At 49.6% G+C, this 141,062-nt stretch overlaps 3 protein-coding genes, 1 long non-coding RNA gene and 1 other non-coding gene across 6 annotated transcripts in view; 1 reads left to right on the top strand and 4 right to left on the bottom strand.

Annotated features, from left to right (window-relative positions):
* Window positions 1–12,369: 12,369 nt before the first annotated feature.
* On the top strand, window positions 12,370–12,479 carry LOC139179035 (U6 spliceosomal RNA). The gene has a single exon (XR_011563467.1). It is a non-coding gene; the product is annotated as a U6 spliceosomal RNA (small nuclear RNA).
* Window positions 12,480–35,915: 23,436 nt separating this feature from the next.
* MYOM3 (myomesin 3) lies at window positions 35,916–87,961 on the bottom strand. Of its 2 annotated transcripts, none has more exons than XM_070776566.1 (37): window positions 87,820–87,961; window positions 85,329–85,507; window positions 84,626–84,706; window positions 83,641–83,800; window positions 82,809–82,966; window positions 77,851–77,946; window positions 76,299–76,387; window positions 74,008–74,052; window positions 73,414–73,554; window positions 71,831–71,992; window positions 71,047–71,188; window positions 69,865–70,064; window positions 68,660–68,713; window positions 68,140–68,267; window positions 66,460–66,643; window positions 63,127–63,301; window positions 60,744–60,865; window positions 60,196–60,383; window positions 59,836–59,962; window positions 58,572–58,750; window positions 53,552–53,666; window positions 52,242–52,398; window positions 51,435–51,544; window positions 49,920–49,964; window positions 48,837–48,973; window positions 47,039–47,183; window positions 46,840–46,899; window positions 46,404–46,471; window positions 45,094–45,204; window positions 42,877–42,964; window positions 42,337–42,375; window positions 41,795–41,903; window positions 40,510–40,673; window positions 40,223–40,259; window positions 40,031–40,053; window positions 38,433–38,488; window positions 35,916–37,460 (listed from the first exon to the last, which is right to left on the bottom strand). In XM_070776566.1, exons 2-37 carry the CDS (start codon window positions 85,487–85,489, stop codon window positions 37,200–37,202), a joined length of 4,317 nt encoding a protein of 1,438 aa, XP_070632667.1. In that variant the 5' UTR covers window positions 85,490–85,507; window positions 87,820–87,961; the 3' UTR covers window positions 35,916–37,199. The 2 variants fall into 2 exon arrangements, with proteins under 2 accessions (XP_070632667.1, XP_070632676.1); XM_070776575.1 differs by having other exon boundaries at window positions 87,773–87,924.
* Window positions 87,962–90,278: 2,317 nt separating this feature from the next.
* On the bottom strand, window positions 90,279–94,268 carry LOC139186486 (uncharacterized). The gene is made up of 2 exons (XR_011570053.1): window positions 94,122–94,268; window positions 90,279–90,690 (listed from the first exon to the last, which is right to left on the bottom strand). It is a non-coding gene; the product is annotated as an uncharacterized lncRNA (long non-coding RNA).
* A 1,860-nt stretch (window positions 94,269–96,128) lies between these two features.
* On the bottom strand, window positions 96,129–122,523 carry IL22RA1 (interleukin 22 receptor subunit alpha 1). The gene is made up of 7 exons (XM_019985899.2): window positions 122,481–122,523; window positions 118,227–118,359; window positions 116,909–117,087; window positions 114,786–114,961; window positions 102,926–103,064; window positions 98,993–99,114; window positions 96,129–98,079 (listed from the first exon to the last, which is right to left on the bottom strand). The coding sequence occupies exons 1-7, from the start codon at window positions 122,521–122,523 to the stop codon at window positions 97,126–97,128; spliced, it is 1,746 nt and encodes a 581-aa protein (XP_019841458.2). The 3' UTR covers window positions 96,129–97,125.
* Window positions 122,524–133,579: 11,056 nt separating this feature from the next.
* IFNLR1 (interferon lambda receptor 1) overlaps window positions 133,580–141,062 on the bottom strand; it is a 24,065-nt gene continuing 16,582 nt past the window's right edge. Inside the window, exons 4-7 of the mRNA XM_019981306.2 lie at window positions 140,848–140,990; window positions 138,906–139,065; window positions 138,143–138,276; window positions 133,580–136,958 (exon numbers count right to left, since the gene is read on the bottom strand). Of these exons, the coding sequence (XP_019836865.2) occupies window positions 136,188–136,958; window positions 138,143–138,276; window positions 138,906–139,065; window positions 140,848–140,990 (1,208 nt within the window). The 3' untranslated portion in view covers window positions 133,580–136,187. The remainder of the gene's footprint in view (window positions 136,959–138,142; window positions 138,277–138,905; window positions 139,066–140,847; window positions 140,991–141,062) is intronic.

The raw sequence follows: 141,062 nt of genomic DNA, 5'->3' as shown, positions 1-141,062 counted from the left end.
TTTCCTTACAGTCTGAGGCCCCAGGCAAGTGCCCAGGTGTGGTGAGGGTGATAAAGAACCTGCCCTTGGGTGAGGAAGATCCCTTGGAGGAGGAAATGACAACCCACTCCAGTATTCTTGCCTGGGAAATCCCATGGACAGAGGAGCCTGGTGGGCTACAGTCCATGGGGTTGCAAAGAGTCAGACACGACTGAGCACACACAGGAGCACCAGGGAAAACAATGTGAACTTTGGTCTCACTGTGGCGTTGACTTCAGTTCAGTTCAGTTGCTCAGTCGTGTCCGACTCTTTGCGACCCCATGAATCACAGCACGCCAGGCCTCCCTGTCCATCACCAACTCTCGGAGTCTACTCAACTCCTGTCCATAGAGTCGGTGATGCCATGCAGCCATCTCATCCTCTGTCGTCCCCTTCTCCTGCCCCCAATCCCTCCCAGCATCAGAGTCTTTTCCAATGAGTCAACTCTTAGCATGAGGTGGCCAAAGTACTGGAGTTTCAGCTTTAGCATCAGTCTTTCCAATGAACACCCAGGACTGATCTCCTTTAGGATGGACTGATTGGATCTCCTTGCAGTCCAAGGGACTCTCAAGAGTCTTCTCCAACACCACAGTTTAAAAGCATCAATTCTTCGGCACTCAGCTTTCTTCACAGTCCAACTCTCACATCCATACATGACCACTGGAAAAACCAGAGCCTTGATCAGACGGACCTTTGTTGGCAAAGTAATGTCTCTGCTTTTCAATATGCTATCTAGGTTGGTCATAATGTACATCACCAGATGGTCAACATCGAAATCAGATTGATTATATTCTTTGCAGCCAAAGATGGAGAAGCTCTGTACAGTCAGCAAAAACGAGACTGGGAGCTGACTGTGGCTCAGATCATGAACTCCTTAATGCCAAATTCAGACTTAAATTGAAGAAAGTAGGGAAAACCTCTAGACCATTCAGGTATGACCTAAATCAAATCCCTTATGATTATACAGTGGAAGTGAGAAATAGATTTAAGGGACTAGATCTGATAGACAGAGTGCCTGATGAACTATGGACGGAGGTTCGTGACATTGTACGGGAGACAGGGATCAAGACCATCCCCATAAAAAAGAAATGCAAAAGAGCAAAATGGCTGTCTGAGGAGGTCTTACAAATAGCTATGAAAAGAAGAGAAGTGAAAAGCAAAGGAGAAAAGGACAGATATAAGCATCTGAATGCAGAGTTCCAAAGAATAGCAAGAAGAGATAAGAAAGCCTTCCTCAGCGATCAATGCAAAGAAATAGAGGAAAACAACAGAATGGGAAAGACTAGAGATCTCTTCAAGAAAATTAGAGATACCAAGGGAACATTTCATGCAAAGATGGGCTCGATAAAGGACAGAAATGGTATGGACCTAACAGAAGCAGAAGATATTAAGAAGAGGTGGCAAGAATACACAGAAGAACTGTACAAAAAAGAGCTTCACAACTCAGATAATCACGATGGTGTGATCACTCATCTAGAGCCAGACATCCTGGAATGTGAAGTCAAGGTGGGCCTTAGAAAGCATCACTACGAACAAAGCTAGTGGAGGTGATGAAATTCCAGTTGAGCTATTTCAAATCCTGAAAGATGATGCTGTGAAAGTGCTGCACTCAATATGCCAGCAACTTTGGAAAACTCAGCAGTGGCCACAGGACTGGAAAAGGCGTTGTACTTACCTGGTCATATTTGCTGTGGCGTGGGAGTGGAGAGGGTGGTGGTGTTAGTAGATCCACATCAGCTAAACTGTAGGTGGAATTGTGAGGCAGGGAGGGGTGACAGTAGGGAAGCAGGAATCTGGCCGTGCCAAGCTCAGTGACAGGGCCTTGCACAAGTGTGGGCAGTGGTTCTCTGCCCAGGGGGAGGTGGTAGTTGGAGCTGCTGTTGGTGGCTCACGGTTACACTGGGGCAGGAAGATACTCTGGGTGTCACAGCTGAGCGAGTTGTAGGACCAGAAACTCAAGAAAAGAGAAAGTTAACTCCTTCCCCTGCCAGCAGCTGATAAGCGGGCAGCAGACTCAGATGCATAAGTGGCCACTGCGGGTGGTGCTGTCGGCAGCCTGTGGACAAGAACTGAAGAGGGTGGCAGGCAGGCAAGTAGCAATAGCAAGGTCAGTAGCCCAGGGGTGGGAATCTGGTGAAAGGGAAGAAGAGATGCAAGAACCCTTGACTCTTGATGACTCCGTCCAAACCCCTGCACTAGGAGACTTGACCCAGCCTAGCTTGGCTTCTAGCAGTTTAAGGCTGTGTCCGTGAGGCCTTGGGGCCCTCTTTTGAGTTCCTGTCTGGCAAAGCTCAGGGCCATCAAAAGAATTTACTGTTTGTTTTAGCCAATACCTGACCGAAGTCTCTCATCTCCCTTTCTTAGAGCATTTACAAACAAATTTATTCCTAGAGCACTTATTTTCCCTCTATCCCTTTGAGATGTATATGTAATTCTTACAGCTCAGTGGTATCTTTCCCAAGGACTTGAGAGTCATCCTCTTGAAAGCTATCACCAGAAAGGATGGGACCTCCGTCTCCCAGTCTCTTCCCTCCATACTCCCTCCATTCTCTGTTTAAAATGCCCTGATCAGGGACTTCTTGTGTGGTCCAGTGGCTAAGACTCTGTGCTCCCAATGCAGGGGGCCTAGGTTTGATCCCTGGTCCGGGAACTAGATCCCACAAGCCACAACTGAGACCTGGCCCAGCCAAAAAATAAATAGATAAAAATGCCCTAGTCACCTCTGCACAAATATCACAGAGCTCAGCAGTATCCCTAATGTTGGTAGTTACTGAATTAAATCTGGCTTCATGGAGAAGGAAATGGCAATCCACTCCAGTACTATTGCCTGGAAAATCCCATGGACAAAGGAGCCTGGTAGGCTACAGTCTATGGGGTCGCAAAGAGTCAGACAGGACTGAGCGACTTCACTTTCACTTTCATTGTTTTAACTCAGATCCAGCTTTGTTTATCTTTGACAGTTGCTAAGGAGATGGCAACGGCCTGGGGAGCTCAAAGCTACGGACAGACAGACAGACGAGGGGCGAGTCAGAGGTGTGCTGGTGTCCAGGCCAGTGTGACGATGACCGATGGACCGCTGCCTTGGACGGCAGTGGTCTGGGCAGTGTCTGAGGACACAATGGAGGCTGCGCACGGGGGCTTTGGTCCAGAAGGGGCAACAAGATGTGCAGTCTGGAGTGGATGGATGTGGCAGAGAACATGGGAGATTCAACCTCTTGGAAGCCCTCGGAGAGAGGCAAGAGGGGGCCAGGAACCCCAGAAAGGAGGCAGCTGGCATTCTGCTTCCACACTGGTGTCCGTGTTGGATCAGAGTCTTTCTCGATGTTGATGGGGCCACATTTGGGCACACAAACAGCAGAAGCAAACCCCTGTGTGTTATTGCGGCAGTTCTTGGAGATTCCTGTTCACGCGTGAATCTCTTTACTGGAGACCATTTCTAGAGGTCACGGTCATTGACCTCTTGACTGAAAGGATTTTTTTTTTTCCTTCTTTTTCCCAGCAGGAGGGTAAAAGTTCCTTTGCTGCTGCTGCTGCTAAGTCGCTTCAGTCGTGTCCGACTCTGTGCGACCCCATAGACGGCAGCCCACCAGGCTCCTCTGTCCCTGGGATTCTCCAGGCAAGAACGCTGGAGTGGGATGCCATTTCCTTCTCCAATGCATGAAAGTGAAAAGTGAAAGTGAAGTCGCTCAGTCGTGTCCGATTCTTAGCGACCCCATGGACTGCAGCCTACCAGGCTCCTCCGCCCATTGGATTTTCCAGGCAAGAATACTGGAGTGGGGTGCCATTGCCTTTAGAGGGGAAAAAACAGTGAAAAGAAAATTCTAGTAAGTGGGAAGTAACATGGAAGGCCCTTCTTGTATGTGGTAGCTAAATGAATGGGCTCTCAGAGTGAGGTCAGACTTTTGGAAAATTAAGGAAGCCCTATTGAGGGCAGGCAATGGCACCCCACTCCAGTACTCTTGCCTGGGAAATCCCATGGGCAGAGGAGCCTGGTAGGCTGCAGTCCATGGGGTCACTAAGAGTCGGACACGACTGAGCGATTTCCCTTTCACTTTTCACTTTCATGCATTGGAGAAGGAAATGGCAACCCACTCCAGTGTTCTTGCCTGGAGAATCCCAGGGACGGCGGGGCCTGGTGGGCTGCTGTCTATGGGGTCGCACAGAGTTGGACACAACTGAAGTGACTTAGCAGCAGCAGCAGCATTGAGGGCAGGGGTCTTCCCAGGTGGCGCTCGTGGTAAAGAATCCACCTGCCAATACAGGAGACACAAGAGATGCAGGTTTGATCCCTAAGCCGGGAAGATCCCCTGTAGTAGGAAATTGCCCTGTATCCTTGTATCCAGTATCCTTGTCTGGAGTATTCCATGCACAGAGAGAGGAGCCTGGCAGGCTACAAACCATGGGATTGCAAAAGAGTCAGACATGACTGAGCACTTGTCAGCAGTGATTCCATGGAGGGGAGGGGGAAGAGAGTTGGAAATAGGGGACAAAACCGAGAACCCAGGACCAGAAGGCTCCCTGCCTGCCTTTTGGGGACTAAGAGTTGTAATTTCAAACCTGAATTTGAAGTGATATTCAATTTTTATATACAAGCTTCATATTTGCTATAGTTCAGCTCAGTTCAGTTCAGCCACTCAGACATGTCCGACTCTTTATGACCCCATGGATTTGCCATAGTATTTGCAGTTAATCATGTTTCCTCCTCTAGTTTTGTGTTAAGAGGAATCACTGTTTTTCCAGATATTTTTCTCAGATTAAGTTGTGGGGAGCACATGCTATCTGAAGTGGGGGTACCCCAAGAGGAAACAGTACTTACCTGACACAGGGCTTCAGGTGGATGAGTTTAGCCATCTCACAACCTATCTTCAAAAGTAAATGTCAAAAAAAATTTTTTTATTTATTTTTTAATTTATTATTTTGAAATAAATTTTTAAAAAATTTATTTGGTTGCACTGGGTCTTAGTTGGGACAAACAAGATCTTTAGTTGAGGCATGCAGACTCTTAGTTGCAGCCTGCGGGATCTAGTTTTCTGACCAGGGATTGAACTTGGGTCCCCTGCATTGAGAGCATGGAGTCTTAACCACTGGGCCATCAGGGAAGTCCAAAAACTTTTTTTTTAATTTCAAAATATATTTAGGGTTGCATGAAAGAAGCAAGATTCAGAAAGGTGATACTGTATAATTCCATTGACATGAAGCTCAAGAACAGGTAGAAACTAATATATGATTGTAAAAATCAGAATAGCAGTCACCTCTGAAAGGGCTTGACTGTCAAGGGCTCATGAATATTCATGAAGAAACTCACTGGGTTGATAAAAATGTCTTTCATCTTCTTTTAAATATAGGTATTCTTGTTTTACATATTTTTCAAAACTCAACAAAATACACACTTAAGACCTATGTACTTTCTGCATCCAAATTATATTACAACAATAATTTAAAAAGTTTTTTTAAAGGTACAGTGAGCCTTCAAGTTTTAGATGAACTAGCTTGGATTACTAGCTCCCTTCCTTGAAATCAAACCTGGAGAAACTATGGAAGCCGGAAGGAAACAGACTCCAGAATCAATGGAAAATAACCATGAGGCCACCAAATTAACCACGAATTCTCTCTGCACCTCTCCCCCGACCCCAGACGGAGGCTGCCATGAACCTGAGTGTGGGAGGTGGTTGTCTGCAGGCTGCGACAGATGGAGGAAGCCGGTGGGGGGGGGGGGGGGTGCAGTGAGTCTGGAGGAAAATGGTTTTGCTTCGGTTTTTTTTTTGGATCTGTATGTATATTTGGACAACTACCTGTTTGATCCAGACTTACTTGGTTTGGTTTATATATCTCCTTTGCTTCTCCTTACCCTCCGGTGTCTTAGAACAAATCTTCACCATCCCAGGGTAGGTACCTGTTGCAGGAAAAATAGGGCACAAAATGATGGTCTTGTCCCAGGTCTTGGGCAAGTCCACGGGATAGGCTGCTAAGTGAGAGTTCTTGGCTTCTCGAAAGTAAGAGTTGAAGATCGAGTCATAGTAAGGTGAAAACAAATTTATTTAGAAACACATTCCATAGACAAAATACAGGCCGTCTCAGAAGGGAAGGTGGCCGCAGGGTACAGAGTCATCTTGGAACGTGGTAGCACCCCAAAATATGGCGTGGTTAGTTTTTATGAGCTGGTTTATTTCACAGACTGACGCATGGGAGGACTATTCCAACTATTTTTGGAGAAGGGATAGGAATTTCCAGAATTTGGGCCACCACCTAATTTTGACCTTTTATGGTCAACCTGTCTTGGTGCCTGTGGGTGTGTCACAGATTGTGCTAATGTATTACGGTGATCGTATAACGAGGCTCGAGGTCTACTGGAAGTCACATCTTCTGCCATCTTGGACCTCGTAGGTTCTAACCGGTTTTCATCCAGTCCTCAATGGCTGTCATTCTCTTAAAGGTTATGCCCTGCCCCCTTCCCTCCTGTCTCATGTTGGGTGATGTTGGCCATACAAAAGCCCTACTAGGGTTAGAATGCAAGTAGAAACATGAGTTACTCTTCTCGCTTTCTCCAGTCCGCAGGGCTGGGCAATTGGTTTAGGGAGACGGCTTCCTCTCAAGGTTTCTTCTTTCTGAGGGTTTGAGGGGAAAGTGTGAGCAGTGTGAGCTGCATGGGGGTGGCTTGGTCACCAGGCAGCACTCTCGGTCACCTGGGTATACCTGGGGATACCTGGGGTGGGGGTGCTCCTGGACCTGGGCTCATCCCCTTCCTTCTTATGGGTTCTTAAAGGTTGATGTAATTTGGACTTTAACTTTCCACTTCTTACCTCCGACAAATTAGCTGATCCATAGCTAATTCGATTCTGATTATTTAGCCACAGATTAAAACTTGGTTCCATGTCATCAGTCTCACTTTTCTTTTTTCTAAAAAAGATATTTAAATGTTTATTCATTTATTTGGCTGCACTGAGTCTTAGTTTAGGCACACAGGATCTTTAGTGGCAGCAGGTGAACTCTCAGACTCCAGCCCCCTGAACTGGAAGTGCTGGGTCTTGGCCACTGGACCACCAGGGAAGTCCTGCTTCATCTCATTTCTGATTAGTTTGGATGGCATAGACACAGCTCTTTTCCTCTATTGCATGCTTCATTTTTTTGTTCTTTAATATCAGTCCCACCTTGGCAATTCCTTCCAGACACTCCTGTAACTTTCTGTTCCTCATTTTCTCACCTCTTGCAAACTAAATGTTATCTCTACATTTGTTACTTTGGTAATTTTGCCTCTTACTAGTGCTTTCAAGATTGTCATAGGCTTTATGCTTATTGGGTACGATGGGGCTGATAATGCGTGAAAAATTACTTGTGCACAGAGATATCAACACAGCTGAGTAAAGGACTGCATTGTGCAGAGGCAGGTCTGAAATGACCTTTCACTATACCCGGTGCCATCTGTCGGTGGAGGAAGGGTTGACATTCTTTTTCTGTTCTTATTTCTGTGAATCTATAGACGCTGAAATTTAAGTGGAAAAGTTTCTCTCTATATATTCATCTGTGGATTTAAAAATATTTCATCCTAAGGGAGTAGAGGAGGGATGATTGGGAGTTTGGGGATTATATATCTTAATCGTTCAGTCGTGTCTGACTCTTTGTGACCCTGTGGATTGTAGCCCACCAGGCTCCTCTGTCCATGGGATTCTCCAGGCAAGAATACTGGAGTGGGTTGCCATGCCCTCCTCCAGGGGACCTTCCCAACCCAGGGATCGAACCTGGGTCTCCTGCATTGCAGGCAGATTTTTTTACTGTCTGAGCCACCAGGGAAGCCCAGTTTGGGATTAGCAGATGCAAACCATTATATATAGAATGGATAAACAATAAGGTCCTACTGTATAACATAAATATCCAATATCCTGTGAAACCATAATGGAAAAGAATATGAAAAATAATGTGGATATATGTATATATGTATAACTGAATCACTTTTCTATATATATGTATGTATATATATATAACTGAATCATTACTTCATGATTTTTAAGTACTGCACAATATTACAAGATATGGCTTTATTACAGCTTACCCAGGTAGCCCTTGATGTTGGAAGTTGTTTCTTTACAAATCAAATGTTTTCTTATATGTCCTGAGATGTTCTTTGGGGGCAGGGCTTGTGTAGCTGACCAGCTATCTGAAAAAATCTTGCAGTTAATGAACTGGTTTTTGTCATCCTCTTGGTTAGGTGGTTTCAGATATTTGTATTTTGTTGTGGAGACAGAGAAGCATAGTTTTTGAACTGTATGCTCAAACTCTGAGTGCCAGCCAAACTCCTACACTCTCCTTTATTATTCTAAAGAATAATGGTCAAGTTCTAGCTGGGTAAGCTTTATATCAGAACTACTTGTTTCCTTTTTTGATTGATGTATGTCTTTGGCTAACTGTCTTTTTGATGAAGACTTGCTTTAATTTGTCCATAGGAAGAGTTAAGATATCTCTGTTTGTCATACAAGAGGGAACACGGGCATGAAACTAACAGCACAAAATTATTTAGTATTTTAAAGTTTTTTTTTTCCCTTGGTGTTCATCAAAGGCACTTGTCCAGTTTGTGGCGCTGACTAGAATAACCTTCAGAGAGCAGCTTTTGTTTCTCATTGGTTGATTCTAAAGGTGTTTCTATTGATTGATGAAGCTGTATCATAATTGATAGATCTGAGCACATACTTCTCTTTGGACAGTCAGCAGGTGACTATAGACTTTTTGATTTCTATTTTTAAAAATTTTATTGATTTATTTTTGGCTGTGCTGGGTCTTAGTTGAGGTGTGTGGGCTTCTCTCTGGTTGTGGTGTGTGGGCTGCAGAGCGTGGGCTCGGCAGCTGCGCAGTGACGACTTAGATGTGGGATCTCAGTTTTCCGTCCAGGGATCTGCTGCGTTGGAAGGTGGATTCTTAGCCACTGGACCACCTGGTAAGTCCTTAGACTACTTGATTCTTACCACACGTCCTAAGAAAAGATGCTCACCTCCCTCCTTTCTTCTCTTTTTCTTTTTTCTATTGAGGGATAACACGCATGTTACAAAATTCATAGCCATGCTAATCCTAAATGCTTGATGGATTCTCACATATGTACCTATCCACATGAACATCACCCAGGTCAAGGTGGAGAATGCTTTCAGTATCCAGCTAGCTTCCCTGGGCCTTGCTGGAAGTAACCACAGTCTGACTTCTATTATCATCAGTTTTGCCTGTTCTTGAACATACGGTATGTGCTCTTGTGTGTGGCTCCTTTTGCTCAATATTTCTGTTTTTGTGATTCATGGAAGTTGTTGAGTGCATGACAGAACCAAACTTGAGGCCGCTCACCCATGTATCAGTAAAGCTGATCTACTGACACCAGGCTGTGGCGAAGGTTAAGTGCAGTGTTATCCATGGGCGCCAAGCAAGGAGTCCAGGCAGCGAGTGCTCAAAAGGCTCCAACTCCTCAATGACTTTCAGAGGAAGGTGTTTAAAGATAGGATAAGGGAGGAAGGTTGTAAGGTGTGTGATTAACTCGTGAACATTCTTCTGATTGGTTGGTAGTGAGGTAATTGGGAGTCAACATCAACCTTCTGGTTCCAACTGATTTGGGGTCTATGTACTTCTTCCATCTGGTGGGGGTTTCAGTATCTGCAAAACAGCTCAAAAGATATGGCTCAGAATATTATCTATAGCCCTTGAGGAGGAACGAAAGGTCTTTGACTCCATTTACTGGCTAAGCTATTATTATTTTGTCTTGCTTGACTGTTTCCTTCACTTCTGCATTTTCTTACTTCTCTGATTAAATTAATTCGTTGGAACTTGGGGAAGGCCTAAGAGGCTAAAGTTTTTCTACTAACAAGAGACAGGTGGAGGGCGTGAGGAGGTCTGTCCTGGGAAGGTCCCACAGGGTCCCACTTGGTTACAAGTGTACGGATGTCTGTTTCGTTGTTGCTGTCGTGTAGCAACCCATTGTACGCATCTGCTGCAGTTTATGTATCCATTCAGCTAGCGACTATGAATGTCATCTAGTGCAATACTCATTGGCCATTACAAGGCAAGCTATCAAGAACATCTTCTACATGTCTTTTCGTTCAACCATTTCTCTTGGGCATATACATAGGATTGGCATTGCTGAATGAGAAGGTAGCTGTATATTTAGCTTTAGAAAAATCTGCTAAACAGTTTTCTAAAGAGGTTGCACCATTTTATATTCCTGCCAGCAAGATATGAGCATTTCAGTTGCTCCAGGTCCTTGTGTGCTAAGTTGATTTAATCATGGCGGACTCTTTGCAACCCTCTGAACTGTAGGTTCCTCTGTCCATGGGATTCTCCAGGCAAGAATACTGGAGTGGGTTACCATGCTCGCCTCCTGGGGCTCTTCCTGACCCAGGGATTGAACCGAATCTCTTACATCTCCTGCATTGCAGGTGGGTTCTTTACCACTAGTGCCACCTGGGAAGCCTGCCGGATGACTTCACCTGTGATAAATTCCTCACCTCGGGTATCCTTTCAGTTTTAGGAAAGGACTTTGTCCCTGAGAGTCAGTTTAAAGTATCTGTTTACACAAGATTGGGAATGGAAATATGAGAAATTAGAGCAGTCCTGTCTCTTAAATATAAAGCTGGGTAAGAAAAGCCCAAAGGAGTGAATTTTCCTGGTCCTGGACAATTACTGGCAGTGCAGTAACTGTCTTGAAGACACTTGGATCTTGGATAGGCCAACTGTTAGCTTAGTGGTATGTCTATCACCTTCTCAATGAGAAAAGAAAGAAAGAAAGTGAAGTCGCTCAGTCGTGTCCGACTCTTTGTGACCCCATGGATTGTATCCTACCAGGTTTCTCCATCCATGGGATTTCCCAGGCAAGAGTACTGGGGTGGGTTGCCATTTCCTTCTCCAGGGGATCTTCCTGACCCAAGGATCGAACCCGGGTCTCCCACACTGTAGGCAGACACTTTCACCATCTGAGCCACCAGGGAAGTCACGCTTCTCGATGAGGCCCACCCTGATTGCCCTATGTAATATGTAACACTCTCCTAATCCTCTTTACCTTGCTCTTCTCTTTCCCCTGTGGCCCTTATCATCTTCTAATCTATCTGTTTATTATTGTGCCAGTTACAAGCTATTTTAGCTCCAACCCACCTTCCTATACTCTCTGGGATGCTGGGACTGGGACTTTGCAAACTACATTTCAGCTTGGCCAGCTGGTCCCTGTCGACTCTGCATAGCGTTAGTCACTCAGTCGTGTCCAGCTCTTTGAGACCCCATGGACTGTAGCCCACCAGGCTCCTCTGTCCATGGGATTCTCCAGGCAAGAATAGTGGAGTGGGTTGCTATTTCCTCCAGGGGATCTTCCAAACCCAGGGATGGAACCCAAGTCTCCCACATGGCAGGAAGATTCTTTACTGTCTGAGCCACCAGGGATTCTGCATAGACAATGCCTGGTGGAGGTTGCAGGGATGGAGGAGGAAGAAGGGACTTGTTCCTTCCACTTTGCTTCCTGTTCCTGTGAGCATCTCTGTAGCTACAGATCTTCACCCCGGCAATGGCAGTTCCTTCCTGCAGCAGCAGCTGAATCCACTTTGCAGTGTTTTTTACATCTGCAGAAGCAGCTTCATTGTACCCCCATCAGAGACACCAGCACCAGCCAAGCAGCGGCTCCCCGCTGTCCACCCCTTTCCATCCTCAGTATAATAGCAGCTTCTTAAGGGCAAGGATTGTCTGTTTGGCTCACAGAGCTATTCCAAGCAACTAATACTGCACCTGGGCATTTTGCTCAATAATATTTGTGGGCTGATTGAGTGGGTGGGTACATGGGTGGATGGTTGCTCATTTATGATTTCATGTGAATTACTTGTTTGGCTGAATTTTCTATTTTGGTTTTTGTTATTCTGAGCCAAGATTAACTGTAAAATGAGGTTTTAATAAATTAGAATGGCATATTCTTTTTTTGAGATAGACGCAGTCCCTAGAACTTGAGTGTTTTGACTTAAGGTTCACCTAGTGAAGTTTTGAGGACATCCCTGGATTGGGAAATAGAAAAAGCAGGATAAAACTATTAATGGCAAGGACAGAGGCGTATTCCTGTGGTCAGTGGTCAGCTCAGGAACTCAATGTATTTAACAAAACATGTTTGGAGACAAACTCATTCTGGACCAACCAATAGCCTTGTACTCTTTTTTTTTTTTTTTAATTGTAAAGAAACAAGTGTTTTACAGTCAGGGCAAGATCGCTGGTAGAAGATTCTGAGTTATGGAGACAGGAATAGAGAACAATCTCTCCAGCAAGAAGCAACAAGACCAAATGAAGTCACAGTGGCAACTTGTCCAAACGGAATTAATGTTTTCCATTTGATCAGAGAACCACTCAGAGATCCAAGCGCTCCCTTCAGCAGCACACATAGAACCAAAATTGGAACAATACCGAGAAGATTAGCATGGCCCCTGCCCAGGGATGAGATGAAAATTCGTGAAGTGTTCCACAACATTGAGCTCCCTCACTCTTTCCATTGTGCAAGGACACAGCAGGAGACAAACTTCTAGGGATCAGGAAGCAGATTCTCATCTGCAGGCATCTTGATCTTCCCAGCCTCCATTTCTGCAGGAAATGAATATTTGTTCTTCAAGCCCAGAACAAGCAAAGCAAAACTAAGCAAAACAAAAAACCCCACAAAGGTATCTTGAGACACCAGTGACTCAGAAAGTCACGGTTCATAAAGTAACTTTTTTTTTTTTTAATACTAAAATTTTAGTTCATCAGTCACCATGTAGATAGCTCTAGATTTTTAGTTTGGATCTCTGAAAACTCTTTGAAAGATTTTATTGTCTATTTTTAGAGTTGTAAACATTGTCACAGGCCTCAAGGACAGTTTAGAGTGAAAATATGTTATTAATACCTAATAGCAGCACAGGCCTGGAGAAGGCAGTGGCATCCCACTCCAGTACTCTTGCCTGGAAAATTCCATGGTCAGAGGAGCCTGGTGGGCTGTAGTCCATGGGGTAGCTAAGAGTCAGACACGACTGAGTGACTTCACTTTCACTTTTCACTTTCCTGCATTGGAGAAGGAAATGGCAACCCACTCCAGTGATCTTGCCTGGAGAATCCCAGGGACGGGGGAGCCTGGTGGGCTGCCGTCTATGGGGTCGCACAGAGTCGGACAGGACTGAAGTGACTTAGCAGCAGCAGCAGCAGCAGCAGCAGCAGCAGCACAGGCCACAGAGTTACTTCTTTAAGTTTTGGCTTCCTGTGAAGAAAACGGGATTATTGAGTAATTTTGGTTACTTTGTTAATGTGTGTATGTGAAGTTTAAGTCATCGGGATGTTTCACACAGAGAGGTTTGGTTCACTTATTTTGTTACTAGTGTTATCATGCCTACTATAAATGCTTTAAGAAGAGTTTAGTCCTCTGAGTGTTTGTATGGGGTAGATGGGTTTCCCAGGGGGCGCTGGTGGTAAAGAACCCTCTTGCCAACGCAGGAGATGTAAAAGACTTTGATCCCTGGGTTGGGAAGAACATTTGAAGGTCTTTTGGGGCCTGTTTTCTTCTTTCTCTCTCTCTCTTTTTCAATAATAAGGGTAAATCAGGATTTTTTTTTTTTTTTTTTTGGAGAAGGCAATGGCACCCCACTCCAGTACTCTTGCCTGGAAAATCCCATGGACAGAGGAGCCTGGTGGGCTGCAGTCCATGGGGTCGCTAAGAGTCGGACACGACTGAGCGGCTTCACTTTCACTTTTCACTTTCATGCATTGGAGGAGGAAATGGCAACCCACTCCAGTGTTCTTGCCTGGAGAATCCCAGGGACAGGGGAGCCTGGTGGGCTGCCGTCTATGTGGTCGAACAGAGTTGGACATGATTGAAGTGACTTAGCAGCAGCAGCAGCAGGATTCTTTTTTATGTGTGTTCTGATAAGATGGTATGGGCTCCTATTAGTTTACCTGTTGGAATTTCTACAATGTTTATTAACCAGCATGCTAAATTGCTCCAGTCGTGTCTGACTTTTTGCAACCCTATGGACTATAGCCTGCCAGGCTCCTCTGTCCATGGGATTCTCCAAGCAAGATTCCTTCTCCTGCGGATCTTCGCAATCTAAGAATCAAACCCACGTCTCCTGCATTGGCAGGTGGCTTCTTAACAACTAGCACAGTCTGCTGCTGCTGCTGAGTCACTTCAGTCATGTCCAACTCTGTGCCACCCCATAGACGGCAGCCCACCAGGCTCCCCGTCCCTGGGATTCTCCAGGCAAGAACACTGGAGTGGGTTGCCATTTCCTTCTCCAGTGCATGAAAGTGAAAACTGAAAGTGAAGCCGCTCAGTCGTGTCTGACTCATAGCGACCCCATGGACTGCAGCCCACCAGGCTCCTCCGTCCATGGGATTTTCCAGGCAAGAGTACTGGAGTGGGGTGCCATTGCCTTCTCCGAGTGCAACCTGGGAACCCTTTATTAGCCGGAGGGGAGAGATTTAGGCCACTTAACATTTGTGGCGGCGTGCATTTTAACTAAATTTGTCTTCTAGAAAAAATAATGTTTAAATGCTTCTAAACTCTGGGCGTCACAGAAACAATATAAACTGTGTTGAATCAGGAGGAATTTTGAGGTGTTTAAAAACAATTTTTCAAGTGAAATGAGCACCTCTTTGACATGGAAAGGCTTGACCTCCAGTGGGGATTCATATTACAAAGGAGTTTCTTACCAACAGTGGCAGAAGCAATATTTGTGTAGAGGAAGGCTTTAATTATCCCAGGGGGAGAAAAGCCCCACAAAACATCATTTAATTGTGAAAGGCGATTGATACAAATTGGCCTTGGAAAATTGAAGGTGCATCACTTGCAGATGCAGGAGAGGACCAGGAGGCCTTGCTTCATCATTTACCATCTTTACAGGCTGGCCTCATGGTGAACTAAGTTAGACTAAGTAGAGTTCCTTGAATGGGTCATCCAGGAATCTGTGTTATGCAGAAACAATACTAGCTCTTTGCATATAAAATTTTAAAATTTTCCAAAAAAAAAAAAACCCACCAAAAAAAACCTGGTAGGTTTGGCAGACAGTGTAATTAAAAAATCCTGATCCAATCTTCTGTAAAAACTTCAGAGTCTCATCCAATTTCATGCTTCCCTTTTCCCAGGCTCAGAAGCCTGCAGAGTAGGAAGGTCGTGTGGTTGGCATCTTTTGTTTTTAACCTTCCCCTCCCTCCCCACTCTCTGGCTGCTGTTTTGGGTCCCTGGACGGGGGAGCCTCGTGGGCTGCCGTCTATGGGGTCACACAGAGTCGGATACGACTGAAGCGACTTAGCAGCAGCAGCAGCAGCAGCAGCAGGGCTTCCCTGGTGGCTGAGACAGTGAATAATCTGCCTGCAATGCAGGAGATCTGGATTCCATCCCTGGGTTGGGAAGATCCCCTGGAGGAGGGCATGGCAACCCACTCCAGTATTCTTTCCTGGAGAATCCCCATGGACAGAGGAGCCTGGTAGGCTGCAGTCCATGGGGTCGCTAAGAGTCGGACACGACTGAGCGACTTCACTTTCACTTTTCACTTTCATGCATTGGAGAAGGCAATGGCAACCCACTCCAGTGTTCTTGCGTGGAGAATCCCAGGGACGGAGGAGCCTGGTGGGCTGCCGTCTATGGGGTCACACAGAGTCGGACACGACTGACGTGACTTAGCAGTAGCAGCAGAGTACATCATGAGAAACACTGGGCTGGAAGAAGCACATGCTGGAATCAAGATTGCCAGGAGAAATGTCAATAACCTCATATATGCAGATGACACCACCCTTATGGCAGAAAGTGAAGAGGAACTAAAAAGCCTCTTGATGAAACTGAAAGAGGAGAATGAAAAAGTTGGCTTAAAGCTCAACATTCAGAAAACGAAGATCATGGCATCCGGCCCCATCACTTCATGGGAAATAGATGGGGAAACAGTGGAAACAGTGTCAGATTTTATTTTTTTGGGCTCCAAAATCACTGCAGATGGTGATTGCAGCCATGAAATTAAAAGATGCTTACTCCTTGGAAGGAACGTTATGACAAACCTAGATAGCATATTCAAAAGCAGGGACATTACTTTGCCAACAAAGGTCCGTCTAGTCAAGGCTATGGTTTTTCCAGTGGTCATAGATGGATGTGAGAGTTGGACTGTGAAGAAAGCTGAGAGCTGAAGAATTGATGCCTTTGAACTGTGGTGTTGGAGAAGACTCTTGAGAGTCCCTTGGACTGCAAGGAGATGCAACCAGTCCATCCTAAAGGAGATCAGTCTTGGGTGTTCATTGGAAGGACTGATGCTGAAGCTGAACCTCCAATACTTTGGCCACCTCATGCGAAGAGTTGACTCATTGGAAAAGACTCTGATGCTGGGAGGGATTGGGGGCAGGAGGAGAAGGGGATGACAGAGGATGAGATGGCTGGATGGCATCACTGACTCGATGGACATGAGTTTGGGTGAGCTCCGGGAGTTGGTGATGGACAGGGAGGCCTGGCGTGCTGCAATTCATGGGGTTGCAAAGAGTCAGACATGACTGAGTGACTGAACTGAACTGAACTGACATGGGCATCTTCCAAGTGAGTTCTGCTGGCACTCGCTGGGTGGCTTCCCAGCTCTTCTCCAATAAATGGTTTCCTAGTGAATTTTGTTCTCACCCAAGAAGCGGAGTTTTCTGCTTGTCAGCCCTGGGCTGTAGCATCTCAGCAAATGGTCTCTACCATGTAGGGGAGCAACATCTCTTATGAGGTCTAATTGCTTCCAGGTTTGTTCTTTTCTTGGGCACGCTGCTCAATCCTATAGGTAAGACCTGTTGCCTTTATCAGTTATTGCTTCATTCTTGTACATTCTCTTTACACCTTAGTTATTAATTATTCTAATAGTCCCATATTATTAGATAACAATTTTTATATTAAGTGTTCCCTGTTCAAATTACTATGTGGCTTCTCTCTCCTGACTGGACCTTGACTAATACATTTGTTCTTTTTCTTATTGATTTTTTGGTAATTCTTTGTATATTCTGAGGGCTTTCCAGGTGGCGCTAGTGGTAAAGAACCCACCTGCCAATGCAGGAGATGTGAGAGGCTCGGGTTCGATCCTTGGGTCGAGAAGATCGCCTAGAGAAGATCTTAATACTATGTTGTATATTTGTTACATATCTTTCTCCAGACTCTTACTTATATAAAAAGTGCACGTGTGTAAAATGTAACTGATAATCGTGAAGAGGACCCTTACGTATTCTTCCACCCCAAGGTCAAGAAGTCCAACACTGTAAGCGCCCTGCAAGTCCCAGCATGCCCCTCCCACAATCACAGTTCCGTCTTCATCTGCCCTCGTAGCACTCCGGATAGCTGCTGTCCTGGCTTTTATGGTATACTATCCTTGCTTCATTTTTATTTTTAAGTTTCTGTTTATTTTATTTTTGTCTGTGCTGGATCTTCGTTGCTACTTGGGCTTGTCTCTAGTTGCAGTGCGTGGGCTTCTCGTTGCGGTGGCTTCTTTTGTGGATCACAGGCTCTAGGGTGCGCGGCTTTAAGTAGTTGCAGCTCCAGGGCTCTAGAGCACACAGGCTTAGTTGCTCCACGGCTCGTGGGATCTTCCTGGACCAAGGACTGAACCTCTGTTTCCTGCACTGGCAGGTGGACGGGCTTCCCTCATAGCTCAGTTGGTAAAGAATCTGCCTGCAATGCAGGAGACCCCAGTTTGATTTCTGGGTTGGGAAGGTCCTCTGGAGAAGAGATAGGCTACCCACTCCAGTATCCTTGGGCTTCCCTTGTGGTTCAGACAGTGAAGAATCTTCCTGTAATTGGGAGACCTGGGTTTGATCCCTGGCTTGGGAAGATCCCCTGGAGAAGGTAAAGGCTACCCACTCCAGTATTCTGGCCTGGACTATATAGTCCATGGGGTCCCAAAGAGTGGACACGACTGAGTGACTTTCACTTTCACTTCTTTATCACTGAGCCTCGAGGGAAGCCCTCATTTTACTTTAGAGTTTTACTACATATGTATATGTCTGGCTGTTAGCATGACTGATGCCATCTTGGGCCCATTCAGTTCTTGCTTTCTTCCACTGACCCTACCTAGGGATGAACTGTGTAGTAAATCTCTTCGTTGTCAAGGGCTCTGTAGTTAGTAGATATTGTTCATGATCGTTAGGTCCAGGTGGACTCCATGCTCCTACGTTTGTTCCCATGATAAGACCTTGTCTGACGTATTCCCAGTGCTCACCAGCCTAGTTACCCATTCATAGATCTTGAATTAGGGAAGCACTCTGTGTTTCCAAGCGCATACTCCCCATACCATAGGTTAACTATAAAATTGTCCCAGTTTTGCCTCCGTGCTATAGAGCACAATTGTGAAGGCTTCCAGATTGTCTTCTGCCCAGCCCTACTCTGTGAGCAGGTTGTCATATGATAAACTGACACATTGAGTATATGGAGCTGTCTGTCTCATTTTTCAGTCTTAAAGTACTCTCAGCTCAGTGGGCACTGTGCATTCTTTTTGTCTTCCAACAGTACGTATCCTCAAAGTGTAATTATATTTATTTTTAGTTCTATATGAATACAGTCTTACTGGATGTGTGTGTGTGTGTGTGTGTGTGTGTGTGTTTTAGCTCCACCCATGTGGGATTCCCTGGTAGCTCAAAGGGTAAAGAGTTTCCCTGCAATACGGGAGACCTGGGTTCGAACCCTGGGTCGGGAATAACCCCTGGAGAAGGAAATGGCAACCCACTCCAGTATTCTTTCCTGGGAAATCCCATGGATGGAGGAGCCTGGCAGGCTATGGTCCATAGGGTCACAAAGAGTTGGACACGACTGAATGACTTCACATGTGGCAGGATCTTAGTTCGCTAACCAGGGATTGAACCTGCATCCTTGGCAGTAAAAGTGCTGAGTCCTAACCACTGGACCGCCAGGGAATTCCTTGGATGTATTCCTTCATCTGGGACTTCCCAGGTGGCACTAACGGTAAAGAACCCAGCCGCCAGTGCAGGAGATGAAAGAGACACGAGTTAGAGGGTGTGGCAACCCACTCCAGTAATCTTGCCTGGAGAATCCTATGGACAGAGGAGCCTGGCGGGCTGGCTACACTCCATAAGGGTGCAAAGAGTTGGACACAACTGAAGCCCTGTTAGCATGCATGCACATTCTTTTATGTTTGTGAGATTTATCCCTATCATTGTGTGTGGCCCTAACTCATCGCTCTATAGCATTTCGTTGTGTGAATGTGTAACATCTAGGGTATCCATCTTACGGCTGATGGGCAACAGAATCGTCACAGTTTTTAGCTACTGTGAATATTTTCCAACAGGTCTGCTACACTGGGCTCCCTCGACAGCCAGAGAGCCCCTCCCTGGCGTTGTCTCTGCCTGCAGCATCCTCCCCACCGGGACATTCTCTGCTTGGCTGGGCCTCTCTCACGTATCAAGTCTCAGTTCAAATGTCACCCTCTCAAAGAGGCCTGCCTTGATAATGCCACCTAAAATAGCTCCATCCTTGTCCTTAATCTCCGGCACCTCACCCCATTCGCGTGCTGCTATGTGAAACTGTTAGCTTTTCTCAGTTGATTTTTTTATTGTGGTCAAAATGTATATAACATACAGTTTACCATTTTAACCACTTGTGAATGCACGATGCAGTGACATTGTACATTCACAGTGTTGTAGAACCGTCACCACTATCTATTTCTAGAACTTTTCATCATCCCAAACAGAAACTCTACACCCATTAAATAATAACTCCCCCATCTCTCCTCCTCTCGGCTCTGGGTAACCTCTGTCCCACTTTTTTTTTTTTTTTTTTAACTGTTCTGTGAGGCTCAGGGAATCTTAGTTCCCCAGCCAGGGATTGAACCCAGGACCCCTACAGTGGAAGTGTGGAATCTTAACCATTGAACTTCCATGGTTAAGATGGTTCGTCTTAACCGTCTATCCCACTTTTTGTTTCTATGAATTTGCCTATTTCTACATTCCTCATTTAAGTGGAATTGTATAACATTTGTCCTTTTGGGTGTGGCTTTCAAGATTAATTTATGTTGCAGCGTGTGTTAGAATTTCATTCTTTTCAAAGGCTAAATAGCATTCTATTGAATGTATGTAACACATTTTGCTTATCTAGACTTTAGTTTGCTTCCTCATTTGGTGGTTGTGAATACTGATGCCATAAAGTGTACAAGTTTGTTTCAGTCCTTGTTTTCTATTGTTTTGGATATGTATCTTGGAGTGGGATTAAAATGATTGTTTAGACTTTCATTAGACTACAGTAGACCCCAATGCCTAGAGCAGTGTCTGACTCACAGTACAAGCTTAAAATACATTTTTGAAATGAACCAATTTCCAAGGTAAACTGAACAGGGCATTATTATAGTAACCTATGTCATTGTTAAGGAGATTAAATGCCACATATCCTAGCATGGGGCCCTGGCATCTGATCACGGTTCAGTTTACATTCGCCCTTCATGACGGCTTCACTCAGCCCAGGTTCCTGAAGTTGATGCTTGTTTGGGGGCTTCTATTTAGCTCTCTGTTGCCAGCATATATATATATATATATATATTTTTTTTTTACATTTTCCCATTTGCTGAATGCCTGAGTGTAGCAGATATCAAGATGGTCAAGGCCCTGCACCTGTTCTCAGGTTTTAATTTTAATACAATTTGTTTCATAACAGACAGTGTGACTTGGGAGGCCTATTCAACGTGGGTGAAAATAGAGCAAAAAATCGTCCACTGTTTGTACTCTGTGACCTCTGATGATCCCAGTAGGATCCCAAGTCCTGAGCTAGAAGATGACACCACCCTTCAGCTTTATACTTCACCGTTGCATGTTGAGTAACAAATTGCTTAAATTTCGCTAAACTACACTCTTATTTCACATTCCTTGGAATTGTAATATGTGAATCTTTGCAGAAATCCTGGGTTTGCCCGGGGGAGTGGAGAGAGAAAGGAAAAAGAAGCAGGCAGGGGTTGTTAATAATAGACTTTAAACAAGTTTCAAACCAACAGGTTATGATCAAGTGCCTACTGTATGCTTACTGCAGGGCAGTGAGACTGGAGCTGGGGGACAGAGAAGTTCTATCCTCAAGGAGTTTATGATCGAGGTAGAGCAGATAGAACTTTGGTTAGTAAGTGCTGAGGGCTGAGAGAGTTGCTGGTATTAACTTGGACTGTCAGGGTAGAAGGACACATTGAAATAATCTGATCTCATTTTAGAGAGGGGAAACTGAGGCTCAGAGAAGGTGAGAGGTTTGCCTAAGGCCACACAACTAGATGATGTCAAAGCTAGGGCTTGAACTCAGGTCTCCTGACTTCTCCACCAGTGTTTTTTCTGGTGGAGATATTTATTTATCTGGCTGTGCTGGGTGTTTGTTGCAGCACGTGAGATCTTCAGTCTTCGTTGCAGCATGCGAGATCTTTAGATGAGGCATCTGAACTTTTAGCATGTGAGATCTAGTTTCCTGACCAGGGATCAAACCAAGATCCCCTGTACTGGGAGCAGAGAGTCTTAGCCACTGGACCACCAGGGTAACCTTTCCACCAGTGTTTTTTCTATTGACTCACAGATGTCTCTGTTAATTCAATGGTCTAGCTTGGCTCTGTCCAATAGATAAAATTCTATAGCATGAGCCATATACAGAATTTAAAAATTCCTAATAGCCACATTGAAAAAAAACCCAAAAAGAAACAAGTGAGATTAATTTTAATAACATGTTTTATTTAAGCCAATATGTATGGAATATGATCATTTCATCTGTAGTCAATATAAAAATTATTAATGAACTATTTCATATTTTTCTCATTGTACTAAGTCTTAGCAAAGCGTTAGTTGCTCAGTTGTGTCCAACTCTTTTCGATCCCATGGACTGTCCCCCACCAGGCTCCTCTCTGCTTGGAATTCTACAGAAAAGAATACTGGAGTGGGTTGCCATTCCCTTCTCCAGGGTATCTTCTTGACACAGGGATCGAATCCAGGTCTCTTGCATTGCAGGCAGATTCTTTACCATCTGAGCCACCAGGGAAGTCTTAGAAATTGGTGTATATTTTATACTTTGGCACACTTCAGTTAGGACCAGCCACATTTCAGGTGTTCACTGGTCACATGTGGCCAGTGGCTGCTGTGTTGGCCAGGGCCAGCTAGCTCTTTGAATTGAATAGTTTATGTGCCAGATTTTCAGAGGATATCTTGAAGAACATGAAAGGTGTTATATAGACATCATGGTTTACAGTCAAAAGAGTCTTAGAGTTGGCAGGTTGGGCTTTGAATCTTAGTTCAGTTGAGACAGGCTGGAGCCTGGGACCCTTTGGTGCCATGCTGCAAAGCTTGGACCTGAACGCACCTCTCCTTGAACAACAGAATACAAAGAAATGGTATGGGACTAAAAATAGCTGAGTTGGTACATGTGCAGTTGGGGCCAATTCTGGACAAAAGACATGAAGAGACCAAAAAACCCAACTTCCACTTTTGAAAAACCTAGAGCAAAAACAAGGTACTGTGCATGCCTCCTGTACACAGCGGTAGGCAAAACACCTAAGCCACCCGTCTGGCCCACCCCTGGACATACCCCTGCCCTCACTCTCATATAAGGAACAAGCTCGCCAGTCCCCTTAAGGAGCGACCAAACAAGGGAAACTCTTGTTTGTCCCCCTTCCCCCTGCTGTAGCAGGGGCCCCAACAAAACCTTGTCTGAACTTCTTGTCTGGCCTCTGATCAATTTCTATTGATTAAGGAGGCCAAGAACCCTGGTTGATAACACAACCATTTACTAGCTGTATAGTCTCTAATGAATCAATTATATCCTTGATTGTCCTTTGGTTTGTATCTACTAAAGCGCAATTGTAGAGATCAGTTGGTCAACATAAATAAAATATATTTCTGTGTATATATGTAAGTACATAGGGCTCAGCGGTAAAAAATCCACCTGCGGTGCAGGAGACAAAGGAGACCCTGATTTTATCCCTGTGTTGAGAAGATCCCCTGAAGGAGGGCATGGCAATGCTTTCCAGTATTCTCGCCTAGAGAATTCTGTGGACAGAGGAGCCTGGTGGGCTACAGTTCATAGTGTCACAAAGAGTTGGACAGGACTTGAGCGACTGAGCACGCATGCACTCACATGTACGTGCCTATGATGTGTAATTGTATACGTATGCATGTATAAAAATGATTTGCTAGTGCAGCATCTGGTACTCAAAGTATTATTCTTATTTCCTGAGAATACAAAAGATTTAGAAATATCGTTATGTGCTAAGCACCAGATGGATAAGACAACTTTATTAAGCAAGTTTAATATCCTGTGAAATTGGTACCAAAGCAAGTGGGAAGCAACTGAAGACATCACAGGAGTCAGAGCTGGGAAAGCCAGCTCATGTGGTCAAAGTCAGGAGGAGCAAGTCTCGCTGAGCCGCCAGTCCCTCTGCCCAGGGGGCCCGATCCCAGCTGCCAGCTGCCAGGGAGATCTGAGCTCTCGGGCCAGCGAGCTGTGTGTTGTGTAATCTGTTCTGTTAACATATTCACTTCAATTTCAGATTCAGAGTTAAACAGGGACAAGCTCTGTTGGAAGCTGAATTGCCTCAAATCAGCTCTAAACAATCCTTTGAGAAGGGAGAGACTTAAAATCACCAGCGTAGGTAAGCACCTTGTCACCACTTGGCAGATGAAAATACTGAATTCTGTTGGGAGATTGGGATTGACATATATACACTACTATGTATAAAGCAGATATGGGAACCTACTGGATAGCACAGGGAGCTCCACTCAGTGCACTGTGGTGACCTACATGGGAAGGAAGTTCAGAAAAGAGGGGATATATTAGTATATGTAGAGCTGATCCACTTTGCTATACAGCAGACAGTAACGCAACATCGTAAAGCAACTACTGCAGTACAAATTTTAAAAGAAGAAAAGAAAACACTGAATTCTAGAAAGGTTAAGTGATTGGGCCAAGATAAGTGAGCTGAGATTTGAGCTCACATAGCCTGTCCCCGAAGCTGCCTTCAGGACCAGAGATTGTTACTGGAGAAATACCAAGTAAACTAAGTGCTGTTAATTGCCTTCTCATCTTCAGAAAGCAATCTGGAATCTGCTACTTTAAATGGTTCTGTTTTTAGTTCCTCACCTTGGAGAAGGCAATGGCACCCCACTCCAGTACTCTTGCCTGGAAAATCCCATGGATGGAGGAGCCTGGTGGACTGCAGTCCATGGGGTCGCTAAGAGTCAGACACAACTGAACGACTTCACTTTCACTTTTCGCTGTCATGCATTGGAGAAGGAAATGGCAACCAACTCCAGTGTTCTTGCCTGGAGAATCCCAGGGACGGGGAGCCTGGTGGGCTGCCGTCTATGGGGTTGCACAGAGTTGGACACGACTGAAGTGACTTAGCAGCAGCAGCAGCAGTGGTCACCCTACACCTCTAAAGAATATTTGTGTGGTTACTTCTCAATGCGCTGATTTATATGTTTCTACTGACTTCTCCTTGTGGGTTATACAACCTCCAGCCTCTTCCTGTTGTCATTTTGATATGCTGTACGTATTTGAGCTTCATAAACATCTTTTCTTTTCCATCAGCTTTCCACAGTTATCTTTTGATCTCTAATACACAGAGTTTACATATTTATCATTATGTAAATAGAGCCAAGTAATGTACTAGGATGGCATTTTCTTTTCTGCTAATTCAATGCCACTCAAGAAGAATGTCCCCAGGGTTAATTTCAAGTGAATTCTTTCATACACATCACCAATTGTTTAAAATCACGACGTATTTTATTTTTGGATCATGTCTTTCCCATACCATTCCCCCTCAATTTTCTCCTTGGGAGTAATATAAATTGCTAATTAAAAGACGCTTACTCCTTGGAAGGAAAGTTATGACCAACCTAGACAGCATATTAAAAAGCAGAGACATTACTTTGCCAACAAAGGTCTGTCTAGTCAAGGTTATGGTTTTTCCAGTGGTCACGTATGGATGTGAGAGTTCGACTATAAAGAAAGCTGAGCGCCGAAGAATTGATGCTTTTGAACTGTGGTGTTGGAGAAGACTCTTGAGAGTCCCTTGGACTGCAAGGAGATCCAACCAGTCCGTCCTAAAGGAGATCAGTCCTGGGTGTTCATTGGAAGGACTGATGCTGAAGCTGAAAGTCCAGTACTTTGGCCACCTCATGCGAAGAGCTGACTCATTGGAAATGACCCTGAGGCTGGGAGGGATTGGGGGCAGGAGGAGAAGGGGACGACAGAGGATGAGATGGCTGGATGGCATCACCGACTCAATGGACATGAGTTTGGGTAAACTCGGGTGTTGGACAGGGAGGCCTGGCGTGCAGCAACTCATGGGGTCGCAAAGAGTTGGATACGACTGAGCGACTGAACTGAACTGAATTTTTTGTTGAGCAATTACCATATGCTGGGCAAATTACAAAGTGCTTTACACATAATGATTAATTTAATCCTCACAGCTAGCTACCCACGGAGGAAAGTACAATAGAATCCCCATCTTATGGACGAGGAAATTGAACCACAGAGAGGTTAAGTGGTGGAGCTGGGGTTTAATGCAGACTCTGATTGGCATCCATGTCCACAACACGGTTAACTACAATACTGTTCTCAAAGGGGACATGAGCCATCTTCACCACATTCCTAATCTCTACCCGCTCTGTGTATTGCTCCCCTGTTCTAATTTAGATCTGTTTCTTTACATTTGGACCATGTCTTTCTTATCCACTTTTAATTTCATAAATTAAAATTTATTTTATTTATTTATTTTTAATTAATTAATTTATTTTAATTGGAGGCTAATTACTCTACAATGTTGTAGTGGTTTTTGCCACACATTGACATGAATCAGCTATGGGTGTACATGTGTTCCGCATCCTGAACCCCCCTCCCACCTCCCTCCCCATAAAATTTATTTTAAATGGGCATGTTTGAAGAGCCTTTATTTTGTCTTCCACATCTGCAGAAGTGGTCCATGTGGTCCTGGAAGTGAGCTGGGACCATTTGTCCAGAGAATTCTGAGTTCTGGGTACTGTATGCACAGTTTGGAAAGGGGAGATGTCACGGGCTCTGTGCAACCACGATCCCTTGGTTCCAAAGACTCCTTGGCCCCTCGAAAAGGGTGCAGCCAGCAGAGGGTCAGAGTGCTCACGAAAGCATGAAAGTAAAGTGAAACTGTTAGTCGTGTCTGTTTCTGCGAGAAGGGAATGGCCCAGGATGAGTTTCTCATTTTTAAATCCCTTGTAGCATACTGCAGTCAGCACGATTTGAGGGTACTCTATGCACAGTTTGGAAAGGGGGACATTTCCAAATGTTCTACATCTCACATCTAACGTTTCAATAGAAAACCTGCAGCATTTCTGACCTGAAACCCCAGAGGACAGAGCTGAGGGCAATAACAGCTACTGAAAAGTGAGGGGGGTACCCTGGCAAGGTGAAAGGCAGAGAGAAGAGTTCTTTGTAAGCTCTGTACCAATCTCTGGCCAACCTCTAAATCATACATTCGTAGGACAAAACTTCAGCGAAGGATAAAAGAAGCGAACCAACATTTGAACTGCTTGCCCAATGACAGTGTTTGTTATTTTGAGTCAACCAAGTTAACTGCCTGAGAACAATTGCAAAAAGCAGCACTCTGTAGGGGTTATATGACACAGTCCAGAGTCTTCACGACATAGTACTGAAGATGGAATCCAAAGCTACCTGACATACAAAGAAAAGGAAAATGTGATTCTTTTTTCAAGAGAAAGGATGATCAAAAGAGACTGAGATGACCAGATAATGATTTTAAAGTAGCTGTTATAGCTAGTTCTTTACTATAAAGGAAAGTAGGCTCCTAATGAAAGATAGAAAAATCTTGATTGAGAAATAAAAACTCTAAAAAAAAAAAGAACCAGATGATAATTCCAAAGCTGTGCAATTCAGTATCTGAAATTTAAAAGCTGTTGGTTAGGTTTATGTCTCAAATGATTGTGAAGTGAGGATACAAGGTAACATTGATGAGTGATGTTACAAGAGCGAAATAAACAGGATCCTGGAACCAGGAGCACAGAGACTAAGGAGAGGCTAGTTTGGCAGAGATGGGGTGCATATCCTTTTTGTTTTTTGCACCACATTGCTTGGCATGTGGAGCTTCCCAGACCAGGAAAGCCCTGTGGTAGCTTTTAAAACACTAATAAGTTTTGTTTCTCTCTCTTGTTTAAAAATATAATGCAAGTTTATAACAGAGATTTTGAAAATGTAGATAAGAAAATAAATATCAATTATAATCCCACCACTAGAGAATACACTGTCAATATTTTGATGTTTATTCTTCTAGTCTTCTAAAATATATACAATTTTAATTTTCATTAAATATGTTCACACTCAATATACTGTTTGAAATCTGCCTTTTGATTTTTAACACCTATCCTGAACATCTCTTCACACATCTAAATATTTTTCATTATTTTTGATGATAGCATACCAGTCATGATATATTTGGACTGTAATGATATATTAAGTATGAGCCTTATATTTTCCATATAGATCACAAATATTTTTCTCAGTTGGTTTTTGCTTTTTAGCTTTATGGTGAGCCTCTGCATTCATTAGCTGGCCACGGTTCAATAAAAACCAGGCACCGTCCTCCTGGGCAGCCATCTGAGAAATGGTATTTCCCACATGGACAAGACCCATGTCTGTTTCAGTCATCACGGTATCACCAGCATCTAGCAGAAAGCCTGGAGTGAAATAGCTACTCCATAAATATGCATTGGGTGATTGACTAACTTTTGATTTGTATCCTTGAGGGGAAGGCCAGGGTACTGAAAGGTTGTTGCTGAATCACGCAAAGATGCCGGGATTTTTGGCCCCCAGAGGAGAAGAATTTAATCCGGGGCCAGAGACGAGGCTTAATCGCTCAGAGCTTTTGCGTAATAAAGTTTTATTAAAGTATAAAGGAGATAGAGAAAGCTTCTGACACAGGCATCAGAAGGGGGCAGAAAGAGTAACCCCTGCTAGTCTTCAGCTGGATGTTATATAGTCACTAGCAGTCTGTTAATAAAAGAAAGGAATGTCTTAAAACTCAGAATGGCACCAGGCCCCTCACCCATAAGATGCATTTTGGGATAATCTTGGCACCAAATGGTTCATCCTGGGCCATAAAATGATTAACTTGAATCTTGTAGAAGGGCAGACCACCATACAAATAGTTTCATCTACATAGATTAGGGGAACAATATCTGAGTATAACATGCTGGTTTGTCAAGTGGGTTCTGAGCCAAGAGGAAGAACCAACTTGAAGACAGAGTCTGGGGTAAATGCACAGCACATTAGCATAGCTTAAGACAGACATTTCCATAAGAGAAAGGCATTGGTTATCTCTAGGTTTGAGAATAGTTAACTTTAGGTGAAACCAGGTGTCATTATGGCAACACAGTATTTTAAGGGAAACCTCCTTTTAAATTTGTATAGAGAAGGGAAAAAATATCGCTAGTTTGTTTCCTCCTACGGCTTAAGAGAGAGAAAAATGTCTGACACTTGCAGGCTATTTCCTCCATTTGGAGACCCCTGGCCTTCCTGCCTGTTACCCTACCATCAGCTGGCTGCTGGCTTCCACTCCTGTCGTGTAACTAGTCTGTTTTCGACCTAGTAATTCATGTACTTTGACTCAGTAGTTCCTCTTCTAGAATCTTAGAGAATTTTTCAGAGATGCAGGCAAAAATTTATACATAAGGATATTCATCCCAGGCTTATTCATTAGTGAAAAATTGGAAACTATTTCTGACAACATGGAAATGATACATAGTTACATGATAGACAAATATTAACATGGGGTTTTGGAATTTTTTTTGGTGATGTGAGAAAACTTTTACAGTTTCATGTCATAGGAAAAAACTGAGAATGTAAAATTATATGTAGGATTTCTCAATTCTGTTAAGACTGGTAAGAAATATATGAAAAACATTAACAAGTTGTATGTGAATTTTAGCTCAAAGAATTGGAAAACTTGAGTTATGGTGCATTTTCACTTATAAGTTTTCTGAGGATCTGAGGATCTGGCATCAGCAGCTTGGTGGTGCTGGGCTGGCAACTCTGCAATCCTCCATTCTTTATGGTCACCAAATGGCTGTCCCAGCTCCAGGCATCGTGTCCGCATCTGAGGCAGGAAGGAGGAAGGGGAATAGTCTGGTGTCTGCAGTGTCTGTCTCCTTTATCAGGAACATGAAGACCCTACCAAAGGGCCCCAGCAGATTTCTCTTGAGGTCTCTTGGACCAGAACTGGGTCCCATGGCTGCTCTCAGCTACAAAGGAGCCTGGGAAAGTGAGTATTTCACTTCCCAGTCTCTAGAGTGGAGGTGGCAATGGAGAAGAGGTGAGAATATCTGTTGGGATAGCTATTAAACAGCTATTCCATTGTACTTATTTCTGGTTGGTGGATTTATGGATTTATTTAAAAAATTTTTTTTGCAGTATAGTTGACTTGCAGTGTTGTGTTAATTTCTGCTCTATAGCAAAGCGATTCAGTTATGCAAATATATTTTATTTTTCATATTCTTTTCCATATGTTTCATCACAAGATATTTAACATAGTTCCCTGTGCTATACAGGAGGACCTTGGTGTTAATCCACCCTGTATTTAATAGTTTGCATCTGCTAGTCTCAAACTCCCAATCCTTCCCTCTCCCTCTCCGCCTCCAACAGCAACCACAAGTCTATTGCACTTACGGATATTTTTGCTTTTCTTCTTGGTTCCTTTCTGTCTTGTCCAATTTTTCTACAACAACCATTTATCATTCCTATCATTGGAAGGATACAACAGATGCTACTTTAAAAATTCCCTGTGAGGTTGTGGGCTCTTGTCTCTGGAAGTGTCCATACTGTCATCAGTCAAAATAGTGCAGAAGGAACCGTTGAATTCTGTGGGAGCTGGATCAGCCCCTCTATCTTCCCCAGCGACTGTGACTGCAGGGAGTGGGTGGGTGGGGAAATATGCTATTTATTTCAATCCTCTCAGGCTCCACACTAGTTACTCGGGACGCATCCCCTCATTTAATTCTCACAGCAGCCCTCCTTTACAGACGAGATACAGAAACTTTAAATGACTTAATTAAGCCACACACATCAAGTAAAGCAAAACTGGATCTCAGATTATAAGCACCAAGTTTTAGTTCTGTATATTCTTGCCACATGGTAAGCTCAGCCAAGCTTGTGCTGAATGAATGCAGAGTCAATGGGATCACTGGGATGTGCAATTTAAAAAAAAAAACACTATAGTCATGACTTGATCATTATTTCTTGCAGGACACCTCAGTTCATTTCAGTTCAGTCCAGTCGCTCAGTCGTGTCCGACTCTTTGTGACCCCATGAATTGCAGCACGCCAGGCCTCCCTGTCCATCACCAACTCCCGGAGTTCACTCAGACTCACGTCCATCGAGTCAGTGATGCCATCCAGCCATCTCATCCTCTGTCGTCCCCTTCTCCTCCTGCCCCCAATCCCTCCCAGCATCAGGGTCTTTTCCAATGAGTCAGCTCTTCGCATCAGGGAGCCAAAGTATTGGAGCTTCAGCTTCAACATCTGTCCCTCCAAAGAACACCCAGGACTGATCTCCTTTAGGATGGACTGGTTGGATCTCTTTGCAGTCCAAGGGACTCTCAAGAGTCTCTTCCAACACCTCAGTTCAAAAGCATCAGTTCTTCATGGCTCAGCTTTCTTCACAGTCCAGGACACCTACATTGCCATTAATTTTAATTTGTGTGATTGAAAAAGAGCAGGCTGTATAAATTGCTTGCCAGAGACCAATGGCTGTGCTCACTCACCTGTGCTTCATGTCCTTGACAATTAGACACCTTGTGTTTAATTGCTGGATAAATGACTCATATGACTCCAAATGAAAAGACGGCCAAGGGTTTGTTTCTTGAGGAATCTTTAACATTTTTTTTATTATGAAAAAAATTCTAAATAAGTGCAAAAGTAGAGAGCATTGTATCCATGTACCCACTACCCATTTCAAGAATTACCAGTGTTTTTATTTCCCTTTGTTCCTCTTCCTCTGAAGTTGTTTTTTTTTTTTTAAATTGGAGTATTTTAAAGCAAACCCAAAGGCTCCTTTCACCACGAACATTTCTGTAATTGGAATGAAAAGGCTCTTGTGTGGCCCCGTGTTCCTCTTTCTTCAGATCTGCTAGGACAGGAAGCAGAGCTAGAAAAAGAGCCTGGGGGTGCAAGGGCTTCTGGGAGGCCCAGGAGAGGAGGGGCACATTCCTTGCAGGCTGTGCAATTTGTTTTGCTCTCAAGCCAGGGCCTTTCTTGGCTGAAATGCCTCCCGCCTCAGAATCGAAACTTTTCTCAAATGCTCAAAATAAACTATCTGGCTTCCTCTAGCTAGAGACATCTGGGGAGTGTGGCTTCTGAAACTATTTTTGGCGTGCAAATGTCACCCAAGTTGCTTGAAGTGCTTTGGAAGTTTTAAGGTATTGAAAGCATCTGAGGAGCTGTGGCTGAGGCCCAGTGGGGAGAGGTTAATTATTACACAGGCCAGGCATTTTTCCCAGCAGGGTTCTTGTTTCTCATGCGCTTCCTGTTTACAGCTCTCAGTGCTTCAGGCCAAGGATCAGTGCCCGGGGTTGGTGTGTGAAAGGTGGCATCATGGGTGTGGGGGCGGGGGCTGCTGGGGTGATAAAAGGGAACCCACTGGCTGGTGGGCCTTCCTTCAGCCTATGTCAGGCCTGGCTCCCTGGAAGCCCAACATGCCTGGAGATCAATGGAGGGTTCCTGGAGAATGCTGGGACCATGTGTTGGCTGGTGGGCTTTGCCAGATGGGCTTCTCTGGTGGCTCGGTCGCTAAAGAATCTGCCTGCAATGCCGGAGACTGGGGTTCGACCCGTGGGTTTGGAAGATCCCTGGAGAAGGGAATGGCAATCCACTCCAGTATTCTTGCCTGGAGAATTCCATGGACAGAGGAGCCAGGCGAGCTGCAGTCCATCAGGTAGCAAAGAGTCGGATGTGACTAAGTGACTTAACACACACAGATAAGAGACAAAAGTTCCTAAATTTGTAAGGCCCAAACGTATTACCAAACCAAACTTGAGTCCCCTAGCCAGGGAGCAGTAGAGCCAATCTATCGACAGAGGAATATGATGAAGGAAAACGCGGCATTTATTGTAAAGGAAGATGGGTGGCTCGTGCTCTAAAACCCTGAACCCCCCGAAGGGTTTCAGCAAACCTTTTTTAAAGGCAAAGTGAGGGAGGGGCATCCCAGGGTGTGGGTGCACTCATGCACAATTCTCTGATTGGTTGAAGGTGCTCAGTCTTTACGCACTAGAGGGTCTGTGAGCTATGTACTCATGATCATCAAGTAGTCAAATTTTGCCCATTTGGTTGTGGTTTTAGTATCTGGAAAACTCAGGAAATAGGCATCAGATACTATTATCTAGGTACTTCAGAGAGGAGCTAATGCAGAGGATATGGGCTAGGGATCTGTCTTGGGAAGGCTCCATAGGGTTTTGCTCGATTACAAGGGTACCAGGGATCAGGCTGAACCCCACTGAGATGCTTCCCAGGATGAGCCAGGGAAAGAATAACACAAGGAGCAAGTGGAAATTGTAGCTATGGAAGAATCAGAGGGGTCCAGGAAGTGGGATGCTGGAAGTAACCCAGGCTGGGGGCAGGAGTGGAGACTATCGGGGACAGGTTGAAAAGAGGAGAATAAAGTCAAGGCCAGTGGTTCAGGCTGCAGAGTATGAAAGAGGTGAAGCTGGGGGTGCCTGGCTTTGTTGAATGATGGAGTGCCACCAAGCACTTACCCTGGGCTCAAATATAGAATAGATGGAGATGGAAAGGAACCCATGGGGAGGTGGTTGATTCATAACTCTGAGTTGCTTTGGCTCACAACACTTTGGACACAAAATGTGTGAGTTTTTTCAACGCCAACAACCAGTTCTCCAAGTCTCCAGACGCCAACTGGGTGCCCTACAGTTCAGTTCAGCTCTGACATGGACCACACAGAGGCAGAGTCAGACTCCACAGGTTTAAAGGCTCAGTCCCACAAGGGTGCCCGCGTGTCAGACGCCAGCCCCAGGTCATCACCTGTACTTCTGACCAACTGGCTATAAATCAGGGGTTCCCATGACTCCTTCCTCAGTGGATAATTTGCAGGAATGGCTCACAAAACTCAGGGAAACATTTTACTTACAGTTTCTGGTTTATTATAAAGGATACAAATGAACAACCTATATGAAGAGGTCCACAGGGTGGGGGGTAGGGGGTTGGGGAGCTCTCATGCCCTCTCAAGTGAACCACCCTCCCAGCACCTCCATTTGTCCACAAACCCAGAAGCCCCCCAAAATCTGGTCATTCAGCCATTTTTAATGGAGGTTTCAGCACTTAAGCGTGATTCATTAAATCATTGGCCATTGATGAGTAACTCAGTCTCTAGTCTCTCTTCCCGATCCAGAGGGCAATGGTGGTGGCTGGGGGGTTGAAAGTTCCAGCCCTCTCGTCCTACCTCGATCTTTCTGGTGACCAACTCCCACTCTGAAGCTATCTAAGGGCCCCCAGTCGCCAACCACCTCATCAGCATACAAAAGACGCTCTTTTGTTTGAAGACCCGTCTGGCGACCCCACCCTGGAGATCCCAAAGGTTTAGGCGCTATATATTCCAAACCAAGAACAAAGACCAGACAGAAAGCTTTTTTTTTTTTTTTTAATTTTATCACAATATTCTTTAGCAAGGCCCTTTCTCACATCTTGTAGTTCAGTGGTTAGAGTCTGCAACGCAGGAGACTTGGGTTCGATTCCTGGGTTGGGAGGATCCCTTGGAGAAGGAAATGGCAACCCACTCTGGTATTCTTGACTGGAGAATCCCATGGACAGAGGAGCCTGGCTGGCTACAAGTCTAGGGGGTCGCAAGAGTCGGACACGACCGAGCGACGAAGCGTGCACACATATGCGCAGTGCTGTAGTGCTCCTTCTCCCACCTGAGTGGTACTTGAGGTTTACTCGGGATTAAGTGGGAGGAGCTGAGACAGAGAACAGTGAAAGGTCCTAGGGACCTCCATCCCCACTGCCCCACCTTGACCTTCCCTGTCCACAGTCCTCCTAGGTGGGGGCCCAGTGGAAAAACTGGCCGAGCCTGGCTTCTGTAGAAGGTAGAGCAGAGAGAAGAGAGCAGAGCAATCAAGGACAGTGAGGATCCCGGTCTTCAACAAGATTGCTCCAGGAGGCGGGGGACCCTAACCAAGGAGACTTGACAAAGAAAAATTGTCCATATGCCGCACAGCAGGGACCACCTCCTGCTCCCAAATTGGCTCGTCACCAAATCAAGGAGCTCCCAACATTTCCTGTCTAACGATGCACTGCTTCTGAGCTGCTTCTTAGACTGCAAAACCCACACCCCACCAACAGGGGGCGATCATACCATGTTTCAATCAGGGCCAACCGGAAGGTGCTTCTGTGGCAAGAACACGACAAATTGCTGTGGACACTTATAATGCCTCCTGCTTCCCCGTGGAGAAAATTTTTACCGTTCTGGACAGTGGGGCCAAGAAGCCACCTCCATTTATACACCTGTTCACTGATCTGCTCACTCAGCACTTTGGCGGTTCTCAGGGGTTTAGTGAGAACCACAGCAAGAGTTCACCTCTGGGCTCCGGACTCTGTGTTAAGGTGAAAGTGAAAGTTACCCAGTCATGTGCGAGTCTTTGCGATCCCATGGACTATACAGTCCATGGAATTCTCCAGGCCAGAATACTGGAGTGGGTAGCCTTTCCCTTCTCCAGGGGATCTTCCCAACTCAGGGATGGAACCCAGGTCTCCTGCATTGCAGGCGATTCTTTAGCAGCTAAGCCACTCTTTGCGACCCCATGGACAGTAGCCTGTACCACGCTCCTCCGTCCATGGGATTTTCTAGGCAAGAGGATTTTCTAGGCAAGAGTACTGGAGTGGGTTTGCCCTTTCCTTCTCCAGGGAATCTTCCCTACCCAGGGATCGAACCCAGCTCTCCCGCATCGTAGGCAAAGGCTTTATCGTCTGAGCTACCAGGGAAGTCCATAAGCCACAAGGGAAGCCCCTGGACTCTGTGTAGCCCTCTGCACGTGTAGCAGAGCAGAATGTCCTCCAAACCAGGACCCAGGGACTCTGGTTCTTGTCCTAACTCTGCCATGCACCACTTTGGTTCTTAACTGTCATGTCTGTAAAAATGGGGCCAATGATGATGTTCCACTGGATCTGATAAGCACTGAGACACGAGAATGCTTCATAACCTTCCACGTGCTGTGCCTATGAGATTTATTGTCGCCATCGCAGCGTCTGCCTGCCTGCCTCCCTGTGTTGGGGCGATGATCATATGAAGGAGAAGAGGAGGTGCTCTGTGTGAAGACGAAGAACCTATGTAAGCATATGTCAGGCCCCTCTGGTTTCAGGAGTAAAGTGCATGGATTCTGTGCTTCCCAATTTCTTTGAAATTTGAAACATTTTTCATGGACAAATGAAAGAAGCCGAGTCTCTCCTCTGAGATTCCAAGTATGAGACTGGGAGAGTGAATGAGGGCAGGACCTTTTTCTTCATCCCATTGTCATAAGAAGAGAAAAGCAAAGGAGAACCAGGTTCTGGGAAATAATCAAAATCTTAGCGTCGGCTGAAAGGGCTTTCAAAAATGATCTTTCAGATTTGTTTTATGGATGAAAAATCAAGGCCCAGAGAAAGGGGGGGAAATGGTCAAGATCACACAGAAAGATCTTGGCTTCAAGCCTGGCTGTGTTTGCCTCCAAGACCCTCTCAATTCTCCATATTGATTTCCAGCCAGGCATGGCAGGACCCCGGCCCCTTGCCCCCCACCGCCATCACTGAACACCTGGCCTGAATTGCACCTGTAGCTGCTGGGGGTATAAGCTTCCCATCATGCCTTGATGCGCATGTGGGTGGTAAATGCAGGAGTGATTCATTTTATCTTTAAATTCAGAAATCATTTCAGCAATCAGAGGTGGGTGTTATGTTCTGGTATTGAGAGTGTAGATGAGTTTTATTTTTCTCCTTCATCATTTTCAAGGTTATCCAAAATTTTACAACAAACATCTCTAACTTTATAAATGCCCTCCCCTCCCCATCTGATTTTAAACAAGGAGACCGGAGTGTGGTGAAATGCCCAGCTCTGTTCTGAGGTCGGGAAGCAAGGCCAACCAGTATGTGTCCTGCCAGGCAGAGGCCCTGAGCTGAGTCCTGAAGGTCTGAACTCTGCAACATGGTGCCCCAGGCCGCCTGGGTGGTATCACCTCCACGCCTCACCTTTGCTCTCACCAGCCCCTGCTCCCGAAATCTCCTCCCATGACCATCACCAAATCCCACTCATTTTTTAGGACCTAACAACCCATTCCGCTAGTTCCAGGAAGGTGTTTTAAAGCTCACCTTCCCTAGTTGGGACGAACACCTGCCTCCCTCCTCTGACCACCAGTGGAACTTTATCCAGACCTTTTAGAATTCCGATCATCTGACTTGTCCTGGAGTCATCTGCACCCAGGTCTGTCTCTTCTCCTGGGCTGAGGTGCCCTTGAGGGTGGGGCTTACATATTATGCATCTTTGTGCTCCCAGTGCCATCCACAAGCCTGGCATATGCTAGACTTCAAATGAATGTTTGCTGAACTTCATCGAAAATACAGTATCCTCGAAGAGGAGTATTGTGATACATCCATTTGTGGCTGGGCTCACCAGCCTCAGCACGGTTGTCATTTAAGGTTGAATTCTATGTGGCAGGGAGCTATTATATTTAGCAGCATTCCTGACTTCTATCTACCAGATGCCAGTGGACACCCCCAGTTGTGACAACCCCAAATTTGGACACTGCTGACTGTTTCCTAGGGGACAAAATTGCCTCCCACTGAGAACCAATGATACACGATTTCATAGAGTTTTCATAAAGAATCCCTAGGAATAGGAATTCCCATTTGATAGATGAAAAAGGCAAGGCTCACGGAGAGTTTAAGGTTGAAACAGTTCAGCACGTAAATCCTCCAGTCCAAGTCCAGTCCTGATTCTGCAGTCCTGGAGGCCTCCCAGCACCCCATCTTTGCTCCTCCACTTGGGTGTGTCCACTCCACCCACTCCCATGCCCTGGGTTCTGCCCTGTTCCCTCCCCTCCAGTCTCATCCCTGTAGTGGGTTCTGCCCTGTTCCCTCCCCTCCAGTCTCATCCCCGTGGCCTGTGCCAGGCTGTGACCCCCTGGTTGACCCTCCTAGTCCACACAGACTAGACCTCAGGCTGCGGTTGAATCCGACCGTCACATCTTCAGCACCTTTTCCTCCTCCCCATGCTTGAACACGCTGATGGTGACCTGGCCTGTCTCAGACCCATACTTGTTCTTGACGAAGACACCGTAGCGCCCGCTGTCCTCACTGTTGACCCTCTCGATGGTGATGGTGACCTCTGTCCCCTTCACATCCATGTGGTAGCGGTCCAGGAAGGTGACAGGCTGGTCATTCTTCAGCCAATAGATTTCAGGGGCAGGATCTCCTGAGACGACGCAGGTCAGGCACAGGGTCTGTTTGAAAGGACAGGAAAGGAACAGTCAGTCTCACCCTCTGGGACTAACCCTTGGCATCACCTTCACGCTCCCAGGGAGCTCCCAGTACAAGTTGCTCCTTGTGATAAGTTAATTATGTGTGCTTTATTGTAACCCATAAAGTAATAACATGAAAGGGAGACATTTTACTGCAGCCCCACATCCTCCATTCTCAACTTTATTCTAGAGCAATGCTTGCTAGAATTTCAGATCTTTATTACTTGAGCAGTGACCTGCCCTAGAGTGGCCTAGACTTTGCTTTATTGCTTTCTGTTGTACACTTCATTATCATTTTACCAGGCAAATAAGCCCGGATTGCTTTAACATAAAGATTTTAAGAATTGAGTTTGAAAATTCTCAGGAGAGCAGTTCTCAGTGCAGAGAACTGTAGGGTAAGGGGCAGATGCCCAGAGTGTGGAGCTGGACTGTCTGGGTGTGACTCCCAGCTCTGTTCCTTTAAGCCGTGTGACCTTAGGTACGTCTCTTAACCTCTCTGGGCCTCCGTTCCCTCAGCTATAAACGGTGAAGTAATAACACACTGTTCCATGTGGTTGCCTCCATGGTTAGAAAAACGGAACAGTGCCTGATACAAGGTGAGCACCATGAAGACGTTAGCTGTTCTCTTCTAGAATAGTAGACTTGCATAATTTCAGTCCGGAAAAGGCTTTTTTGGGCTCATCGAGTCGAACTCCTGCGGAAACTGAAGTTCAGAGAGAGAAGCCCGTGACATCCGGGGCCCCCTGGAGAGATGGGGTGAAGCTGGGGACGGCACTGCCCCCAGGCCACACAGCATACGTGTGACCAACGAGGGGCGGCCGCTAAGCCGGACTCTGGCGGAACCAGCCCCTCCGGCTCTGGGATCCACAGCGCTCTGTGGTTTTGTGCTCTTTGATGGATGTGGGAGGGAGCCCAGGGTGGGACTGCTGGCTGTGGGCCGGGGGCCGTCGGTACCTTATCTTCCATGATTGTGGCCACGTCTGGGAGCCCCCTCACCACCTTGGCACGATCTGGAAGGGAAAAAAACGAGAGCCCCGCCCAGTGATGAACGTTTACCTGGAGTTGTGGTTTATTTTTTAGCAATGCTTCTTTTCCTATTGGCATTGTTTGGGGTGGACATCTTTAAACTTGTATTACGTATTTCCTTGCCTTTACAAACAGAAGATAGAGGGCATAATGTTTCTGTCATTGCCTTGAGGTTAGTATCATGGTCGGTGGTACCTGGAGGCAACAGTGAGGTGCCCTTCCCCTTGAGAACTGGGAGAAGGTGAATAAGATTGCTCTGAGCCCTAAACCGGCAAAGTGCACACAGCAGGTGTGCCGATCCAGCTAAGGGAGGGAACAGGAAGGAAGCTTTTGGGACACTGATTCTGGTCAAGGGAGGGGACCTGGTGGCCCCGGGGGTTGGGCAGGAAGACAGAGTGGCTGTAAATCACTAAGCAGAAAGCCAACATATCCCTTATGCTGAAGTCGAGGCTGTGGGAATGGCCCCTGGATCACGATCAGGGGTATGCAAAGAGCCTTGAAGCAGTTGGCGTCCGCAATGGATGTAGGTGAGAAGGACTCTGGATCAGGGTTGGGGGGAGGGGAGAGATGGACCTTCATGTGGGCTTAATGTTCACCAGGCGACAATCCACCACCCTAGACTCTGGACTTCACAAGTCCCGGCGACCACAAATGGTGAGTGCAGGCTCCTGCTGTTAGGGTCCTGGGGTGGGTGTCCTGTCCTGTGACTCGGAATCCCAGGATGGGATGTGGGACGGAAGTAATTAGACAGAGATGTGATGGACTTAGTCGGGTCTTCAGCCTCTGGTCCTCTCACCAAGGTGGGCCGCCCCCTGTGAAGGCTCCTCACTGCCCTTAGAACTCAGATGACCGACCCCCTTCCAGATTTCAGTTACGAACAGCCTGCACTTCCTGCCAAGTGAGGACATTTGGGAACAAGAAGCCATATAGGGTTAATCCGTCCTCCTACACATGACCGCAAATGGTCGGTTTCCTTTCTCAGATTGTTCCGAGCTGCTTTGCTCTGCTGCCTGAAGTCTTTCCCTCTTGAAAAGTCCCATAGTGACTGCTGGGTCAGTGGGACCAGTAAGCCAGCCTCCTGGAACGGGGTGGTTTAGCACTGGCTGTGGGGACCTGGTGAAGCTCCAGCGCATGGACTTCGTGGTGCCCCTGGGCAGCTCAGAGGCTGTGCCCTGGATTAGCTGAGACCCTAGTGCCCCGAGAGCTTTAAAGTTGTCCCCTCCCAGACCTTGATCAGAAAGACCAGCGCAGCCTCGGTCCTATCCACCCCTGCCTTCGGAGTCCCTCTGACATCAGCCGAGTGGATGCTGGGTGCATCCACGGTCTCAGGTATCCTCGGACTCCTTATCCACCTGTCTTCATGCTGCGGCTGCCACCCAGGTCTCCTGGCAGCTCTGTGACAGCCCAGAGCCACACAGCCACACAGCCGGGCAACCGGGGCTCCAGCTGCCTTGCCAGGAGCTGTGAGCGGCTGGGAAGTCACCCCCAACTCAGAAAAGGAAACTGGGGAATATGGCTGGACTTACTCTTCTCGATGATGGCCAAGGCTCTGGAAAACAGAAAAGGGAAAAGGGCTTGGGGTTCCATCTATTAAAGGACAGTCCTGCCCGTGGCTGGGGGAGGGGTGGTAGGGGAAGGGCGGATCCAGCCAGCTGCACCTCCCAGGAAGGGTCCTGTGTGCCTGCACCCCAGGGACTTTGATCACACTGGGAACTTACTTCAGTCTCTGGTGCTCAGCCATGGCATCCTCAAAAGCTATGAGAAGGAAAAGGGGAACAGCTGCGTCAGAGCGTCCCCCTCCCACCCCTCCACTCCATCCCCCTGACCTTTGCAACCCACAGGTGCAGAGCCCAGCTGTGACTGTTCCTCCTCTCTGTTCCAGCATTCTCTTGGGGGCAGTGCTAGGATTGGGTGGGAGATGGGAGTACCCCTCCCACCCCGCCACCAAAGACTGTGGGGTTTTCTAAACAGGTTTCCCCCAAGGACAGACGGCTGGAGAGATCACCTTGCCCGGAGAGATCAGCCGAGAGCTGCCGGACTTCCTTCCCAGCCGTGATCTCCAGGATGTATTTGCCCTTGTCTGAGTCCTTGGGGTCCAGGATATGGAGCCAGATCTCATCCAGGGTGGTACCAGCCCTCACCCGATCGCCACTCTCCAGGCGTTTCTCTCTGAACGTGAGGGCAAGGCAATGGTTAACAGGGCTGTGCCCAGGACAGGATGGCTGCCTGCCCAGCTGTAGGCACCCCTGCCCCAGACTCCTCTCCTGGGATTTTGTTTCCCGACGTGTGGGCTGACCATCCATGAGACATTTGATAAGTATCTACCCACTCATCCATTCATCATTCATCAAAGCTTGTGCCCGAGCTGAGTCTCTATTTGCAACACGTCCTGCAGGCTGGGACCTTGAGAAAATGGTGCTCCAGGATCAGTGGCCACCTCCCCCTACCCCACCCATGGGAGCCACTTCCTCACTTCATCCTTCTCATCTTAAAAAACCTCCCAGGAGCTCTTCCCACAATAACTGGCCCCAAGCTCTTACAAACTGTATACACTCCCTTCCTTCTTTACTTAAATTTCATACCTAAAGACACCTGGCCCATGCCCCCAGTGTCGTGCTGCAAAATGACACTTGTGGGCTTAGTCACGGGGCTCAGAGACTCTGGAGAAGGAGCTTTGCTGTTCTGAAATTCAACTTGGCCTCACATGACAAGTGTGAGTCAGTCAGTCTAGCCTCCTCCCTAGAATGGGTGCAATAATGTGTGCTCCACGAGGCTGAGGTGTGCCCGTAAGAAGCGCTGGGAAAACTCTGCTCCCAGACTCTGTGGGCTCACTTAGCTCCGGCTGAGTCCCTGATGCCTGATCCTGCCTTCAAGGCCTGGCCCTAAGTTAGCTGTCAGCCCCCAGGTCCCTCTGCCTGCTTGTCTCCCCTCAGCCTGGCTGCCTGAGTGTGCTAAGGCTGCGGAGACCCACAAAGGCACCATGACCCACGTGACCACCTGGTTTTCCTTCCTTCCTGAGTCCTTCCCTCCCTCAGTTCCCAGGTGCTGCTCTAAGACAATGGTCCTCCCGTGGCCATGGAGACACTGGGAAAATGTTCCCAGCACCAGGATGCCCACCTTCCCTGGGGAGCCTCCCTTCTGTGCCTCTGACAGCTGTTCCCTTCTCAGGCTCCCTCTGTGGACCGGGGGTGGGGGTGTGGGGGTGTGGTCTCTGCCAAACCCTTGGGACTGGGCTCCGGGGCGGGTTCTGGCCCCCACCCTCCTGGGACTCCAGGGCAAGGTCAACCTACTTGTGGAACCAGGTGGTCTTCATGTACTTCACGTTGTAGTACTTAACCTTGCTGAAGAGCCGGATCCCTTCCTCCGTCCCCTGGATTTTCAGTGGGGTTGCAGAGAGAGCTGGGGGTGGGGGGGGGGGGCAGAAGAGAAGGCTGAGTCTTCCCCAAGGCCCTTTGTGCCTCACATCTCGGGGGCAGCCAGCTCGCCCCTGCTCTGGGGTGCGGGGCGGGGGGGAAGGCAAGTGTGGTCATGAAGCAGGAACGCCCCCTCCCCTGCACCCCGCGCCCAACAGTCTCTGAGGTTGGAGTCTAAACCCACCCCACCCTCGCAGCCAAGGATGGCTGGAGGCCCCCCGGAGGCTCTGTGGCATCAGGACTGCTGCTGCTGCTAAGTCGCTTCAGTCGTGTCCTACTCTGTGTGACCCCATGGACTGCAGCCTACCAGGCTTCTCCATCCATGGGATTCTCCGGGCAAGAACCCTGGAGTGGGTTGCCATTTCCTTCTCCAGTGGCGTCAGGACAGGGCTGGGCAAAAGTGGGTGGGACTTGCTTACCACCGATCCTGCCCAGCTCAGTGAAGATGGCATCCAGGGCTGGAGGGAGAAGAGGGAACAGTCAGCTGATATGGGGGACTCCCCGAGGGACGTACCAGTGTGGGCTCGGCCTTGGAAAAGGCTGGTGGAGCTTATGAGCAGCTCTGAGGATGCAGGCGTAGGCGCAAGGAAGGGACCCAGGGCACTCCGTGATGGATGGGGTGGGGCCACGCAGATGGAGGACAGATGGGCTGACCTGATGATTTTCCTGCAGGCTGAGCCCGCCGGCCTGGTGAGGACCCTGGGGCCCATGTGGGGCAGAGCAGAGAACCCAGACTCCACATCACGAAGCCTGGGCTCACTGTGGGGCAGGGCAGTGAGCGTGGGCTCCAGCATCACACAGGCCAGGCCCGCCCTGGCCCTGACCTGCTGTGAAGCCATGGGTAGGTCACTTAACCCCCCTGGGCCTCAGTTGCCCCCAGTGACACGGGGATCACAGACTGTATCTCTTGGTTCAGCAAGAGACCCTCCTGGCCCGTCTCTGACATCGCCAGCTCCTACCTTCATCTCTGAGGTCCAGGATGGTATCGTCCTCCCCTCGATCGTCAGAAACCTGTGCTCTGTAAACGCCCTGGTCCTCTTTGGACAGCTGGAAGGAAGGAGGAGAGAAGGCGATATTGGCATGGGTTCCAGAAAGAGCGATGGACAGCAAATCAGGAGGCCTGGGCTCCAGGCCTGCCCCTAACTCTCCTCCCTGGGCTCAGTTTAGCCCCCTGTGATGGGCCATCTCTGGCTCCTTCCAGCTCCAGAGCCCTTTGATTCCAAGCTCTTGGTTTATCTGGGCCTGGAGGTGGGGCAGGGAGGCGGACCTGAGGGCAGAAACAGGTGCCCCCTTCCCTTCTCCCCTCCCCCAGGGGGATTCTGAGTCAGCTGCTTTGAGCAGAGCAGAGCGTCCTCCTTGCAGAGCTGGGCTGAGCTGGGGGCACCCTCCACCAGAGCTGCCCTGCTTCTGGGGGGCCTGGGATGGAGGGGTCTCTCTGCATCTCTCAGAAGAGGTGTGCTTTCTTTTGCTCAGGACAAGCGGGTCCTTATTGGCACATGCTTGTCAATCTGGAGAAGCCTGGGTCAATACTCAGCAAAGCAAGAACTTGGGCTGTTCTTTGAAAGCAAGGTCAGAGGTCAACTGTGCCCTCTCATTACACATCATCTCCTCCAAGGGCTGGGTTAGGGGCAGGGGGCGGGACGATATCTGCCTCCCTGACCCGTCAAAGGGCCCCTTGCAACCATCTCCACATAGTGTGCTTTGAAGCAGGATCTGAGGCAGACACATTTCTCTAAAAAAAAATTATTTCTTTTTAGGTGGAGGACAATTGCTTTACAATATTGTATTGGTTTCTGCCATACATCAACATGAATCAGCCACCGGTATACATACGCCCTCTTTCTCATGAACCTCCCACCCATCCCAGCCCACTCCTCAAGAAGCATCTCTTAACCCGGAGATCAAAGGACTGAAAACCCAACAGTCCTCCCCTATGTTCCCTCCCTGCTCCTTCAGTGAAGGCTCCAAAGCCCCAGCCACATTCTGTGGAGGGTGTTTGGAGAGACTTTTGGGTCCACTCTCCAGCCTTGCATCTTGGTACTTAAACTCCCTGAGTCTCAGTTTACTCATCTGTAAAATGGTGGCATAAACATTGCCCTGACCACATGCTACAGTTTCCGATCAAGGGAGATAACTTTTCAGAAGCCAGAGAGTTCTCGCACCAACAGGCCAGACGATTATGACAAGACTCAGTAGCAATTAAGCCCCTCTTTGACGCCAAGCCCAGTGGAAGGGCCTGCATTGTGATGACAAAGGCCAACTGGTCATTATTTTGGCTGAGATTTGGGCGAGGACCCTGAAATCATTAGTTCTTTCCTCGTCAGCAAACCTGAGTTTGCGCTGTGCTCCTTGGCACACGGGCCACAGAAATCAGTGGCAGGGCAGAAAAACATTGAATATTTAAGAACGAGCTTTGTATTTCTATCTTAACCAGGTCACACTCCTTTGAGGGCCCTGGGGAGGAAGTGGGTGGGAGAGGTGAGCTCCAGGCCTGTTTTGCTCTGCCCAGAACTGCCTCCCATGGAGACAGTCTTCCTGCCCCAATCTCAGGCCGCAGCAGCAGGAAGGAATCTCTGAGACAGCATCCTGCCTGACCCTCTCAGGTTACAGGTGAAAATTGAGGTCAGAGAGGGACAGTGACAAGCCCGAGGCCACACGGTTGGGGGCAGGGCCAGGACTGGAATTCAACGAAAAGGAAAAATCAGGATGACTGTGCCTGTCTTTATTTACAATTTTGGTATTGCTTCCCCCCATGGTCTTTTATTTTGGCATTAATTTGATTCTTACTATTGCCTAAAAAGGGCTTCCCTGGTGGCTCAGGCAGTGAAGCGTCTGCCTGCAATGCCGGAGACCTGAGTTGGATCCCTGGGTCAGGAAGATCCCCTGGAGAAGGAAATGGCAACCCACTCCAGTACTCTTGCCTGGAAAATCCCATGGACAGAGGAGCCTAGTAGGCTACCGTCACGGGGTTGCAAAGAGTCGAACACGATTGAGCAACTTTATTTACTTACTTATTGCCTAAAATATTATTTATCTTGATTACTAAGCTTTTTTAGTGCCCCCTTAAAGTGCGTGCATGAAGTTAGTGCCTCACTCGCCTCGTCTTGGTCCTGACTCCCTGCCCAGTGCTCCTGGCACCGCAACTCCATGAGCTCTCAGGTCAGGGCTGCACTTACCTCTTCGATGCAGAGAAGCCCTGCTCCAGTCTGCGGGTCGTACTGACCAGCTGGGAACTCTCTCTTCTGGAAGAACCACTGGAAGCGGGTTTCTTTCTTGGTGTTGGTCACCTGAGGAGGGTCAGGAATGAGGAGACTCCTTCAGGCTTCCTCTTTTAAGTGAAGACCCAGTTCATCTGAACTTTCTTTTACAAAAATGACTTCCCCCTCCCCCGCTCCCACCTTGCTCTCCCCCTAAATCTCAGCCAACTCCTTCCTCACACAGTATGTCTTCTCTGATGGCTTCTGGACTTTGGACTTTTGCTAATGACGTTCCCTCTGCTTCTTGATCCCTTTCCTACCTTATTGTTCTTTGTAAATAGCTGTGTTACCTCCTCCAGGAAGCCTTCCTTTCTGCGCCCCAGAGTGCCCCCTATCATGAATAGTAAATTTCATGCACGTCTCCATCACAACACCAGGCATGCTGTTTGCACAGGCTCTTGCTTTGGACTGTGGGATGCTGGAGGCCTCAGGAGACCACCTCTTCGTTCTTGTAGGCCCAGGGCTTGCAGAGTGCTTAAGTTTGCTGAATGGATGCCCTTCTGGGAGTGCGCCGTCCCCTAGTTATCTAAAAGGCTGCAGGGTGCTGAGAAACAGCAGCACCAGCTCTGGAGTCAGACTTGGTTAAACCCGGGCTCCAGGCTCTGCCTCTTTCTCTGTGGTCTTGAGCTACTTCTCCACTTGTTTTTTCATCCTAAAGTGGGGATGCTAACGCCTCTCTCACAGATGGTTGTGAAGTAGATGAGATCAAATGATGCTATAAAACGCTGGGCACAGTGTCTGGCGGGACACAGGGACTCCCCCTTAATCTACAGCGAGCTCTCTTTCTTCCAGACTCCTGGCCTCCGGACTCTCCCCCAGGGCAGCTAGGAGACCTAGCTCAAGGCTGACCCAGCGCACTATAATTCACTCCAACTCTGTCTGCTTCTTGGGCTTTTGTTTTCTCGGTTAAAGGCAAAATGCCTGGGGCTACTTCCCCTGTTTGGGATCAGACTTAGCGCAGAGTATGGAGTTTCCGGGGAGTGGGGCAAGACAGACTCTTTGCGACCCCATGGACTGCAGCACGCCAGGCTTCCTTGTCCATCACCAACTCCCGAGTTTACTCAAACTCAGTGTCCATCGAGTCGGTGATGCCATCCAACCATCTCATCCTCTGTCGTCCCCTTCTCCTCCCGCCTTCAATCTTAAGACAGCTACTGGGCTTGGGGGAAACCACTGGTCTGGGCCCACGTGGCCCGGGGGCAGGGCTGGAGGCGGGGGCGAGGCTTTGCCTTGCAGGTCAGCAGCACTTGGCAGTCGTCCGTGACCTTCCACTGCAAAGGCTCCACGAAATACGGACCTGCAAGGGCACAACGACACGCTCGGCGGTCAGAGCGCCAGGATCGGCTCGCGCGCCACCTGGTGGCGAGACGGGGGAAGGCACCTGGGGCGGGGCGCCTGATGCCCAAAGGCCCCTCGGATTCTGGAATCCCGCCCCTACGCAGGAGGGGCCTGGGATGAGGCAAGGGAGGCCCCTGGGGTGCAGAATTTAAGGAGGCGCTCACTCTAGGGGTTGGGCACGTTTTGGCACGAGGACGCCACTGGCTCAAACGGCAGTGGCCCTCCCTCGGGGCCCCAGCAGGACGGAGGCATCTATTAACCCACTTGTCTGGCGGTTCCCCAACGCTAGTGGCCGAGGGTTTTGGACTTCGTCCCAGCAGCTCTTACCCTGTTTTCTCTTCCAGTCTCTTCTCTTAGCATCTGCCGCCCTTAGAAGTTTGTCGAACTCTGTGAACACAGGGGGTGGGGAGGAACTGGCGTGAGCCAGGAGGAGCGCAGGTCCGGGAGTGGACTAGGGGGGCGTCTGGATGGACCAGGAAGGACCCCAGGGCTGAGAGCTGAGGTCGGGGACCGGGGCACGGCTGACCGTCGTCCACCAGCGCCAGGGTGATCTGGTTCTTGGCTTTTCCGTCTTGGAGCTGGGCAGTGTACGACCCTTTGTCGTCCTCGGTCAAGTGCTGGATGATAACTTCCACCAGGCCCTTCTCTCGGACAAAATTGATTTTGCGGTTCTGGGGAGAACAAAGCACGAGAGTCTGTTCTGCTTTCTTCCAATTATAGGGAATTTGTGTTGTGGTGTTGCAAATCGGGGTGTAGTTGGACTTGGGGTGGTAAAGTTAGAAGACTTCAGGTTTGGGGAAGGGGTCCTGGGTACCTCTCTTCATGTGTATAGACACACCCGGCTCCTGAGAACACCCTGGAGCCCAGCGGGCCCAGGAGAGTCTTGTGTCCCAGTCAATTTCAGTTCATAATAATCCCCCAATCTCCTACTGCGCCATACTTTTTTGGTTATTTTCTGCCACTTTTTTTTTTTTTTTGCAGTTTAATAGGCAAAAGTTCCCCATAAAATTATAAAGGGTACTATAAAAATCCTGTGTGTCTGCTACCCAGAGTTAATACTTCTTTATATTTTGTCACATTCTAACAATTTTCAAAACGTTTTGTTTTCCACATTTAAGATCCTTTCCCCTCTGGCTTCACTTGTACTATGATTTGAGGGAACTCCTAGTTTTGTTTTGTATTTCTATAGTCTCAGTGCTGTGTGCTGAGTCCAGACTTTGTTACACTTCCTCTATCATGAGCCAGTCATGCAGGCTTCATCTTTATGCAAAACTTTCTCTATTTTCTCAGTTGTTCCTCCTGATCCTGGGGCAACCAACCCCACTGTACGGATGCAGAAACTGAGGCACAGAGAGGTGAAGAGACCCGTCCAGGGGCACGCGGCCCACAGGAGATGAACATGAACCTTCTGACATTTAGCCTCGAGTTCTTTTCTCCTCTGTCAGAACCAGCTCCTCTCTTGATAACACATATGTAATGACGGCCACTTGGCCATCTGGAGATGGAATTCACAAATAAGATCATTTTATGATTAAATCTCTTATGAGATTGAAATTGGCATCTTTGTAAGTAAAAACAGTTGCGTATGGGCAACTTATATGGTTCAATTAATACAACTTGCTGTACACAAAGATTTTAAAAAAGCAATGTAACACCACAACTATAATAGGAAGAGGAAATAAAAGTAATGCTTTTCAATACACAGATGCTCATATCACTCACTGGTGCTTCATGACTTACAGTGAATTCGTTTTAACTAAAGAGAAGTTAGGAAAGAAAACTATTCTGTATGGGGGAATTCCCTGGTGGTCTAGTGGCCCAGATTCAATCCCTGGTCAGGGAACTGAGATCTTGCAAGTCAAAGCAAACAAAAACTATTCTGTACAAGAACAGGAAAATGAATAAAAGAGCACAGGTAATGTGGCTAATAGAATAAGACTATCAGTGTATGTTAACATTGCAAAAAAATTTAAAAAATTGTGTTTGTGTCTCAGAGTTAGGGTCTAGGCTTGGATACTTACAAGCATGAATGTAGGCTTTTCATCTTATGAATGTTTGTCAGGATACTCAAAAATTGTGGGGGGCATGGGAAATTCTTTGTGGGAGTGTCCCTTGCATTGGCAAATGTCTAGCATCCCTGCCCCCCATCCCCCAGGTACTAAAATCCAGGTGTCCCCACCCCGACTCCTTCACTGTGACAGCTGAAGCAGGTGGCTATTTCTGAAATGTCTGCTAGGGGGAGGTTCTGGCTGGTAAAGACCACTGCCAGCGAGGCCACCTCCTGGGCCAGGGACCTCATTTAGGGATTCTGAGCCCCCAGTTACCGGTGAGCTGAAGATTTCCTTCTCGTTGAAGATTAGATGCAGCTCAGCCGCCGGAGACAACTTTTCCACTTCCAGCCAAAGCCGCACCTCTCCTTGCTCGAGGATTTCAACGTTCCAGCCGGAGATCAGCTTGATCACTGGGAGGCAGAGGACAGGAAGGGGTGGGCAGGGCATCCTTCTCCCCTCCCCACTCCCGACAGCCCCACCTTGAGCACTGCATGGACATGCCATGTGCAAAGTGCTTCAGAGTCTGGTGGAGACATAACTAGGGTGAGGGTCTGGGGAGGGTTTCCCAAATTCAGTCACCCTAGATAGAATTCATCTCAGGTCATTCACCCTCCTCCTATGGCTTTGAGGCTGTGCTTCTCACCCTGGCTGGAGACCAGAAACGTAAAGACTTTTAAAAAACATGTAATTTCATTTATTTCTCTTCATTTAGAAATCATTTGACTTGCAAAATGTTGCAAAAACAGACAGAAAATTCCAGTATCCTGAACTTTCCCAAATCACTGTATGTATTTTTTAAACCAGGAAATTAATATAGATACTATTCTACAGATATTGTTCAAATTTTGGCACTATTTACTAAGACAATTTTTTTTTTTTTCTGGTGTGGGATTCAATACAGGATCCCACATTGCATCCATGAACTTTCAAAACACCAATATCTGGCTCCAGTTCCAGAGATTCTGACTTATCTGGGGCACGGCCTGGGCGTTTGGATTTTGAAAAGCTCCCGGGGTGATTCCAGTATACACCCAAGTTTGTGACCCCTGCCACAGGGACTACAAATGCTACCCCTGGCCAGTGGAGGAAAGGAGGGTTTAGATGACCCACAATCCAAGAGGAAGAAGAAATCATCCACTCTGCCCTCCCTTGCACCCCACGTGCTCCCTGCTGGCCACTCTTTTCCCTTTATGGACTGAGCACTCTCTGGGTGTCTGACCGTCCAGCCCCAGGATGACCCCATCCTCCCCTACCCCCTATCAGCCTAGTGTCTGGCTCTTGGCTGACTCAGCTCTGCTCAGGACACCCCAGTGGGCCTGGCATGACTGCCCAAGTCTGGCAGCTTGGACCGCTTACCTGGGTTTCTGATCTCATGGCTCAACTTCTTCAGCTTGTTCAGCTCTGGGACAGGGAGGAGCAAGGAAGAAACCAAAGAGAATGAGATACCTGGGCTAGTGGGGGTCATGGGAACCGTTCTAGCATCCGCACTGGGTGAAAGTCCTGAGAGACTCAGCTCGGGGTCACTTGGTTACCAAGGAGGTTAATGATGACGATTGCGAGCCTTGGCTCTGGGGCACCGAGGGGGCTTCAGGGGTTGCTGTAGGCCTCCCTGAAATCGCTTATTCTCCTCGTCCTTCAAGGCCTGATCAAGTGCCACTTCCCCAGAGGAGCACCTACTGTCTGCCAATCTCTGCATGATCTCAGTGATCCTCATACCATGCTGTGGGGGGTGAGCGTTACTGTCTGCCTCCTGAGCCCCCTTGTTAATCCACTGTGACATGCTGTCCTAGAATCTGAGGGCCTGGCCCCTTCAATGAGTACTTCAGGCAACACGTGTCGGGGACAGGTTGGCATAGCGCTGTGTCACCGCTAACTGCTTCCTCGTGTTAGGTTTGTCTCTCCTGCTTAGCTGAACTCTGGACCTACATGGGTGTCTGGCACACAGCAGGTGCTTGGTAAATATATGTTGCATGAATGAACTGGCAGAGGCAGAGCCCATATCTCATTGTCCCTTGTAAGGTTAGAGTCCAGAGTATGATGAGTCTGCACACACGGCAAGCATCATATTCCAAACCAAAAAACGACACCCACTGCTTTTGTGGATGGTTTTATGCTTTTGTGGTTGGCTTTAGCTTGCATGGAGTCACGTAAGGGTGTCTGCATAACAACATTGTTTCACTTGGGGTATCAGGGGTTATTACCCTCCTTTTACAGGTGAGAAAACTGAGGCCCAGAGAGGGATCATGACTTGCCCAAGGTCAAGCAGCCAGGAAATTGTGGAACTGGAATAGAAATCTGGACCCGCCTGGCTACTGTGTCTTAACAAAATCGAAGGGCCCCCTGTGCATTCAGCAGGGAGGACGATGGCTGTCCCAGTTGCTATGGAGACAGCAGAGGTTGAGTCTCCTGGACAACGGCTTTAGGCCCAGCCTCCCCTCTCTGGTGGCCACGGCCCCCACTGCTCCCTGTGGCCATCCTCACCCCTTAGACTAACTGCCTTTGGCAGTTTATCACTCTACTTACACTGTTGTTTTTTTTTGGCTATGGAAGGAAGTGAAATAATTCACTGGTGCCTTTGCTTTTACCAATAGTAGAAAAAGGAAAGAGAGAATAGTATGAGCTCCATCAGGCAGGGGTTTTTGCCAGCGGGCTTCACTGATGTAATTCAGTGCCTGGGACGCCTCTGGCATGTGGTCAGTGCTCAACTGATACTTATTCATGGACCGGCTGACTGAGTGGGTGGCAGAGGACCTACTTCTCTTGAAATCTCTGCTTTACTCATTTTTGTGGCTTCCTGCTGGCCCCTGGGGTATTTGTGTTTGGCACTCTGGGCCTGTGTCTCTGGGTGGTGGCAGCGGAGAGGGACCTCACCATCCTCCGTCAGCGTGTGGCTTGCTGAGATATCTTCATCAGCATCTGTGACCACCACCGAGTAGGTGCCCAAATCCTCGAGGCCGGGATCTTTCAGGATGATCTTGGATCTGCAGAGACAGCAGAGCAGAGGCTCTGAGAGGGGACTCGTGCCCTGGAAGCCTGGGAGCTGGGGAGTCTAGGTTGGCCTTGGAAGCCCTGCATCCCAGACCCAGACCCTGGCCCAGCAGGGGCGTCTGCCTCCTTACACGTTCCCGGGGTCCCCTGCCTAGAGCCAGTCTGGCCTGCCACCCTCAATGGCTCTTGCTAGCCAGGCTCTCTGGAACTGTCTTCATACTGGCCACATCCCCCAGGCCTGCCTCTCCTTGGGCTCATTAGCTTTGTCTCCTGCCGGACGGGGCCAAAGCCAGAGCTGCTACAGATGGAGGAACAAGATCTGGAGGCCCTTGACATCCTAACCCCTCTTTTACTGATGAGGAAGCTGAGCCCAGAGAACTTCCAAGAGCAAGTTGCTGGTACCCAGGCTAGAAACCAAATCCTGAGCATCTCCTTGGAAGCAGCCACATAGAGACACATTTCTTGCAGAAAAAGGATCTCTAGATGAGTATCACCATTTCAGCCCGTCTGTTGCCCTCTCCCTCACTTCTCCCTGAGGTGGCAGTCAGCATCCTTCATGGGAGACCACGCAGCCCCCTCAAACTCATCATCGGGGGTCCTGCCAGGTGGTCTCACCTGCAAGCTTTTGCCCACTCATCTGATAACATCCGGGACCTGTGCTCTAGGTGTGTTGCCCCTCCCCTCACTTACTTGTTAGCCTCCTCCTCGACCTTGACCCTCTCTGGGTCCGGTGGGCCCTTGTAGTCTTTGGACCACTGAAACTCGGCAGAGTCGGGGGCCTCTGGGGCTTCAAAAGCCATGTAGATAAAGCCCTCGTCATCCACACCAACCTCGATCTCCCGGGCATCTGAGGGCAGGATTCAATGGAGGGTACCAGACATTTAGAAATAATAAACCAGGTAAGGCCCGTTCCCTGCTTAAAGCCTCCAATAGCTGCCCATTGCACTCGAATAAAATAATTAACTCTAGACTCTTGTGGCCTCCAAGGCGTTGCATGACCAGGCTCTTTCTCAGCTCAAATGTCACCTCCTCCGAGGCCCTTCTTGACTACTCTGGCTAAAGTAATGCCTACCCCACCCTATCACCCTGTTTCATTTCCTTTATTGCCCTCGTCACTGACTTTTTCAGCATTTACTTGTTTACTGTCCATCCGTTCCCACCCCTGTTACTAGAGCGGGAACCTTGCTGTCTCATCACTGCCTCGTCCCCAGTGCAATGTGGGTGTCATCAGATACTTGCTGAATGAATAATTAAAAGAATGGGAAAAGAACACACTGTATAATGAGAAGAACTGAGCGAGTCCGGCATACACGAGCTGTGTGACTTGGTCATTTAACTTCTCCGAGCTACAACAAAATCAGTTCTTAAGTGGGGACAGCGAGGGCGTCCCTGGTGGTCCAGGGGTTAAGAATCCGCCTGCCAATGCGGGGGGCACGGGTTTGATCCCTGGTCCAGGGAGATCCCACACGCTGTGAGGCAACTAAGCCCACGTGCCATGACTAAGCAGCTGGAAAGCAGTCCCTGCTCGCTGCAACTAGAGAAAGCCCTCGAGCAGCAACGAAGACCCAGTGCAGCCAAAAATAATAAATAAATAAAAATTAAAAGTGGGGACAAGGACAGCTTTCTCAAGGGCTTGTTGGGAGGGTCAGACAGTGTAAGGACCCGACATAGCGTCTGGCCTGTGTGGTAGGAGGGGACCCCGGGAGGGAGCTGTGACTGCAAGGCAGGCAAAGCCACACGGCGTATCTGAAATGCAGCTGGCTATTATTTTAAGTATCCACGAAGAGTTTAAGAGTTTAGGAACGTGGCATATCAAGGATGGAGGACCCATCTTGTAGAAAGAGACCGTGTGTTCAGATTTCAGGATCCATCTCAGGATCCCACAGAAATAAAGGAGAGTGGGGGCTGGGAGAGAAATGGGCAGGAAGGGGTGTAGAGGGGAGGGGAGGCCCAGCCGGTCCATCTTCCTGCTGTGGATCCTCCCCTCCCCCTCCCCCTACCTGGCTTGTCCTCCAGGAGTACCGGGTCGGTGGGCATGGATGGCTGCCCTGGGCCCGCTGAATTCACAGCCTGTACTTGGAACATGTAGGTCTTCCCCGGCTGCAAATCAGAAATCTGGAAGAAAGGAGGGGGTAAGAATGAGCCCTGAGGAGGGCAGAGGCCCGCCCTTCCTGCAGCTCTGGCCACGGCTGCAGGGGATTGACTGATCACCATCCACCCCAGGGGGGCAGGGGGAGCAGGCTGCCCGGAGGAAGGGACAGGTTGGGGGCATGTTGCCTTCCTGAGCTCCAGCTTCAGACAGGCATCTCCACTGAGATTACCTCCCATGCCTGTGACACCCGGAACTCCATCTGCTTGGGGCTTAGCTTGCCATCAGCTTCCTCACAAGAAAACTCTTTCTCCTCCTGGGCCCCCCGCCTCTCCTCCATCCATCACCCCGGAAACAAGCTTGGGGATCATCTTTGACATCTTTTTCTTGAGCCCTAAACCTCTCATCACCAAAGTTCCCATTTTATTTCCCTAACGTTTCTTTCTTTTTTTTTTTTAAATTTATTGATTGATTTTTGGATGCGCTGGGTCTTTGTTGCTGCACGTGGGCTTTCTCTACTGGCAGCGAGCACGGCTTGCTCTCCAGGTGCAGTGCACATGCTTCTCACTGCGGTGGGTTCTCTTGTTGTGGACCAAGGCTCTGGACCGTGCAGACTCAGTAGCTGTGGTACATGGGCTTAGTTGCTCCGTGGCATGTGGAATCTTTCCGGACCTGGGGTTGAACCCATGTCCCCTGCATTTGCAAGTGGATTCTTATCCACTGTACCGCCAGGGAAGTCCGTCTAACGTTTCCTGAATGTGACCTCTCTGTGTCCCGGCCATGCCTTGATTAAAGTGTTTTTTCTCTCACTGGGATTAGTGCAACAGTTTCCTAGATGGCACCTCTGTCTCTAGACCCATCTTCCCGGTCTATAGTTCCCTCTACCAATCTTTCCAAGATGCCAGTCTGATTACACTTAACTCTTTCAGTGGCCTTCAGGGTGAACTTCAGATTTTGTGGCTTCGTACCAAAGTCTTCCTCATCCAACCATCTTCAGCCTTCTGTCTTCTTCCTCCGCTCTGTGCCCCTTCACCCCCTGACTCCTCAGGGTCCCCCATGCGTCACATTGCTTCATGCCTCCCTGCCTTAGCCCTCGCAGAGCCCTCTGTCTGGAATGCCCTCCCCTCCTCTTGGTCTAGCAACTCCAACTCATCCTCAGCCACTCAGCGTGGCAGATGGGACGAGTCCAGGAAGGATCTCTTACCTTCCTGCTTGGAGCGCCCAGAATCCCCTGAACCTGCCTCGATTGTATGACACACAGTATTGTAATTGCCGGTTCCCCAAGGCCTGTGACTTGAGCCTTGAGCTTTTTACATCCAGGATCTAGTTCCCGGTCTGGCACTAAGGAGGTGTCCAGAAGTGTTGAGTGAATGCCAGCCAATCATCCACACGCAGAAATGCTGCCAAGTCACTGAAGCTCCCCGACCCTGGAGAGCAGAGGGACCAGCCATTTCCTGTGGCTCTCGAGGGTCAGCTGTCCAGCACTGGCTGACTCTACCGCAGGGAGCCGGCTTCCATGGGGGCAGCAGCTGCAGAATCTCAGAGCATCCCATGGGCTCTCATCCCTCTGTGATTCAGTTAAGACTTAATATTATTGTTTCAAAATGAAATATTTTTATTCTTTTCTGACTATGAAAGAAATGCATGCTTGTTGGGGGAAATATCAAAGCAATAGAAAAGAATAAAAAGTGAAGGCTCCCCTGGTATTCCCATCTCTAGAGATGACCAAAATTGCCAATATTGTAAAAATCCATTAGTACTTGTATTAAATGCGTGTAAACCATGTTGAGGGCTTCCCTGGTGGCGCTAGTGGTAAAGAACCCTCTTGCCAATGTAGGAGGCGTAAGAGATGCAGGTTTGATCCCTGGGTAGGGAAGATCCGCTGGAAGAGGGCATAGCAACCCACTCCAGTATTCTTGCCTGGGAAATCCCATGGACAGAGGAGACTGATGGGCTACAGTTCATGGGGTCCCAAAAATTCGGACATGACTGAAGCAACTTAGCACTCAGACCATGTTGAAATGTGACACGCACCCTAGTCTGCTTGTTAGCATCTTCTTTCCACATTGTTTTGGGTCTCTTGAGCATGCTTTTCTTTCCTCTTGGTGCTAACAGAGTGTTCACCTGTGGTGTTGAAACCCACACACCCTCCTGCCTGCTAGTGAGATGCCTCGGGAAAATGAGTTGGAGAAAATATTCCCTCTCTCCTTAGAGCTGCAGAAGATAAAACTGAATACATCTCATGGAACTTTCCTTAAACCAAGGAGGCCTGTGAGACATGTTGTCTTCAGAGACAGATACTACCATCTGGAAGTCTGTGATCCGATGGATTGTTTGTTAGTAATTTGTGTCTGTTAAGAATGCTACGGGCTTCCATTGTAGCTCAGTTGTTAAAGAATCTGCCTACAATGCAGGAGACCTGGGTTCGATCCCTAGGTTGGGAAGATCCCCTGGAGCAGGGCAAGGCAACCCACTCCAGTATTCTTGTCTAGAGAATCCCATGGACAGAGGAGCCTGGCAGGCTACAGTCCATTGGGTCCCAGGAGTTGGACACGACTTAGCGACTAAATCACCACCAAGAATGCTTCAGTGGACACCTTTGTTTTCGCACAAGACAAATCTGCGTGAGTTGCCTTTGTAATGCCAGAAAAGCACTGTTTGTGTTTCCCTTCTACACATGTGGAAGTGAAAGCAACCACCACAGGTGCATAAAACCAGTGATTTTGCTGGATTTATCATTTATCCAAAGAGTTTAGAATTTGCTTCTCATCGAAATTAAGAAACATGTGTATGCGTATATGGTCATTAATATACAATGTGATATACATATATTACATGTTGCATGCTCAGTTGCTCAGTTGTGTCTGCCTCTTTTGTGAACCCATGGTCTGTAGCCTGCCAGGCTCCTCTGTCCATGGGATTTTTCCAGGCAAAAATGCTGGAGTGGGTTGCTATTTCCTCCTCCAGGGGATCTCCCCAACCCAGGGATCAAACCTGCGTCTCTTGCATTGCAGGTGGGTTCTTTACCCATGAGCCAGCAGGGAAACCCCTATTAAATGTTATCTAACATAAGGAAGCAACTGGACATGGAACAACAGACTGGTTCCAGATAGGAAAAGGAGTACGTCAAGGCTGTATATTGTCACTCTGCTTATTTAACTTAAATGCAGAGTACATCATGAGAAACACTGGGCTGGAAGAAGCACAAGCTGGAATCAAGATTGCCAGGAGGAATGTCAATAACCTCAGATATGCAGATGACACCACCCTCATGGCAGAAAGTGAAGAGGAACTAAGAAGTCTCTCAATGAAAGTGAAAGAGGAGAGTGAAAAAGTTGGCTTAAAGCTCAACATTCAGAAAACGAAGATCATGGCATCTGGTCCCATCACTTCATAGGAAATAGATGGGGAAGCGGTGGAAATAGTGTCAGACTTTATTTTTTTGGGCTCCAAAATCACAGCAGATGGTGATTGCAGCCATGAAATTAAAAGATGCTTACTCCTTGGAAGGAAAGTTATGACCAACTTAGATAGCATATTGAAAAGCAGAGACATTACTTTGCCAACAAAGGTCCATATAGTCAAGGCTATGGTTTTTCCAGTGGTTATGTATGGATGTGAGAGTTGGACTGTGAAGAAGGCTGAGCGCTGAAGAATTGATGCTTTTGAACTGTGGTGTTGGAGAAGACTCTTGCAAGTCCCTTGGACTGCAAGGAGATCCAACCAGTCCATCCTAAAGGAGACCTACCAATCCTGGGTGTTCATTGGAAGGACTGATGCTGAGGCTGAAACTCCAATACTTTGGCCACCTCATGCAAAGAGTTGACTCATTGGAAAAGACCCTGATGCTGGGAGGGACTGGGGGCAGGAGGAGAAGGGGACAACAGAGGATGAGATGGTTGGTTGGCATCACTGACTTGGTTCACATGAGTTTGGGTGAACTCCGGGAGTTGTGATGGACAGGGAGGCCTGGCGTGCTGCGATTCATGGGGTCACAAAGAGTCGGACACGACTGAGCGACTGAACTGAACTGAACATATAAATATCCTGCTCTGTATTGTGCATTTTTTTAGCCACATATGATGGATATATTTTTGTGTCAAAACTTACATTTAGCTCTACCTTGTTGTATGTACTATTGCTGCTCCTTAAACTCCCACAGTCTTTACACTCCTTGGCACTGAGTTCGCATCAAGGATACACTGTGATCTATTTAAACAAACCCACTGCTGATGGACGTTTAAGCTGTTTCCACCTTTTGCCTTCATAAACAACACTCCAATGAGCGTCACTGTCCTGAGGTCTTTGTGCAATTGACTAATTGCTCCTTTTCAGTTCAGTCCTAGAAGCAGAATTCCTAGCTCAAGGGATGTGCATATCAAGGACTTCCCTGGCGGTACAATGGATAGGAATGCACCCAGCAAAGGAGGGGACATGGGTTCAATCCCTGGTCCGGGAAGATTCCACATGCCACAGAGCCACTAAGCTCCGTGCGCCACAACTACTGAAGCCCACGTGCCCTAGAGCCCATGCTTTGCAAGAAGAGAAGCCACTGCAATCAGAACCCAGGGCACCACAGCTAGAGAATAGCCCCTGCTCTCTGCAACAAGAGAAAACCCCCTCTCAGCAGCAAAGACCCAGCACAGCCAAAAGCAAAGAATAAATAAGTGTTTTAAAGAGGGATATGCACACCCAAATGTTGCTACACCTTGCTGATCACAAGTGAGGTTTTCAGGAGGAGTCTACTCAGCACAGAGCAAGTTAAGGCCAACCTGCCAGCCGGACCTGCTGCCAACTTGCTGTGTGATCCTGGCTAAGCCACACCCCCTTTCTGATCCTCTGCTAGTAAGTGAGGGCAGTGACCTCTGAGGGCCGGTCCAGCTTTGATGTCCTGGAGTCCTGCCACATCCTGTGGCAGGGCGGGGACTCACCCTCAGGTGGGTGTCAGAGATGAGGTCTGGAGTGACTGGCTTCCACTGCTCAGAGCCTTCCTCCTGGACGCTGATGCGGTAGCCTGTGACAGGTCCAGCCCCTCGGTAGAGAGGGGGCTCCCACGCCAGCATCAGGGAGGTGGCCCGCACCTCAGACACCCGCAGATCGTATGGGGGCCCTGTGGGAAGATGGGCGAGAGAAGGAGGTGGGCAGCCAGACACCCAGCCAGACAGCCAAATGCCAGCCACACAGTCAGGAGGCAAGCGGGTGGTAAGTCAGCAAGCTTGTCCATCTTCCGGTCCCTCCCAGGCCTGGAAGAGCCTGCTCAGGGCCTGGTGGAGACCTGGCCCACCTTGGCTTCATGGCAAAGCTTGGTCTGGCTCAGAAATAGAGTTAACTCTTCAGAGTGTATCCAGTAGCACTTCCTCTGGGAAACATCCCTGATCCTCCTCATTCCCAGCCCCTACACGGCATTCATCTGTTTGATCTCTTTGGCATTTCAGTGTTTAATGTAGAAGTTCAGGGTGTGGGGTTCAGGTCCCAGCTCCACCCTTTCAGGCCATGCAGACTCTGGGAAGTTACTTCACCTCTATGTTCTTGACTCCTCATCTGTAAAATGGGGATAATAATAGTTCTTATAGAAGAGTGCTGTTGTGAGCATTAATGACAGAATTGATGGGAGGTGTCAATACACCTTATTGTTAGTACCCAGTAAGTATCAGTTGTTTATAATGTTGTCTCAGGCTTCACACAGAGTGACTATCTGCCATTTAGGTAAAAGGTTTGTGTAGAAAACAGAACTGAGCTAAACAGAAAGGTGGGAGGCTGGCATCCTCCCTTCCTAAGTGGGAGGTGAAGGGCTACCTTGTGAGAATGCTCATGTGGCACTTTGTCCAGGACTGGAACACGGGACTTTTGATGATAATTCGGGGAACGTGCTGGGCAAACTGGAATGAGCTGGTCACCTAGCCGTGTGCCTTTGGGGTTTGGGATTGGCCTGGGATTGGTTTGGGATTGGAATCAGAGCTCTGATGGAGTGCTGAGCTAGAGAGTTAATTTGGACGGGGGTGCAGGGCCAGTCAATGGCCAAGGTCAGGGCTCTTGACTTGCCTGGGTTACGACCATCTGTGGATAAGATTACGGGCCCATTGGTGGAAGGGGACAGGGGAAAGAGAGCAGGGCGGTGATGTTCATCTTCACTGGTTAGCTTTGGGGAGGGAGGCAAGGACTGGTACTGGGCTTTGGCTCCTCCCGGCTGCTCACCTGGTTGGGGCATCGTCCACTCTTTACACTCAAACAGCTTGCTGGGTGCCGACAGCTCCCCAACACCTGCCCAGTTTACGGCCCGGGCACGGAACTCATAGAAGTGACCTTCATGGAGGTTGCTGACCTTGAAGAGCAGAAACACAGACTGTGAAGGCCGAGGCTGGGGAGACAGAGGATCGAGCTGACAGCAGGAGGTGTGTGGGGACTTTCGGTGAGATTGGTCTGCCCTTGACAATCAGCTGGATCGTGCAGACCGAGGGGCCTGAGGTCTCTCAGCCTCAGAACCTCCAGCCCCGACCTCTGGTCTCTGCCTGCGTAAGTCAGGACCGCAGGCCGGTGGCCGCCTTCCAGCCTCACCTTGCAAATCTGGGTGGGGACGGGCTGCTGGTTGACCTCGTGCCAGTCCAGTTCCTCGGAGTCGTGCTGGTCCAGGAAGTAACCCAAGATCTTGCCCCCTCCACGCTGCTTCGGGGGTTTCCATCCAATGACCATTTCATTTTTCCCGCAGTTCAGGAGGGCGAAGTCATATGGCGCAGATGGTGTTGCTACAGGGAGGAAAGGGGGTGAGGGTCACTGCTCCCAGGGCATGGGCAGACTGGGCAGTGGGGCCCGAGGGAGGTAGAGAGCCTCCCCTGGTGGGTGCCCACCCTGCTCTGGGGGCGCTGACTTAGCCGGCGGTGTCCCTTGATAACTCTGACTCTGCTACATGGAGGACACCTGAGCCTCCACGCTGGTCTCAGGCCACTGTTACTCTCTCCTCAAAGGATCGGGTGGTCAGGGGGGCTTCTGCCCCGTGGCCTCCGGATTGGACCCTCCAAGAGATGGTCAATGAGCCCCCAGCTCTCTCCCAGGCCACGGCCGCCCACCCTCAAGGCTTGCAGGCTGCACCTGCCCTGTGGACTCACCCAGAGCCTGCTTGACCCTGATGGGTTCGGTGACGGCTGAGCTCTCCCCGACTCCGGCCTCGCTGACGGACCTGATACAAAACTCATACTCCTTCCCCGTCCTTAGCCCGGGAATTGTAAACCTGGGAGAGACATGTGCTGCCTTCAGGGACGGCCAAACAGTTCGGAGACATCCCTGAAACTTCTAGAACAACCCTGAGCGGGCTAAGTGGCCCCCAGCGTGGCAGGATTGGAGGGCCTCAGTTCTCACCTAAAGACCTTGCCCCTGCCCCCAAAGTGATGCCTGCATCCTGGAGGGTGAGGTCCTTAAGATTTTAAAGGCTGTGACTTCTAGAGCCTGTCATTAAAGTGCAAACATGCTGGGGACTCCCCTGGTGGCCCAGTGGTTAAGAATCTGCCTTGCAATGCAGGAGACACAGGTTCGATCCCTGGTTGGGGAACTAAGATCCCACATACCACAGGGCAACTAAGCCTGAGAGCCACAATTACAGAGAAGCCTGTGCACCATGGCAGTAAAATTAAAAAAAAAAAAAAGCAAATACCTTGGGAAAGGTACCATTTGAAGGCCCAGGGAGCCAACCCCTGAACCAAGCTATCTAGTAGATCGCCAGGACTTTGGGCCCCATCCTGGGAACACGAGTGGTCTTTTCATCTGTACAAATGCTGTAACTCCAAAATAGAGTCCCTTTAAAGACCCCCAAAGAGAATCATCAGCCAGAGACATACAAGGATACTCTGGCTTAGAGAAAAATGTCCTCCCATCCTGTCCCTTCTCAGTAAGACCCAGACTGTGAACCCTTCTCCACTTAGCAACATTTTCCTGGAGCAAATCTTGTTCTATAGGGAGCCTCTCTTGGTCAGTTGACCTTAAGGAGTTGAATGTTGGAAGGCTGGAGAGGCCCCTATGGATCAAACCAGTGTCTTCATTTTACAGGCAGGGAAGGTCTTCTGCAGGAGGAATGAGGGGAGCCAAGAGCACACAGCCCACCAGGAATGGGCTGTAGCCCAGGCCTCCTGAATCCCAGCGCAGTGCCTGCCCGTTCATTATTCATTCACTCAAGTCTTTTTTGAGCATCTCCTGTGAGCCAGCTTCTGAGGAGGTCATGGCACGGTGGTGAACCAGGCCCTGCCTTCCAGCTGAGCTCACTTTAGGCACCACCTGAGGCAACACTCCCGGGCAGCTGTGTTTAACCTCTTCCCAGCCCCGACACACGTAACCAATGAGATACACACGTGTGATGAGCTCTCTGGATGGTCACTCCCACGTGTGACACATTCTTCCGACACACCACTCTTGTCACGTGACTCTCGCTCAGCCCCCGCCCCCCCCACCCCCCGCCCCCAGGGACGCCCACCTGGATGCAAGTCCTTGGGGAGATGTCATTCCAGGGATAACTTGGACTCTCATTTGTCCCAAACCCGAACTTTAGTGGTGACAAAGCATGAGTGACTGCGAGGCACCGTGAGCCAGTGGGGCGCCAGGTCCTGTCTCTTTCTTTGGGTGAAATGATCTTGCAGCCCAGGGTGAGGGGAGCCCACAGATGTGCTCAGGGCCTGGTCAGTCATCGGATGGAATGGGAGGTATGTGCCATTGACTGAGTCCCTGATCCCACAGGGCCTCAAAATGGAGAGAAGTCATGAGTGCAGAAGCCTGAGGCTTCTGCCTGCAAGGATGAGGCCACTGAGTGAGGAGGGAGGCTCAGAGGGGAGTGGGGTGGACAGGCAGGCTGAGCTGAGGGTCAGAGAGGGCGAGTCTCTGTGCCAAGGTCCCTGGTGAATGAGGGTGGGTGAGGAGCCTAAACCCTGGCCTCCCGGCCTGTACGCTCTGCTTCTCTGTCTCTAAGCTTCCGGAAGGACGAGACCTAGCCAGTCCCTGCTATCTCCAAACAGCGTGCCCTTAGAGAGTGTTTGCCAGAAAAGAGGCCGTCCGGGGCAAGTCCTGGTTCCTCCACTCACTAGTTAAGGAAGTTTTGGCAAGCTACTTATCTGTGCTGTGCCTCAGTTTCTTCTTCTGTGCAACGACAATAAAAATAGTAATCCTGGGACTTCCCTGGTAGTCCAGCGGTAAAGAATCTGCCTAACACTGCAGCGGACTCGGATTTGATCCTTGGTTGGGGAACTAAGATCCCACGTGCTATGAGGCAGCTAAGTCTGTGAACCACAACTAGAAAAGCCTGTGTACCACAATGAAGACCCAGAACAGCCACACAAAGAAGCAGAAAAGTAGCCCTAAGTTCTTAGGATTGCAGGTAGAACTGACTGATCTAACATATGAAAAGAGCTTAGAACGGTGCCCTGTGCCCAACCGTGTCTTGGAAGGCAGGCTTCCTCATTATTACTGTTATTATTATTTCTGAGGCAGGAAGGGTGGGCGCAAACTCACCTGCTGCCCTGGATGGGTTTGTTGTTCACTGTTCGCCACTCAGATGATCCTGCCTCCCGGGAGTAGATGTAATAACCCAGGAGCTCTGGGCTGTCTTTCACTGGATCCCAGGTCAGGGAGACAGAGGTCTGTGTGTCTCGGAAAGCTTGAACTTGCGTTGGAGGCGGGAGAGTGGCTAAAACACAGAAATATGGGCTGAGTGAAGATGCTGTCCCATGGCTGGGAAGGGGGAGAGGTGTGGGAGAGGCAGAGAGGGGCGCACACAGCATGGGGGTGGGGGTGGCAGGGGGTAGCCACAAGCACTTCAGACATGCCCTGGGGCTTTGGGCAGGTCTTTCCCAGTTCCAGAGGCATGGTCCAGGCTCTTGTATTCTGAAAGTCCTCTCTCACCTCCAAACATTTCCACTTCCTCATTAAAATTCTTTTATCAATCCTTACTGTCACTTTCTCTCCTAGAAGTTACCGGATCTGACAATTTTCCTCAGCCCTTATCTTCAAGCTCTAGGAAACATAGTTTGTTTCCCTTTGAAACGTTATCTTTCATGGCTTTCTCAGACAATGTTCCTTGAAGTGGGTCTGCCATGATTTGTTAAATGAAAAGATCTCTGGATGGATGGATGGGAGAATGGATGGAGGGATAGATGGATGAATGGATGGAACGATGGACAGACGGACGGATGGATGGATGGACAGAGGGATGGATGGATGATGGATGGATGTCAGATACAGGAACTTCCTAGTACTCTTTGTATTTCTCAAACTCCTTACATATCTGTTTATGTTTTCCCCTCTTCCCTTTGTCCCTAAATTTGAGACTCCTCCAAGCCTCAGTTCCTTGGCTTGCTCCGTTTTTCTTGAACTCTTTTCAAGAAAGGCATGGAGGGTCCACTATGCCCATGGCTTCAATCCTCACTTCTCTGCAGGTGAATCCCCAGGCTTTACCGCCAGCCCTGCTCTCTCTCCTGAATTCTAGAGCCTCATCTTCCATTTCCCCTGGACACTTCTCCTTATGTTCCAGTGGTCCTTTGAAGTCAAAAGGCAAAGGCTGAACTCAGCATCCATCCAACAGAAACCCAGTATCTCCTGAATGCCTACTCTGCGCCAGGCTCTGTACCTGGCCCAGGGGAGGTGCTGAGATGTAGACTTGGGGTCCTGGGCTCAGGAAGGTCCCATCACAAATTTCAGTCTCAGATTGAAGGCAGAGTGGCAGTGGATGGAGGCTGGGTGGTGGGACAGGCTTGAAGGTCAGGCATGGCCATCCACGAGACCTGACTCTACCAGTGGGCAAGAACTGGAGCTGAGGGTGTCCATGTATGGAGTCCTCCTCACACGCTAAAACCTTGATTTCAAGGAGGATGTCAAGACCTGAGGGTATGTTTGTGATATAACATTAATTTAAAAAAGTAGAATGCAAAGCTCTACATATGGCTTGATTGGACTTTCAAGAAGAGGCACTGGTAGGCATGTGGTTGAAAGACCAGAAGCCCAGGTACCTGGATTCTCACAGTGGTTACCCTGTCAGTGGGATTTTGGGGGGTGGGGTGTTCTTGCCCTTCCTTCCCTCCTTCCTTCCCTCCCTCGCTTCCATTCTCTCCTTCTCTCTTGCTCCTTTTGTATTTTCCTACTTTTGTGCAATACTTTTGCTTTCATGCTGCTGCTGCTGTCGCTGCTAAGTCGCTTCAGTCGTGTCCGACTCTGTGCGACCCCATAGACGGCAGCCCACCAGGCTCCCCTGTCCCTGGGATTCTCCAGGCAAGAACACTGGAGTAGGTTGCCATTTCCTTCTCCAATTGCTTTCATAATACAAGTCAATTCCTTTTCTTTTTCCTCTCCTCCCCTCCTCTCTTTTCTTTTCCTCTCCTTTCCTTCTCTGAAGTGTACCAGAACCTTGCCCTAAGGCTACCTTGTGGTCCAGAGACTGCCTACATCCAATCACAAACCACTCACTGGCTGGAACCCTGAATCAAGCTTAATTGTTAACCAGACTAGAATGAAAGAAAAACTCCATCTGCCCACCAACCTATTTATACTTACGATGAATATGTACATGCATTCATGTGGGCTAAGTTGCGTCAGTTGTGTCTGACTCTTTGCAACCCCATGGACAGAGGAGCCTGGAGGCTCCTCTGTCCATGGGGATTCTCTGGGCAAGAATACTGGGGTGGGTTGCCATGCCCCTCCACCAGGGGATCTTCCCAACCCAGGGATAGAACCTGCGTCTCTTACATCTCCTGCATTGGCAGGCAGGTTCTTTACCACTAGCACCATCTGGGAAGCCTGAATATATGCATATATATATATATATTATTTTTTTCCCTACATTATTGAGCACTACAAATCTAGGACTTGGCAATCTTCCCCACACAGGCCTTGCAGCACATCAGGCTCTTCTCAGATGGGCTGTGCTGCAGTTGGTTCCCTAAAAGACTCGTTGATGATGGCAGCTCCAGGGACCCGTCTGGTCTTATCAAAGAGAGAAAGACCCCACAATCCAGAGGCCTCAGAGGAGAGAGGGAACCCTGGCAAGTCAGGACTAGCATGAAGCTGCCGCTGGGAGGCTCAGGAAGGAGCCAGAGGGAGGGGTGATAACCAGACCTTCAGAACAGTATGTTTGGCAGGTGAGGACATCAAGGTTTGCAGCTCAGAAATGACCTGCCCAGGTCCATGCTGTGCTGCTATTGAGAGGGGTTGCACCCCACAAGGGCTTCCCTGGTGGCTCAGAGGTTAAAGCGTCTGCCTCTAATGCGGGAGACCTGGGTTCGATCCCTGGGTGGGGAAGATCCCCTGGAGAAGGAAATGGTAACCCACTCCAGTACTCTTGCCTGGAGAATCCCATGGATGGAGAAGCCTGGTAGGCTACAGTCCATGGGGTTGCAAAGAGTCGGACACGACTGAGCAACTTCACTTTCACTTTCTTTCCACCTGATGAGGCAGGGCTGGGGGATGGGACCAAGGAGAGGGCGGGAGGCCTGCCCAGGGGCTCAATCCTGGCTGCACGAGGGGGATCAGGCTCTAGTTGGAGACCTTTAGCCCTGAGGGGCATTGGTCACAGACAGCTCCTGTCTGGACCCAGCTGGATTCTGCAACTCACGAATTGTTGATCTAGAAAAAAAAATGCCTGTACTTCCAAGAGCCTCTTGCCCAGAGAAATGTAATTCTTGATGGTCTGAAACTTTACAGGCCTGTAATCATGTTGCTTCTTGGCTTTGTGATAGGTAGAGTGGTCAGGAGCAGAGAAATGTGTGTGGCTCTGTCCCTGCAGCCACCGGGGGCCCGAGGCTTGGGTGCTGACAGCCTGGCTTGGCCTGCGCCCGTCTCCTGCATCCCAGGTACCTGGCTTCCCCCTCAAGGCGATGGGCTCGCTGGGCTCCGAGGGATCGCTCATGCCGTACTGGTTTATCGCCCGCACTCTGAAGACGTATGACTTCCCTTTCTCCAGATCCAAGAGGGCGAATCTTGGGGATTTCACAGGAGCTTCCGAGTTGATGGCCTCCCAGGTGCCACTACCTATGACCGACTGAGACAAAGGAGAGAAACTTGGTGTTGGTTAAGTGGGAGGGCACTTCCCACACGTGCTCTCATTAACCTCTCTCCCCACCCCAGGATGCCCCTCAATATCTGAGCTTTGGATTCACCTGCCTCTGTGATGTCTCTACCTGGATGCCCGTTGAGCATCTCACATTCCGTGGAGCTGACCCTGAACTTGCCTCCACGCCAGTGCTGCCCACATCTAGTCAAAGGCACCCATCCTTCCAGCTGCTCAGGTCAGAATCCAGGAAGCCTTCTTGGATTCTTTCTCTCATTTCTCACCCTCAAATACGCTCCATCAGTGAATTCAGTTGGGGGAATTCCCTGGCGGTCCAGTGGTTAGGCTTGGGGCTTTCACTGCCAGGACCCAGGTTTGATCCCTGATTGGGGCACTAAGATCCTACAAGCTGCACAGTGCGGCCAAAAAATAAAACAAAACAACCAACCAAAAAATACCCCCAAATCCCAAATCCAGCTGGCTGGCTCTACCTTGAAAATTTATCCAGAATCTAACCATGGTTAACCTCTCTCATGCTTCCTTCCAGAACCTTGATCCAGAGCCACTGTCGTCTCTCACCATCTGAGTTATCTCAGTAGCCTCTGATCTGGTCTGCCTGTTTCTAACTTTAACTCCCTTCAATCTTTTCTCCAAATGACAGGCAGAGAAATCCTTTTACAGCACAAGTCAAATCCCATCTGTGTCTGCTCAGAACCCTCCCAAGCCCTGAGTCTCCCCGGAGTAAAAGCTGCTTCGTGGTCTGACTCCTGCCATCTGCCTGGTCACGTTCCACGTCCCACTTTGTCGGCCCACCAGGCTCTGTGGCCCCCTGCTGCTCCTCAATGGTGCCAGGCTCCACCCCTGCCTCTGGGTCTTTGCACTTGCTGGTCTTTTTTCCTGGGATGTTCTTCCCCCAGAGATCTCTGGCTGGCCCCTCACTTCCTTTAGTGCTGTGCTTAGCTGCTCAGTCATGTCCGACTCTTGCAATCCCATCGACTGTAGCCTGCCAGGCTCCTCTGCCCATGGGATTCTCCAGGCAACAATACTGGAGTGGGTTGCCATTTCCTTCTCCAGGGGATCTTCCTGACTCAGGCATTGAACCGGGGTCTCCTGCATTGCAGATAGATTCATTACTGACTGAGCTTTGAGGGAAGCATCATTTCCTTTAGGCTTTTACTCAAAACTCACCTTCTCAGGGAGACCTCTCCGGTTCCTCCATCTAAATGTCAGTAGCCCCTTCGCCTCAACACTTCAAATCCCTTCCAGAGCTGGAGATAACCTCAAAAGGTCATTTAATCCACCCCTCTGCCTCTGTGTAGGGCTATGTTCAGGACTTTCAGACAGGAAATTCTCATCAGGGTTCCCCAGGGGACGCCTCTGGGGTCTCTCAGCGCCTCCCTGGACCTCCACTCCCCCTCACATCCGGGTCCCACAGTGTTTCTATTTCTCCGGCTGGCCTGGGGGTGGGGCCCTAGGGGTCGCCATACCTTCTCCAGGAAGTACGTCAGCGGGGCTTTGCCCCGGGGTCTCGGCTCCTCCCAGGCCAGAACCACATAGGCCTCACGGATCTCGCTGCCATGGACATTAGTCGGGGGTGAGGGGATGGTCACAAAGTCTGGAACCAGAGTTACCCAGGGTCTGAGATGTGTGGGCCCTTAGAGACCCCAGCTCTCAGCCCCCCACTTCATTGAGGACAGGGCCAGGGCCCAGAAAAGAGGCAGGAACTTGCTTCAGTCACCCAGCAAGGCTGGGCAGGGCAGGGCTGGAACCAGAGCCCAGGTCTCCCCACGTCCTGCTGGAGACTTTCCCCAATGTCTGCTTCCCCCAGGAGGGGTTCAGTCACCCACCTGAGAGCCTGGCCCCCCACCCGGATCTCTGCCCACGCTCACCACCCCACCCATGCCCGCAGACAACTTCTGCCTCGGGTCAGTTTGTGTCCCAGCTTCCAGACCACAAGGGGGGCAGTGCTGGAGTCTTAAGGCCAAGTGTCAGGGGGTTCACACATACCGTCAAAGTCATCTGTGCTGACCGTGATGGTTTTTCCCATATCAAAGGGAATCTCTAGGGTGGAGAATGGAACCCATTAGTGGAGAACTAAGGGCTGCAGGGTGTGTGGCTGGGTCAGGAAGGGACAGGGCAGGGCCTGCCCCGCCCTGGGGGCAAATTCCTCCCCCTTCTCCTGGTCCTGACCTCTCGGCCCCTCTCTGTGTGTCCTCGGGCAGGTGGCATTCTCAGACCCCAGAGGTGCTCTGCCCGCTGGGGGCAAAGGGGCACAGAAAGGAGGAGCAATGGGGTCGGATTCCAAGGGCACAGCACACCCGTGTCAGGGTGACTCCTCGGGGCTGAGAGGGCTGTGTCCCCCACTCTCTGCCTCCCCGCCTCCACCCTCCAGGCTGGGAGCTTCTGAGTGAGGGCAGTTTCCCTCCTGCAGGTTAAGGGCATCTGAAGAAGGTGCTGTGGTTTCACCCCAGATTAGCATCTGGTGCTAAGATTTGTGTTTCTTTCATCAGACAAGCTCTACCTCCCCCTCAGGCTAGGGGCTGCTACGGACAGCACCGTGTCTCCTCCATCAGACTAGGGGTCCCTGAGGCTGTGTCAAAGCTATGGTTTTTCCAGTAGTCATGTTTGGATGTGAGAGTTGGACTATAAAGAAAGCTGAGTGCTGAAGAATTGATGCTTTTGAACTGTGGTGTTGGAAAAGACTCTTGAGAGTCCCTTGGACTGCAAGATCCAATCAGTCCATCCTAAAGGAGATCTGTCCTGGGTGTTCGTTGGAAGGACAGATGTTGAAGCTGAAGCTCCAATACTTTGGCCACCTGATGTGGAGAATTTACTGCTTAGAAAAGACCCTGATTCTGGGAGGGATTGGGGGCAGGAGGAGAAGGGGACGACAGAGGATGCGATGGTTGGATGGCATCACTGACTCAATGGACATGAGTCTGGGTAAACTCTGGGAGTTGGTGATGGACAGGGAAGACTGGTGGGCTGCGGTCCATGGGGTCGCAAAGAGTCGGACACGACTGAGCGACTGAACTGAACTGAACTGAGGCTGTGTCTCCTCCATCAGACTGGGGGTTCCTGAGGGCTGGGCTGCGTCTCGTCTCCTGGACCAGGGCTGAGAATGGGGGCCGTTCGCCTGTCTCCTGTGTGAGGCAGTCCTGGGTGTGCCCTGACAGATGCTCTAGCATGTCCTTCAGGGCCTCTGTGCCCACCTGTCTTCCTCTGAGCTTCGTCGCGGTCGCCCATGACAACCGGCTCAGAAGCCTTGGAGGGGACGCTGCTGCCCGCTCTGTTGATAGCTCTCACCCGGAACCGGTAGCTCTGGCCTTCGATGAGGCCTTGGATTGGGCACCGACAGGTCCCGCCGGGAGCCTGGTGGCACGGCACCCATTCCTCAGACTCTCCCTGGCACCTGTGGGAGAGAAGCCCCGGCTTCAGCCCCTGCCCGTGACTCACACCCTCCCAGTCTGAGCCTCTACCAGGACATTCCCCTACCCTGGGCTGTCCGCCCAGCTCGTCTCGGCCAGGGAAACACCTGCTCTCCATTTAAAAGCCTGGCTCCAGCCTTGGGTCCGCAGGAGGCCTTCTCACCAACCAGGATGCTAATCGAAAGAGCTAGTGCCTTTCATGGAACTCTCCTGTGGGCTGGAGCTGTGCTGTGCCCATCACATCCATCATCTTGTTTAATCCTGAAGGTCCTTGAGGTTAGGTGTGATTACTTTCACTCTACCAATGGGATCTGAGTTTAAAGAGTGAGATGACTTGCCCAAGTCACATGGCTCATGAGTGGGTGACTTAGTATTTCCCCAGAGGACTGTCCACTCCCCTGTTGGTGTGTGTTCTAGGGTGACCCTCAGAGTCTGGGATCTCTACACCCTCTGGGTACCGCCATTCCTCGCACTGGCTGGATGGGGCAGTGTACCTCAGTTTCCTCATCTGTAGAATGGAGCACGAGAGCATCCCCTACCCCCTCAGATAGGGATTGTCGTGAGGATTCAAGTGGTTGGATTAGGCCTTACCTCCAGCTAGGGCCTCGGAGCTGGCGGGTGGAGGAGGCGGCGCGTCCAGGCCCTCCCCTTCCTGGGAAGCCCCTCCCTCCAGGCTCAGTGCTCCCAGGTCTCTGTCACTCAGGGAGGCGAGTAGCCACCGAAGCCTCGTGTGCTCAGGCTTCAAGCACTGATGTTTGCCCCTGCCAGGGTCAGCTCGTGCCGTAAAGGGCCCAGGGGCAGCGGCTGCCTCCAGAGGTGGACACCCTTCTGTTGCCCCTAAATAACACACCTACCTCCTGCCCTGTGCCCAGGAGAGGCATGCGGTCCCTTTTTCCTGTGGCCCCGCCCTTGTTCTCACAGAACCATCTCCCCCCGCGGGCTCTGCCACTCAAGAGACCCACTCACAGCTCGATGGAGTAGCCAGTGATGGGGTTGCCCCGGGTGTCGCTGGGCGGGGTCCAGGTCAGGATGAGGCAGTCTCTGTTCACATTCAGGCATCGAACGTTCAAGGGGGAGCCTGGGACCCCTGGCTTCTCGGCCACAGCATCTGAAACCCGGGATGGTGAGGGGCGTGGGAAGAGAGTAGGGGCGGCTCTTCTAGTCAATGTCCACTCGGCAACCAACCCCCTCCCATTCCCACCCAGCACCTTCTTCTCACGAATCCCCCAGGGGTGCAGTTGATCTTGAAGACCAAGACCTGAATGACAGCCTGTTCTTTTAAACAGCAGCATCTAGGGGTGGGTGGGTGGGAGTCCAGTTTATTAGGGGCCCATTCTACACCATCTGCCTGAGCAATTGGCACAATTCATCTTTGAGTCCCAGAGCAACTCTCCGTTTTGCAGGTGGGAATACTGAATCTCCTAGAGGAAAAGCCAATCGCCCAAGGTCACCCAGCCAGTGAAGCGGCAAAACCCGGAAGCAAAAATCAAGCAGGACTAGAAGGATGCCAGCCCACGCTCAGCCCTCCTCTCCAGCTAGCTCCAAGCCTGAGAATCTCAGGCTGGGTCCCTTTGGAGGGTCATGGGCAGTCTTAGAAAGACTCTGCCTCAACACCCGCATTCACTATATAGCTGGGACACCGAGGCCCCAAGGAGCTGGGGGCTCGCCCACGTGTCCCACGGCAAGTCGGTCAAGGCAGAGTCCTGGTCCCTGGGCTCTGGCTGGGCGCCCTCCTCCAGCCACCCCTTACCTCTCACAAACACGTAGGCGCTCTGCTCCCGGAGCCCAGAGGGCGAAGGCACCTGGACTGTGTAGAGGCCTTCATCCTCCTTGTAGGCGCAGGCCACCTTCAGGACTGCCTGGCGGTCAGCGTAGAGGATCTGCCGGCGGCCGGAGGACCTCAGCAGCCTCCCTGTGGGGAGAGGGGTTCCAGGGTGAGCTCCTGGGGGATCTGGAGCTCAGCCGGGAACCCATAGGTGCTTCGGGGTTCACAGGCAGAGATGCGGTTGGCCAGGCTAGAGCCTGAGGCTCTGCTGGGGAGTTGGGGAAGGGAGTAGTGACCTTCAGGACTCTGCCAAGGTGGTCTCTGAACTCTCCTCTGTAGCAGGCTTGGCGGGGGTGGGGGTGGGGGGTGGGGAGCACCTGGGGAAGGGGCTGGGGGCTGCTGGCTCGGTGAGGAGTTGGAGGTTCTCTGAGAAAGTGGAAACAAGAGCAGTGGGGGCCTGGTGTGAGAGGCAGAGGCTCTTTGGGAGGCTGGGGGCTCAAGGAAGGAGATAGGGCTTGGTGGGTGGGGGTTGTGAGCTCAAGGAAGGGAGGGGGCTTGTTCAGGGGATGGGGACTCAGGAAAGGGGGAGAGGACTTACTGAGAGGGTTGGGGTGTTGGTGAGGAGGGTCAGGGTCGGGGAGGAGGGTGGGAGGTCGGCAGCTGGGACCTTAGGGAGAGGGCTGGGGACTCAGGGAAGGGGCCAGGGGCTCCAGGCCTCACCCGAGGTCCTGCTGTGCACCATGCTGCTCCTTGTCCCTGCAAAGGCCCCTCCTGCCTGTCAGCACCTCTGTTCCCAAGGATCTACGGGTCTGGGGGACATCTCGGCCTGTTATCACAGCTGTTTCTCAGGGCTCGTGGCTTCTCTACTCCTCTGCCCCCAGCCCCCCAAGGGGCACCTCCCTAGGCTCAAGCTGCTGAGGGTGCTGCACTCCTGGCCCTTCGGCTGCTGGCTTGGTCATGAATAGGGCAGGAGGTCCAGCCATCTGCCTCCTCCCTGGCTGGTCCGTCTCTTCCTGCCTGAGCTGACTAGGCCTTCCCCAGCCCTGGCCTGTGATCCCCCAGAGGTCTTCCAGCTCACGAGTAGCAGTTCTTGCCTGCACCCACAAACTGACTCTGAAAAGCCTGAGGCAAGTGCCCTGACCCTCCGTAGGCTGACCTGCCTCCTGCGCTTGCCTCTGTTCCTGTTGCTTCATACGTCCTCACCCGAGGGTGCTGATGGCGATCACGTGTGCATAAAGGGCTCTCAACCAGAGGCTCTAGAGGGGCAGAGGCTGCAGTTGTGTTTCGGCTTCCTGCCCTCTCTTGGATGGAGGGCCCCCTGACTTAATGGCGTGTCTGTGCCTCCCCCTGGCCTGGCACCCAGTGCAGGCTTGGCACTGTGAGTACTCAGTGACCCTTGGCAGGGTGATTTGATCTGAGCCCACCTGGCTTGTTCAGCTTCCCTCTGCCTCGTCCACGCTCATCACTCGGCTTGTACGGGTTAGGGGAGAGGCATAGCTGAGTTCCTCTCTCCACCAGGGGTCTATCTCTGCCTCTGCAGGCTGGGGGCTGGGACCGGGGTTCCTCACCGTCTCGGAACCACTGGATGTTCTGCTCGGCGTCCAACACATCTTCTGAAAATAGGCACTTCAGGGAGAAGGTTTCCTTCTCACGGGCGAAGACCGGCTTCAGCACTGATGTGAAGTCCACGCTGGGGCCAAACATCAGTCCTGGTGGTAACAGAAATTTAGGACAGAAGTTTTCTGAGGCCGTGTCAGCTTAGCCTGGGGCTTAGATGGGAGTGAGGAGGACCTTCTGGGGTGTCCCCACTCCTTTGGGTCAAGATTCACAGTTCTCCAGGTGGTCTTAACGAGAAGAGCCTGATGCTGGGGGCTGCGGGTGGGGAAGAGATGTCTTTAGGTGGTACTACGTGAACTGAAATGGTAAATATCCATTTGTCTGCTTGGCTTTGCCTTTTTCTCATTCAGCTTTGGCCACTGGACAGCCCAGTGGCCAGGGACAGCTCTGAGGTGCCTAGGGGCCCCCAGAAGCCAGTCCACAAGTATTAACAGTTTATAGGCAATCCCCACGTGGACATCCCTTTGTGGGGAATGGACAGTTATATTCTAAAGGGACCCCAGATACCTCCTCCCTGAAAGCCCGTCCCTCCCCAGCCTCCTTACTTTTAAACATCTCCGAATCGAAGCCAGCATCCTTCCCCAGGTAAGCTGAAACCCAGAGCAAATGGGAGTTGGAGAAGGCTCAGCACCCTCACTCCTACTGGGTTTTGGGGGCATGGCCTCTGGGTGTGCGTTCAACTCCTGGTCTAGCAGGGCCTCCCTTTAAGGCTCGGAGAACGTTCCCTGGCCTATCTGTGCCTTGGTTCCTTCCTGAGTCCTACCTGTTGGGGGTGGAGGTGGGTTCTGAATACCTGAGTTCACATGAACAAAGCCCTTAGCAGGACCCTGGCATATAGTTGGTGCTCAATAAATGGTGTTTTCCTTCCCAAGAGCTTCCCTGGTAGCTCAGCTGGTAAAGCTGGTAAAGAGCTGCCTGCATTGTAGGAGACCCCAGGTTCGATTCCTGGGTCAGGAAAATCCCCTGGAAAAGGGATAGGCTACTGACTCCAGTGTTCTTGGGCTTCGCTGGTGGCTCAGATGGTAAAGAATCCACCTGCAATGTGGGAGACCTGGGTTTGATCCTTGGGTTGGGGAGATCCCCTGGAGGAGGGCATGGCAACCCACTCCAGTATTCTTGCCTGGAAAATCGCCATGGACAAAACCCACCCACTACTAGGGTCACAGAGTCCTAGAGGTGGAGCATGGTCAGACTGGGATTTCTGGTAGGTTCAGGGCAGCACTAGGAAAAACTCCTGGTGGCTTCAGGGTGAAGTCCAAGGTGGTGTGGACACAGATCACCAGGGGACAGTGAGAACAGTTTTTGTTCACATAGCACGCACCACGTGCTGCTTTTTAAGGCATTTAATCCTCACAGCAGCCTTGTCTGTAGGTGACATCATTATCCTCTAATACAGATGGGGAAACAGGCATGATCACCCAGCGAGCACCCCAAGAGCCTGAAACCACTGCATGACACTGGTCCCTGGGAAGGCTCTGATGGAGGGAGGGATGGGGATTCAGAGGAGGTGATGGAAAGGAGAGGCAGACAGAGGGAGGCAGGGTCGGAGGGCCTGATGCCTGACCTTGCACTCGACTTTGGACAGCTCAGATTCCACCCAGAGAGCCTGGCCCAGCAGCGGGGACAACTGCCTCCCAAGAGCTATTTGGGGAATAGGGAAGAGGGGTGGAAAGGCTGTGAAGGACAGTTAAACAAGGAATGATGAGAGCTGGGGGGGTGGGGCTGGACTCCAGCCTGCCTGCCACCCAGTATGTGTGTGAGTGTGTGTGTGTGTGTGTGTGTGTGAGTGAGTGTGTGTTTGAATTTGCATACATGGAGTTTCTCTTTCTGGGTCCTTAGGGCAAGGCCTTGGGCTAACCGGTCCATCCTAAAGGAAATCAGTCCTGAATATTCATTGGAAGGACTGATGTTGAAGCTGAAACTCCAATACTTTGGCCACCTGATGCGAAGAGCTGACTCATTTGAAAAGACCCTCATGCTGGGAAAGACTGAGGGCGGGAGAAGGGGACGACAGAGGATGAAATGGTTGGATGGCATCACCGACTCAACGGACATGGGTTTGAATAAACTCCGGGAGTTGGACAGGGAGGCCTGGAGTGCTGCAGTCCATGGGATCACAAAGAGTCGGACACGACTGAGCGACTGAACTGAACTGAACTTAAGCTCAAAGCTGTGGCCTTCTTGGCTAGACTGCCTGGGCCATGGGCTGATAGGGTGGGGAGGAGGATTATCTTTCCCCAAGAGCTTGCTGCAGCCAAGCTCTACCTAAACCATCTCATTTAACCCACGGGAGCATCTGAGGTGGCAGGAGGGCTCCCCCTTGCAGGTGGGGAGGTCAGGGAAGCGAGGTGGCACCCAGGCTCACACGGCCCATCAGCATCAGAGGAAGCTTGTGGTCTAGGGTCTGGTGGACTCAAGGGTCTCTTCTGCTTTGGGCTCTGATCAATGCCCAAGAGGAGCCTGAGCTAAATGGGAAATATGCACCAGAAGCTAAAAAGGGCAGTGAGAGTCAGCAGGGGAGGTGGTAGGACTCGGCCTTTGCCCCTGCTGGGGACCAGGCCGCCTTCCCAGAGGTCCTGGGATCTGGACCCAAGCCCAACCTGGTGGGACAAGCCTGCTCTCGAACAGGCACTGAATTGGGATACAGGTTGTATAGCCTCAGGGTGGAGAATCTCACTTGCTCTGAAGGCCTTGGGGAAGCAGGAGTCCCAGTGGCTGCTCTGATTACTCAATCCCAGGACAATACCCCTGCCGCGCCCCGTGTCTGGCGCGTCCTCATCTGCCTGTCCAGGGTTTGCTGTGGGCTGCCCGGCCTGTTGGGCACGGGAGGACTCACTGCGGACAAGGACTTTGGCAAAGGAGGAGGCCTGGCCGTAGGCGTTCTTGACCTTCACTGTGTAGGTGGCTGCGTCCTCAATGGTACATCTGAAAAGGAGGAGGGAGATGTTTCCCCGAGGCTACTGGGCTCCACGGAAAACTCAAGTCCCGAGAGCAGGGTGAGTGGGGAAGGGGGTGGTTATGGGAGGCTCTAGGTCAGGGCCGGCCCCTGAGAAGCTGGGTGACTTTGGGCTGCCCCCGTCCCTCTCTACACCTCCAGGCCCTCCTTTGAAAACCGGGGAAAACAACACCGCAGCTTAAGGTGAAAGTGCTTTGAAAATACAATTGTTAGGATATCATTTGAGCTAAGTGACTGGTCCAGAGTCACAGAACAACTGGAATTCAACCCCACTTCAAGGGGACAAGCCCGCTCTCAGGCACGGCCTCCCTGCTCTGTCAACACCTCCTGGGCAGAACTCTGGAGCAGGAGATGCCCGGGCACACCGCCAGCCTGTGCGAGACCTGGGCCAGTTGCCCAGGTGTTCTCAAGCCCAGGCCTGGGGCTCACCACCAGCCAGACCAACCCTGTTCCTTGTGGAGCCTGGGGCTGGCTCCATCCAAGGGCCACCGTGGCAGCAGGGCGTATCTGGCCCCATCGGCAAGCAGAGAGGCCCCTTGGGGCCCCCTCTTCTCCCCTACTTGCGGGTCAGTTCCACCTGCTCCCCAAGGCTGCCCCGGCCCTGTGTGCTGTCCTGGACGGTGCGGTCCATGGGGCACCTCCCTGTGGAGCCTTGGAGGGTCTGGTATTTTTGTCCACGCAGCCCCACTTGGCTTCTGGAGCCTCCTGTTTATATTCGTGTCTCCCAGAGCCCCAGTGGGTTGAGGTGGAGGGTTTGGTGTATTGGAAAGAACCCAGGTGAAAAGAGTTGACTCAACCCCAGGCCCTGCCCTGTACAAGTTGTGCAAGAGCCTTAATCTTTCAGAGCCTCAGTTTTCTCATCTGTTACATGGATGCAACAATGCTTCCTTGAGAGAATGAGGGTGGGCTTTGACAACTATGTTCGGAAAGCAGCGAGCACAGGGCTTGGCACCTGCAGGAGCTCAGCGCCTGGCAGTTCATATGAACAGTGCGTACTTTGGGGAATATTGTGCTCATTTTCTCCAAGCACGCTGCCTCTTCCTTAAACACAGTGCTTAAGACTCACTGCCTCCTGAAAGGCCTACCTAACTCTCTCTTCTGCTTCCCCTTGCACGCACGGGTGTGTGTATGTGTGTGTTCTCGCCCCCAGCAAGGAACTCTCCCCACATGCCTAGCTGCTAGCCAAGTCCAGATTTCTCACTGTGTATTCTAAGACATTGGAATCACATGGGGGTGTCTGTTAAATACCAATTCCTGGGCCCCACTTCAGACCTATTTGATCTGACTTTATAGGAATTAAAGGAGGGTCCATCCCACATTTACTATTTTGAGGCTAACGTGGTTCCTAGCTCTGAGGAGGGGTTGGACCTGCTCCGGCCTTGGTAGCGCCGGGGCTTGGGACCATGCGCCTCTCTGGGGCTCGTGGTCTCACCTCCTGATCTCCAGTGTCAGCAGTCCATAGTTGTTGGTGATTCGATACTTGCCGGCAGGAAAGAGGCGGGGGTCAATTCTCACGTCATTTTTGTACCTGTGGAGACACAGTGGAGTGTGGGAGGCAACGTGGTTCTGAGCAGGAAGGATCCTGAGCCTCTTAGACCTGGATTCCAACCTCAGTTTTGTGCTGCTTATTCATCTGTGTGACTCAGGGCAGCTCCAAACCTCAGTTTTCTCATCTGTGAAATGGGAATAATAACTGCGCTGATCTTGCAGTGTTGTTGTGATGATTAAATGGGATAAGATATGTAAAGTTTGAAGGCTATCGATGCTCAAGTGTTTATTCCCTTCTGGAGGGCAGAGAAGAGGGAGCCATAATTAGGGGTATCTGCCCCTTCCCTTACCAGGGGTACCCCCAAGGACCAGGCTCCAGCTTTTCCTTCCTCTCTGAAGGGGTACCAAGGAAAGTTCTCCATCCCTTCCTTTTTGTCAACCCTCAGGACAACAGTTCTTAATCTCAGTTCTTGTTAAAATCACCAGTTGAGTTCAGTTCAGTTCAGTCACTTAGTCATGTCCGACTCTTTGCGGCCCCATGGACTGCAGCACGCCAGGCCTCCCTGTCCATCACCAACTCCTGGAGTTTACCCAAACTCATGTCCATTGAGTTGGTGATGCCATCCAACCATCTCATTTAAAAATCTCCATGCTCAGAGTCTGAATGGAAGCCTTTGAGAATTTGCATCAGAATCTGCTCATTGCAGGGACTTCCCTGGTGGGCCAGTGGTTAAGAATCCACCTTCCAGTGCAGGGGATGTGGGTTTGATCCCTGGTTGGGAACTAAGACCCCTCATGCCACAGGACAGCGAGGCCCTTACACTGCAACTAGAGAAAAGCTGCAACTAAGACCCAGTGCGGCCAAACATAAATTAAATAAATATTAAAACATAAACTTCTCGTTGTTCTCCACCAGCCATTCTCCTCTTATTCTAAAGTAGATTTAACATGTTTCCTAGTCTCTGCTTCTGCTAGGTGTGACCACGTGACTAAACTAAGTCTTGTCAACAGAAATAAGTCCAAGTGTCACGTGGCTGCTTCTGACGACACTCTGCCCGTTTTCACATCATCTTTCCTTCCAATCTTGAGGCAAGAATACGGCCATAAATACGGCTGCCATCTTGAACCAGGAAGACCCGAGGTCTCCAGCAGTGCATGGGAACAGGCCTGAGTCCCTAAGCTGAGGGGTGGAGTTGCCATTGCAGCCCCTCCCTGTCTACATCAGACATTTACATGAAAGGGGGGAAAATATCTATCTTCTTTAAGTCATTAAAAAAACTCCATGCCCAGGCTTTAGCCTGGATCCATGAAATCAGAATTTCTGGGTGTAGAATCTGGGCATCAGTTATTTGGAAACTTGCCAGGTGACTCCCAACCATGGCCCCACCCCACTGTACCCTGGATACTTGCTTTTGTTTTCTGTGAAGTTTTGTTCCCTCTGCTGCAAGCCCTGGACAGCCAGGCGTCCTTGCGTCTGCCCACAGCCCACTGGGGTATGTTCTGGAGATCTGATGAGTGAATGTCTGTGAAAGTTAGGAGGCCTGGGTTCCTGACACTGTTTGCTGTGTGACTTAGGGCCAATCACTCCCCCTCTCTGGGCCTCTGTGTCCATGAACCCTTTATGTGAAGAGTCAGCCCCAGAGGTGTGTGTGTGAGCATGGTCAGTCGCTTCAGTCATGTCTGACACTTGGCGACCCTATGGGGTGGAGCCCGCTGGGCTCTGTCCATGATATTCTCCAAGCAAGAATACTGAAGTAGATTGCCATGCCCTCCTCCAGGGGAATCTTCCCAACCCAGGGATTGAACCCAAGTCTCCTGCATTGCAGGAGGATTCTTTACCATCTGAGCAACCAGGGAAGCCCAAGAATGCTGGGGTGGGTAGCCTATTCCTTCTCCAGGGCATCTTCCCAACCCAGGAATCGAACTGGTGTTTCCTGCATTGCAGGCGGATTCTTTACCAGCTGAGCCACCAGGGAAGCCCAGCCTCAGTGGTGGTTGAGGTCAAAGAGGAGGCCTTGGCCAAAAGAGGGCGCCCCAGCCTCAGTATATCACCTTCCTTGGATCCGCCCACCCCCCATGCCCTGTTTGTCTCCACGGCAACCAAACAGTGCTGTGCTCACACTCCACCTTATGGCTGTCAGGCCGTGCCCTCTTCTGAAAGGAGCCCAGTTAAATCTTCTGTGGGGAGGGTGGTGCCTAATCTGGATGCCCAATCTTTCCACCTCTCCCAGGCCTGGGGGGCCAAGGTCAGCCCCCCCATCCCCCAGCTGTCAGGAACATTCCAGACACCTCAGCCTGGGCCAGCCTCTGCCTTTCCCAGAAAAAGCAGCAGCTGCAGCTCTGGGCATGACCTGGACAGCCCAGGACCTCAGCTCTCTTTTTGCCCCACTCTGGGCGCCAGTCTCCTGCTGGTTCCTCAGGCCCTTGAAGGCTTGGCTGTGTGGATGAGGCTGAATGGCAGCCAATCATTAAACAGCATTAAACGAGAAAACTGAGGCAGGCGCCCAACCCAAAGCCTGGCTCAGCGAGGCCTACATAAAAGAGTGAGATTTTTTTTATTATTTATCTAAATTTATTTTCCCTTACATATTCTGGTGGGTATTTTTCCTCCTGCCACCCTCAACCTCTTTTATAAAATGAAAAAAATTTTTGACTGCGTGGCTCGTGGGATCTTAGTTCCCTGACCAGAGATCACACCTGCACTCCTGGCAGTAAGAGAACTGAGTCCTAACTACTGGATGGCCAGGGAATTTGCCATATTTTGGTGTCCGCTTTACTTTTGCAGGCAGCTTGACCTGGGAGAGTGGTTCTGATGTTCATGAACGGTGGCCAGGACCCACTTCCGCAGAGTAAACACAGCCAGCCTGGACCTTGTCTGATGTGCCCTCTTGTTGCCCCTGCATTCAGGAAGTGCTCAATAATTGCTGAATGAATGGACTCTCCTGACAAGCCTGTGGAGCCGTGATCGTCCTGCTGACTTGGGCTGGGTCTCTACCAGGGTCTGGGTGAAGCTCTGGAGGCCAATCCAGGATGAGCTGGCCCTGCCAGAGGTGCCTGATGATAGGAAACCAGATCCCCAAAGCCTGGAGCCCCCAGGGTCCCCTGAGTCCCTCCGGTTGGAGGTGGGCCTGGCCTTGGCCTCCACCACTTGCTCAGCTCCTTGTTGTGGCAACCTTGCTGGCAGGGGTGGAAACAAGCCTCCCTCCCAAGAGGCTCCTATGGAATGCCTTAGATGTGGGCCTTGGTGCCAGGGCAGGGCAGGGCTTGGCCGCCAGGCTGACTGCCACTTAGCTCAGGTCTTCCTCCCGACTGCCTTGGTCCCCACAGAATTTGAATGAATGCCATCTGGCAGTGACCAGCAATGACACTTCCCTCAAGACATTTTTCTGGATTGCTCCTGGCCTAAGTTCTTTCCCTTTCTCTCACTTCAGAGGCATTATAGATGCTTTAAAGAAAAACAAAACCAAAAAACAACTGTAATGATCACTTTCCTACTCTCTTGGCCAGTAGAGATCTGGGCTGGGAGGCAAGAGACCTGAATTTGAATCTGGGCTCGCACTAGCTGTGTGACCTTAGACCAGTCACACTATCTCTCTGAGCCTCGATATCCTCACCTGTGAAATGGGGATATAGTCCTAACCTCATGAAAGGCCCAGAGGCTCAAACGAGAGGAAAAGTGTTGGGTCAGTGTAAGGGAAGTTCAAGTGTAAGATGTTGCTTTTTCCTTTGTGACCTCAGTTATTTGTGTGCTTACCTTCTCTCTCCTACCAAAACCTTGGTCTGTTCACCCTTGAGATCGGGCTTATATGTCACCTCGTCTGAGAAGCCTTCCTGGATTCTCCAGGTGGAGGCAGCTACAGTCCTTCTTCACCTCCACTCTTTTACCTCAAATATCGCCTTTGGATATATTTTTCATTGCGTTGACATTTCCCTTCTGGGTTGAGAGTTCCTTGAGGTGAGATATGTCTGGGTCATTTCTATGCCTCACTGCCCAAGCCAGGGCCTGGGACAGATTATGTTCCTGGTAAATATTTGTTGAAATTTCTTCCTTGTCTCCCAGCATACCTGACAATGGGCCTTAGACCCTGGGGAGCTCAGGATAGACTGAACTCAGCTGTGTGAATGACACATTTCCCTCTGGGGTGAAGTGAGACCCCAGATGCTGCCATGCCCACCTCCCGAGGTCCTTTCAGAAGACTCCTGCCTCCGCTCCCCTATGCCAGCAAGGCCTCAACTCCATGGTTCTTTTATGAGTACATTCCCAGGAATGGGACCTCCTGCTTTCCCAGCAGCTTTCAAGTTCTGAGGGCTTCCACATTGTTGTGGTATTAAATCCTTAACACAGGCAAGCTGGACAGGAGGTCTTCAACCCCTTTCACAGATCAGGAAACTGAGGCAGGATCAGAGTGGTTGAACCATAGCTGAGACCACACACAGAATTAGCAGAGAGAGCAAGCCGTGGAGAGAGTAAGCTCTCCTTCTCACTGAGAGCCCCCACCCTCCCTGCCTCCTCTCCTGCCCTGACCCTGGGCCTGTCTCCACCATCTTCCTGCAACCCTGGAGATGCTCAGCTCGGGGCAGCTGCCTTCTCATGCCACCAGAATCATATTTTCACAAGTGCTGGCTCCCCGGGTGGCCCAGACCTCTAGCCCCAGGCTGGCTGGGAGGCAGCTAAGAATAACCCCTCCTGAGCTTCCCCAGCAGCTGCTGCTCTGTTTGGGGGTGGGCAGAGCTCAGGGCTGTGGGTCTGTGGCTTTTCTAAGGCAGCAGGAACTTCTGGGGAAGGGACTGGGCCCCTGGAGGGGAGCTGTTGGGTGTAAGGAAGTCACATTCAAGGGATCCCTGAGGCCCGGAGCCTGAAGGCAGGGCAAGGACCCCTTGTCTCTTGCCCCGGGGGCTTACCAGGTGACCTGGGGTGGAGGCGAACCCTGGACGGTACAGGTCAGCAGGACCGTGGTGTGCTCCCAGACCGCGTGAGAGCGCAGAGGGATCCAGAACCAGGGCCCACGGCCGGAACACAGCTCCCGCAGCTCCTTGGCCTCCCGGACCTTCTCCTCTGTCTGGAGGCAGGAAGGGTCTGTGAGTCCCAGGAGCCGGGGCACCACCTCCGCCGTCTTTGCTGTTACTTTTCCCCTGACACCAGGCTGGACTCTCCTTGCCAGTGGCTGAGAGGCAGCATGGCACAGGGGGCAGGGCATGGGGCTTTGGGACCTGACCTGGAATCAAGGCCAAACTCTGCCACTTACGGGCTATGAGACCAACCACAGGCCAGGCCTCTGTTTCCTCATCTGTAAAATGGGGATGATAATCATATTGCCCCACCCTCCTGTGGGATTGTCGGGAGGATTACTTAGGTCACTACGTGAAAAACATGGGCAGTGACAACAACCATGTAAGTATTTACAGCTGTTCCTGTCCTGCCCAGGGATGGGGTACGGAGGTGGCTTCAGATCCCTATTTCCCGAGCGTCTTCTGTGTTCTAGGAAAGTGGTTTTATAAGCGTGTTCTTATTTACTTCCCATGTCGACGCTCAGTAGTGGACCACATACGTCCATTTTACAGATGAGAAAACTGAGGCTCGGTTAGAGTCATTGCTTTGCCCAAGGTCATGCAGCTGGAAGGTGGGGGCCCTGGGAGGCCCAGCTTTTCTGGAGAAGGGGGTAGGGTCGGGGCGGGCAGCACGAGAAGGGCTGCAGGTCCCAGGGCCCCGGAAGCCCCCGCCCACCCCTCTCACCCGCCGTCTCAGCGCCTTCCGGTCTCGTCTCTGGCGCAGCAGCCACTGGGTCCGTAGGAAGGCGATCTCTGTCCTCTCCCAGTCGTTGCCGAAGCCCACCCGCTTCTGCCCCCGCTCCTCCAGCTCCACGGTGCTGGTCTGGCGCCTCAGCTGGGCCTCCCTGCGGTGACAGAGGCCGTCAGAGGCGGAGAGCCCTTGGGGGCGCACCCTGGCCCAGCCTCTCCTATGCCCGGCCTTGCCGGCCACGCTTGAAGCTTCTTGAGGACAGGGCAACTTTAATCCTTTCTTGCCTCCAACATCCCCTGAATGGGTCTGGGTTTTAGAAGGTGGAGCAGGGCATGGCAACCCACTCCAATATTCTTGCTTGGAGAATCCCATGGACAGAGGAGCCTGGCGGGTTACAGTCCATGGGGTCACAAAGAATTGGACACGACTGAATGACTAACACTTAATATTATCGATACAGTTCACAAGGGTCTTTCACAAGCCATGGTTCCTCTTGTTTCCACTACAACCAAGCGGACAGGCTTAGTCTCCCCATTTGACTGGGTAGAGATTTGCTTTATAGGCTGAGTGACTTGCTCTGGGCCAGCCAGGAGCAGGACATAGGCCTAAGGACGCTCCCAGGCTTGGAGGCCATCCTATCTCAGAGCTTGTGTTCGACATGTGGGCTGGTTTACTTGCTTCTCCTAGCTCTACCCCTAGACGCCTTCCGGCCATGGAAGCCGGGTGGTGAAGCGCGGACCCCCGTCCTCTCCCCTAGGGACGGTCCCTCACTACTGCCTGTGGGCCCATCAGAGGGTGGTGCAGTGGGCTTTGACGTCAGTCAGCCCTGGGCTTTAACCTCTGACTAGTCACCCGCTCTAGGTGTGTAATTTCGGCACTTTTTTTTAAAGCCGAGTGTGGGTGCCCAGCAGGGAGGCAGGGGACTGGACAAGATGATCTCTTCCAGCCCAGGGCTCTCTGGAAAGGTCACTCGACTTACCATGTTGTCTCTGAGGAGGCTGTCAGAGCCAAGGCTGCCGCGAGGGCGTAGTCTGCAGCGCTGAACTGGTACTCTTCCTCGCTGCCCCGGGGAAAAGAGAGATCATGGCTCCTGCAGATTTGGCTGGGGGTCTGGCTGGGGGCTCCATCTACCCACCGCAAGGTACTAGCAGGCACAACTGTGGTGCCCTCCTCAAACCGTGGTCTCAGAACAGGGCCATGCCTCCTCTCTTAGACTGGGAGCTCCGCAAAACAGAGCTGTGCTTCCCATCTCAGACTGGGTTCTCCAAAAAGAAGGGTCATTCCTCCCCTTTCAACAGGAATCTCCCAAGGTCAGGGCTGGGCCTCCCTCCTTGGACTGGAGGCCTCCAGAAAGTGGGGCTGTGCCTCCCCCCTCAGGCTAGAGTATGCAGAGTTCAAGGAGTGAGCCTATGCCTCCCTGCTTAGATTGGAGTATGAATAGGTCAGGATGTGACCCCCTTTAGGCTGGAGGCTCCAGAGAGCAGGACTGTGGCCCCTCCTCAGACTGGAGTATGCAGAGGTCAAGGTTGTGCTTCCTCCCTCAGACTGGAGGCTCCAGAGAGCAGGACTGTGCCTCCCGCCTTGGACTGGAGTATGCAGAAGTCAGGCTGTGCCTCCCTGCTCAAACTGGGGGTCCTGGGGGAAGGGCAATGGCTGGGCGGGGGGGGTTCCTGATGCCCCACCTGCTGCGGAAGGTCCGTTTCCTCATCGAGGAGTCCATCTGCAGGCTGTGCTGCCGCTCCTCCTTCTGCTCCTCCTCCCGACGATGCTCCCGCCGGTGCACTTGCATGGCCTGGGGGGGCCGGGGCTCCCCCACACCTCCCGGGCTGTGAGGCAGAGTCATGGCTGCGAGAGTGACAACCTGCAGAGCCGAAGTGCACAGTTACTCCACCTGGTGTCCACCTGCCCCTTCCCCCTGGGGTCCACCAGCATCTCTCCGCAGGTCTGCTGGTGGCAGGGGTGGGGGGTGTCTCTCTATGGTGGGCAGGCAGGCGATCTCAAGATGCAACAGGGAGCCTGGCTCGCCCACCACCCTGTGGGCTGCCCCCCATTGAGGAGCAGGCCCTGGCTTCCAGCTGCACTCTGTCCTTGCCCCTCCACGTGGTCTGAGCAAGGCCTTCCCTTCTCTGGCCTCAGCTTCCCACACATGAGTGACTGAGCACTGTGATGTCCAGGGCAAGGAGAAGTGGTCAGGAGAGTGGGGGCCCCAAGCTAGCTGGTTCTGAGTTTTTGCGGTACATTCTTTCCCGGATCTGGGGTACAATGATATCCCCGGGCCTCTGAGGACCTTCTGATGCTGAAACCCTAGGGTGCTTCTTGGTGGAACCCCTGGAATTGGCTTCCATGCTCCTCCAGGTGGGAATTTGGGATAGGCCTCTTACGTGGAAAGGTCCTCACTGGGTTTGGCCCTGATGTAGACCCTGGGCACGAAGGAGGAGACAGAAGGGGAGACCTGCACCTTAGCCCTCTCCTGCCTGCTTCTAGGCTCTGCCCTGTCCCCGCCTCTCCTGCAGGGCCTGCTGGCCAAGCTAGAGTGAGTGTGTGTGTGTGTGTGTGTGTGTGTATTGTGTTCTGACCTGAACACGCCTGTGGAGGGCCATGTCTCTAAGTCCATGATGTGGGAGGTGGGCATGCTGCCTCATCAGAGATCCTTGACCCGGAAAGGCCTATTCTAGGGTGTCAGAGGGCTCAGGCTGCCAAGGGTCAGTCTTAATGGGAATTTATTTCTTCTGGTTCCTTAAAGTTTGCTCCGTTTGGGCATCCAGAAAAGAACCCCTAGGAGAGCCTGGGTCACTGCAGAGTGTTAGCTGGGACCAAGGACTGCCCGTGAGGCTTCCTGCAATGACCTCGCTGAACACAACAGGACATCATCCCTCGGGCTTCCTATCCAGCACCCCCACACCCTCGAGGAAGAGGCTGTCTGCACCCAGACAATGCCTGGCTTGCTGTTTCTGTGCCTTCCTCCCCTCAGCCCAGAAGAGAGCCGCTGGGTGCCAGCGAGGGAGGCCCCGGCTCGGCCCTGGCCCCAGCAGTGGAGGGTTAACGTTCCCTGGCCTCAGCTGCTGGCTGCTTTCCCCGGATGCTCTGTTCCTGACGGGCACAGCGGGGTGGGCCTGGCGCTCATCCTTGACCTCCTGGGCCGCCCGCAACCAGACCCCTGGCTTTAGGGATGAGCCATCGGTTCTTTTTAAAGCGCTGACTGAGGCTTGGGATTAGGTCGTGAGCAGATTGCAGCTTTCCAGCCCTCTCTCTCCAGAAGGCGGTGTGTGTCTGCTGGGGAGGGGTCAGCGATGCGTGGCGGGTCAGGAGGGGACCTCAGCCCCCACTGCCCTCCCCTGAGGGTGCAAAGCCACCAGGGGTCCTGCCTTGTAGCCTTCCCCACCCACTCTATTCTCTCCACCTTCCTCCCAAGCCTCAGTCTGGCCACTGCCCTGTCTGCAATGCCCCCCCACCATCCCCCCAGCTCTCGGACCGCATCTCCCAGTGAGAAGGGTCAAGGAGATCTCTCCAATTCCTCAGGTTGGGAAGAGAAGCATATGAGCCAGAGAGACTCTGAGCCCTGACGGCAGAAAGCTGGGTCCTGCGGGCAGGAGTGGAGACACAGCCTACCCAGGGGTCTGGGCAGGCGGGGACGTGCTCTTAATACTCCCCACCAGTTTTTGAGGCGGGAGTGCTGGCCCGGGTTTGGTGCCAGTGAGTCCAGGCTGGATGAGCGCCCTCCCAGCCCTGCGATGTGGGCCCCATGGCCTTGCTCTCATCCCCTGCCCGCTGGCCGGGCCAAGCAGGGCTCCGCCAGGACAGCTCTAGGTTGGCCAGACCTGCCAGCCCACCCGGGTCCCTGCTGATCCCCGATGCCTGCAGGAAAGCCTCCACTTCCCAGGGCATCGCCAAGGGATCTGGGCGGGGGGTGGGGTGGTGTTGTAGCTTTCATAGCACAGAAGGCTCAGCTCGGAAGACCCAGGGCCACACAGAACAGTGAGGCGGGGCAGGGATTTCTTTTCTAGAATCCCTTCTCATTTCCATGGCTGAGAACAAGTCTGCCTCTTCTTTCCCGATCTCACAGGATCCTTCCCCCCAACCCCCCACACCCCTAGCGCACTTCCGAATGAAAAGCTGAGGGTCTCACTATCTGGAGGTCTCTCTCCTCTCCCCTGATCTCTGGAGGTGACTCACAGAAGAAGCTGTGCCCACTCAGGTGGCTCTGGGGGGACGATTCCAGAGGATGAGAGGGTCCTTGGTTTCTTCTTGCCCCGACTCAGCGGGGACCAGGAGAAGAATGTGATCCTGGAGCTTGCACGGGCCTTAAATATAGCAGTGTGATGACAATGGATGAGAACTGTGGGGGGGGGGGGGGGGGCGGGGAGGGGCCGTTCCCTGGGCCCGGCATTGCTGGGCCGCGGCGACAGGTGGAGCTGTCCCCACACCCCCACCCACCTCCCGCAGACAGCTCCTCCCCTGGGTTCCATCCCTTCCCCAACCCTCGCCCCTGCTGCAGTGGAAAGAAGCTCATAGCTCAGGCCTGGGTGTATGGAAAATGGATCAGGGACAGCTTTCTCAGCTGCTGGGAGTTCTGCTCTGAATTCCTCCCCCGGCTCCCCCCAGTGACAGGTGCTTTGGGGAAGACACGCAGCTTCTCAGATCTGATTCCCCTTCTGAAAGTGGAGACAACGAGGCCGGGCCCCCAGACATCAGGAAGACACCATGTGTGACTGGAAAAATGACTCCTTAGTGCTCATAAGTTATCACTGCTAAAATAGAAGTGGGTTTCTTCTCATCTCTATGCCCCCACTCCCCACACAGCAGCTACTGACTGGCCCTGCTCGCCTATGGTGAGGTGTGTGAGGGTGTGAGTGTGTGTGTTTGTGTGCAGGTATGTGTGTGTGTGTGTGAGGGTGTGCAGGTGTGTGTGAGAGTGTATGTGAGGGTGTGTGGGGGTGTGTGGGGTGTGTGTGAGGGTATGAGGTGTGTGTGGGTGTGCATAAAGGTGTGCAGTTGTGTGTGAGTGTGTGTGTGGGTGTGTGGGGTGTGTGTGAGGGTATGAGGAGATGTGTGTGTGTGGGGGTGTGTGTGTGAGGGTATGAGGTGTCTGTGGAATGTGTGTGAGTGTGTGTGGTGTGTGTGAGGGTATGAGGTATGTGAGGAATGTATGTATGATTGTGTATGGTGTATGTGTGAGGGTATGAGGTGTGTGTGGAGTGTGTGTGAGAGTGTGTGGGGTGTGTGTGGAATGGGTGTGAGAGTGTGTGGGGTGTGTGTGAGAGTATGAGGTGTGTGTGGAATGTGTGTGAGACTGTGTGGGGTGTGTGTGTGAGGGTATGAGATTTGTGTGGGTGTGCATAAGGGTGTGCAGTTGTGTGTGAGGGTGTGTGTCAGGGTGTGTGTGCTGAGTGTGAGGGTATGAGGGTGTGGGATGGTGTGTATGGGGTGGGGTTAGGGTATGAGGTGTGTGTGGAGTATGTGTGGGTATGTGTGCTGAGTGTGAGGGTATGAGGGTGTGCTATGGTGTGCATGGGGTGGGGTTAGGGCATGAGGTGTGCGTGAGCTGTGTGTGAGGGTGTGTGGGCTCAGTGTGAGGGTATGAAGGTGTGCGATGCTGTGTGTGGGGTGGCGTGAGGGTGTGTGGGCAGTGTGTGAGGGTATGAGGTGTGTGTGGAGTGTGTGTGAGGGTGTGTGAGCTAAGTGTGAGGGCATGAGGTGTGTGTGGAGGGTGTGTGGGATGAGTGTGAGGGTGTGAGGGTGTGTGATGGTGTGTATGGTGTGGTGTGAGGGTGTGTGTGCTGTGTGTGAGGGTATGAGGTGTGTGTGAGGTGGCATGAGGGTGTGTGGGCAGTGTGGGGTGTGTGGGCAGTGTGGGGGATGTGGCACAAGCAGCAGAGGAGGGCAAGTCATTTCCTCCTTCCACATCCAAAGTTCCCAGGCTTCGGGAGTGGCCACTGGGAACCTTCTTCCGGACCTTTGCTCCTCCTCCCCTTCTTAATCCTCTCCCCTCACGGACATTCATACCTAGGCCTGCAGGGCACTGGGGAAGTAGAGGAGGAGAGAGAAGATGCTGGCCATTACGATACAAGTCTTATCTAGGTGGGGAGACAGGCAATTACAGTGGGGGGGATCAGGAGGGGGGACCTGAGCCAGTCTCAGCGGATGAGCAGGTTTGGGGAAGGCGGTGCTGGCTCCACTCCAGAGACACAGCTCCCCTCCTGGCCTCTTCCCGGGGCCTCAGGGGCCCAGCAACACTGAGTCTGTCATTCTCCCTAGTGCCCTGGGGACTCCTCAAGGGAGAGAGAGACAAACAGACAGACAGACAGAACATACAAGTGAGTGCTTCAGCCAAAATCTCAGTCTCCTAAAAGGGAACTCTCATATATTTCTCTCAGGAATGTAAATCGGTGCAGCCCCTATGGAAAATAGCATGAAGGTTTCTCAAAAAATTAAATAGAACTACTATATGATCCAGCAATTCCACTCCTGGCTACATATTTTAAAAATGAAAAGATTAATTAAAAATATGCATGAACCTCAATGTTCATAGCAGCATTATTTACAATTGCCAAGATATGGAGGCAACCTAAGTGTCCATCAGGAGACGAATGGATAAAGAAGATGTGGCAAGTATATACAATGGATACTGCTCAGCCAGAACAAAGAATGAAGTTCTGCTATTTGCAACAACATAGATGGATTTGGAGGATGTTATGCTAAGTGAAATAAGTCAGAAAGAGACAGACAAATACTGTATGATCAGTTCAGTTCAGTCGCTCAGTTGTGTCCGACTCTTTGTGATCCCATGGACTGCAGCATGCCAGGTTTTCCTGTCCATCACCAACTCCTGGAGCTTGCTCACTCATGTCTATCGGGTCGGTGATGCCATCCAACCATCTCATCCTCTGTTGTCCTCTTCTCCTCCCGCCTTCAACCTTTCCCAGCATCAGGGTCTTTTCTAATGAGTCAGTGCTTTGCATCAGGTGGCCAAAGTATTGGAGCTTCAGCTTCAGCATCAGTTCTTCCAATCATACTGTATGATATATTATCACTTATATACGAAATCTAAAAGATGAAATAAATGAGTGGACATAACAAAAAAGAAACGGACTCACAGATAGAGAGAACTAGTGGTTACCACTGAGGAGAGAGAAAAGGGGAGGGGGAAGATGAAGGTAGGGTATTAAGAGGTACAAACTATAGTATATAAAATAAATAATGTACAAGGGCATATTGTACAACACAGAGAATATACAATATTTTATAATAATTATAAATGGAATATAACCTTTAAAAATTGTGAATCACTAATGTCATACACCTGAAACTTATGTAATATTGTATACATAAACTATACCCCAACAAAAACATTAATATTAAAATAAAAAATCTTAGTCTCCTGATCTTTTTGAAAACTCTTTCCTCAGCATTCTCCCTTCATCCCTGACTGCAGTGTTAAGAGCCTCTTTGGGGGGAGATCATTTGGCTGCTCTCTCCCATCTTATACTGATCCAACTTAAGAAGGGATTTCCACATTTATGCGTTCACTGTGAAGAGTGAGTGTGAACCTGTACAAAAAACCAAGAGGTGTGAGTTTCCAATCCAGCAGGAGACAGTCATTTAAACTGGTTCTATAAACCCCTTTCCCCCAAAGCAGCCTGGTGGAGGAGCTACTGATCACTATGATCTTGAACAAATTCTATGATCTTGAATAACTTCTAAGTTCTATGATCTTGAACAAGTCACTAAGCCATTTGGGTTTTATCACCTGTACAATGGGATCAGTGATGCCTGCCTTGCAGTCTGATTGGAAAGATTAAATTAGGAAACGTGAAGCCTGTTGCACAATGCTACTGCCAATAGCATTAAATGAGAGCTCCACCAATAGCTTCGAGACTAAGAAAACGAGAGCTTTCTCTACCTTCCTTTGGGTGTGGTGTTCCCATGTAACCCTTTGCAGACCAAATCCCAGTGAGGCCCTCACTCTTCCTGGGGTGCCTTAATGTGAGCACAACCAAGCCTCAGGTCGGGAGGTAGAGCAGAGGTCAGACTTGGTGCTTTATGAACCTTGGTTTAAATACCAACCTCTGGCAGCTGTACTTACTGATGGGGAAAACTTGGCCTCCTTTCTGGGCTGCTTCTTTATCTGCAAATTGTATGCAAGCTCTGAGACAACAGGGAATTGCCTGCCCGTCTTGTTCATTGTATCCCCAGCCCCAAGAATTGCGCTGGCATATAACCCGGTCTTTGATATATGCTTGTTAAAAATGAATGAATGAGTACCTGCCTTGAAGAATGTTTATGAGATTCAAATCAGGTTAAAATGCATGAAGTGCCTGGTATAATACTTAACTCATGGCTTATTATTGTTGTTTAATCACTAAGTTGTGTCCAACTCTTTGTGGCCTCATGGATTATAGCCTGTCAGGCTCCTCTGTCCATGGGATTTCCCAGGCAATAATACTGGAGTGGGTGTCCACTTCCTTCTCCAGAGGACCTTCCAGACCCAGGGATTGAACCTGTATCTCCTGCATTGCAAGCGGATTCTTTACCTCTGAAGCACCGGGGAAGCCCTCGCCCTCTGGGAAGTTCTAACCCACAGTTGTTCTTCTTAAATACTTCATTCTTTCTCTCCTTCCTTTTCCTTTTCATTGCCCTCTTTGGATTTATGAATATTAAGGATACTCATCTGAACCTTATTTTTTTTTTTTGTAAATTAATTATTTTAACTGGAGGCTAATTACTTTACAATATTGTAGTGGTTTTGGCCATACATTCACATGAGTCAGCCATGGGTGCACATGTGTCCCCCATCCTGAACCCCCCTCCCACCTCCTATTTTACCTACTGGCCACCCTGAACTGCCACGAGGCTTTCTGGGACAGCAATCAAACTGTCTTTGGCTGATCGTTCCACCTGGTGGCCAAGGGGAGAACTGTCTGGTCCAAAGCTTTCTCCCACTACCTCCTTTCGTCCTGCGTCAGTCGTCTCCCTTCCCTCCTCTGTTGCTCTCACACTTCAGTTAATTCCCATTACAGTTCATCTCATACTAACAGGTCAAAACGCATCTTCCTCATGCCCCTTCCTCATTAGAGTGGGAAGGGAAAGCTGGCTCAAGCAACTGAAGGGCTGAGTGGGGGTGGGGGTGGGAGGGTGGGGGACGGGGCTGGGGTCTCAGAGCTGTGTCCCTCTGTCCAGGCTGACACTCAGACTGGGGAGGGGCACAGAGGGATCCAGCCTTGCCCTATGGGACCCTGGAGGAACCCTCATCCCCAAAGGCCCTGTTCTCTGGGTGGAAACTCAGGCAAACCATGTGCATTCCTAGGGTGAGGGGTTTGGGAGGCCAGGAGTCTTCAGATATCCCAGGTTGAAATACCCCCCCTCCCCATCCCACCTTCTTTCAGCTCCTTAACCCCATCTAGGGGGTTAGATGGGGGTGGCTCTAGGGGGATATTTGAGACCAATGGATAGGAGAACTATTGATATAATAGCATGGGTTCCTCCACTTGCCTAAGAGGAATCACTAAAGGACTTTATTAAAAGCCTGATTCCCTAGGAGCTGTGGACCCAGCAGGTCTGGGCTGGGGCCGAGGAAGATGTATCTTTTGTAAGCTTCTCGAGGGCTTTTCATTGTGAAGCAAGTTTAGGAAACCTCACCTAAACCCCGGAGAAAGAAATGGCACCCTGCTCCAGTACTCTTGCCTGGAAAATCCCATAGATGGAGGAGCCTGGTAGGCTGCAGTCCATGGGGTCGCTAAGAGTTGGACACGACTAAGTAACTTCACTTTCACGCATTGGAGAAGGAAATGGCAACCCACTCCAGTGTTCTTGCCTGGAGAATCCCAGGGACAGGGGAGCTTGGTGGGCTGCCGTCTCTGGGGTCGCACAGAGTTGGACACAACTGAAGCAACATAGCAGCAGCAGCAGCACCTAAACCCTCTGAGCCACATTTTCCTCCTTTGCAGAATATCAGTGATGCAGCCTATCATGGCAAGTTAATGGAAGAATGAGTCATCAAGAGCAGGAACTTCCCAACAGCGAGACTGAGTCCCTCCTCCTCTTACTACTCCTTGTCGGGCTCTGCTGGACTCTTACTCATTTGCTTCTGGGCTGGGCCCTGCGTGACTTGGAGGCTGGTGACACCAGACTCACCTTTCTCTGGACTGGGTGGGGCCCGGCTGCAGTGCGGTCAAGGTCTAGGACGCTCAGGAATGCCAGTGCCCCAGCCCAGCTCCGGGGCCTCGGACACACTGCCCCCTAGCTGGTTCCAGCTGTATCTGTAGCCTGAGTTTCCTGCCTGGCAGGCTGGAGACCTGAGAGGGGACAAAGCCTAGTAGACGCAAGGCCAGGCTGAGGAGGGTCACAGGACTCAGAGACTCATGGACTGTGGGAACAACAGTTACCCCAGGGAGCTTAGAGAGCTTTGTGGCCTTGTGAATTGGAAGAGATGCTTACAGCTTTTAATTAAAAAGTCTCTGACACCCTGACCCACTCACCTGGTGAGAAGAGTCCAGCTGGTAAGTTGATTTTCATGACTAAATCAGGTGAGACCGTCAACCTTTGACCAAGTTCACCCCGAGTGACAGGAAGCAGGCTTGTTTGCAGTGTCGCGGCAGGGAGCAATCATCAGGGCCAATGTAGCAGCTGCCAGGAGGAGAATGGGCTGGCCCACCCTCTGCCAGGGAGATACTGGGTCTAGACCAGTGACCCTGAAGAGATGTTAAATATTAATTACAGATAAGGACAGTGCTGCCTGGCGCTGTGTTGCAGGGAGGGGAGGGGTGAGGAACAGGAGGGGGGATGTGCTGGGTGCCGTGAAGGGAGGGCATTGCCCACCCGGAAAGGGTCTCACCAGGGCAGCTGCACTTTGACCCTGTTGCTCAGCTATGTTCAGACAGGGCTTTGGGATGTTCAGAGGGGGATGGGGGCGCTGGCCCCTCAGGGTGCCCATGGGGCCCTCCCCTCCTTATGTCCCTGGAGTCTCATCCTGCAAAGAACCCAAACTGCTGTGGGAAGTTCCTTCTCTTGATGAAGACAAAACATACTAGGTTGGGGGACTTCCCCTCGTGGCCCAGTGGTTAAAACTTCCCCTTTCAATGCGAGGGGTATGGGTTCAATCCCTGTCCAGGGAGCTCAGATCCCACATGCCTCGTTGCCAAAACACCAAAACATAAAACCAAAGCAATATTGTAACAGATTCAATAAAGAATTTAAAAGAATGGTCTGCATACAAATTTTTTTTTTTTTTAGAAAAAGCACTAATTTTAAACTCCAATTGTGTCGTGGCCTCAGCGGGGGCCCAGTGGGGGAGCCCCCTTCTTCTCCTTGGGCCTCTGTTTCCTCATCACAAGGATCACAGGAGATGCAGTGATACAAAGGATGTGACTGCATGCTGAAAGCTCAGATGAGAACCTGCTTTTATGGAGGAGCAGAGGCAGGGGCAGAACGGTGGGGGGGCCCTGCCCTGCCTCTGGGGCCGGGGGGTGCTGGGGAGACAGGTCCTCTGAGAAGGCTGCTGCCACCCCAAAATAGCTTCCACCTAAGAGCTCAAGGCAGAAAGTGAAGAGGAACTAAAAAGCCTCTTGATGAAAGTTAAAGAGGAGAGTGAAAAAGTTGGCTTAAAGCTCAACATTCAGAAAACTAAGATCATGGTATCTGGTCCCATCACTTCATGGGAAATTGATGGGGAAACAGTGTTAGACTTTATTTTTGGGGGCTCCAAAATCACTGCAGATGGTGATTGCAGCCATGAAATTAAAAGACGCTTACTCCTTGGAAGGAAAGTTATGGCCAACCTAGATAGCATATTCAAAAGCTGAGACATTACTTTGCCAACAAAGGTCTGTCTAGTCAAGGCTATGGTTTTTCCAGTGGTCATGTATGGATGTGAGAGTTGGACTGTGAAGAAAGCTGAGTGCCGAAGAATTGATGCTTTTGAACTGTGGTGTTGGAGAAGACTCTTGAGAGTCCCTTGGACTGCAAGGAGATCCAACTAGTCCATCCTAAAGGAGACCAGTCCTGGGTGTTCATTGGAAGGACTGGTGCTGAGGCTGAAACTCCAATACTTTGGCCACCTCATGCGAAGAGTTGACTCCTTGGAAAAGACTCTGATGCTGGGACGGATTGGGGGCAGGAGGAGAAGGGGACGACAGAGGATGAGATGGCTGGATGGCATCACCGACTCAATACACGTGAGTTTGGGTGAACTCGGGGAGTTGTGATGGACAGGGAGGCTGCGATTCATGGGGTCGCAAAGAGTCGGACACGACTGAGCGACTGGACTGACCTGACCTGACCTGAATTGAAGAGCTCAAGGAAGAGGTTCCATGTGTCTCTGGGACCCTGTTTCCTGTGGTCCCTTCCCTGGCCTCCTCCTAGGCAGTCTAGCCCCTCTGGCTTGGCCTGGAGCCATTCTGAGGAAATCAAGATAATCTGAGAAAACATCTGATCCAAAATCAACCTGAATTGGGGGTTAAAAAAAAAATCACAATAGGAGACAGCTACTAGTTTATTGGGCATGGCCCATGTGCCAGGCACTGTGAAACACTTTACAGACATGATTTAATCTCAGCCTCACCACAACCCCATGCAGTACTATCCCCATTATACAGATGAGGAAACTGAGATTTCTAACAGCGATTCATTTGCTGGTAGTCACATGGCCGGGAAGTGTTAAGGCTGGAGTTGGAACCCAGGCGGGCTGAACCCAAGGCTGAGTTTCCAAAGTTGTGAAGTAAGTACAGTTTGTAGTTGTGTCTCCTTCAGGCGCCCCATGGCCCCATGTTCCTTTCAAATCCTGCTCCCAGGATAGGGTCTGAAACTCCTGCTGACAGAGAGGGTTTCTGTGTTCTCCCTCCCTGGTGGACCTGCACTTCACCTGGGGTCCAGCCTCCAGCAGAGGATGGAAGTTGAAACAGTGCAGTTTCAGGCAGTAGGCCTGGGTGGGGCTGAGCCACAGGCCGCACTCGGCCCTGGAGTCTTGCCATCTCGCAGGTTGTTCTGGTTCTGCCCAGTCTGCTAGGAGGCATCCCTTTTCAGGCTCCTTTTTCCCCTCTTTGGGGAATCACAGAGGAGGCAGAGACCTCAGTCTGCTGAATCAGATTATGAAACTGGCCAGGAAAGGAGTGAAGAGGGGTAAGCTCCAGAACTCTGTATCCAGTGTATTAGGAGCCGGGGCCCTGTATCTCTGGGAGGTGTCCTCGCATCAACTCCCTCTCTCTGACTGTGTCCTGCCCTGCAGAGCTCGGCGTGTTCAAGCTCGTTTGCACATGATAGACCTCTGAAACTCTGGCTGGAGCTCTTCTTATGTCTTTTTTGCTCCAAAGGGATCTCAGCCGAGGCGAGGGTCCAGCCTCCTCCTCTGCTGGTTCCTCGAGGGTACCCACCCAGGGCGTGGCTGCAGAGTGCGCAGCATCCCTGGGTGCAGGAGTGATGGCCAAGGATGTGAGCTGGGGGGGTGGTGGGGACAGGAGGAAGCCCCAGGCCTGCCCTGTTCTCCGCTCAGGACTCCCACTGCACTGTTAGGGCCAGGCCTCGGAACAGAGAGTCCAGCTCCGTGGGCGACTCCAGGTCTGGGACCTGAAGGCCTGGGCTCTCGGCCTCAGTCTTGGACACTGGATCCTCATCATTGGGACACACGAGGGACTCCAGCAGGCCCCAGGGACTTGGACCCTTGTCTGTGGGGGAACATGGGAGGGAAGGAGTCTGCAAAGGGAGGCACCCGGGGTGGCCCTCGATCTGGACAGAGGAGAGGAGGGGCAGCTGGCCCTTTAGGGAGCTTCGTGTTCCTGGCTCCCTTTGGCCTATGGTATCAGAGTCAGAGTCTGAGTCTGTGTGAACCCTTAGACGCTGGTGGGAGGATTTTGCTTCTTGGGGGTCCTCCATGGCCAGGGGGGTCACCTCCTGTAGCGAAAGGCCAGTTGGGCTGCAGCTTCCAGCTGGCACCTCTTTCTGGAGCTGCCCCTTAGTTCCGAGGTGTTTGGGACCAGAGCGTGTCACAGGTGGGGAGTCTCTCCCAGACCCTTCCCCGCACATCCCATAGGAAGGAGGCCAGTTATCCGGGGTGGCCCGTGGGGTGTAGGAGGGAAGCTGGGCCTCTGAGACAGCCTGTGGAGTGTAGGAGGGGGGTTTAGCTTCCAGAGTTCCCTGAGGTGCATAGGATGAGGGCCTGCCCTCGGGAGCAGCCTGGGGGGCATAGGAGAGCACGGGGAGTGCCTGGTGAGGTGGTCCTCCGGAGGGCCGGAGGACAGGGAGGTCTGGCTGCCCAAGGTAGGCAATCTCAGGCAGGCTATGCCGCGGTGGGGGTCCCAGGGGCTCCGTGGGGTCGGAGACCTTGACTTCGGAGTACTGGACAGGCTGGGCCAGACCGCCGGAGCCGCTGAGGTCGAAGACGGGGATCAGGGTGTGCTCCTGGATGAACCGCAGAGGCTGGAAGGGCAGGATGTGCTGGACATTCTAGGCAGGGAGAACAGCATGCCCATTAGAGTGCCTTCTCAGCCCCCCGCCCCCGAGGATGCCATGGGCGCCACGGTCCTCCCTAGGGGTGGGGGCGAGGGCAAGGTAGACCGCCTGAGGGCTTTTCCAAGATCCATAAACCCTTCCTCCTTTCCCAGGGACTCCTCTAAGTGCTGGGGCCTCTGTGAAGGAACAGGGCTCTGGCCCTGTTAGCTGAGCACCACTTCCAGAGTCTGGCTTGGCCAGGGAGAGCGGTGAGTCAGGCTGTGATTTCTCCAGGAGGTGGGTATTCTGGAAGGAGTTGACTCAGATTTGCAATGACCTTGGGTGATGCTCCCCGGGAGGTGCTTCAACTGCTCTTCAGCTCCCGAAGGGCCTCATGGAGGGAGAAAGGAGGGGAAGGGTGGGGGAAAGCGGAGGCGGGGAGAGTTTACAGGAAACGGCTCAGATGGGCTTTGACTCGGAGGGGCTTATGGGTCCAACTCCTCCAGCCCCAGACTGTTCAGGCTCTGCATCGGGCAGAGATGCCGCACTGGGGGCCAGACTCAGGCTGCTGATGTGACACGTGTGGTTTGCTAAGGCTTAATTTAGAAAAATTAGTTGCCAAGACTTGAAACGTGGGAGAGTTCACATTACCATCTGAACTTCTGACTTCATTGGTAAAAAATGCAAAGATGTGGCCACGCTGGGCCTGCGATCCCAGGTGGCAGAGCCTGCCTGGGCTGCCCATTCAGACGGGGCGTGTGCCCCCTTGAAAATGACATGGCTTTTCTGTTCCATGCCTTCTCTTCCTGATCCCCTAGCTCTTGTCAGTCCACCCCAGGGGCTGCCAGCCATGTCTCTAGGTTGGCGGGAGAAGCGAAGGAGAGCCGGGAGTCCCTGGGCCCATGCCCTCCCCGGGGCCCCTGCTCACCAGGGAGCTGGGAGGTGGAGGCGGCTTGGTGATGTATCTGTAGCTCAGGTAGCAAAGCCCTGCGACCAGGAAGCCCAGGGAGAACAGGAAGGCACCGGAGAAGGAGTAGGTCCACGTCCGATCTGGTTCAACGAGAGGCAGAGCAGGAAGACTGAGGCTGTCAGTGTGGGTGCTGGCAACTCGGGCCTCAATCCCCAACCCCACCTCTCAGGATAGGCTTGGGAAGGCCTCTTCTACCCCCAAGACTTATGGGGCCAGGGTGAGGGCACAAATGGAGGGCCACACACCATACGTCTAAATATTAAGAATTTATAAATCGTGTTTTTGCATTGTTAAGTAAAATATGTTATGTGCCCCCTCCTTGACAAATATACTTTTCATAACAACCTGGAAGGCTTGAAGCTTGCTTCTTGGACTCCTCGGGGTGCAGAGTGGAAAGAAGGATGTGCAGGGGGGAGTTCCTGCAAGCCCAGCCTGGCTCCAGTCCACCCTGCCAGGGGCCTCATGCATAAGGATATGGGCTCAAGTTCATCCATGGCCCCTACAATACCCATCCTTTGGCCACCCTTTGGGCTGTGGGCTTGTCCTCTGGAAGAAAGACCCAAGGAGGAGACCTGCCAAGACTGGACACAGGCTCCGGCCATTGATGCAGGGAATTTTGGGGCTCACAGAGTCCACGGGGATCTGCCCTCTTGGACTTAAGGACCCTTCATCTTGTGGGGAGGGCCATGGCCAGGGCAGGGCTGGAGCAGGACCTTACAAGGGCCCCTCTTGTCTGGGTCTAAAGGAAGTCCTGCCTTTCTGTTGGGGGCTTAGGAAAGAGGCTACAGGAGGGGAGATGGACAATGAGAGGGGCCTGACTTGCCCACATCTCAATCAAGGTCTGAGCTGGGTATTGGGAAGACCTCACTCAGGAGGGAGCCTGGGAGGCATCACCCTTTCTAAAGCAGCAGGAGAGGACAGATGAGGGCTTTAGTGCTGAGCCTCCTCCCTACAGTCCTGGGTCTTTGGAATGGGTGCCTGCAGCCAGTTCTTGGCATGACACACTTCCTGTCACCAACCCAAATGGGACTGGGAAGTAGCTTGGTAAAGAAGAGGTAGCTGGGGTTTTTGTTAAAACTGGTGATTTGGGACTTCCCTGATGGTCTAGTGGTTGAGAAGCCATCTCCAATACAGGGAACGCTGGTTTGATCCCTGGTTGGAAAACTCGGCTCCCACAGGCTGCAGGACAACTAAACCACTGTGCCACAAGTAAAGAAAGCCTGTGCGCTGCAACGAAGACCCAGCACGGCCAAAACAAACCACAAAAAGTGGTGATTTGGATTACCCAGCGGTCTTGGCTTTCCGAGTCACCCTCCTTCGGTTCCTGGCCCCTGTGTGGCTTCAGCTTGGGTGATCATCAGTTGCCAGTGACCTTGGCAATGACTCTGAACCCTGGGAATTGTTGGAGACTTTACTTCCAGCCCTCTCCTTACTCCTTCCCAAGCCCCTGTGGCTTGGGTCTCTCTGGGTAGCTTCCCACTTGAGCGATAACCTGTCCCCTGCCATGTGATACTCCCATCATTCTACTGGGGAGAGGACAGGAGATGACATTCTACATGACATGCCTAACGTGACTGGAAAACTGCAGCTCCTTGTGCCAGGACAGGGACTTGGAACACTTCTGATGTCTCACTCATGGGGAAGTAGGAAGACATGACAGAAACAGCACTGGAAAGTGGGGTACTAGAGGTCTGGTTCAGTCACTGATGTGTTGAGGCTATTCTCTTCTGCATGACCGTCTCCAGTCTAAGATTTATTATTAATAATAACAGTAGCCAGTGATGACTGAACTCTTACTATATGCCAGGCACTGTGTAGAGTGCTCTACCAATGCTATCCTACCAAACAGATGGCTATGTATGCCCCCTCCTTACAGATAATGAAGCTGAGTCTCAGAGAGGTTAGGTGACTTGAACAAGGTCACACAGCTACTCAGTGGCGAAGCCAGGGTTGACATGTATAACTCCAAAGCTCATCCTCACAGCTGCTACACAATGATACCTTTGTTTCCTTGTCTATTAAATTTGGGGTGAGCTGACCCTTAGACCCCTTTCCAGCATCAGGATGCTGGGATGATGGTCCAAGACATTCGGAGAGGTAGATAAAGGAGGGGTCCTGGGCTCTGGGGTTAGACAGACTCCTAGATACAAGGTCAAGGGCAGGATGTTTCATCCTGAAATGGAAGTAAGAGGAATAAATGTACAGCAGAGAGGACCGGCTCTAAACAAAACTGTAGAGTGGTGATTAGAGCCCAGTCTTCAAAATTAGATGAACCTGATTAGGTTCACTGACCAGCTGTGTGATCATGGGCAAGTTGCCTAACCTTTCAGAGCCAGAGTTCCTCCTCTGTAAAATGGGAATGAGGTAACCCAAGTTGCCGGATTGTTGTAAGGATTCAATGAGATAATATATGTAAAGCATTTTGCACAGTGTTTGGCACTAGAGTAGGTGCTTAATAAATGGTAGGACTTCTTATTAATATTCTTGATTATAAAGGATAAGGCACCTTCTATATGTCACCAAGGAACAGTCACCAAAAAGTATGATTCTTATAAAAGCAGCTACAGTCTTAGAAGAAAACGATATCATGAGTTAGATCATGTAGGATATGGGCAGATCAGAAGGATACGGTGGAGTGGTCTGCAAGCTGTCAATAAGCAAGGGGACAGGGGCGAGCCAGGAATGGAGGAGATTCAGCCAGTAGGGTCTGAGGAGAGGGTCACAAATCATATATACACTCCCAGCTCAGTGCCTGTGACATGGGTTTCTTTTTTCTAGTTCTTCCGTTGCCAAGTTCTATTCCCGTCTTCGTTTGGCCCTTTCCCCAGGAAGGGCACACCCCCTGCAAGTGGCCGGAGCTGGCTGGTCCACCATGCATATCTTCCCAGGAAAACTAAAGCACTGGGACTCGGGTGGAGAAGTCAGTCTCTTACAGGATCTTGGAGAAACCGTTGAGCTGATTTTCTGAACAAAGCTGAGGACCAGAACCTAACTGATGATGATTCTACCAAGCTGCAGTTATACCCTTGGGTCCAGCCTCTAAGCTGCCTGGCCTCTATCCATCAGAACAGAAGTCACCCACTGACATCATTAACCTGAAGATGATGACTAGGGTGGAAACTGTTTTCCAAATCCACCCAATCCAGTGCTATCGCTTTCATCCTCTAAACTTACAGCATTGCATTTCTACCTCTATGAAAATAAACACAAATAAAAATATCATGATGCTTACAATGAGAGTCGAGTTTCACTGTGCTAGAGGAAAGGAACATGGGATACCACCTCCTTGAGCCAGTGACTCAAAACTATTTCTATAGAAGCGTAGTGATGTGAGTGTCTTCCCTGGAATTAGGCCTTGTTCTGTCTATCACCACCTGTGCAATTTGGGGCAAGTTACTTAACCACTCTGTACCTCAGCTTTCTCAGTGGAACCAAGATGCTTCATAGATAGCTCATGAGAATTGTGTTCTGTAGTGTCTGGTCCCTGGCTGGCAGTGCAGACATGCTGTTATAATCACTGCTATTTTTATTTGACCTGGGAAGGTAACGAGGGATCTTTTTATCTTTTCTGCTCTCCCATCAGCAGATTATTTCCCAGGATGTCTCACTTGAGTTAATATAAAGTTGAATTGGCTTTGTCAGGATACACACGCAGTTTGCCAGAGAGAGGAAATTCGGATGTAAGCTGGAGGGTAAACATTTGCTATAATAACCCACCAGCTAACTCATTTATGGATAAACAAAGATTGCCTTTAATAATACACTGGTCGTCCTTCTGTGTGTGTTTTTTTAAGAGTGCGTTCGAGCCTCATCTGGGTTATCAGGCGGAAAGCACAGAGTCAAGGTGTGAATTCAGCAGTCCCGCCTCCCTCTGGCTTCAGCGGAACTTACCTGGCAGCGTCTTCACTCGGCACATGTAGGGGGCGCTCTCCTTGAACAAGTTTGGAATACAAATCATGATGGTCCCAAGGAACTCCGTGTCAGGGGTCAGGCCGACAAACTCAAATTCTCTCTGCTTCCCTTCAAGGTGCTGAATTTGACAGAGAACGCAGAGCAACATCTCTTATACACCAACCTCCATAAGGAGCCTGCTTACAGCTCTGCCAGGGTCATTGCGCTTAGTAAAATGGCACGACCAGCTGCCCAAACCATACACTGGTAGGTCAGTCTGCAGTGCTCCATTCCCAGTCCCCCGACTTCTGGTTTCTCCCTAAAGCCAGTGAGTTGCAAGCTCAGTGTACTTTCACTTGGAACAGCATCCGGCATTTAATATGCACTCCATAAATACTAGTTGCTGTTATACTACCACCATCAGGGTGGCACCACCACCACCACCACTGGCACCATCACCACCACCATCATGACCACCATGACCACCACCACCACCACCACCACCACCACGATCACCACCACCACCATCACTATAAAGGACAGAAATGGTATGCACCTAACAGAAGCAGAAGATATTAAGAACAGGTGGCAGGAATACACAGAAGAACTATACAAAAAAGATCTTCACCACCCAGATAATCACGATGATGTGATCACTGACCTAGAGCCAGACATCCTGGAGTGTGAAGCCAAGTGGGCCTTAGGAAGCATCACTATGAACAAAGCTAGTGGAGGTGATGGAATTCCAGTGGAGCTATTTCAAATCCTGAAAGATGATGCTGTGAAAGTGCTGCACTCAATATGCCAGCAAATTTGGAAAACTCAGCAGTGGCCACAGGACTGGAAAACGTCAGTTTTCATTCCAATCCCAAAGAAAGGCAATGCCAAAGAATGCTCAAACTACCACACAATTGCACTCATCTCACAAGCTAGTAAAGTAATGCTCAAAATTCTCCAAGCCAAGCTTCAACAATACGTGAACCATGAACTTCCAGATGTTCAAGCTGGTTTTAGAAAAGGCAGAGGAACCAGAGATCAAATTGCCAACATCTGCTGGATCATGGAAAAAGCAAGAGAGTTCCAGAAAAACATCTATTTCTGCTTTATTGACTATGCCAAAGCCTTTGACTGTGTGGATCACAAGAAACTGTGGAAAATTCTGAAAGAGATGGGAATACCAGACCACCTGACCTGCCTCTTGAGAAACCTGTATGCAGGTCAGGAAGCAACAGTTCGAACTGGACATGGAGTTCAGTATACGTCAAGGCTGTATATTGTCACCCTGCTTATTTAACTTATATGCAGAGTACATCATGAGAAATGCTGGGCTGGAAGAAGCACAAGCTGGAATCAAGATTGCCAGGAGAAATATCAATAACCTCAGATATGCAGATGACACCACCCTTATGGCAGAAAGTGAAGAGGAACTAAAAAGCCTCTTGATGAAAGTGAAACTGGAGAGTGAAAAAGTTGGCTTAAAGCTCAACATTCAGAAAATGAAGATCATGGCATCTGGTCCCATCACTTCATGGGAAATCGATGGGGAAACATTGGAAAGAGTGTCAGACTTTATTTTTTGTGGCTCCAAAATCACTGCAGATGGTGATTACAGCCATGAAATTAAAAGATGCTTACTCCTTGGAAGGAAAGTTATGACCAACCTGGGCAGCATATTCAAAAGCAGAGACATTACTTTGCCAACAAAGGTCTGTCTAGTCAAGGCTATGGTTTTTCCAGTGGTCATGTATGGATATGAGAGTTGGACTGTGAAGAAAGCTGAGTACCGAAGAATTGATACTTTTGAACTGTGGTGTTGGAGAAGACTCTTGAGAGTCCCTTGGACTGCAAGGAGATCCAACCAGTTCATCCTAAAGGAGACCAGTCCTGGGTGTTCATTGGAAGGACTGATGCTGAGGCTGAAACTCCAATACTTTGGTCACTTCATGCGAAGAGCTGACTCATTGGAAAAGACACTAATGCTGGGAGGGATTGGGGGCAGGAGGAGAAGGGGATGGCAGAGGATGAGATGGCTGGATGGCATCACCAACTCGATGGATGTGAGTTTGAGTAAACTCTAGGAGATAGTGTTGGACAGGGAGGCCTGGTGTGCTGCGATTCATGGGGTCGCAAAGAGTCGGACCCGACTGAGTGACTGAACTGAACTGAACTGAACCATCACTATCACCATCACCACCACCATCATCACCATCACCTCTCCATTCTTCCTTCTTCTAGTTCTTCTTTTCCTCCTTTTTTTTTTTTTTAAATAAAATAACAAAACCCTTTGACTATCCATCAATCTCTTGCCTCCTCATTGCTTCTGTCTTGACTGGACCTCAATATGTTTGCCCTGGACTCTTGCGGTGGCCTCCTTACCAGTCACTGGTCTCTGGTTTCGGCCCTGTCCACTTCCAAATTTAACCTTGTGTCACAGTGATCACTCTAAACAATGAATATAATTGCAAAGCTCCTCTATTCAAAATCCTCTGATGGTCTAGGTCACATTACAGAGTGAAAACCCCTGGCCCCTGCCCACCTTGTTCACTCACCTCTCCTTACAGCTCACCTAATTGGTACTTTAGCCTCTGGTGATGTTGAATGCCTGCCACTCCTGCAGACACTTTGCTTCGGAAGCAAGCCCTTGCCTTTTGTGTCTGCCCATCCCCCTGCTGGAGCTGCTTTTCAGTTCTTACCCGCTTGTGTGTCTCGAAACTCCCTGACCTTGACTCCTTCCTTGGCCGCCTCATCCCTCCTTCTGGCTCTTCCTACCTCTCTGACCTGATTCCCTCCTTCTGGCTCTTCCTGCCTCTCTGACCTGATTCCCTCCTCCTGGCCCTCTTCCTGCCTCTCTGATCGCTCTTTTACTGCTTTCAGCCCCTCAGTGTTGTTTTTCTGCAAGTTTCACTCTTTATCTATTGTTTTTCTTCTTCCACCAAGTATTTTTTGTTAATACTTTTCTTGATCTGTGGCTCCTGTGATCATCAATGTGTGGATAACCTCCAAACTGATCTCAGTAAGATCTATGGAATTCCTGGGGCACAGTGTCAGCTCTCTCCTGAACATCAGTCTGTGGGCTTCTCTAACTTCACATGTCTAAACATCCTGATCTCCTCTCTCTGGGGTCTGTCCTATCCCCAACCCCAAACTGGCAACTGTATTTGATTCCCTAGTTCAGTTCAGTTCATTTCAGTTGCTCAGTCACGGCCGACTCTTTGAGACTCCATGGACTGCAGTACCCCAGGCTTCCCTGTCCATCACCAACTCCCAGAGCTTACTTAAACTCCTGTCCATTGAGTTGGTGATGCCATCCAACCATCTCATCCTCTGTAGTCCCCTTCTCCTGTCTTCAACCTGTTAATAATGTCTTTCTTGTTCTAATGTCCAAAGCATAGATCTTAAAGCCATTTTTTGACAAACGCTCTCTCATATCCTTTGTATATAATTGCCCTGAAACAATCCATAAACTTTTCTTTAAAGGTCTAGGACCTATGTTCTTGGGAGTTTAAAGGCTAAGAATTTTCTTCTTTGGTTCTTTGCCTTTCAGCTATGCCTTTCCTTTTCCAGGCATGTGGAGGCCAAGATTTAGGGTATTTATGGTTTTTCTTTTGAAGGGGGTGAAGAAGCACATATAAGGATTTAACAGGTTATTACTTTATGGAACGCATATGGTTGAAATGATCACGTGATACAATTCCAGTAGAGTTTTCAAGGTCCAAAGAGTCCTTCCTTCCGCAGTTTTTTTGCTGCCTCCATCCTGGTTCAGGCCCTTACCACATCCAGCATGTACCGCTGTGATAGCCTTCTGACTTCCCACCCTGATCACTCTTTCATTTCTAAGTTTGATCTTTCTTCTTTCTCAGTAATTTACAGCTTCTATTGGACCAGTCTCCCCTAAATAACAACTATAAATTCTGGTCAAAATAAAAATTACTTTTGGGTATTGGAAAGTGTATAAAGCAGGCAGATGCTGGAGAAAGGAGAAAGGGGTGGCACTGAACGAATTTCTCTCTCTCTTTAGTATCTTTGGGCCTGAGGACAGGCCCCCATTTATACCATGTGGGATGGGTAACAGCTAGACAAAACCTTGTAATCTTACCAGTTTCAATAACCAGAAGACAGAGTTTAGGGCAGTCATGAAAGTTAGAAAGTGAGGGGAGAAACCACAGATAGGAGAAGTTCCTAGAGAGGGAGGCCTGAATTCTATGTATAAATTTTGTTCAAATTTTTGGCTGATACCTAAAGTATACACTAATGGAGTAGACTCCAAGCAGTCCAGGTAAAGTTTGAACTGAACATTACATAGCTGAGATTTTGGAGCTTGAAGTTCAGCCAGATTAAGTGCGTAAGGGACGGAGGAGCCTGGTATGGTAGGCTGCAGTCCATTGGGTCGTGAGGAGTCGGACACAACTGAGCGACTTCACTTTGACTTTTCACTTTCATGCACTGGAGAAGGAAATGGAAACCCACTCCAGTGTTCTTGCCTGGAGAATCCCAGGGATGGGGGAGGCTGGTGGGCTGCCGTCTATGGGGTCGCACAGAGTCAGACATGACTGAAGCGACTTAGCAGCAGCAGCAGTAACAGCAGCAGCAAGACAAACAAAAATCAGTACTCTTTGGAGGAACATAAGAGAACCCAGTCCTTTCAACATATCATTCACAATGTCTGGGATGCTTTCCAAAATTTTTAGGCATATAGAAAAGAAGAAAATGTAATCCATACTCAGGAGAAAAGACAGTTAATTATGACTTACCCCCAAGATAACCAAAATGTTTGAATTAGCAGACAATGATTTTAAAGTCAGTTCAGTCGCTCAGCTGTGTCCGCTCTTTGCGACCCCATGGACTGCAACACACCAGGCTTCCCTGTCCATCACCAACTCCAGGAGCTGGCTCAAACTCATGTCCATCAAGTTGGTGATGTCATCCAACCATCTCATACCCCGTCGTCCCCTTCTCCTCCTGCCTTCAATCTTTCCCAGCATCAGGGTGTTTTCCAATGAGTCAGTTCTTCACATCAGGTGGCCAAAGTATTGGAGATTCAGTTTCAGCATCAGTCCTGCCAATGAATATTCAGGATTGATTTCCTTTAGGATGGACTGGTTGGATCTCCTTGCAGTCCAAGGGATTCTCAAGAGTCTTCTCCAACACCACAGTTTAAAAGCAGAGTTCTTCAGCGCTTAGCTTTCTTTATGATCCAACTCTCACATCCATACACAACTATTGGAAAAACCACAGCTTTGACTAGATGGGCCTTTGTTGGCAAAGTAATGTCTCTGGTTTTAATATGCTGTCTAGGTTGGTCATAGCTTTTCTTCCAAGGAGCAAGCATCTTTTAATTTCATGGCTGCAGTCACCATCTGCAGTGATTTTGGAGCCCAAGAAAATAAAGTCTGTCACCGTTTCCACTGTTTTCCCATCTATTTGAAGAGATGGGACCGGATGCCATGATCTTATTTTTTTGAATGTTGAGTTTTAAGCCAGCTTTTTCACTCTCCTCTTTCACTTTCATCAAGAGGCTCTTTAGCTCTTCTCTGCTTTCTGCCATAAAGATGCTGTCATCTGCATATCTGAGGTTATTGATATTTCTCCCAACAATCTTGATTCCAGCTTGTGTTTCATCCAGCCCAGTATTTCTCACGATGTACTCTGCATATAAGTTAAATAAGCAGGGTGACAATACACAGCCTTGACGTACTCCTTTCCCAATTTGGAACCAGTCTGTTGTTCCATGTCTGGTTCTAACTGTTGCTCTTTGACCTGCATACAGATTTCTCAGGAGGCAGGTAAGGTGGTCAGGTATTCCCATCCCTTTAAAATTTTTCCACAGTTTGTTGTGATCCACACAGTCAAAGGCTTTGGTGTAGTCAATAAAGCAGAAGTAGAATGCTTTTCTGGAATTCTCTTGCTTTTTTTATGATCCAAAAGATATTGGCAATTTGATTGCTGGTTCTTCTGCTTTTTGTAAGTCCAGTCTGAACATCTGGAAGTTCTTGGTTCATGTACTGTTCAAGCCTAGCTTAGAGAATTTTGAACGTTATTTTGCTAGCATGTGAAATGAATGCAAGTGTGTGGTAGTTTGAGCATTCTTTGGCATTGCCTTTCTTTGGGATTGGAATGAAAACTGACCTTTTCCAGTTCTGTGGCCACTGCTGAGTTTTCCAAATTTGCTGGCATATTGAGTGCAGCACATTAATAGCATCCTCTTTCAGGATTTGAAGTAGTTCAGCTAGAATTCCATCACCTCCACTAGCTTTGTTCATAGAGATGCTTCCTAAAGCCCACTTGACTTCCTGTTCCAGGATGTCTGGCTCTAGGTGAGTGATCACACCATTGTGGTTATCTGGGTCATTAAGGTCTTTTTTGTACAGTTCTTCTGTGTATTCTTGCCACCTCTTCTTAATATCTTCTGCTTCTGATTAGGTCCATACCTTTTCTGTGCTTTATTGTGCCCATCTTTGGATGAAATGTTCCCTTGGTATCTGTATGTTTTTGGAAGAGATCTCTAGTTTTTCCCATTCTATTGCTTTTCTCTATTTCTTTGCACTGATTACTTGGGAAGGTTTTCTTATCTCTCTTTGATATTCTTTGGAACTCTGCATTTAGATAGATATATCTTTCCTTTTCTCCTTTGCCTTTCACTTCTCTTCTTTTCTCAGCTATTTATAAGGCCTCCTCAGACAACCAACTAATAGAAGTGTGCCTAAGAAAGTTAAGGAAAATGTGCTCATAATGAATGAATGATTTTTCAGTAACATATAGAAACTATAAAAACTAGAGACTTCAGAACTGAAAAAAAAAATCTAAAATAAAAATGCCCACTGAATAGTCTGAACAACAGATTGGAGATGACAGAAGAATCAAAGAACTTGAAAACAGATCAATAGAACATACAAAATTAGATAGTGGTGATGGTTGGAAAATTTCTTGAATATATGAAAAAACTACATATCAAACCCACATCTTCTGCATTAGCAGGTAGATTCTTTACCGCTGAGCCACAAGCGAAGCCCCAAATATAAGGCTAGAGTCACTATATTAATAGTAGATAAGGTAGAGTTCAATAAAAGAGTATTACTAGAGATAAAAGGGAACAATTCATAATGATGGAAGGGTCAATTCACCAGGAGGCTATAACAACTATATTTGTAACTGTCTGATAATAAAGTTTCGAATATGCACAGAATTAAAGGGGAAAAGAGACAAATCCATAATCACAGCTGGAGATTGTAATACTCTCAGCAATTAAGAGAACAATAGAGCTCCCCCAAATCAGGAAGGACATAGAAGATTTGATTAACACTCTTAGCCACCTGTATCTAATTGGTATTTGTAGAGCACTCCACGAAACACATATTCTTTTTGAGGGCATGTGAAACATTCACCAAGATAGCCCATATGCTGGGTCATAAAACAAGTCTCCATAATGGAGTGAACTCATACAGAATATGTTCTCTGGTCACAAACTGAATTAAACTGTAAATCAGTAACAATAAAATATTCATTCAAACCCCAAATATTTGCCAAAAATGAGTTGTGATAAAGCCTCTTCCTGCTCAGTAATCGCTACTCACTCCCCTTGATGACTGAAGCAAATAAAGACTCCTGATTCCTCCGTCTGCCTTCCAGACATCTATAGCATGGCCCCAGCCTGTCTTTTTGGGGTTAGCATTGTTCCTCTCCATCAGTGGTTCTTAAACTTTAGGGTGAGTAGTGATCATTGGGTTCCTATTAAAATTCAGATCCCAGAGGTGAAACTCTAGAATTTGATGAAGCAGATTATAAGGGGGCCCAAGAATATGCATTTTAAACCAAGGCAGTAGGAGATTGTGATGCCATTGGCTTGGGGCCAGGTTTATTTATTGAGAAACTGTTCTACATGTCCCTATGATTCAGCTCAAATGGGTAGTTTGGCGCTTTCGAACACTACCCTAAGTTTCCCTGCTTTTCTCTCTGATCGTAGTGGGACAAGGTGGTGCAAGGGGGAGGGGAGGAATGTGGGCTTAGAACAAAGCTGGCTTGGAGTCTTGACTACGCTATTATTTGCTGACCAGTCTTGAGCAAGTGAGTTAACCTCTCTGAACCTCTGTTTTCTCAATCAGGAAATGGAGCTAGAATCACCTACTTCATAGTGTTGCGATGAGCAATAAATGACACAGTCAGCATATATTACCTGGTACACCTCAGAAACTGGTATTGGCACAAGAAGTCCCCTGTTCTAGAGGTTCTTTCCCGTCTCTCTGTGCCAACAGCTCCTCTCTCAGTCCAGCTGCCCTGTCTCTCACACACTCTTGTTTCCCTCTACCTCTAGCTGTATAAATTCTTGCTTTCATTCTTGCCACACACATTGGATTATAAACTCCTTGAGTGCGGGAATAGCTGTTCAATGGAATTATGGATTAGCGGCTCACACTGCAGGGGGTAGGGGGACTACTTCATATTTTTTTTTCTGAATACAAAAAGAAATGTGTAACATTTGACAGTTTATGCCCTTGCCTTCCACATTTCATTATTACTGATCTTAAGACACTGCTTGTATACAGTTCCTTCAAAAAGTGGAGAGTCAGCAAAAAGAATTGCAGCAGTAGAAATTGATTCTTTGAGTACAAAATGAAGCAGGGCAAAGAATAACAGAGTTTTACCAAGAGAATGCACTGGTCATAACAAATATCCTCTTCTAATAACACAAGAGACAACTCTACATATGGATACACCAGATGGTCAATACTGAAATCAGATTGATTTTTTTTTTTTTTTACAGCCAAAGATGGAGAAGCTCTCTACAGTCAGCAAAAACAAGACTGGGAGCCCACAGTGGCTCAGATCATGAACTCCCTATTGCAAAATTCAGACTTAAATTGAAGAAAGTAGGAAAAACCACTAGACCATTCAGGTATGATCTAAATCAAATCCCTTATGATTATACAGTGAAAGTGACAAATAGGTTCAAGGGATTAGAGCTGACAGAGTGCCTGATGAACTATGGATGGAGGTTTGTGACATTGTGCAGGAAGTGGTGATCAAAACCATCCCCAAGAAAAACAAAGGTAAGAAGGCAAAAAGTTTCTCTGAGGAGGACTTACAAATAGCTGAGAAAAGAAGAGCAGTGAAAGGCAAAGGAGAAGGGGAAAAATTTACTCAACAGAATGCAGAGTTCCAAAGAATAGCAAGGAGAGACTAGAAAGCCTTCTTCAGTGAGCAATGCAAAGAAACAGAGGAAGACAACAGAATGGGAAAGACTAGAGACATCTTCAAGGAGTTTGAGTAAGCTCAGGGAGTTGGTAATGGACAGGGAAGCCTGGAGTGTTGCAGTCCATGGGGTCGTACAGAGTCGGACACGACTGAGTGACTAGACTGAACTGAACTTCAAGAAAACTAGAGATCCCAAGGGAACATTTCATGCAAAGATGGGCACAACAGAGGACAGAAACAGCAAGGACCTAGCAGAAGCAGAAGATATTAAGAAGAGGTGGCAAGAATACACAGAAGAACTGTACAAAAAATGTCTTAATGACCTGGATAACTATGATAGTGTGGTCACTCACCTATCACCTAGAGCCAGACATCGAAGCATCACTACAAATAAAGCTAGTGGAGGTGATGGAATTCCAGCTGAACTACTTCAAATCCTGAAAGAGGATGCTATTAATGTGCTGCACTCAATATGCCAGCAAATTTGGAAAACTCAGCAGTGGTCACAGGACAGGGAAAGGTCAGTTTTCATTCCAATCCCAAAGAAAGGAGATGCCAAAGAATGCTCAAACTACCACACAATTGCACTCATTTCACATGCTAGCAAAATAACGCTCAAAATTCTCTAAGCTAGGCTTGAACAGTACATGAACCAAGAACTTCCAGATGTTCAGACTGGATTTACAAAAAGCAGAGGAACCAGCAATCAAATTGCCAATATCTTTTGGATCATAGAAAAAGCAAGAGAATTCCAGAAAAGCATTCTACTTCTGCTTTATTGACTACACCAAAGCCTTTGACTGTGTGGATCACAACAAACTGTGGAAAACTTTTAAAGAGATGGGAATATCTTACCTGCCTCCTGAGAAATCTGTATGCAGGTCAAAGAGCAACAGTTAGAACCAGACATGGAACAACAGACTGGTTCCAAATTGGAAAAGGAGTACATCAAGGCTGTATATTGTAACCCTGCTTATTTAACTTATATGCAGAGTACATCATGAGAATCGCTGGACTGGAAGAAACACAAACTGGAATCAAGATTGCTGGGAGAAATATCAATAACCTCAGATATGCAGATGACACCACCCTTATGGCAGAAAGTGAAGAGGAACTCAAAAGCCTCTTGATGAAAGTGAAACTGGAGAGTGAAAAAGTTGGCTTAAAGCTCAACATTCAGAAAACGAAGATCATGGCATCTGGTCCCATCACTTCATGGGAAATAGATGGGGAAACAGTGGAAACAGTGTCAGACTTTATTTTTTGGGGCTCCAAAATCACTGCAGATGGTGACTTCAGCCATGAAATTAAAAGACACTTACTCCTTGGAAGGAAAGTTATGACCAACCTAGGCAGTATATTGAAAAGCAGAGACAGTACTTTGCCAACAAAGGTCCATCTAGTCAAGGCTATGGTTTTTCCTGTGGTCATGTATGGATGTGAGAGTCGGACTGTGAAGGAGGCTGAGCGCCGAAGAATTGATGCTTTTGAACTGTGGTGTTGGAGAAGACTCTTGAGAGTCCCTTGGACTGCAAGGAGATCCAATCAGTCCATTCTGAAGGAGATCAGCCCTGGGATTTCTTTGGAAGGAATGATGCTAAAGCTGAAACTCCAATACTTTGGCCACCTCATGCAAAGAGTTAACTTATTGGAAAAGACTCTGATGCTGGGAGGGATTGGGGGCAGGAGGAAAAGGGGACAACAGAGGATGAGATGGCTGGATGGCATCATTGACTCGATGGACGTGAGTCTGAGTGAACTCCGGGAATTGGTGATGGACAGGGAGGCCTGGCGTGCTGCACTTCATGGGGTTGCAAAGAGTAGGACACGACTGAGTGACTGAACTGAACTGAACTGATGGTGATTCCAGTAGTCGTGTATGGATGTGAGAACTGACCCATAAAGAAGGCTGAGTGCCAAAGAATTGATGATTTTGAACTGTGGTGCTGGAGCAGACTCTTGTGAGTTCCTTGGACAGCAAGAAGATAGAGATCAAGCCAGTCAAGCCTAAAGGAAATCAACCCTGAATTTTTGTTGGAAGGACTGATGCTGAAGCTGAAGCTCCAATACTTTGGCCACCTGATGCAAGAGTGGACTCATTGGAAAAGACCCTGATGCTGGGAAAGATTGAAGGCAGGAGGAGAAGGGGATGACAGAGGGTAAGACGGTTGGATGGCATCACTGACTCAGTGGACATGGGTTTGAGCAAACTTCAGGAGATCGTAAGGACAGGGAATCCTGTGGGGCAGTCCATGGGGTTGCAAAGAGTTGGACATGACTTAGGGACTGAACAACAAAAGAAATTGATTCCAGTATTTTCCAAAGTGGACATGTGCGAATGTTAATAGAAGATGTTCTTCAGAATGTTAGAAGGCATTAGACAAAACAAATCAAAACATGTAATGAAAATAAGGGGGCTTTCTCTGATCAAATATATGTGGGAACAGTTGTATTAAACAAACTGAAACTGGAGTCTTGAGTTTGCAGGACTTGTCAGAGTCTTTAGCACGCTATTGTGTTTGTGAATCTACAAGAGTAGGCTGTAGATGTATTCTGGGAAATGCTGATTTATATAATACATCTCACTTCTACTTAAAGCAATGCAGAGAGGAAAATGGGTTTTGGAGGCAGGGAAGGACCATGGTGGTATGTATATTTACCCTTCATTTACCATTTGATAGGTGTGGTTGATGCGCAGCTTTAAGTGGTAGAGTAGGTCCTGGAAGATGTTCTCCAAGGTCAGCTGGTGGCCATTCTGTGCGCGGATTGGTGTGTAGGTGGGATGGACGATCATCTGGATGGATCTTACCTTGGGGATACAGGTCACATCAGGTGGTTTGATGCTAGCTAGAAAAGGGAGAGAGCAAAAAGAAATGAAACAGTTGGAATCAGCCAGAAGTGTCTGAGAGGCTGCCGTGGACCTTAGGAAATGATTCCTTCCTACTGCCTCCCACTCCAACCCCAGCCACGCTTCTGAAAGCATCACCTAAGTTAACAGGTGAGAAGAGAAGCGACTGGTGCTTGGGCGTAAGGCTGGCGAAGAGGTAACCAAGGGTGGTGGGAAGAGCCCAGGGAGAGGGGCCCGTCCCCCCAGGCTGATCACATCCCCCAGCGTCCACACACCCCCAGTCTACTGGCAGTGAGAGATTTGGGGAGTGAGGTTTCAACTGTGCGTCCTGAAGAGTGTTTGTGGTTTCCAGTATCATTGCTGCTGCTGCTGCTGCTGAGTCGCTTCAGTCGTGTCCGACTCTGTGCGACCCCACAGACAGCAGCCCACCAGGCTCCCCCGTCCCTGGGATCCTCCAGGCAAGAACACTGGAGTGGGTTGCCATTTCCTTCTCCAATGCTTGAAAGTGAAAAGTGAAAGTGAAGGCGCTCAGTCGTGTCTGACTCTTAGCGACCCCATGGACTGCAGCCCACCAGGCTCCTCCGTCCATGGGATTTTCCAGGCAAGAGTACTGGAGTGGGGTGCCATCGTCTTCTCCGATATCATTGTGTAGCCTCAAAGGCAAGGCCTAAGACTTCAGTCTCTCTCAAGATGAATTTTCCAAATTAACCAAATGACCTTTCCTGGTTTATAGAACCTTTTGTAAATTTGGTGAATGCTATGGTTCTTTGCTCCCCCAAAATGTACATATACAAAAATCTTGCAAACAATTTCAGGGATTCATGTCTCCCCCTGAACCTAACTTATAAAAAGTCCTCAAGGGTCCATTGACCTCCAAGATTAAAATGATCTGCACTAAAAGAATGTTTGCTTCAGTTATTTATTTAAAAACAACAAAATCCTGATTCCTTCCAAAAGGGAATCAAGGAAGTCAGTTAAAGTACCTCCATAGAATGGATCATTTTTGTAGTTGTGAGATATCATGATGTGGAAAAGCATTTAATGACATGGGTAAATGTTCATGATACCATGATATGAAAAACAAACCACCAGATCACAAAAGTGGAGATACAGCTGCTAGTAACTGCGGTTATGTTTAAGTGTTCAGATTATTTGGGCTTAGTTTTATTTTTCTTTGCATATTTCTATATTTTCCAAATTTCCTACAGTAACTATGCATTAATTGAACAAGCTGAGAGACAATATAAAATAACTTGCTGAATTTTATTTTTTATTTTCCTAAAACACCATGTGACTTTTAAGTCAGTCAGTGAACATCACCTGCTTAACTTGTGTGAGGAGTTTGGCGACTCATCCATTTATCCACCCATCCATCTAATTTCATCAGTTATGTATGGAGCATCTCCTATGTGCCAGGCGCTATGTTAGGGACTAGGAATCCAATGGGTTCTATGCCCATGCATGCCTTCTTGAAGCTCACATTTCAATTCAGATGATATCCATGCACGCAAACAATAAAGACAGGTTATGATCTGAGCTCTGAAGTCAGTGAATAGTTTATGGTGACGGAAAATAGCAGGTGATGACCTGTATAGTACAAGGGAGTTGTTGGGGCTGTGGGGCGGGGATGTTCACTTAGGAGGTGATGTTGAAACTGAAACCATGACTGAGGATTGAAAAAGAGTCAAAGAAGGAGTAGGTGGATGGAGTTAGGAGGCCTTGGTTGTGCTCAAGTGGCAAGGTGAAGGTCTGCATACAAGAGGTCTAGAGATGGAGAAAAATGGAGGACCACACGGGAGATGCTGTCCAGTCTGGGGCGTCTTCCCTAAAAGCCACATCCTTAACTGGCCCCGAGAGGCAAAGCCCTTCTGGACGCTCCACCCACTCCAGAGGGGAAAAGGCCATCCTCCCACCCGCATCCCGTGCAACGAGAGGGCCCCACTCACTGTGCTGCAGTGAGCTGAAGCGGTTGGTCATCTTGGTGGCAGACCGGCCTGCCCCGTCAGTGGCGGTGACCCGGGCGTAGTAGAGCTCAGTGAGGTTGCTCGTCTCCATGGTAAGGTTGCAGGATTTCTGGGTGATCCGCTGGCAGCCCTCCTTTTCCAACCACTCTTCCTCTCCATACCTGTGGGCAAGGGAGGGGCTGGAGCACACCTTTCATGAACAGGTTTGGCAGCCAGCCTGTGGTTTATTAATATTGATAATGATATCGAATATTTACTTAGCACATGTGTCCCAGGCCTTTTATGCAGATGATCTGTTAGTCTTCAGATCAACCTCACAACAGTGTTGTGAGGCTCACACATTATTAATATCTTCCTTCCTTTTCAAGTCAGGAAGCTGGGGCTTAAGGAAGTAAAATTTGCCCAGGTGTTTGCATCATGCATGCAGGGAGCCCGGATGTGAACTCAGACGGTTTGAGTTCATGTTCTGGGCACTGTTAGGCCCATTTACAGGCCAGGGACCTGGGCCTCGGAGAGGGCAAGTGACTTGCCACAGGATGAAGTGGCAGGACCAGGAATGGAACCCAGGTTTACAGATTTCTCAGCCCATGCAACTCCCCTCTCCTGCCTGGGAAGGGAGATGAGCGGGAATGGGGCTGGGTGGGGGCTGGAGGGGGTGAACATGACTTTTTGTTGACTTGCGTGCATGCGTGCTAAGTTGCTTCAGTTGTGTCTGACTCTGTGCAACTCTATAGGCTGCAGCCTACCAGGCTCCCCTGTCCATGGGATTCTCCCGTGAGAGTACTGGAGTGGGTTGCCATGCCCTCCTCCAGGGGATCTTCCTGACTCAGGGATTGAACCCACGTCTTCTATGTTTCCTGCACTGGCAGGCAGGTTCTTTACCACTAGCGCTACCTGGCTGTTGACCTAGTCTTCCCCAAATAACAAAGCAATGGTTGGGCATTTGTTTTTTGCCAGGAACACATGCTAATGACTCATTTAACCCGTCCAACAACCCTAGGAGGAAAATCTTATTGCTATCTTTACTTCTTGGATGGGAAATGGAGGCTTGGTGAATTTCTCTACCTGCCCAGGGTTATAGGATGAGGGGCTGGCGTTTGCCTCCAGAGCCCATACTTGTAACCATCATTCTAACCTCTCCCTGCAAAAGAAACATCAAGGAGCAAAGCCATGTCTTGGGGGAGAGTTGCTGAGTGACACCAGTCTGGGTCCGAGGGGGACATGGGGACATATGGAAGAGGGGAGGGTTTTCTTTGGTTTCAGAGCAGAGTCAAAGGGGTAATGTTGCTGGGGAGCCTACGTCTTATACTGGACGCTGTAGACGGTGTCGGGGGCACTCTCCGGCCTGCCGTCCCACGTCAGGATGTTTTCGAAGTTGCTGGACTGGAACTTCACGTGCTGAAGGAGATCTGAGGTGTCCTCAGTGATGTGAGCTGCCAGAAGTGGGAGCAGGGTGAGCAGATGGGTGCATAGACCCTGCCCTAGCCCCCTTTCGAGCTGCCCACCGAGGGGGTGAGCCAGCAACCACTTAGCAGGAGACGGTGCTAACTGACCCTCCCGCTCCCCTTCACTTCTTTTTTTCCTTTTTATTGAGCTATGATTCACATTCCATACAATTCACCGCTTAAAATCATATAGTTCTGTGGTATTCTGAATATATTCACAAGGTGGTGTAGACCACGGCCGCAGGTCTAGTTCTAGGACGTGTTTGTCGCCCCCAAACAAATCTTGTGTCCGTGAGCTGTCATTCCCATCCCTCCCCTCCTCCCAGCCCCAGGCAACCAACCAATAATCTACTTCCTGTCTCAATGACTTTGCCTATTTGGACATTTTCTATAAATGAAGTTATCCAATTGGCCTTTTGTGTCAGGCTTCTTTCACTTGGCATCATGTTTTCAAGGCTCATCCGTATTACATAGATTGGCACTTATTTCCTTCTTGCAGCTGAATTCTATTCCATCGTGTGGATAGGTCACATTCTGTTTATCCTCAATCAGCTGCTGGGCACTGGGGTTGTTTCCACTTTTTGGCTATTTTGAGTAATGCTGCTGCAAATGGTTGTGCACAAGTTTTTTAAGTGGACATAAGCTTTTAGTTCCCTTGGGTAGGAGTGGGATTTCTGGGTCCTACAGTGATTCTACGTTGAACTTTTGAAGAGCAGCCAAACTGTTTTCCGGAGAAGTGGCTGCAGCATCTCACATTCCCATCAGCGATGTTTGAGTGGGTGCGGTTATTTCACATCCTTGTCGACACTTGCTATTGTGTTCATTCATTTCTCAGCACCATCTGAAATCAGTGTTCTCACCAAGGGAATATTTTAGAGGTACTCAACTAATGTCTAAAAAGTAACTTTCCTAGAACCAGTAATTTCAAGCAAGGGTGGAGAAGATGTTTGTGAATCCCTGCCTCTCTGTTGGTGGGTCCAGTCCCTGCCCACCCACCACACACCTGCTGAGGAGGGCACAGGCTCCTTCCCCAGCTCCACGGGTTTCATAGGGGCAGGATGCTGACTGAGGCCACATACAGGTTCATGGGGTTGCAAAGTCAGACACGATTGAGTGACTGAACTGAACAGGCAGCGTGTCCTTGGGGAAGCTGTTTAAGCCATTAGAACTTCAATTTATTCAGCTCTAAAATGGAAATAATTGGACCACAGCAGCAACTACCATGTCTGAAATGCAAGTCAAGTGCCAGGCACTGGGCTAAGTCTCCTCATCCAGTCCTCCTGACCACCTGATGAGGCAGGTTATGCCCATTTTATGGATGAGGAAAACTGAGGCCCAGAGAGGCAGGGTGCAATACTTGTCACAGCAGTTAGCCTGCTTTTGGGGTCAGATACAATGGGCCAAGGAAGGCGGAGCAAAGGCCAGAGCCCCAAGAAGAGGACCCAGGAGGAGGCACTGACCCTGAAGCAAATCTTCACTGTAAATGAGAGCCCTTGACTTACAAATAGATCTCCTCTCAGCCCTCCCAGCTTGGTCTGAGGAAAGGAGGAAAGCACAGGAAAATGGCGACCAGAGCGGCAGCTGGCTCTGCGCATGCTCAGAGGGCCTGGTTGGCCGGGGAGGGAAATGAACAGGTGCAGACCCAGCTGAGTCAAGGCCGTGAGGCCCATGTGTACATGTCTTTGATGTGATGTGTGCCCTCTCCCCGCCCCCAACCCAGTCAATGATGATGGCCGCCAGAAGGTCCAGAGAGTGAGGGAGTAGAGAGTTATTTACTCCTCTACTCCCAGTCTACATACAGGATTTCTGCAAGAGGGGTCCATGGGCTTGGGAGGCATTTGTGGGGAAAGGAAAGTATCTCAGGACAGCCCGACTCTGCTGTGTATCCGTCTGCTAAATCTAAGGCCATATCCCTCTTTGAATCTGGGTGGGTCAGGCAGGCCCAGCAACTGCAGAATTCTTTGTGTTCTCGGAGCCCCCAGACTCAGGTCTTAGGGGCTGGGGGTTTCTTCCTGCCTCTAGCCAATGTGATGGATATGGTGCTGAGTCCCACGGTGTGGCTGGGATCTTGTTTGGATCTGAGTCTTGGCAGAACTGGGGTCTGTTCTGGAGCGAGGGATTCCCAGATGGCGCTAATGGTATAGAAGCCGCCTGCCGATGCAGGAGACAGAAGAGATGCAAGTTCGATCTCTGGGTAGGGAAGATCCCCTGGAGGAGGGTATGGCAACCCACTCCTCTAATTCTTGCCTGGAGAATCCCATGGACAGAGGAGCCTGGCAGGCTACGGTCTATAGGGTCACACAGAGTGGGACATGACTTAGCGACTGAGCATGCACTCACTGAAGGGAGGGGTCCTGGATTCAGAACCGGGTCTTAAGTTGAGGCAGGGAGCCCACTTGACGTCAGAACTCAAGGGTGACTTCAGGCAAGGCGGTGAGGTCAAGAGCAGGCAAGAGAGAGGGATTTGAGAGAAGGGCAGGGTGTGCCCGGGGGTGGGCTCAGCTATGGTCTGCAGGGGGAGGGTTGCTGGTTGGAGTCGGTATCTTGGGTGGGCCATGTGGGTTTGGAGGAGGCAGGTGGCTGAGGCTGGGACATGCTAGGGAGGTGAAGGGCCCAGGTTGGACGGAGACGGGGACCCATTTCCAAGAGGGAAGTGAGGTTGGCTTCCTGAAGTCAGGTGGGTGGACCTTGGCAGATCCCCCCTCTTTTAGGGGCTGTTGAGGGATAACAAGATCTCCCCCTTTTCTCCTGCCTATTCATTCCTTTTCCCTCTCAAATTCATCATCGGCTCCTCAGCCCACGTCATCTCTGTGCTTCCTGGGTAAAAGTCTATGTTGTGAAATCGTGGGGAGACGTGTATTGTCTAGAGATTGACAGCCTGGGAGATCTGATCAAAGCAAGTTTTTGCATTTCCTAGGAAAAACAATTCTACGTCAATCAGTTGGGAAGTTAAGGACAAACAAGCAAAAGCAATTCAACTTGCTCTGGAATCAGCCAAAGAATTCCAAAGAAGGCGTCTCTCCAGAGTGAACTTATAGACTCCTAGCAACTTCCTAAAGGCTGGTACCCCTGGGTCTCGAATTGTGAAGGGCTGATGGCCCCCAGCCAGAATGGATGAGGGTCTGGAGGGACAGATCTTGGGTCTCTTGAGGGGGAAGCATCAAGTCTCCTGAACTTATCATGAGTTCAGTGTGCTGGGAATGCCCAGCTTGATGCCCAGGGGAGGGTGAACTGGAGGGCTGGGACAGCAGCTGGAAGCCCCGTGGATCCGTGCAACACACAGCGGGCACAGTGTTGGAGGGGCTGGAAGTTCCAGCCCTTTATGGCCTTCACCCTGCACTTGAGCTTGAAGGGACCTTGCGGCGGCCACCCCTCCCCACTCTTCAGCTGGGACTATGCTTTCACTTTCTCAGAAAGTTCCCTGAATTTTATTAAACATCTCAGGGAGCAGAGAGACAATCTAGGATCTGAAGCATTGGTCCTGAAGTTCTCCATAACCATACATCAAAGAATCTACTTTATTGGCTGTGAAGACTATGCCCTTGAGTCCTGTTTTCTTAAGAGCGCTGGTGTTTGAAGACCTCTTAGAGCAACAGACCTGAGCACTCTGTGAGAAAGGGCTCTTTCAGGTCTGGCACAAGGGGCTGGCAGAGGCTCCCTTGGGGAGCATAGAAGGAGGCAATGGCCGGACTCAAGCTTTGTCCATCCTGATGCTTCCTCACCTCCCCATGTCAGGCCAGCGCCAGCCAGAGCAGAGGAACAGAAGCACAACTTCTACCAGAAAGATGTGAGTTGTCCAAGGATGTCTGTCTCCCTCAAGCTAGTTCTCCATCCGCTGGGGTGGGAGCATCCACAGATTCAGATGGGTGAGAGTCTTGAGGGTCAGTTGAGTCTCTGGAAGAACCCAAGAGCTGAGGGACCCCCTCTTCCCCCCCACCCCCCAGCAACCTGAGCTGGTATCTACTTCTCCCCGGAAACTCACAGTGCAGCCCAGCAGAGAAGAAACTGAAACTGGTCATGCTGGGGCTGGATGGGGTTCCAGGGGGGATAGCCCTGATCATCAACTCCTGGGGAGGGGCACGTCTGACCGCAGGGTGATGGGCACTCACCGAGCAGGGATCCCGCTGCCAGGATGGTCAGTAGCGTCCTCATCGGGGCCGGGCACAGGGCCCTCTCTCGGTCTCCACTTCAGACTGAGCCCAGAGGGAGGGCTGAGAAGCTTTGGCGCCTTGGCAGCTGGCTCCACCCAGGCACGAGGGCGGGGAAAGGAGGAAAGGTGGGACCTGGGCAGTGGGGAGCTGGGTACAAAGGTGCCTGGTCCGTGTGCTTCAGAATTCCAGGTCCTGGGCGGGACCCAAGGGAGTTCCCTTCCTAATTGCAGAAAACAGCAACAGTGACAGACTGGCTTGTTTATCTGGTCCGGTGGCTGATTCATCCTAAGACTCTTCAGTGCTTTATTAGGGAACTGATAGGCAGAAAAGACAAAAATAATCTGTGATGTACAGCCTTATCTGGGAGCAAGTTGGCACTGGGTATCAAAAGCTTGCAACTTACAAACCACATTTTGCCCCCGTGATTCCATCCACAGGGATTCACCCTGAGGAAAGCAACTGGAGCAGAGGCAGGAGCAGAAGATATGTTCTGGAATGTTCCTTGTGGCAGAGGAAAAGCTAGACCCCTTGGCTTTGTTCTGGCAAGAAGAGATAAGTGTATTTACTTGTGTTGATGCTGGCCCGCCACGATGTACATTGGGCTTGGGGTCAGCTTTCCACCCAGAGAGGCTGCTGGGGGCGAGAAGCCCAGGCCCTCCTTCCTTGAGCCTTTGGACTTAGAAACCTGCAAAACATTAGGGGGGAAAAAAGGGTCTGAGATTTCAGTGACTCTACTGTGCTAGAGATGGGGGCAAAACTCAGGAATGGGCTTTTGACTGGGGACCGTGAAGATTCAAACTGCTCACCCAGGCTGTCTCACCACATGCAGCTGGATCTATAGGGATTACGTGATACCCACTGGGATGGGTGTTTAGGCAATGATTTTCCCCTTCTCACTGGGCCTCAAGAGAAGGTTGAAGGGGCCTGGACTCTGGTTAGGGTGGACTTTATCAGAGATCTCTACCTCTGTGGAGAGTTTGGCCTGCCCCAGTCACACAACAGCTGGCTGAGTCCTGTAGCAGGGACAGCTGGGTCCTCAGGGAGGGTTAGAGGCCTTGGTTTTAGGATGTAGTTGGCTGTGACGGCCAGGGATCTGTATTTAAGTTTTTCTTCTCTGTGTTGTACTTGTTTTCTGTCAGCTCTGAGTCCTTGGCAAAATTTGTTTGACTAAATAGCCACAGTTGAGGTGTATTTTGGGGGAATTAAGGTATGGCTTGTGACCTTATTTTTTTTTGGTTCCAGAATCACTGCAGATGGAGACTGCAGCCGTGAAATTAAAAGATGCTTACTCCTTGGAAGGAAAGTTATGACCAACCTAGACAGCATATTAAAAAGCAGAGACATCACTTTGTCAACAAAGGTCCATCTGGTCGAGGCTATGGTTTTTCCAGTAGCCATGAATGGATGTGAGAGTTGGATTATAAAGAAAGCTGAGTGCAGAAGAATTGATGCTTTTGAACTGTAGTGTTGGAGAAGACTCTTGAGAGTCCCTTGGACTGCAAGGAGATCCAACCAGTCCATTCTGAAGGAGATCAGTCCTGGGTGTTCATGGAAAGACTGATATTGAAGCTGAAACTCCAATTTTTGGCCACGTGATGCGAAGAGCTGACTCATTTGAAAAGACCCTGATGCTGGGAAAGATTGAGGGCAGCAGGAGAAGGGGACGACAGAGGATGAGATGGTTGGATGGCATCACTGACTCAATGGACATGAGTTTGGGTAAACTCCAGGAGTTGGTGATGGACAGAGAGGCCTCGAGTGCTGCGGTTCATGGAGTCGCAAAGAGTCAGACACAACTAAGTAACTGAACTGAACTGTGCCAGTCCTGTCCTGTTAATTGCAGGAAACTGCATTTCCCAGACTCCTTTGCCAACGACTTCCTGCTAGGTTCAGTGCCTTGGGAGGTGAGCTGGAGGAGAGAAGTCAGGGGATTTTTCCCCCTCTTCCTCTGCTTTGAGTGGCCTCCCCCAAAGGCAGTGTCTCCTCTTGGGCTCCTGCTGCCTCCAGCCAGGCAGCCGCCACCATCTTTCCATCAGGTGGCCTGGGCTCTGATAACGTCTCCTTCCATTTTCCCCTTTAGTTCAAAGGATGGAGCAACTTCCTGCTGTGGTGCCTCTCTGGGCTGCTTCTCAGTTCCTGAGTGAATTCTCAGCTCTTTCATCACCTGGGCAACCAACTCCCTTATGTGAAAGTCTCTTGGTTTGAAAGACTCAAGAGGTTTCTCTGCTCCTGAGTGGACTATGATGGCTGAAGGGCCTTTGGTGACTTTAGGGACAAGGGGGTGTGGGGAGATCACGGTCAGAGAAACAGGTTACAAAAATGCAAAGAAGGGCTCGTCAGGAGAGGAGCAGTCGCTGGAATAATCTGGGCTGGTTGGATGAGAGGACAGGCTGCAAGCCTGAAGGTCTGTGGAAAGTGAAGTCTTCCTTGGGGACTCTCAGAAACACCTGGAAGAAGGAACCTGTGCGAGAACTAGGCCCCCCATACTTAGGCGGGACTATGATTATGGGACTATTAATGACAAGGAAGACACCTGGATTGTTAAAGAACTTGAGAACATCCAGACATCATTTCTAATAGTAAAAAATAAAAGAGAACAGCATTCATATCTGACTCTAGGGGTTTGGCTAAACACATAACTGTTAAGTCCATCCAACGCAGGATGAATGCGGCCGTCAAAACAACGCTGGAGAAAACTGTTTTGTGACCCAGGTAAAGGGTCACCATATTTTGCTAAATGAAAAGAAGCCTGGGGAATTCCTTGGTGTATAGTGCTTAGGACTCTGCGCTTTCACTGCTAACAGCGCTGGTTCAATTCCTGGTTGGGGAACTAACATCCCGTAAACCGGCCAAAAAGAAGCATGGCATGAACTATGCCCAGTATAAGGCTTGTTAAAACACATACACACGTAGAGAAAACAGTCTGAAAGATATATATGAAAACATTCACGGAATTAACTCTGGCTGGTAGTAGAATTAAATGTATTTTTATTTTCCTTCCTTTGCTCATTTGCATTTTCTAAAGTTCTTACAGGAAATATATTATTTTATGACTTCAGCCGGAGAAGGCAATGGCACCCCACTCCAGTACTCTTGCCTGGAAAATCCCATGGACAGAGGAGCCTGGTAGGCTGCAGTCCATGGGGTCGCTAGAGTTGGACACGACTGAGCGACTTCTCTTTCACTTTTCACTTTCATGCATTGGAGAAGGAAATGGCAACCCACTTCAGTGTTCTTGCCTGGAGAATCCCAGGGACGCGGGAGCCTGGTGGGCTTCCGTCTATGGGGTCGCACAGAGTGGGACACGACTGAAGCGACTTACCAGCAGCAGCAGCATGACTTCAGCCATGAAATTAAAAGACGCTTTCTCCTCGGAAGACAAGCTATGACCAACCTAGATGCATATTAAAAAGCGGAGACATCACTTTGCCGACAAAGGTCCATCTAGTCAAAGCTAAGGTTTTCCAATAGTCATGTATGGATGTGAGAGTTGAATCATAAAGAAGGCTGAGGGCCGAAGAATTGATGCTTTTGAACTGTGGTGCTGGAGTAGACTCTTAAGAGTCCCTTAGACAGCAAGGAGATCAAACCAGTCCATCCTAAAGGACATCAGCCCTGACTATTCATTGGAAGGACTGATGCTGAAGCTGAAGCTGAAGCTCCAATATTTTGGCCACCTGATGTGAAGAGCTGACTCACTGGAAAAGACCCTGATGATGGGAAAGATTGAAGGCAGGAGGAGAAGGGGACGACAGAGGATGAGATGGTTGGATGGCATCACCGACTCAATGGACATGAGTTTAAACAAACTCCGGGAGATGGTGAAGGACAGGGAGGCCTGGCATGCTGTAGTTCATGGGATCACAAAGAGTTGGACACGACTGAGTGACTGAACAACAAAATATTAAGGAAAAGTACGGTGGCAGCACAACACAAGTGGCCACTGAAGCAGGGCCTTTCTCTGGGCTGGCCTGTCTCTGGGATTTCTTTTCCCTCAACCAGAGACCCCCTTCTTCACAGCCAGCTGGGATGGTTTCTCCTCTGCTCATGATAGCTCCAGACTATCACAGATTCACTCTAAAAACTCCTTCTGGAAGATGTGGTATATATATGAATATATATAATGGAATATTACTCAGCCTTGAAGAAGAATGAAATAACTCATGGATGGACCCAGAGATTACCTACCAAGTGAAGACACACAGAGAAACACAAATATCATACGCTACCACTTACATGTGGAATCTAAAAAAAATGATGCAAATAAAGTTTTTTTTACAAAACAGAAACAGATGCACAGATTTAGACAACCAACTTACGGTTACCAAAGGGGAAAGGTGGAGAGGGATAAATTAGGAGGTTGGGCTTGGCATATACACACTATTATATATAAAATAGAAGATCAGCAGGGACATACTGTATCCCACAAGGAACTCTGCAGTGTGGCTCTTCGGTACTCTGTGGTGACTTATACGAGAGGCGGATCTGGAAAAGAAGAGATTTTTGTGTATGTTAGCTATATTGCTTTACTGTACACCTGAAATGAAAGCAACACTAAATATTAAAAAAAGAAAGCAACATTATAAATCAATTCTACTCCAATACAAAATTAAAAATTAAAAAAATCCTCCTTGAACTCTGGTCTGCTGTGTACTTGGCATTGTCCAATATTATTCTTGAGTTGTGCTCATGTTTATGACTGGACAAAAGAGGCTCTGGTGGGGGCAAAGTGGGGTGCCAGCATCATCTTCAAATATCAGACAGGCTGCTGCATGGAGAAGGGTTGAGCCCCTTTTTGGTAACCACCTCCAAACAGGAAAACCAGAGTACAGAGTAAGGGGATGTATTAAAGAGGCAAGTTCCTTTCGGTTTAAGGAAGCAGCTCTCCCCGTGAAGGTGTGGCCGACTTTGTGACGGGCTGCACTTGGCTGCTGGGGGTATTGGGTAAGAAGGTAGGGCACCAGGAGAGGCCCCCTAGATGACCTCCTTCTCTGGCCTCTCAGGTTTAAGGTGTTTGTCTCCCCAGTGAGGAAGACAATGTTCTGAGCGCACAGAGCACCCCTTGTGTTTCTCGGTAGCCTCCTCTGTACTCTCTCGTATCCTTCACAGAGCAGCTCTCCAGCACCGACTTACAGAACTGACCTTTATCTCAGCAGATTGCCCTTGCTAGCTCTTTGACTCAGACAGCCAGAAAAACGCACTTGTTTTCCCTCTGATTAAATTTTCCAATTACACCTTGCATTATCCTGCCTCTGAGCCTCTGCACAAGCTGTACCCACTGCTCAGAACACCATGTCCATCCCACTTTAATTCCTCTTCATTCTTGACTGCTTCTCAAGCTCACTTCCTCCAGGAAGCCTGCCCCATGTGATCAGCTCACCTGGGTAGATTAGGAGGCACAGCTCCCATGGCCCCCTGTCTTTCCTCCAACCTGGTACGTATCTCACCATTTGGGGGACAGAGCATGTAACTTGCATCCTGCACGAGCTGACACCAAGCAGATACCCAGGAATATTTGCCGGATGAATGAATGTGCTGAGGGAGCTGGCCAGGGCTTCAATACTGGCTGTGGAATACCCCTAAGCTGTGGAAAAAGCATTTCCTAAAATGACACTCAGGGATATGACCTGCTTCTGTCCCATCTCTGAACACCTGGGGATGCCAGAACCTGTTCTGTAGAAGCAAGAACATTAGCAGGGAGTGGGGTGTGCTTTGGGGGAGGGGAGTGCTGTTTCCATGGTGATTCAGCAGTGAAATGCTTGAAAGGGGTCCCTGACCACTCGTGGATGGGAGGAGCAAGGGATGAATCTTTGACAATTCACCCCAGAGCCTTTTATTAAAGAAAAGAAGCATCATATTCACTTTGGAGTCATTTGCCTCCAAGCCTGGCTGTGTTAATCAGGGACATTGGCTTAGATGTTCCAAGTTGGGAGCCTGGGTCTGCTCCCACCCCTACACCTGACTCCAGGTAACCTTGAGTAGACTTTGGTCCCTCTCTGGGCCTCTGTCTATGAAGGAGGCTGGGGTCTAGGAGTCCTCTAAGGGCCCCTGGAGCTCAAATGGCCTCTGCTTCTATGTCACTTTGACGTTGGAATCCTCTCCTGACATCCTGGAATTCCTTATCCAGTTGTTGTCAGTGACCACAAACACAAATTCAGCTCAGCAGTCACTGACTCTGCTTAGAATTTTAGCTGTCTCTCTCAGGGTAAGGAGTTCCAGCAGCTTATTACATGCTAACAAGGTCATGCTTCCTCATAAAACATTAAGAATACCCTGCATCACATACCAGGATTGGGGAAACAGGTTTATACATACCCTGGGAGTCAGGAAGTGAAAAGAATATGGGCCTTGGGCAGACAGACCTAGGTTCAAATCCTAGCTCTGCCACTTGCTTGCAGTGTGCAGGTAGCTTAAGTTCTCACCCTGAGCTTTCTCATTTACAAAAGAGAAAAAGAGCCTCTACTCTCAGTGATGCTGGGAGGATTAAACAAGCTGATGTCTCTGGGCAGTTTTGGAGGACACTTCCTGCAGTGAGTCTTCTCTGTTATAAAATGAGGAACCAAGGATCAAGAGAGGAGCCTTAAAAACCTTCATAAAAAACCAGCCTCCTGGGTATGTAGGCATGGAGATGGCAGGAGGTGGCAATCAGGACAGTCATAAATATCCACTTAGAAGGTTGAGTTGGCAGTAGTTTGTGAGGCCAAATTCCAGAGATGGGAGAAGTAAGGGATTGCATTCTGCAGTTTAGGCGTTGAGGCTGGATTAGAGCTATGTAGAGGAGGCTCCTATTCTTGCCTGGAAAATCCCGTGGATGGAGGAGCCTGGTAGGCTATAGTCCATGGGGTCACGGAAGAGTCGGACACGACTGAGAGACTTAACTTTCACCTTTCACTTTCCTGCATTGGAGAAGGAAATGGCAACCCACACCAGTGTTCTTGCCTGGAGAATCCCAGGGACGGGGGAGCCTGGTGGGCTTCCGTCTATGGGGTCGCACAGAGTCGGACACGACTGAAGCGACTTAGCAGCAGTAGCAAGCAGCAGAGGAAGCTCGACTGAAGCGACTGAGCACGCACGCCTGCACACATCCCGTGAAAGGGCTGCCCAGGTGGCACTAGTGGTAAAGAACCCCCCTGCCAATGCAGGAGACATAAGAGTTGCAGATTTGATCCCTGAGTCAGGAAGATCCACTGGAGGAGGGCACAGCAACCCAGTCCAGTATTCTTGCCTGGAGAATCCCATGGACAGAGGAGCCTGGTGGACTATGGTCCATGGGGTCACAAAAAGGCGGACACAACTGAAGCAGCTTAGCATGCATCCCCTGAAAGGGCCTGGAACTCAGAGATAGGAGTTGGAGTTGTGGAGTCTGAGCCCCTGTTGGAATCTGGCTTCCAAGACATCCATTTAGTGCCCAGAGAAGTCAAGGCTCAGAGTGGGATGGGATGTGCTGAACAACCTAAAAGAATGGATGGGACTCACCCTGGAGGCACTGGCTCCTGGAGAGCAGCCTCCCATTCCCTGCTGATGGTTTGTCCCACCAGGACCGTGTACTCTAAGGCATTCTTCTTTTGGGATCGCCACCTTCTTCTCCCAAGCCCACTTAAAGAGACAGTAAGGGAAAAAACAGACTGCTGATAATTCATAAAGTGTAGTCACACCTCTGCATCCTATATCATCACATCACATGCCAAGGGGTGCGGCTCCCTGGGCAGAAATAGGCCCGAGCACCAACCAGTATCTCTTGAGTAACTGATTCATGGAACTGACTCACTCATTTAGACAGAGATATAACTTTTTGAAAAAGCGAAAGAGTTCCAGAAAAACATCTACTTCTGCTTTATTGACTATGCCAAAGACTTTGACTGTGTGGATCACAACAAGCTGTGGAAAATTCTTAAAGAGATGGGAATACCAGACCACCTGACCTGCCTCCTGGGAAATTTGTATGCAGGTCGAGAAGCAACAGAACTGGACATGGAACAACAGACTGGTTCCAAATAGGGAAAGGAGTACATCAAGGCTATATATTATCACCCTGCTTATTTGACTTATATGCAGAGTACATCATGAGAAATGCTGGGCTGGATGAAGCACAAGCTGGAATCAAGATTACTGGGAAAAATATCAATAACCTCAGATATGCAGATGACACCACCCTTATGGCAGAAAGTGAAGAACTAAAGAGCCCCTTGATGAAAGTGAAAGAGGAGAGTAAAAAAGTTGGCTTAAAAATCAACATTCAGAAAACTAAGATCATGGCATCTGGTCCCATCACTTCACGGCAAATAGATGGGGAAACATTGGAAACAGTGTCAGACTTTATTTTTTCGGGCTCCAAAATCACTGCAGATGGTGACTGCAGCCATGAAATAAAAAGATACTTGCTCCTTGGAAGAAAAGCTATGACCAACCTAGAGAGCATATTCAAAAGCAGAGACATTACTTTGCCAACAAAGATCTGTCTAGTCAAAGCTTTGGTTTTTCCAGTAGTCAGGTATGGATGTGAGAGTTGGACTATAAAGAAAGCTGAGCCCTGAAGAATTGATGCTTTTGAACTGTGGTGTTGGAAAAGACTCTTGAGAGTCCCTTGGACTGCAAGGAGATCCAACCAGTCATCCTAAAGGAAATCAGTTCTGAATATTCATTGGAAGGACTGATGCTGAAGCTGAAACTCCAATACTTTGGCTACCTGATGCGAAGAACTGACTCATCAGAAAAGACCCTGTTGCTAGGAAAGATTGAAGGCAGGAGGAGAAGGAGACAACAGAGGACGAAATGGTTGGATGGCATCACTGACTCAATGGACATGAGTTTGAGTAAGTTCCAGGAGTTGGTGATGGACAGGGAAGCCTGGTGTACTGCAGTCCATGGCGCCACAAAGAGTTGGACATGACTGAGCAACTGAACTGAACTGATAACTTCTCATCTTTTTTATATATATATATATATTTATTTGGCTGCACTGCATTTGGGTTGCTGCATGTGTGATATTCTATCTTCATTGTGGCATAACGGGGTATTTTTTTGTAGTTGTGGCATGTGGGATCTAGTTCCCTGACCAGGGATTGAACCCCTGTATTGGGAGTATGGAGTCCTAGCTACTAGACCAGCAGGGAAGTTGTTGGGTTTTTTTTAAGCCCCCAAACTCCCATCACTTTAGCTTGATTTTGTGCACACAGGAATGAACTCCAGGAAGCTGTAAGCAAACAGTCATAGATGCTAAGTTTACAGAAAATAAAAGATTACAGGTAGGGGATTAAGGGCTTCCCTGGTGACTCAGACAGTAAAGAATGTGCCTGCAATGAGGGACACCTGAGTTTGATTCCTGGGTTGGGAAGATCCCTTGGGGAAGGGAATGGCTACCCACTCCAGTATTCTTGCCTGGAGAATTCTAGGGACAGAGGAGCCTGGCATGACTGAGTGACTAATCTTGGGAGGACAGAAGGGAGAACTCTCCTGCTCTACCTCTTGCTGTGAATCACAGACTCCCCAGAAAGAGACATAACCTTGCATGCCCAACAGGAAGAGGGCTACTATGTTACTACCCAGCAGGAGGAGGAATTTCTCTTTGCCTGGCAACAGCCTAGCCAATGAGAGACTGTCCTAACTCAGCCAATGAAGAGCCACTACCCTCGGAACTCCCAGTTTCCTGCAATAGATGACTTATAGCGGCCCGTCTTTCCCCTATAAAGGAACATTCCTCTCCTTGTTCTTTGGACTCGCTTGTTCACCACGGATTGCATGTCATAAATGGCAGTTCTTTGCTCTTTCTGAATAAATCCATTTAGCTGGTAAAATGACAGGCCTTTTTTTTTTTTTTAGGTTTTCCGAAGTTATCCTGAGGGATTGGTGGGAGCTGGGAGACCCTTCCCCAGTAGAGAGCTACTAGAATGAGTTTGGGCTCGTAAGGCTGCCACATAGGATAGTCTCTATCCTTCCATAGGCCATTGTTGCAAAAAGGTAAGCTGCCGGGGTGGTAGGCACAGCTCTGGCCGCACTGGAGCAGTCTTCTTGTGCACTCAGTTTGATGGATTCCAATTGCAAGTACCCGCACCTCTCTGGGAGGGAGTGGCTCTCTACACAGGACTGTTGGGGGTTGGTGGATAAATTCCCCAGTTCCTGTCCCTGGTAGTGGAACATATCCAGAGGGCCCAATACTGAACTCCCAAAGCTCCCTGGGAAGACTGAGTCCCACTTGCTCAGAGGCCTTACCTGTCTGATTGTGCCTGGGCTGGCTGCCTCCCCTCCCTCTCTTCCACTCTCCTGTTGGTGCTTTCTGAAATCACTGCACTGCTGTATACCCCCAAGTCCTTGTCTCTGGTCTGCTGCTGGGGACCCAACCGAGGACCTTATCCAGGAAAGCCCCTACATATGAATCTTCAAACTGTGACCTTTCAAAGTTGCGAACATGCATCTGATTCCAGCAAGGAACCACAACCTATGCCATCAGCGTCAGACATAAGCGAAACTGCAGCATGCCCTCCATCGCCTATTGCTGACAATCCTTCAGCTCTACCACCTCCCATCTCCTCTCTCTCTTCCAGTCAGTAGTTCTTTTTCCTGTCCACTCGATACCAGCCCTGTATGCCAGCGGTTGTACATTTCAAGGTACTGTGCATGAGTTCTCAGTTGTGTCTGATTCTTTGAGACCCCATAGACTGTAGCCCACCAGGCTCCTCTGTCCATTCTTTAAGGAAGAATACTGGAGCGGGTTGCCGTTTCCTGCTCCAGGGAATCTTCCGGATCCTCGTCTTCTGGGTCTCCTGCATTGGCAGGCAGATTCTTTACCACTGTGCCACTCGGGAAGCTTCAAGGTACTGTACTGTAAGGTGAAATATATTTTACTTTCTTGTGTTTGTTTGTATGCATTATTTGTATGAGAAATATTATAAATCTATTACAGTACAGTATAGCGGATAGTGTTAGCTGGGTACCTAGGCTAACTTCTTTGGACTTAATGAAAAAATTGGACTTACCAATGTGCTTTCAGAATGGAACACATTCGTATGTAGGGGACTTACTCTAGTCTTAACAGTCAAGACTGGTGAAAAGCCTTTGAGAAATAAGAGCACACACTTTTCCATTCGATTTTGCCTTTTTCTCTAAAAATAGAGCTCTTTATTTAAAACAGTTTAGGGTAGGTCCCAACAAACATTAGGAAATTATTTAAATATGATATAAACATAAAATAAAGCTAGAAATAAATACAAATATCTCAGAGCAACATATAAACTTCTCAGTACCCTAAAGAATCGGAATGTTGCTTTTACTTAGGGCATCGCCTACTCCACCCCCGTTGTCCTTCACATGTGGCTTTGGAGCTCAAGCTATGCAGTTCCTGGCCAATGAGTTTATGAAAGGGCTTTGTAAACAGTTCAGTGCTGACTACACCTAACAAATGATAATACTGGCCAGCATGTTCTTTCCTAATGCTGCCCATAGTTTTTTGTTTATAACCTAATGACCATGAAGGAGCTGGACTTTTAGAATTCAAGGAAGGTTCAGCCTATGTCAGAAATTAAACTTTGAAAAAAATACTTAGAAAACACACAAGGTTTCAGAATACAGTGGTTAGTTACTTGACACCAGCCTAAGACAACAGTGATGATAGCTTTTAGGGACTTGGAATTACCTCCTTGAAGCAGCTCGACAGGTTCCAGAAAGGACACCGGGCTTGGTCTGGGTATTTCCCTGGGAACTGGCCCTGGGCCTTCCCCAGTGCCACAGGCACAGCTCGTTTTTCTTCTCCTGTGTTGCATGATGGATGCAGACAAGCCTCATGGGAGAGAAACCCTTGCAGACAGGCACGTGTGTGTGCCTGGGCACGCAAGCGTGTGCATGCCTCCCAGCAGTGGGGAAGGCCCCTGCAACCCCGTGCCCCTTGCCGAGACCTTGGTACTGTTTACATGGCCAAGGGGATCGGGGTTGCCCAGGCGGGCCAGAGACCCAACCTCACTCTTAGCGACGTATACAGTGAAGTCAACATTTCCGCTTCCTCATCTGAAACAGAAGACAGGATTTTCAACTTCAAAGGGGGTTTGCTAATTTTTTCTTTAGCAGTGGAGACTCCCAAGCACCATTGCACGTGGAGAGTGCTGGAGAAAAATGAGGGGTCTGGGGAGGCTGCTCTGGTTGAACCTGGGGGAACCTCTAGCTTCCCCTGAGATTGAGACTCCTCTTCCTGTGAAGCCCAGGTCTTTCGGGAGCACAGTTTGAGAAGCCCTGGAAGTTTGAGAAGCTTTTCCAGATCATTCTCTCAATGCTATACCTTTATGCTGACTTCTAAACAGCACAGCCCTGTGGCTACAAAGCTTATGAAGATGTTTTTTGCATCAATGGAAAAATGTATTAAGTCCTGGCAGGTGAAATGGCAGAGGCAAGGTTTGCTCTGATCTCTGTGGTTCTTGCAGGGCCACAAAGCTGACAAAATTAGGTTACCGAATCAGTTGTTTGAGAACATCCATCACTACCCCCGGGCAAGAACCTGTTTCCAGAGACAGTGGTTTCTCAAAATCGGAAGGGAAATGGGACACCTTTACAACCAGAATGGGCAACTGAAGGGTCTAAAGTGCTAAGCTGGGGATCACAGGCCCGGGGCCCAGTTCCCTGCTGGGCTGCTCCCCACCACCATTAATCAGACTCCCTAGACAGTGCACCATTTGGCTCTTTGCCATGAAAAGGGAGAGGGACCAGAGACGCCCCTGACTGGGCTTCAGTTTTTGAGAACTCAGTTTCCTGACCACAAGACGGGGGGCAGTGGGGGCAGGAGGTAGGTGGGAGACTTGGAGTGAGAAGCCAGTCACTCTGAGTTTGGGGTCACAGGTGGGAGATGCCCAGTGGTGCCCACACCCGCCCGGAGCCTGGGTGGATGGGAGAATTCTCTGGTCACCGCGTGATGAGTGCCAACGATGCGGCAGGCACCACGCATCTGTCGGACCTCTCGCCACGACCCAGGGGGTAGCTGCGGTGGGGAGACTCAGGCACAGAGGAGGAGGGTGTCTCCCCGCCGGCCACACAACTGGTGAATGGCAGGGCTGGGATCTGGACCCAGGTCTGTCTGATATTCTAGATTGTGAAACGCGTGACTCAGAGACTGGGCCTTCAATGACGACGCCCTTCCCCTTCCTCTGCCTCTCCAACACCCTCGGCCAACTAGATTTTTCTTCACCGGGGCCCACCCTAGGGAACTCATAAACCAGAAGGCTGAGTTCTGCGGAGGCGGAAGCCCAGCGGATGCTGGAGAAAGCTGCGAGTCTCCGCTCCACCAGGTGCGCTCCAAGTCCTTCTCTCCCCAAAGCCGGATGGGCCCTTGTGCTGTCGGCCTTCATGTCCGCTGGGACCTGACGTTGCCCGTTTCACGGTGTCCAGAGATAATCTTTCCAGCTGGCCTATCACCCCAGGGGCAGTGGGGTGATCTACACCCAACCAACCTCTGCCCTCCACCCATTCTTGTCTCCACCCCTCCTGGTGCTTGGTGCAAAGCAAGCAGGTCATAGGGCAGGTGGCTTCTGACGGCTCAGGCTGGTGGACGGCTTCTAATAGCTGGGGTTCTCCGAGGTGCTCTGAGGACCCTCTGCTGCCCCAGCAATGATGCTCCCGGGATTTCAAGTCTTGATGATGTCTTGGGTCCCCAGAAAGCTCAGCAGCAACCAGACTCGGAGGCACAGCTCACCTGGCCAAGTAATGCCCCAAGGGTCTGACCTCGGTCCTCTGGAGGCTCTTAGCCCCCCAGCTGCCAGCACCGCTGTCCTCACTTTCTGACTCCCTCCAGCCCTCTTCCTCCTCTTCTTCCTCCCCCTCATCATCCTCAGGACTACTGTCCCAGCAGAAGGTCAGTGTCCGAAGAGAAACTGGGGGTTCTCCAGGGACTAGATTCAGCCCTGGTGATGATAAGCCCCAGCTGGTCCAGGAGGAGACGTTGTCTTTGGAGGGCTCTCCCAGGGAACTGGAGTCCTTGGGTGGTGGGAGAGGCTTCTGGTGTTCCTCCCGACCCATCCCCTGGCCTGGACCCCTCTTGGCCAAATAGCCCGAGGATCCAGCCTCATCCCAGGGGGAGGAGGACCCCGCAGTGCTGACCCAGCTTCTGCCTGAAGAACTGAAGGCAGAGGACCCTTCCCCCTGGACCAGAGGAGTCCAGGGCTCTCCTGCCTTGGTGGGCCCCGGGCTCTGGGCTTCCTGCCCCAGGAAGGGCGGCGGTTCAACATAGGGCTGGAAGCTGACGCCAGGATCCAGGTCCTCTTCATCTGTGCTCTCCTCACCGTCCTTCTCCTCAGCGCTGTCCTTCTCTGGTCTGGCCTGGACGGGGGCTGGGGCCCTGACTCTAGAGGTCAGCCTGACCCTTCTGGTCACTTCCTTTTGGGGACATACGATCAAGTCGTGCAGGCACTCTGGGCCACCGGGCTGAAAGGTTGCCCCGCAGAGTCTGTGTCCGGAGAAGCTCTGATTTGGGGAGAGGAGAGAAGAACAGAAGATTCAGCCTTTCTGGAAGCATGACTGTTCTAATTTGGGTTCCCCTGGAAATAGACAAGGGATTCAAATGGAAGTCGTTTCTCTGGGAAGTGATCCCGGGAAGTGACAGCAAAGCACAGCAGCCCGTAGCGGGGTATGATGAATCAGGTCACCTCGAGGGCAGCTGGAGCTGAGCCTTGCTGGGGACTTGGAGCCACTGCAGCACTCGGGCCTCAGAGCACCAGCGGGGGAGGGATGGAGGGGGTGGTGGCGTGAACTCCCTGGGACACGAAGCCTGTGATGTGCACAGGCAGAGGGCACCAGAGGCCAGAGAAAGCGTCCAGGTTGCAGGCGCTGGCTTCAGGAGGTCGAGCTGGTGATCTACCATGTAACGGGAAGGTGGACAGAGGAGCCTGGTGGCTATGGTCCATAAGGTCGCCAAGAGTCGGACATGACTGAAGCGACTTCACACGCATGCATGCTCGGGAAGGTAGAGGGATGGGGCAGGTGTGGATATGTCTAACACAGAGGTAGTCCTCCAGTTAGTGGGAATTCCCTGCAGGCCCAGGAATGTCAAACACTTCCGTCTGGCAAACACTCAGAGCCCATCCTCAAAGTTCCCACACAACCCAAGTGCACCCCGAGCCCCATGTATGACTCAGCTTCCTTTCCCAGGCCTTCACTGAACAGATCTGACCTCTCCAGGCTTCCCTTGTCCCTGTGGCCCCAGGTTCTAAGTGAGTGAGCCAGCAGATCAATGAAGAAATTGCAGGGTCTGCCTGTGTAAGACACCCTCGGTTAGATGGTGAACAAAGTGCTGGGACCTTTTTAAGATGTCTCCTTTTGATCCCACCCTCCCCGCCTCCCCTCCCGGCATCTCTCCTGAGTCCCAAGGCTGGGGGTTCTGCTTTTGGCACTTGACAAATCCTTACCAGAGATGAAACTATTTTAAAAAGGGACTTAAGGCACTTGTCCCTCCCAGGCATATCTGCTATTTTAATTTGGTGCCAAAGGAATGAATCACTAATGGTGAAAATTTAGATGGGTAGATAGATAGACGTTTTGCAGTCTAGGCCATCTTAATACTCTACCTGAACTATCTACCAAGTCTAGCTCCACTTCCTTCCTCTTGGATAACCCTCCCTCTCTGTCCCACACCCCCAGATTTGCCATACCAGGGCCTGTGGCATCTTTGTCTGCTGAAACCAGGGGTTCTCCCTGAAGGTCTTCCACATCACAGGCCCTATGGCAACAGCCAACAGCAGTGGAAGCAGAAATGGTAGCAGCAACAAGAGGGCCCAGTTGGATCCTAGGAAGAAAAAAATAATGACTAGAGAAAACGACTAGAGAAAGTGGGGCTCCTGTCTATCAGTTGCATCTGAGCTGAGGCTTCACATACATCATCCTGTTTAATTCTCACAAGAATAAACTCGGGACTTCCCTGGCGATCCAGTGGTTAAGAATCTGCCTGCCCACGCAGGTGACACGGGTTCAATCCCTGGTCTGGGACGATCCCACATGCCTCGAGACAACTAAGCCTGCACACCACAACCACTGAGGCCCACCCTCTAGAGCCTGGCTCCTCAGTGAGAGGAGTCACCGCAACAAGAAGCTCCTGCGCCCCGACAAAGAGCAGCCCCACTTGCAGCAGCTAGAGAAAAACCTCTAGCGGCAGTGAAGACCCAGTGCAACCAAAATAAATGAATACATAAAACTTAAAAAGAAAAAAAAAAAAAAAACCTAATTAAACCCATCCTACTGATGGTGGAAAGCAAGGTTCAGAGAAGTTATGTAAACTGCCCAAAGACACATAGCAAGCGGGGGTGAAGCCGGGGTTTTAATGGAGGCAAGTCTGTCTCTAGACCTGGGCTCTTAACCACCAGGAAGATCCTAAGGCCCAGGGGGAAAGTCCTCACTTCTGTACCACCTGGCACTCACCCGGGGCTTCCAGGAAGAAGCAGGTGGGCTCGGAGAACTCGCTGTATTTAGGGTTGCCAAAGAAGTAGATGGTTCTGGCGCTGAGGCAGTGGTGCCCACTGGTGTCTGGCTGGAGAGGAATCTGGACTGGCTGGCCATGGCGAGTGTCTGGAAACCGGGTCTGTGGGGAGAGAGAAAGAGGAGGATGGACCTGCGGGGAGAACTGGCTCCATGCAGTCAGGATGGGGTGGGCTTGGCAGGTGTGGCACAGCTGGGATTCCCACAACTTCTTTACTTGCATTAAGGCTTAAGCATTCAGAGAGCACTTCCCAACACTATCTGGCTTCTCTTCTTCACTGAGTATCAAGGTAGAGATGGGCTGGGTTCAAAAGCAGCCCTGCCACTCAGGGTCACTCCCAGGCACACCCCACCAAGGCCCAGGGGTCCTCACTTTCGGGGACAGATGCCTCAGGTTTCCCACCCTTAGGGCATGTCAAAATATTAGGGTGGAGGAAATCACCCCTAAAGATTCACTGGAAGGACTGATGCTGAAGCGGAAGCTCTAATACTTTGACCACCTGATGCGAAGAGCCGACTCATTGGAAAAGACCCTGATGCTGGAAGGGATTGAAGGCAAAAGGAGAAGGGGGCAGCAAAGGAGGAGATGGTTAGATAGCATCACTGACTCAATGGACATGAATTTGAACAAACTCCGGGAGATAGTGGAAGACAGAGGAGCCTGGTGTGCTGCAGTCCATGGGGCTGCAAAGAGCTGGACCCGACTTAGTGACTAAAGAACAATACTGGAGTAGTCCCTCAGCCATTACAGACACAGAAAACTCTTGGGCTGCTTGTCCAACACAGTAGCCACTGGCCACATGGGGCTATTGAGCACTTGGAACATGGCTGGTATCAACCAAGATGCGCTCCAGTATAAAATACATACCAAATTTCATGGGAGACCAACCAAAATCTCAGTAATTTTTATATTAACTACATGTTGAGATGATTACATTCTAGTGAATGAAATAAAATCTACTATGAAAACTAAATTCACTTGTTTCTTTCTACTTAATTGAATGTGGAACGTTTAAACAACAGGATATGTTCTACATTATCTTTCTACTGGACAGTAGAAAGAACACAAGAACACCTGTGAAGTTCTTGAAGGCAAGGACCACATTAGATGAAGATCTGGGACCCAAAGTGTGCAGAGGTCAGGGGTGAGAGTCTGGGTCCAGTAAAAGACAGAATGAACAAGAACAGGGGTCCATAGACTTTAACCTCCCCTTTCTTTGAAAATAGTTTTCCTGGAACATGGCTACGCCTCTTCATTTACCTATTTACTTATGGCTCCTTTTGTGTTACAGATAGAGCTGAATAGATGTGAGAGACGATATGGCCTGCCAAGTCAAAAATATTTACTCTCTGGCCATGGAAAAAATTTGCTAACCCCTGCCATAAACAAATAGATACTGACATAAGCACATGTATACACAGAAACAAGTCTGAAATTGTATATATACCAAAGAGATATTTGAAATCATCTTTGGATACTTTCGGTTTTCTTCCTAGAATTTATCTGAATTTTCTAGTTTTTTTTTCCTAATGAATCTGGTGCCTCAGCAAGTAGGCCTCCCAGAGCCCATCATACTTCAATCAGATTTTTTTTTTTAAGTTTCATAATAAAAAAAAAAGAAAACTGCTCTGTTGTTACTAGCTGTAATATGCAGGCGAAGGATATCGTGGATTTGGCCCCTTGGGTGGGGGCTTGGGGCAGAGGTGAGCCACAAGTCAATCACACTGCAAAGTCAAGGGGTGACTGCAGCAGTGAGCGGTAGGCATGGAAGGCTTCCTGGGGGAGGCATTCAGGGACAAAGCTTGGAGGGTGAAGAGCATAGGGATCTGCTGGGAGAGTGGGGAAGGGGAGTCAGTTTGTGGGGGCATGAAAGGGGCTTCTCACCTTGTTCTTAGTCCCTTCCTTCCAGAAATTCACCTCATAGTTCATATCTGGTTGGGGCAGACAATGCGGCAGCTGGTATGTAGCATTGACAATCAGAATCTCCTCTGTCTGGTTGAACACCAGGACAGGTGGGGCTGGCTCCACTAGAGGAAACAGAACGGGACCTGTCAGGACCTTCCGCAGGCCACAGAGCACGCATGCCCCTGCCTCCCGGC

The sequence above is a fragment of the Bos indicus genome, chromosome 2 (genome assembly GCF_029378745.1).
Source record: "Bos indicus isolate NIAB-ARS_2022 breed Sahiwal x Tharparkar chromosome 2, NIAB-ARS_B.indTharparkar_mat_pri_1.0, whole genome shotgun sequence".
Taxonomy (NCBI): Eukaryota; Metazoa; Chordata; class Mammalia; order Artiodactyla; family Bovidae; genus Bos; species Bos indicus.
The sequence above is the reverse complement of the archived record's forward strand: the minus strand, read 5'-3'. Positions and strand labels throughout refer to the sequence as shown.

What these genes read in the sequence shown, in the direction of transcription:
- IL22RA1 (XM_019985899.2), bottom strand. Translation starts at nt 122,523, where the DNA reads ATGAGGACGCTACTGACCATCCTGGCAGCGGGATCCCTGCTCG. An exon ending in CTTCAGCTCACTGCAGCACA is followed by an intron (nt 114,962 to 116,908) that starts GTGAGTGGGGCC and finishes TCCCTTTTCTAG; the next exon opens with CTAGCATCAAACCACCTGAT. An exon ending in CTCCACCTCCCAGCTCCCTG is followed by an intron (nt 98,080 to 98,992) that starts GTGAGCAGGGGC and finishes CTCCCTGCCTAG; the next exon opens with AATGTCCAGCACATCCTGCC.
- MYOM3 (XM_070776566.1), bottom strand. Translation starts at nt 85,489, where the DNA reads ATGACTCTGCCTCACAGCCCGGGAGGTGTGGGGGAGCCCCGGCCCCCC. An exon ending in CCATGAGATCAGAAACCCAG is followed by an intron (nt 48,974 to 49,919) that starts GTAAGCGGTCCA and finishes TCTGCCTCCCAG; the next exon opens with TGATCAAGCTGATCTCCGGC. An exon ending in CTTGGCCATCATCGAGAAGA is followed by an intron (nt 38,489 to 40,030) that starts GTAAGTCCAGCC and finishes TTTCCCTTCCAG; the next exon opens with ATCGTGCCAAGGTGGTGAGG.